The following is a 129,461-nucleotide window of genomic DNA, read 5'->3' on the forward strand; positions in this document are numbered from 1 at the left end:
GGTTTTTCGAGACAGGGTTTCTCTGTGGTTTTGGAGCCTGTCCTGGAACTAGCTCTTGTAGACCAGGCTGGTCTCGAACTCACAGAGATCCGCCTGCCTCTGCCTCCCGAGTGCTGGGATTAAAGGCGTGCGCCACCACCACCCGGCCCCTTTTTGCTTGTTTTGTGGGAAGTGAGGGATGAAGTTAACAGGCAGCTCTGACTGGAAGGGGTCAGAGGTTCTGCCTTATGTTTCTCACAAACTCCTGGGGATCCCGTCAGGATGCCTTCAGAACCCATGGACAGGATACGAAATGGATCATTCATGTCTAAGACACATGGTTAAGAGTTTCCCACACTAAAACACACACAACCTGTTGCCCCTAAAATTAGGATAGATGATATTTTGCCACAGTCTGGCAGAGCAGAAGTCAGCCAGACAAAGGAGGCTTGCCTTCCTCTCGACGATGCCATGGTTAAACTGGAGCGGCAAGAAGCACTGGCGGCATTGCTGTTGGAGGGAATGAGGATTCCAACCTACTTTTGTAAATGAGATCACTTGCCTGCTGGTCCCACTGTGATGACTGCCTGAGGCTTCTTCTGAATCCTGAGTTCGCCTTGACACATACCCGGATTTAAGCTGCACACAGAATCATCTTCAGAAGTAGAATGCTGAGGATGCTAGGAATGGAGCATCCAATGTCACACCTTCCAGGACCAGCCGGAGGCCCACGCAGGATGGCAGCCTAATGGCTGTCATGCCCCAGCAGCAGCCCACCATAGGCTATGCCAGAGAGAGTTAGGGTTACCTGCTGCTAAAGGCCCTGAGGTGCCTCCAGGATAGCTGTCAATCACTCTCTAGTGGAGCCAGTGGCCTGGTCTCAGACCCTGGGCAGAGGGATCTAGCATCTCTCTTCCCCATCACTCAGAACATCCTGGACCACTTGTCTTTCCCACTGACAAATGAGGCCTGAGAAACAGGAGGGACAGGATCGTAGAGACCTGGAAAGAATGCCTTACCCTACCCCCAGAGAACTGGGAATGCCTGAATATGTCACGAGTGCTTTTAAAAATGCATTTTTAAATATTTGAAATCATAATATAATTACATTATTTCTATCTTTCCTTCAGCCAATCCCTCCCATGTACTCCTTGCTCTCTCTAAAATTCATGGCTTCTTTTTCTTTAGTTGTTGTTACACACACACACACACACACTATACACATACACTCCTAAATACATAAATGCAGCCTGCCAGTCCATACAATGTTATCTGTATGTGCATTATCAGTAGGGGATGACCACTTGGTATTGGGGGGTTACCAGTTGGGGGGTTTTTCTCTGGAGGAAAGGCTATTTCTCTTGTTGCCCTTAGCTCTTTGTCTAGGGTTAACTCTTTGAGATCACTGCCGCCAACCCCATTCCTGGGTGGTGTTTTAGTGGAGAATAGAGAATGAAGCAATGGGGGAGGAAAAGACAATCTGCTAAAACAAAATGATGTCTAAAGTCAGGATGTGAGAGTGGGGCATAGGAGATAGGCAGGGGGCTAGAAGGACCACGGGAGAGAGGCCAAGGGAGTTGCCATAGGAAGTGATGGGAAGTCAGGTCACAGGGATGCAGGGCAGACCACAGCAAAAGGCAGAACCCTGGGGATGTGTTGCTGGAGGACCAGTGAGCAAGGGAAGGAGGTCCAGAGAAAGGAATCCCTAACCTGGTCCTGTCCCACCCCCCACCCCTCAGACACACAGATCAACTGTCTGACTAAGGCTGCCCATGAGCGACATGGCTCCACAAAGTTGTGAAAGGATGGAATACTCATCATGACCTCCAGGGGGCACTAGGCTTCTCTGCATCAACCTGGTCCTGCTCTCTCCCATCAGCCACTTCTAAGGTGGAAGCCAAGGCCTTAACTTGATTTTGTTACAGCACCCCACTGCACTAAACAGCGATTCTGAAATATCTTTTTTTTTAAAAAGGAGATCCTTAACTCTCTAAACTCAAACATTTTGTCTTCCCGCTGCAAGCCGGTTCACCTCTGCTGGGTCTTTAAAAGCCTGGTGGACTTACTTGGTTGGGCTGGATGAATAGCTGGCCTGATCTAGCCTGCTGTGTCCCACAGGCATCCCCGTTTATCCCGAACACTCAGCGTAATTATCGCCCTTGACATTGCTTCTGCAGAGCTGCCAGATTCATTAGCCAAGTGCGTTGGAAATGTGGGTCATTTCTTTCTTTTCTTTTTCAATTTCCTACTCTAAAGGGCACTGCCTTTTCAAGCTGACGGGAAAGCCAGAAGGGCTTCAGGATGGGTGGTTTGCTGGCTCAAATACGCACCGCCACTTTATGCATAGAATGTAAAGTTAACAGGCAATGGTGCTCAGAGGTGTTTGCAAAATATCTAACAGTTCAAAAGCCACGATCTCCTCTACATGAGGAGCGAGTAAAATCAATAACACAGGGGCCTTAAGGCAGAATGCATAGCCATGTGTATTAATTCACCAGAAAAACACCAGAGGCCCCAAGAACAAGGCCAGTCTCTGTCTTTCCTTGGCAAGGTTGAAATGGGGTAATGAGTGCATTTAATTTTGCTGAAAGTGTGTCAAAAGGTACCTGATTTATATGATCATAAGATGATGATAAGTTTAATCATTTCTGAGGGTTATTTGGCAAAAAATGTTTTTAAGAATTAAGTGTGTCACGCTGGGTAGTAGTGGCTCACACCTTTAATCTCAGCCTTGGGAGGCAGAGGCAGGCAGATCTCTGTGAGTTCGAGGTCAGCCTGGTCTACCCAGCAAGTTCCAGGACAACCAGGACTGTTATACAAAGAAACCATGTCCTGAAATACCAAATAAATAAATAAATAAAGCATGTCTTCATACAGAAACCATAGAAAAGTATAAAAAACAGAGTTGTGGGCACAATCCAGTTGGTGAAGTGTCTGCCACCAAAGCATGAATTCCTGAATTTGATATCCAGTACCCAAGTGAAAGCCGGGCGTGGTGCTTAGGTGCCTATATTCTACCACTAGGGAGTGGAGACAAGAGGATCCCGGGGGCTCACTGGCTGGTTGGCCCAGCTCAGTGAACTCTGCCTTAATCGAGACCTGTCCACAATAAGGTGGAGAAAAGCTAAGGAAGATGTGATGTGTCTCTCTGGCTTCCACACTCACACACATCTCCACATACATGAGAACCTACAAACTCATACATGTGCCACGTACACACTCACATATGCTCTTCCACACATACGAAGTGTAAAAAGTACACATTCTCAAACCTCATTTTCTTTTTTCTTTTTTTTAATTTTTGGAATTTGTTAGTTTGGGTTTTTTTTGTTTTGTTTTGGTTTGGTTTGGTTTTTTTTTTTCAAGACAAGGTTTCTTTGTGTAGCCCTGGCTGCCCCTAGAACTCACTCTGTAGACTACCAGGCTGACCTCGAACTCCGAGATCTGCCTCCGAAATATAAGGCATGCACCACACCGCCTGGCTTACAAATCTCATGTATGAATAGTGACAGGAGCCAGGCCTATAATTCCATCTTGGACAGGGAGCAACTGAGATTTGAGGTCAGTTTGGGCAACACCAAGACCAGGATGGAGAAGGAGAGGGAGGAGGAGGAAGAGAGGGAGGAAGAGGAGGACAGCAAGACTACAGAAGTAGCGCAGGGCATGGACATTCACCATAGTGAGGGAATCCAAGTTGCATAGACAAGAGCCCAAGGTATCAGGGACCCACAGGGAGCAACTGAGGCAGCCCACCTTCCTGTGTGGGAGGGACGTGTCTTTTCTGAAGGGTTTATGGCTGGCCATGATTTATGGTGCTGGAGGCCATAAAGAGCAGTCACTGAGTGTGTAAATCAAGCCCAAGATTTACACAGGTCTTTCCATACAGCATCACTGTTTAAGGCAAACCAGGTCAAAGGGCATATCCTTCTCTAGTGCCCTCTGTGTGCGTGCAGGTGTGTGCCTGGGTGTGTGGACCTAAATAGCACACATGACAATCATGAGTGTCATTCTTTGGGCGCTATCTACCTTAGTGTTTGGCCCCCCTTCTCTCTCTCTTTCCCCCCTGACAAAATGCAGCTGGCTCATGCACACTGGGGAAGCCCTGTAGATCTTTCTTAAATGCTCAAGCTTTCCTTCCCAGCCCCCCAACTTCAAGGAAGGATGCCGTCACTGTGAAACTGTCACTATGAAGCCCGCTGCCTTGCCTTGCTTTGACTTTGCTTCTTGCTGAAGGCAAGGACTGGGGTGAGCAAGGAATCCAGAGACCGGACACCCCTTTCCCCCACTCCTGTCTTGTCTCCTCCCTCTTTAGATGCTGTTTGAAGCCTTAATATGAAAAAGGTCTAATGGATCATTTTGACAGTGACAGAGTGAACTCCGCTGAAGGACATCAGAAGCCAGTAGGAAGAAATGACAACTTCTACAGGGGCTTGGGAAAGAGGTCAGCCGCACCCTGACTCCAGGCTCCCATTTCCTCAACCTTCCTCGAGGCTGACTTACTCTCAGCATCCCACACACCTGAGAAAGTCCTTCTATTTAACACCCCTGCTGACTGTTCAATCACTGTCCCTGATAGTTTTCAACTTGACACAAGTTAGAGTCGTCTGAGAGGCAGGGACCTCCATTGAGAAGATGCCGTCCTGTGGTTGGGCCATAGGCAAGCCTGTGAGGCATTTTCTTGATTAATGGTTGCTGGGGGAGGGCCAAGTCCATTGTGGGGGATGCCACCCATGGGCTGGTGGTCCTGGGAGCTTTGAGAAAGCAGACTGAGCAAACCATGAAGAGCAAGCCAGCAAGCAACATTCCTTCGTGGCCTCTGTGTCAGCTGCTGCCTCCAGGTTCCTGCCCTGTGTGAGTTCATGACTTCCTTTGCTGATGGTCTGTGATACGGAAGTGTAAACAAATAAGCCCTTTCCTCCCATGATGCTCTTGGTCATGGGTTTCCTTACAGCAACGTTAACCATACCTAAAACAGTTACCAACCTCCCGAAAGATTCAAGGCCAATCCAAGAGACAGGTGGGCAGGTCCTGGCTCCCACCTGGTCCAGGATCCTCAGGCCACCTGGCAGGGACAGAGAGTTTCTTCTGTTTTTGTTTCGATTCTAAGGCACTAACTTGGGCTGCTTGCACTGGTGCAAGTCAGGCCACTAGGAGGCCCCAGGCTGCTATGGCCAGTGAAAAGGAGGCCAGCCCTTATCTTAACCAAGGGATGCCTAGGCCTGAGCTCTGGTGCAGGCAAAACAAAGAGAAATGAGAGCAGAAAGGAGAAATAATGGCCAACCATGAAGCCAGTTGTCATGGAGACGTCGGACATGGACGCAAATCGTTTCCAACCCCACGAGGGTCAATTCTATGGGTGAGTCTGCTGGGGCACAGTGTCTTATCCTGGATGTCTCACAGGGGGTTCTGGGTGAGGTTAAATTTGATGACTGCCCACCTCTATGCTGCTGGGCTTCATCTGACCCATCAAGTGACTTCATGGAACAGAGAACTGGGGACAGAAGGATTTTGTTCTCCCTGCCTGCTTAAGCCAGGCATTGGTCTGCCCTTGGACTTGGGATGCACGCCAGCCAGCAGCTCTCCAGGCATTCAAGCTTCAGATTTAGACTAGAAACAGACACCAGCACTGGCCCTCCTGGGTCTCCAGCCCTCTGCCAATCGCTTGAGCCAATACCTGTTGTAGGAAGCAACGGTCCTGAGCTTAGATGAGAGTTGAACTTGAGCCTTTTCCTTTACTACAGTAACAAAGCCACATGTCCTTCAGATCTTTCCCTGTGCTGACGACAGGCTGCATGAGTCAGTCTCTATCTCTGCCACCCCCCTCAAAGCTAGGCAGAAATTGTAACCACAAGGCCCCAAGAGCTTCAAGGGGAAAATCTCAAATGTTTGGTAAATGACAGGCATGTTTAGCTTAAAATACTTCCAATTAATGATAGGCTTATCAGGCAGATCATATGTTGAGGTATATGTAAGCACAAATATATCTCAACTGTAGACTATATAGGTATAGCATATATAATATACAGAATCTTCTACTGACCCCGTTTCTCTGTAGAGCCCTGCTCCCTTACCATGGTCCAAATGGCCATCATGCTTTGTGAAGATGATGTCACTGCCTCCTGACTGACCTCCGACCATGTGACCCTGCTTGACAGCCTTCACTATCCACTCAAGAGCCTGCGTAGTCCTGGTAAACCATTATTAGTCAGACACATCCCTCCTCTGCCCAACTTCCCAAGAGGCTGCTCCCGATAGACACAGCAGCCTGAAGTCACCTGTGTGACTCCCGGGGCTGCCTCTTGAGGCCTGTCTGAACCACTTGAGTCTGTCTCTTGAACCACTGCCGTGCCCGCCATTCCAGCCCTCCTGGCCTCCTAAGCAAGATCTTGGGATGAGGCCACGGCTGGCTGGAAGGTTTGTTACTCAGATCACCAGCTCACAAAGTGACCCTTTAAGCCCAGCTCCTGTGCCCCACATTTTATCCCTGTCCCCTACTGACTTATCTCCTTGGCAGTAGGTATTACTCAACTCTCCACGTTCATATTTATCCATCTGCCTCTAGTCTCACTCTCTGAAATGCCGGCCCTTCCCATTGAGGGATTTGAGCAATTTTGCTCACTCCCATACCTCGTACCTCCAGTGCCTGAAACAGTTCTCAATACCGCAGAACTTGTTGGCAAAGGACAGACCATAGCTCCAAAGGGAACAGGGGAGGGGGGCATTGTTCCCCTTAGGGTAACAGTTGCTGCCTCAGTGATTGTCTGTTCAGAGGTCTGGTGTGTCTCCTGAGAGGAAAGCCGCACAATGCAAAATAAGATTAGATGTGATTGTTATTCTGACTACAGAGCCAGCCAGGCCTTGGAAAGGCCTGTGTGCCCAGTGCCCAACAATCACAGAAGCAGACACACAGAGCCACCTGCCCCAGGATGCAGGTTAGCTGCACTGGGGACAAACACCTGGTCTTGAAGGAACCCATTCCAGGAGACTAGGCCAGCTGACAGCAAGGTTTGGGGGACAAGAAAGCTCTCTGCCGTATGGGGAGTTAGTTCTCCATGCCAGGCTGCACAATAGCACACAGTGGCCCTAACAGCAGGCCGCCCATCAGTTCAAATAGTGTTGGCTCATTTGACAACAAACACCAGCTGATTTTTCTGGTCTTAACTGCAAATCAGCAAATCGGGTGACTAGCTGTAACCACTCAGTAGTGTCAGCCCCCACCTTAAAGCCCTGCGTGCCGTCACCTTCATACTTGTCACCGGTAATTCTCAAGGTGTCAGGCTCTGTCTAGGGGCTCTGAATTGCACCAGGGGAGTGGGCAGAGGCTGCCAGACAGTCTGGGCGGATTGGAACCATCGAGGTGATGTGGGGGCTGGACCATCTGTAGGTGGAAGGTGACTACTTCCTTTATCTCATGACAGTTACTGGAGTAGCTAGCTTTCTGGCCCTCCTCCACCCTCTGGGCTAGGGAGTCACGGCTTCTGGGGCTCTCTCGGTGGTGATAGCTGAGGGAGAGTGAGGGCGAGTGTGCCTGCTTTTGGAAGCCCTTGACTTCATTCCTGGTCTGGACTCCAGTGGCTGTCCACCAGGTAGAAACCAGAAGATGCCAAGTAAGGGAAAGAAGGGGTCGTTGATCTGGCTGGTTGATTTGACTGGCTCCTCTTAGGCCCACAGGACGGGGAGCCCCAGGCATACTCAGCAAGCACAACCCAGACACCAGCAGATGGACGGTGGGGCTGGAAATCCACTTAAGACAAACAATAAGGGCCTTCTCCAGCGGTTTGTCAGTGGCTTCCAAGAGCAACAAACTCCTCCAGCTGTTCCCACAGGGAAAGCCCCTGAGAATTGTATCCAGAGGGGAAGGAAATCTGAAATCCCCCCTCCCCAGGCTTACCATGGGCCCTCAACCCCTATGGAAAATAGCAAAACTGTGTGTGTGTGTGTGTGGTGGGTGGGTAAGGGAAGTGCTGCACCCAACAGATAGTGGACTGGGCAATCTTCCCTCAGCTTAAAGAGCAGAAATTAGCTCCCGCTTCAGCTCCAGGTGCCAGGGAAGCAGCCTTCCCTGCCCTTCCAGGAATGCACAGCCAACAGGGGGAAGGAACTTTCTCCACTTCCGATTCAAATTAAGTGAGGGTGGCCTTTGCTGCAGGGCAGGGAGGCTGGTTTCCCAGCACTGTGGGTAGTGGTCACAGCTCTCAGCCCAAGGACTGTTGGTGACTGAGTGGCTGAGTATGTGGGGTGATCTCTGATCAAGCTAAAGGCCACAGTGGACACGGACGAGGACACTTAGAAACAGGCTGTCGCGGAGACAGGAATCAAAGGGATGAGGGAAGGAGGGGAAGGGAAGGGGGAAGGGGAGGAGCAAGAGAAGATGGGGAAGGGGAGGGGAGGGGCGGAGAGCAGAGGTGAGAGGAGAGGAGACCAGGGTGGGGCGAACAGGAACAGAAGGTGGGAGAGGACTGGAGCTGGGAGATGAGGGAGAGGGAAAGGAAATGACAGGAATGAGTGAAGAGAGAAGAGGAGGAAAGGGGAGGGCTAGAGATGAAAGAGAAGGATGGAAGAGAGGTGGGGGAGTGAGAAGAGACGGGTGAGTAAGGAGGAGGGGAAGCTAGGTGAGGCAGAGATGAGGAGGAGGGAAGGGGCGAGGGGGAAGGAAAGAGGGGAGGAAGGGTTGGGAAAGAAAGAAAAGGGTGAGAAAAGGATAGAGGAAGGTGGGCAGAGGGAACAGAAGAAGGTGGGAGGGAGAAAGAGGAGGGGGGACAGGAATAATGGGGGGAAGGCTGGGAGGGAGGAGGCAGGAAAGAGAGGGGGGAGGAGGAGAAAAGGAGTAGGAGAAGGGAAAGGAGACTAGGGGCGGGGGAGAGGCAGGAGGGAGGAGCCCTGGTGAGAAAGGAGGAGGATGGAGAAGGGGAGGGGTTGAAGAAGGGAAGGGAAGGGAGGAGAGGGAATGGAAGGGCGGGGCGGGCCGGCGCCGTGGGAGGAGGGGCGTGCGGAGGCCGCGAGCCGCCGGCTCTGGTTGGCTGGCCGCCCCCGTCCCTCCCCCGCCCCTCCCCCCGCCCCCGCCCTCCCGGCGCGGTGGCCGCGGAGAGAAAGTAAGGTGAAAAAGTCCAAGTGCTGCTGCGGGCGCGATGGGGGCCGGCTCCTCAAGCTACCGGCCAAAGGCCATCTACCTGGACATCGATGGACGCATCCAGAAGGTACCCCGCCCCTCCTCTGCGGCCTCTGTGAACCCCAATAAGCGCAGGTGTCCCCACTGCAGGCGCCGAGCCCACGGACGGAGCTGATCTTGGCGGCCCGCCGTGCGCTCAGAGCCCCGGGAGGCGCGGCAGCCGGGGGTGCAGACCCGCGGAGCAGGTCCCAGGTGGACGGCGACAGTCGTGGGAGGGGGGGCGGAACCTGCCGCTGCGTCCTGTGACCTCGTGGGGACTGAGGGACCCGCTTTCGGCTATGCTGTACACTGCCTTCCCAACCAACTTGAGCCACGTAGGAGAGGGGTTCGCCACGGACCCCTTTTGTTCGCGGTCCCTCCCCTTCTAAAGACCCTTCTCTGGACACTTAGTGTCCTTGACTTCGTTGATATTGACAAAGGGACAATGGGTAAGCTGGCGGGGGTGGGAGTGGGGGAGGGTCTCATTAGCTCCCTCTAAAGTGAGTGTTTATGGAAAAGCCCATTGTGGGGAAATTGTTCCCGGACCTCCGCTGGACATCTCAGAGAAGCCGGGCAGCTTGCTGTAAACCCAGCAAAGGAAGCCAAGGAGGGATACCTGATGGGCATGGGCCTCCGTTCTCAGGTGTGTCCTCTTGTCTGGTTGACTTCATCAGTAAGAGAAACCCACCCTCCACTCTCAGACTGATCCTGGAAAAATGGGAAGTACCGTCCCTCCTCAGGCTTGGTGACTTGGGAGGGGCTGGGAAGTACCTTCCAGCGACAGTGGTCAGCCTCTTACTTGAGCATCGTGGGCAGGTGCAGGTTCAGATGCAGGACCAGATCCCAGCTCCCGACTCCAGGAGCACAGCTACTGAGATGTAACAGCCTCCTCTTCCTCCCAGAGGAAGGAAGGACTTCACTGCGTGTCTTCCTGCCTCAGCCCGTTTGAGCACACAAACACGTGCATGTATGCATGTGAAGGCATCAACACACATGCCAGATGTGTGCATGCATGTGTATACAATGTGTATACAAAGCACATATCTGTACCCATGCATTTTCCCCTACCCCACCAAATGAGAATTTATTAAAGATCTGCTTTTTTTTTTTTTTTTTTTTAAATTTTGGTACAAGGGATGAAACCGTGGGCTTCATGCATGCAAGGCAGACACTGTTATTATGCTACATTGCTGGCCGTCTTTTATCCCTTTAAAGAGGAAAGATGAGGTGTCACCTGGCCAAAAGTGGCAGGTCCTTCCTAAAGTCTCCCCAGAGGTCCTCAAATAGCTGCTTGGCAACCAGTGGAAAGTAGAAAAAAGGTTTAGGAGGACCAGGGTAAGTTCTGGGTCTGGTAGGCTGGTCTGAGACTGTGGGTAAGGTGGGCTTTCCCAGTGGATATACCTGAAGTTGAGTGACCTCTAGAAAGGCCACCTACAGGCCAACTCTGGGGTGGGTTGGGGCAGGCTCCTGCGCTAGGCTAGAAGGTCATGGCTTTGGGTGGAGGTGAGACTTGATGTTGAGTGCTGGCTCTGCCACTCTGGGCTCCTCTGGCTGGCATCCTCGTCTGTGAAGGGATCATTATATCTGCTTTATAGACCGTAATGAGAAGTAAATGAGAGGTATAAACAGTGCCTGGACCATGGCAGAACACAAGAGGCATTATTCTCGGTCTTTGTCTGCTCATAAACATTCTTGTCTTCACACCATGGAGTAGAGGCTGGTGGAGCAAGAGGGCCTCCACCCTGCCACTGTGGTCAGCCTCTCACTGATCCTGGGCACCCTGTCATCAGCACTAGGTGTTGAGATGAACCTTTAGCCTGGTGAGAACTAGGTCTCTGGCTTTCCTGGTGTGCATGTTCACATCTCAGGCTCCGTGCCCTGCAACCCTGCACCCATCCACACTGCTGAGACCTTGTACACCAGCCCCAGAGCGTTTCCTCTTACTAGGCACTGGGCATATCTGAAAGTTCCCAGCATGCAATCATTTCTGGCTTTCATTTACCCACTCCATCTCTTCTTCATGGGAGGCCAAGGAATAAACCCCCAGAGAAAGGATTGGGCCCTGGGGATGAGATAAGGCGTATGTCGCTTTCTGCCAAGGCATCAGTCTTGGTGAGGGGCTTGCCCGTGACTCCTGTGTTTTCTCAGCCCTTTGTCCATCTTGCTACCAACTCCTGGCCACCTCAGCTTCAGGCAGACATGGGAGGGGACCACATTGCTAACACTGGCTTTTGCTGGTATTACCTGCCCAACAAAGTTCAGGGAGAAGACCTCGGGCCCTCTTGATTGTACCAGGGTGGGACTCAAAGGAACTAGTGAAGTAGTTTGGCCACTGCTCTGTGCTGCTTTTTGTGTATGGAGACAATTCTGGGTGCATACAGTAACCGGCTTTCTTTAATGGGAATGGCAGTGAGAATTTGGGGGATTCTGGCTTCTATCTCTGGGCCATTTCATGTAGAAGATAAGAGGACTGGTGGGGGGGGCTTGTTCTCCCAAACTCTGTGTAAAATCTGTAGGACTGTTGGGCTGGAGCCATTGTGTCCCCAAGGTCCCACTCCTTAGGACCTCCACTTCCCATCTCTGCTTTGGTTAGTTGCTTCAACCTGTGTCTATTTTCTCAGCTCTTAAGTGAGGTAAGAGCGGGCTTGCTGTTGTAGGTGTAGACAGATGAGGCAGATCAGGTACCCAGCGAGCCACACACGCCCTAAAGTTGGCTGCTGGAGGCTAGGGTCCAGCATGACTGAGACACTCAGGGTACTGTGTTGGCCTGGGGGTGGGAAGCTCAATAACGTAGGTACCCTAAGTTAATTGCAGCTGGCCGAGATGTGACAGAGGGACATGGTGGGGTCTGTGCTGTTGGTGGAGCGTCATGAATTGGCTTCCTTCCTCTGTGACGGGAGGGAAGGCTCCCACCCTGCAGACCTAGAAGCCTTTAGAACATACTGAGTTAGAATTTTCACAGTGGCCAAGGGGCATTGTTGCCCGTCCAGCCACGTCTCTACATTCCTGTCCCTTGGTTCCTCGGCTTACCGGGATGCACAGATGGGAGTCCTTTAAAGAAGCAGGGAGTTGGGAGCCGGATCTGCTCTCTAGAAACTAGACCCCCTCCATCCTTGCTCTGAGGACTCTCCTGTGTCCTTTCTTAGCTTCCGCACTGGGAGGAAGGGGTCGTGCCTCCAGACCTCAGTACTTGGTCCCTTATCTAATCTACAGGGGAGGAAAGCTCTGAACTTACCCACTTAGGGATGTCGAGCATAAGTCAGAGAGCCAGAGGGCCCCTGCCTGGGTTTGCAGACCTGTAAGGAAAGCAGAGCCCTTCAGGGCCTCAGCCCAACCAGCCTTGGGTTGGTTGAAAAGCCAGTAGCTGGGCAAGGGGGGGAGCCTGGGAGCCTTTGTGAGAGCCTGGCCCTGGTGTGGTAAGCGCCCCTCCTCAGCCACTCTAAGCTGCCTGTGGCTTTGTCCCGGCCCATCTCCACAGCTGGAACCTGGGTCTTACTATGGAAACAGCCACTTGAGCTTTGCTGAGCCGTTTCTGCTTGGAATGAGAAAAGCCACCGGGCGCAGCAGCACGAGGACGCTGGTCAGTGTCCCCGTGTAAATGGTTTGTCTCCGTGAATGTGGCTGCCTGGCCTTGGTCCTGCTGGAACCCAGAGCTCACGGTACCCAGTTCTGCTTGGGGCTTCTCAGCACACTCCTGGGTTCCAACCCCCTGGTCCTGTTGTGCCTCTGTGCACCTGCCAGGCTCCGATCTACTGTCTCCACACCGAAGATGTCCTCTTTGGTGCAGCTCCTCAGCACTGAGCGTCCTCAGCCTTGCATGCCCTGCAGGGTTGGTCACTGGGACTGTGGCTCCATGCTCTCTCTTCCTCCGGCATCCTCTGCCCTGCCTGTGCCTTTTACAACTGCCCATGGCCCTCAAGAACTAAGCCTTCTTTCCTAGCCTGCGCCTCCGCCTCTTCTGTGGTCCCACCTTCTATTGTTTAAAGAATGCACCTGCCTTGTCCTGTGATGGGCGGGGTTGCCACCTACAGTGTCTCCTGGTTACTTATCCTCCCTTAGAATAGTCTTGCCCTTTCACTTTGGAACAGATGGGCCTGCCCATCCAGGCACACAGCGGCTATTCTGCCACTGTATGGTCTCCTCCCACTCATATCCCCGTGCTTCTTACGGCCGGGACGAACTGGCTCAGTCCTGTGGGTCCTGGCTCCACTGCCCTCTCCCTCATCAAACCAGGTTCAGCGGTTTCCCCTTGGCTGCCTTCAGCAGTTCTAGAACACTCCGTTTGCCTTCCTCTGATATGTTTATAACTTAGACTCTTTAAACAAATATGGGCATGGTACCCTGAGTGCAGTGAGCTAGAAGAAGAGGGGTGTCCTCATCCTCCAGGGGCTCAGTGTGGAACTAGGGAGGAAGGAATGGGGAATAGGGGCCATTTGAATGGCCAACTCTATGTCCATTCTGACCACTGGCCTGAGATGGCCCCTGGGTCTCTGCCAGGATCAGAGCTGGTTGTGAAGATAAATAAAATCACCTCAACTTTCAGTTTCTTTTGCAATAAGCAAACCACTGTTAAGGGCCTGATGGGACCATACAGTAGGAGTATCCTAGAGGACCTCGAGAGGTCACTGTGAAATCAGAGAACAGGCCCTGGCCTCTCCTCCTGTGCCCAGCTTTGATCTGAGGTTCCTGGAAGCCAGGCATTCCCAGTGACCTTTGACCTGGAAGGGATGCTATAGGTTTAAACCCAGCTTGATGCTATCATGAAGTGACTGCTGATGGGCTGCAGTCCTTTGGAAACACTGGTGTTGCCCAGAGGTGCAAGGAGACTGCTCTGCTCTTGGTGGATATAGGGCAGTGTCCCTGGTCCCCCGCGGTGTTTGATTCTGTCCTTGATGACTGGAAGATGGTGGCCTACTTTATTTTCTGTTGCTGTAATGAACACCACAACCAAAAGCAACTTGGGGAGGAAAGGATTCATGCGGTTTATACTTTAGGTCAGAGTCCACCCCTGAGGGAAGTTATGGCAGGAACCGAAGCAGAAAACCAGCGATAAGTGTGGCTTACTGGTCTACCTCCCCTGGCTCATGCTCTGCTGGGATTAAAAGCATTCACCATCACACACAGCTCTGCCCGCTTTCTTACACAGTCCAGGGTGTCAATCAACAATCAAGGTCATTCTCCATAGCTATGACTACAGGCCGACATGGTCTGGGCTGTCCCTTGAGACTCCCTCTTCCCAGGTGACTCTGGGTCGTTAGCAGGTGGACGGTAAAAACTGACAGGACAGATGTGAAAGTCACTTCCGTGGGAAGGTGGTGACGTTCCCACAGAGGGACCGTGCAGAGACTGGTGACTTCAGGGGGCAGGTGGGCACCTGGGAAACTTGCTGATGCCCAGCTGCTCCTAAGGCCTGTGGGTGGCCTTTATGTCTCAATACCTTTCACAGCCTTCAGTCCTGACAATCTTGAGGACCCAGAAGAAGCTGTGGCAGGTACCACCTTATAATTCCCCCAGATCCAATGAGTCTGACCCAAAGCCACCGGGAATGGACCGACAGAACCAAAGACCCCATTCTTTCATCTCTGATTTACAGAAGCCATACCTATTGGGACTAATTTATGCCCAGAGCCAATGGGCCAGAGACCTCCCCAGAGTACATTGTGAGTGAGGCCCGTCTGGCCTTGAAAATGTAGGAAACACAGCTCTAGTCAAGAGCGTGGGAAGGGCATGGAGTCCTGGCGACTCAGTGGGACCGACATGCAAATGAGAGATGATGCAGTATGATCTCCGTGCCAGCAATGGGAGCACCTCAGGGCATCCCGGCTGTACTCTGCTCATACGGCTTACTGCCTGAGTGCCAGGCATGCCCCACGGCCTCTCACGCCACAAAAAAAGCCCCCTCCTGCCCAGTCACCAGGCTGCCAATAACCCAGCAAGCCACACCCCTGAACCACATGGGGGGCGGGGCACAGCACGTCTTTGATAAGGAGAACTGACTGAGTCACCAGGGAAGCACCTCCTTGCAGGGTCCTTGTCCAGACAGACCGCTGTGTATTGCCTCATTTCAAGACCTGCCCTGAGCAGGGCACAGGGCTCCAGCCTCACAGGAGTCCAGCTCCAGCCTGGTAATTCCATTCACAGAAAGCACAGCCTGTGACTTGACTGATACTTGGACCTGAGATGGGACCATGATCTCTGACGACCCAACAGCATCGTGTCTTGTCAGTGTGCTTCTGCATGCCCTGTGTGCTGCATGCCCAGGCAGCTGGTACTCACGTTGGCGGCACGGGGAGTATGCAGTAGTATGTTGCCCCTCCTTGTAGCTTTATTTTTTGCCCCCTTAAACCGACTGTGTGATTTTTAAAATTGCGATAAACTATATGTAACATTGTTAAATGCACGGCTCAGCAGCCCTAAGTTAGCTCACAGTGCCAGGTAGCCAGCAGTTCAGTTCACCTCTAGAACTTTCTCTAGCAGAAAGGAAGCTTGGTCTCTCTTAAACCTGGACTTTCCACCCTCCCTGGGCCTTGGCGCGCTCTCTCTCTCTCTCTCTCTCTCTCTCTCTCTCTCTCTCTCTCTCTCTTTTCCTCCCTCTCTCTCTCCATCCAGTCTCCATGAATTTAGCCATAGTTGTGATCTCATCCAAGTGAATCTTCCGGTACCTGTCCTTTTCCTGGCTTTTTTCACTTGGCACAGTGTCCTGCCGTGTTATGGTGGGAGTCAAGACTGGCTTCCTCTTCAGGACTAGCTGCATGGCTAGACCACAGTGTATCATTATCCCCATCGGTGCAGACAGTCAGGGACCCTGCCTGGTGTTCTTCAGCCTCTTGTCAGCGCCGCGTTTGTTTTCTAGTGTACACAGGGTCAGTCTGGGATCTATATATGGAGAAGGCCCTGCAGTGTGTCTGATGGGAGGACAGATGAGGCTCTGACGACAGGCAGACCATCCCCTGGCACTCTGACGTCATAGAAAAGGCCCAGATGGAGATATTCCTGTACCTTTTTTTGCTGCGTGGCTTTGCTGGACACTATTTACCCTCTCTGCATCTTAGGATCTCCATCAGCGAGGAGATGGGCAAGAAAGGACCGTCTGCCTGTGCTTTGGGGAGATTAAATGTGCTTGTTTGCGTTGAGTGTCCTCATGGCTGGCTCTCGGAATGTGTGCCTAAGTGTCCCTGGTTTTGTTTATTGTTTGCTAATCTACGCCACACATTTAAAGCTATCTGGTCTCTGTGCCTGGCTGAGCACAACCCCCATCCTCTCTGGGTTGTTGAGTGGCCCCCTTTCGCTGCTCCCACAACAGGCCACGTGTCCAGGCTCACTCGGGGGATGAAGGATCAATGCTGCCCCTGCCAGGCACGTTTGGTTCAGTAACACCTGTCCTGGCTTAGCCACCAGTCCACCCTCCTCTGCTCAGTTGGTGGCCGTGTCACCATACGGGTCTCTTAAGGGAGGACCGCTCAGCAATAGGCGTGGGTGGAGCAGAACACACAGACCTCATGTCGCTGACTGTGAGCTTCAGGCTCATTTCTTTGTGAGGCAGGCTGAAAGCATCGCCCAAGGATGAGTGGCGGCTCTAAAGGCAAAGCCAGCCTGGAAGTGAAAAGGGCTAAGTGGAAGGCTGGGGAAAGCTAGAGTCCCCCTGTGGAGTGGCGGAGGTTGGGACGGCTCTTTAGCCCAGGGCTCTGGCTTGTGGACAGGCTGCTGGCTCCTCCAAGAACTAACAATCTAGAAGTCACCAGAAGAAGAATCCAAACATAGCCACCTGTGTCTGTTTGTGGTCAGGTGGCCAGTTGCGTATGGCTGATTTTTATTTATTTATTTACTTATTTTTTTGGTAAAGAGGTTATTGATGTGACCAAGCTCCCTCCCATGAGTAATTTCAGACTTCTCTTGCCTCACACCCAGCCCGAGAGGTGGCCTTTGGCATTACTGCCTAGGCAACTTGAGCATCGCTCTACCTGGAACTCTCAGTCCTAATGAGTCCTCCATGGCCGGCAAGGCTGTCTTTTAGGCCCCAGCCCAGCCTGCTGCCTGGAGCAGTGTCGTGCAGATCCTGCAGGGCTGAGTTAAGCTTAAGCTGTGATTAAAGGCTCAAGTCAGTGATGGTATGTGCTCCGACATATCCGAGACTGGCTGTGAGAGCCAAGGGTGTCACTGTTGCTAACTGACAGGAAAGCCGCAGCTTAGAGCCGGTGACTGTGGCGACAGCCAATGACCACGTTGCCGCTGGGCATCTGTATTGACGACTTTCTCGTGCTGTGATAGAGAACCAAGGCAGCTCATACAAAGAAGGGTTTATTTGACTTAGAGTTCCAGAGAGCTAGAGTCCATTACGGAGGAGATGCGTGACATGGTAGCAGGAACTAGATGCTGAGAGCTCACACCTTGAACTGCAAGCAGGAAGGAGAGAGAGACAGCTAGTATAGTGCAGGACCATAAACTCTAAAAGACACTATTGACACACTTCCTCCAGCAAGGCCATACCCCCTGAGTCTCCCCACACAGCTCCACTAACTGGGAACCCAGTGTTCAAACACCCAAGACTATTCATGACATCTTATTCGAACCATCACAGAGTCTATGGGACAAGTTCTCCCCTGGGCCCCTTTGTCTAGGCTGAGCCCCACGAAGCCAGTGTGGGAGGATGTCTGTGCCATCACGGCGAGGGCAGAGATGGAGTGGTCCAGGGACTAGGGTGCCGAGAGGAGCCCCCAAAGGCAGCCCATGTGGATCGGTTGCTTCTCAGATGCTGTAACAGACACCGTGACCAAAAGCAGCTTAGAGAAGAAGGCTGCTTGTCTTAGCTCACGGTTTCAGAGGGGACACAGGCCATCATACTGGCGAAGCCTTGAGGCTGGCTTGGAGCAGAGAGAGAACAGGAAATGAGGCCCAGCCACAAAACTTCAAAGCTCACCCCAGTGATACACTTCCCCCAGCAAGGATCCACCTCCTAAAGGTTCCATAACTCCCCCAAACAGCACCGCCCACCAAGGACCAGTGTTCACATACATGAGCCTGTGGGGGATGTTTCTCATTCAGACCACTACAGCAGCGTATGGGGGTGCAGCCCAGGCACGTGGGAGTAGGTGGACATGGTGGGCAGAGGCTCAGTATGGATGACAGTCAGAGCATGGGGAGCAGAGGCCAGCCCCTCATTGTGTAAGTGCACTCACACATGGCACACCACATGCACCACACATCACATGAGCATATTACACCTTCATACCTCATACATGCACCAACATATAGCATGTATGCCACACACATCACATAAATGCACCTTTTCACATATATACATCAATACTATGAACACATACCATATTGTGCATACACACGGGTCTCATACACATTCATACACTATACAATACACATGTCATATACATTATATATGCTATATGCTACATATGACATGAATACAGACCTCATCTTAATGCCTCATACATACTAATACCTCACACAAATCACACATTACATACACACATACATATACACATCTACACACATATATGCAGGCTCACATTACATACATCCACATACAAATCCCTCACACACACATGTACATACACTATACATATACACACTTCCTCTCTGAGTGTCAGGCTTTGCTTCTGGAAGCAAGCACGGCGGGCCCATGGCTCCAAGTGGGTGATGCAAGCTCTCCGCATGGGCTGTGTTAGTGCCTCCTCAGGGACATCTTTGGGCTCAGCACAGCTATGTGATGTGGGTGGACATGTCAGCGATAATGACAGCAATAATGACATCAGCATGGCACAGGGACATACCTGCAGGGGACAGTGTGCTGCTGAGTAGAAACCCTCCCTGGGCAAGCACTGAGTCACAACAGCAAACCCGGAATGGGCATGGACCAATTGTCCAAGTGAAGCCAGACCCAGCAGCTGGCTTTCCTTGCCAGGCTCTTCCCAGGTCCATGCACTCGGCCCACACCCCACTTCTACTCCACCCCAGGGCCCCCTGTCCTGGGTGCTTCCTCCAGCCATGACCCTACTCCAGGGCCCTTCCCTAGGCAGCCCTGTGCGTGGAAATAGGCACACCCCGTGCTGCAATAACCAGGCACCAGGTGCCACACTGGCTACGTCACCCCGCCCTTGGATGTGGTTCTCACTCGTTTCCAAACCCTCAGCTGCCCGACTGGGCACCAAGCAGACCCAGTGATGTCTGCTGGATTGTTTCAGCTCACCTTTGAGAAAGCCGTTCTCTTGGCAAGTGGTGAGAATTCTCCAACAGCCGTGAGCCATTGCACATCGCCGTAGGCTCCCTGCGATCTGTCACAGGCCACCCTGAGCTCCCTGCAAGCCGTCGCACGCCACCATGGGCTTCCCACTAGCCATCACACACTTTCATGGGCTCTTCTTCCTACTGAGGGGAGGCAGTGTGGGTCTTATGAAAAAGAGTCCCCAGTCCTGGGTGGTGCACATGGTCCCATGACGTGCAAATAGCTTCCACAGGGTCCACAGGCTCTGATGTCTAGGCCATGTCTTCCCAAAGTGTGTGTGTGTGTGTGTGTGGAGAGAGAGAGAGAGAGAGAGAGAGAGAGAGAGAGAGAGAGAGAGAGAGAGAGAGAGAGAGAGAGAGAGAGAGAGAGAGAGAGAGAGAGAGAGGAGGGTAGACAGTGCTGCTTTGGTTCCCATAAGTGTGCTAACCACTCTGAGGGCCATTTTCCCACCTGGACCCCGGTGGCACACAAGGCCCACAGAGCTGACCTTTCCTCATATGGGGGCAGTGAGGGACCACAGGCTGGTTTCCCGAGAATCCACCCATCTCACAGACTGTAGAGGGGAACATGCAGTACTGGCCCAGCAGGACTGTAAATCAGCTTCCAGGAAGCACACGGATTGGCCTAGATTGTCTTTAGCCTCCAGAGCCCATTATCCCTATACTTAGACAGAGTGTGTTGCCGTGACAACGTGTCTCCAACAGGGGGCTTCAGTATAGAAACGGAGTCCTGGAGGTTGAAGGCCCAAGGTCATAGTGTCTCGGGGCTGGTTCCTCCTGAGGACTCTTTCCTTGGCTTGTAGGCAGTATGTCCTGTGTCCTTACATGGGCGCCCTGTGCTCTGTGTGCGTCTGTGTCCTGCTTGCCTCAGATAAGGGTACTTACCAGTTGCGTTGGATCTCCAACATTCTCACCAAGACAGTTTTAGTTCCATCACCTGTCTCTGGGTCATCACTCTAAAGTGCCGGGAGCACAAGGATTTGAGGGGGACACAATTCAGCCCCCAGAGTCTCTTTAGAGAAGTAGAAACAAGCATTTCTTTCCATCTTCCAGAAGCTGGTATCATAAGTGACGAAGAGGAAGGAAAGGGCACAGGTCACCAAAGTCATGATGGTCAGAGAGGTTCATGGTGTCTCTAAGCCCCTGTCTGTGATGGCTTCCCTGCTGTCCTGTGGCCCATGTCTGTTTCTCCCCATATCGGGACCTATGCCTTCCTACGCAGGACCTCTCCCTATGTAGACTTGGTCTACAAGAGGTCTCTCGACCCTCTTGACTTGGGGAGGGCCCAGTAACAAAAATGCAAATAGCTGGAATGTTTTGCAGCCAAGACAGGTCAAGAAAGTTCTGGGGAGCCCCCACCCCCTAGATGCAAACTATCTATTCAGATACCAAATCTGTAGTGAAGGGGGACCATCCTCTGGTATCCAAGGGGAGAGATGGCATAGCACCTGGTGAGTGAGTGGAATGGGAAAGGAGGGACCGGTGTGGACACAGTCCTTAGCTGGACAGGTGGGTAGAACACTTTAAGGAGGGTTTAAATTACACTGAAAGCAATAGAGTAACACGAGCTGTATGGCCATGGGGTTGCATGAGAGGGACCCACTCCATCATAGCCATCACCAGCCCCTCACTGGGAGGAAAGCTCCGCCCACCCCTCAGATATGCCGTGGTACCTCTGGGAGTTCCTGGTTTGGGGTCCTCAGCTCCCAGCAAGTGTCCCATACCAGCCACACAGCAGCCTTCTCTGGCCATCTTCCATGCAGCTTGGCCTTCTCTCAACCCCAAGGGGATCATAAAGACTGTCTGCCTCTGCTCCGGGGGCTCATTGTATTAATAGCCTTTCCCACTGTGTCTTGGATGGAATCTCTCTCCTATATCATTCCCACTGGAGTTGGTAATGACAGAATCCATTGCTCCCCGTCATCCCCAGCCTCTTTCATGGTGACAAAATGCCTGAGACCAGCCTCTAAGGAGGAACGTTTCCAGGTTTTTCCATTGAGCTCACTGAGCCCCATCACTTTGAGTCTTTGGAGAGGCAGGGCATCACGGTGGGGAGCATGTGGCAGGACAGAGCTGCTCACCTCCCGGAGGGCAGGAATTAGAGAGCAGACAGAGAAGAAGCCGGAGTCCCAGTGTCCCCATCAAGGGCTAGCCGCGGTGACCTCCCACCAATGAGGCCATATCTGCTGAAGTTCCTGCCACCTCCTGATACCTCCATCAGTTAGGGACAAGCCTTCAGCCGCGGGCCACAGCGTGGCCTGAAGTCTCGGGGTTCTCTGTGGAGTGTCTATTGGAGGGGAGCTGCACAGGGAGTCTCCACCCTTGTCAGAACGTCCGCTTTCCGTCCTCAGGTTGCTCAGCTCACCTCACCTGTCCTCATCTTCACGCTGCCCCATTCTTGGGTGCAGTCTAAATTCAGGATTATAGGGGCTGCCTGGTGGGAGAAGGCCACCAGATTGTTGTCAGAGGAGCCCCAGAAACGTCCTCCACATTCCTCTGCCCTGAGCTCTGCATAGCAATTTTTAAAAGGAGTCATTTGGTCTCTTTTTTTTCTTTCCACTTAACTCTTATGATCCATTATTTATAGCAGTGACATTGGCTTCAGACACGAGAAGTGTCTTTAAAAAAAAATAAAAGCAAAGTAACCCAGAGCTTTGACAAGAAGGATGAGTATATCAGGCATGACAGACAAACCCAAATAAGTGGAGCCTGAGACCAGCATGGACCCAAACAGGCTCACAGATCCTGGAGTCTGCTGGCAGTCAGGCAACCTAAGGGAGCTGGAGGAGGTTCGGGGGTACCAAGGAAGGACTCCCAGAGAAGCCAGGCTCTTCTACCTCCTGCCTCTTCCCTGTTCCCACCAGGCTCATACAGTCCTCTGAGGGAGTGGCCACCTCCGGCTCCTGAGACTCCGGGGGCTCCCTGTGTGTCTGCCTTATGGGCGCTTGTCTTTAGAACTGTCCTGTCTCTGCTTATCCTCAGAACTTTGTCACCTGCCGAACGGATTCTGGCCTCCTTAGCGTCGGGACTTGAAGTTAATCCATGTGGTCCTGGTCATGATCCCCTGGCTTTAACACAACGGAAATTCTCAGTCTCCCTGGGCCTGAGCCAGGGTATCACCAGGGCTGTGTTCCCTCTGAAAGCTCTGTAAAAGCCTTTCCTCCCTCACCAGCTCGTGGAAGCTACCAGCGTCCCTCTGCAATAGCTCCATGCCTCCCGTCTTCAAACCGGCTCCTGCCAGCTCCTGCCTTGCATCACCATCTTCTCATGTGTCCATCTCCCTCTCTGTAGAAGGACTCTTGGGATCACATTTAGAGATAACCCCCACGTAATCCAGGACTGCCTCATTTCAAAAGTACATCTGCAGAGACTTGGTCATGGCGGGAACATTGCTGGCTCCTAGGATTAGGAGGAGGACACCCGTGCAGATGGAAGTGTGGCTCAGGCCTTGGGCATGTGGTTGTGAACGTTAACCTCTGCTTGACGCCTGTAGCTTCCAGTGAATCCAAGGGTTCCCATAGTAGCCATGCAGATTCAAGCGCCCAAGCCTGAGGGCTACCCTTGACACCCTGAGAGGGCCTCAGAAGGCACCTCTAGCCCGGCTCTGCTTGCTCCTTGAACCTGTCTGCCCTAGCTTCCGTCCCCTCATGGGCCACCTTTGGTTTTGTATTGACTGTCACCCTTCTCCTCCCATGACCCTGGGTCTTTGGTGTCCCTCTGCTTAATTTTACTCCACACAGTGGTAGAACTTCTCCGGGTCAGGCTAGGCAGCTGTGCCTGTCAATCCTTTCCCCTGGGCATTTGTCAAGAGCCCCTTAAATGCTAGATCTGAGAGATCCAGGAAGGGGAAGCCAGCTCACACAATTGCCTTGCTGGATCTCTCATCTCACAGCCTCTCCAGGGATGGGATTTCCAGGGCAGGATGGGGTGCTACTCTGTGTGTGCGAAACATCAGCTCCTGATGCAGGCAGCTCTGGACTTCGTTGCTCCCACAATGCACCGTGGGCTTGCTTAGCTCATAGACAACATTGCAGGAGCCACCCAGTGCCACCCCTGCAGGACATCACTCTGTCTTGTAGATTGCCCTTTGTTTCTTTCCCCAGCCCTTGCTGTATGGCTTCGGGGACATTACTTAATTCTCTGAGCCTTAGAGTCTGCAAAATAGGAGTGTCTAGCCTGGAGGGGTGCTTTGGGATCAGAAGTACCGTGTGTTTGAATAAATGGTAAGCAGAGGGCACCCCCACCACCTCCACCCATGATACATCTGTTTACACATTGGAACCTGACCAGGGGATTGTCATTAATTTTCTTCTGTGCACTCATTGCATTGTGTCTGTCTTAAGAAGCAGCCTTTATGTTTGGAAGAGTTCCGTGAAAGACAGGTGAGACAGTGTCGTCCGTGAGCTTGGACGTCAGGCCAGTGGGGAGCGGCCTGAGCAGTGGTGGGGCTAAGCCTGCAGCTTGCCTTCCATTCACCTTAGCACGTGTGTGCTCATGCCCCTAGAACCACACCCCCCCCCTTCTTAAAGATAATTTCAGTAATAGGTCTAGATCACAGTAATAAATGGAAATTTCTGTTATTATTTTATATTCTTTTTCAAATGCAATGACCAGAAAAACATCTCCTACATTAGAAAGGGAAATGAGGACTAATACAGATTTTATTTTAGCAAACAAAACAGCATGATTGCCTGCTGGTTCGCTGTAACCATCTTGAACTTGACGTCATTGCTAAGCACTCCGAAGCAAGAGACAGCCCAGAATGAGCAGTGTGCTCAAATGTGAAATTTATAAATTGGGGGTGAAATTCAGATGTGGATGGGGGGTAGGTAGATGGGTGGGTGGGAAGATGGGTGGGTGGGTGGATAGATGTAAGGTGGCTGATGGGTGGGTGAATATATAGGTAGATGTTAGGCTAGGTGATGCATGGGTGGCTAGACAGATGATATACTGGATGGCTGGGTGATGGCTACGTGGGTGGATGGGAGATGGATAAGATGGGTGGTGGATGGAGATACAGGTGTTAGTATAGAGAGTGGATGATGGGGCAGATGAATGGGTAAGGGGATGATGGAGAGGTCGGTAAGATGGGTGATGGACAGATAGGTAGGTATTGGGATAGATAAGTGATAGAGGGATAGATGATATGTTGGTGGGCAGGTGGATGATGCATGAGTATATTATGAGAGGTAGGTGTTAAGGCAGATAGTGGGTGGAGAGATGGATAGACAATATGTAGATAGCTTGTAATATTTTCTTTGGTGAACCTGTCTTTATGCGTTTTGGTTCTGGTCTCTTTTTCATATTAAATATTTTGATATTAAACACTTGTTTCTCAGGCACTGAAAAGACAGTAGAACTCCCCCCACCTTTTAACCCCTCCAAAAACTGTGAAGGCAGTGCCTTTGTTCTGGAGTTGGCCGTTCAGGAAAGTGGTCCAGCTGGTTTCCACTCACCCGGCAGCCAGCCTGAAAGGCTCTGGCAGCTTTGGTTATGGGCAGAACCCGACAAGCCCACGGAGGCTTATGTAAAAGCTTAATAGCTGGCAAAAGCTTTAAAAAATGAATCAGTCTATGATGGACAGAGTAAAAGAACCATGAATTGATTTATTCTCCTTGGAAGAAGGAGCTAAATCAATGCTCACTTCGAGGATGCAGCACTGGACACCAGAACTGTGTGTGCATCCCTCACGGGTGGGACAACAGAGCTGGGAGACCCTCTCTTCCCCGTGGAGAGCAGCTAAACCAGCTTTAGTCACAGCCTGCGATCTGGCATCCTGGACTCCGGCCCATGCCAGTTGAGTTTGCATCAGGACCATCATTCTGTGCCTATATCTGTGGGGCTGACGATGACACCAGGCTCCTAAGGTCCACTTGCTCTGCCTCTGGCCTGAGAATTGGCTTTTCCTCAGTAACTGTTGACAATGATGGTGGTGGTGGTGTTGATACTACATAAAACCATGGGACACAAAATGTGCCCTAGTGGTCCTCACTGGGGGTTGGGGGCTCGTGGGCCCTATTCCCGGTGATGTGCCTATGGGATGACTGCTCAGAGGAGCTGATACAGGCCTGTGGGAAGGCCCTCCCCATTTAGAGACCGCTTGCTGAACTAGAGGAGCTCTCAACCCTCCTGGAGGGAGCTCACACTGGTCTCTCACCTGCAACAGTTGGAATATTGCTGATTCTGCAGTTTCTGCATGATGGTTCTTATTAAGGAGTCCTTTTGTCTCCAGTATCTGCCGTCCTTGTGACACACTAGGACACAGTGACTTGCCAGTAGAGGTCAGTGGGCCACTTAGAGCAAGCACAGCCTTGTTGACAGAATTCTGGAGCTGGCCTCCGTTTTGTCCCACACTGATGGAAACTCTCAGAAATGCTGGTTGGCATACCGAGACTGCGTGTCACTGGTGTCTCTTGCCCGTGAAATGGTCTTTGAAGGGATAAGACCCCTGGGTTTAGATGACCCATCCTGTAGTTACAATTGCCACTCGGCCAAGCAGTTGATTTGAAAAGCTCACACTTGCCAGGGTGAATCATCACAGCTAGTCTGTAGCCAATGCAGGGCTGTCCTCACTTTCACATGATGAAACAGAGCCTCAGAAGGGCTAAGAAACCTGCGCCGGTCAAGCCGACCTGAATTCATGGTCTCCATTTCCCTGTACCTACTTTTTGGTCATACATGTACGTGGGCCGGTGTACAACCCCAGCACCTGAGCGATTGTAGAGATAGACAGTCCAAAGAGCTAAGGTGTGGCCAGTCCTGGGCCTTCTGCGGTGGGCACAGTCAGCCACATACTCCATCCACCTTAATATTTAAAGCAGATAGGCCATTAGGCACCGTGTCTGTAATACCACGTGTTTTTACACACTTAGTACAGTATTAATGGCAGCAAGGAAGGGCGTGTGTGGCCCTTGTGTTTGGAATTGGGGGCCCACGTGGCCACCGCAGGTTCCTGTCGGCCTCAGGGTCACTTTGCCTCAGAGTATCATGGCTGCTCTCAGTAAATCCCATACAGCTGTCCTAGAGGATCCTGGCTGCTTAGCTCCTCTGGCCTGATAGGCCTGACTGCCGGGCACTGTGGCCTGTGACTTGCTAGGAGTCTCGCCTGGGACATGCGAGTCTCCAGAACATGAACATGCGTGGATACCCTGCAGAGTACTAGTGAGCACCGGGGCATGGATCCACCTGGTTCCTGCTCTGGATTCAGCATCCACTAGAGACATCTTCTCTTTCCCTTTGGTCTGCACACCCTTGGGGTCATGAGGCTTGTGGCTCTCTCCAGGCCTGTGGTCTTTGTAAAATTGCCCAGCCTCTGCTTGCCTTCCAGGAGGAGCTGCCGTTCCTGCTCGATGCTCTGCCTTCTACCCCAGAGCCTCTGCGAGGCTCCTCTTCCCTTCTGAGTTTCTCCTGCTCATACAGCCCCCAACCCCCAGCCATATGCTATTTAAATTCTGACTTCTATCCTCTGGTTAACTGTTTACTTTTCTTTCGCTCTTGGCTTTATGCCAAAGAGTTTTCTCTCCAAATCAAAATAGAGAAGACCTTTTCACCTGTCTTGAGACTTTCCTGTGTGCGGTGCAGCTTGCTCACACCTGGTCCTTTATCAGAGACGAACCTTAGCTTGGGGAGTGAGGAAAGTTTTTCCTTGGTTATAAAAGCCCCACATACTCATTGGAGAAGACTGGGGAAATGCAGTGTAACATCAGGAAGAAATAAAAGGATCCATTATCCTACCCAAAGAGCTGCTGTTGACACTCCAGGGCCTCGGTTTGCTGGGTTCTCATGCAAGTGTGTGTGTGTGTGTGCCCATGCATGCCTGCTTCTGTGTGTGTAGTATGTGTGTGTATGTGTGTGTGTGAGAGCATGAGTGCATGTGTGTATAGTGTGGGTGCGTGCGTGTGTGCATGCATGCATGTGTGTGTGTGTGTGTGTGTGTGTGTCTTTCTCGCCCACGGTTGTGCCTGATGGTTCTCACACAGCCCCCATCCGATCCGCGGTGTTCCCGCTGTTTGCATTAAGTGGTCTGCAGAGGCACTGGTTATGTCAGCTCTCTGTTGGGGGAGGACACGCTCACTGTAACCATCTCATTGTTTATGAGACCCTGGGTTTCGTTCCTTGTTTTCCCAGTAAACTATACAAGAGGAGCTTCCCCAGCTGTGAAACTGATGTTGGGCTGCTGTGCCAAGCAGTGGGGTGGGTGTGAACCCGGGAGGTGACCCCGTTTGCTGTGACAATCGGATGAGCTAATCCACATGCTGCACCCGAATGGTGTCTGTTGCCGTTACTTCCCAAGAGCGACTCCTGGAAATGGGATTCCAAGTCAAGGGCGTACGCCTTATCAAACTGCTCTCCTCTGTGGCTGTGTGGAGACCCATTCCTTAGCCAGCATCCTCCACACCACCTCAGAACCCACACCCAGTGTCATCCCCATTCTTGAGGACAATGGTGGTGTTATAGGAAACTGTAGAGAGAGCACAATGAGATCAGAATTCCCTGAACCCAGCTCCCCAGCATGGTGTCTTACATACACCACCCGTAGTAACACATCCTAGGCACCAACAGTGGCATGGTTCACCTAGTAGATTCAGGCTCTCATCATTCCTGGACCGATGTTGTTCTGCACATATTCTCTCCCAAGCAGGCTCTTTTCACAGTTACTATAACATCCCATCACTTCAGGGGATCCCCATCCTAACCACACCCACGCCTTGCTGTCCTCACCCCACCCATTCCCACCCAAGTCCTAAACAAATGTCCGCTCCCCCTAAGATAGGCACTGATGGCAGACAAAGGAACGATTCCTTCCAAGTCCAGCCTGTGAATCAGTTACAGGCTTACTCACTTAGCATGGGTGGGTATTACTATAGGCGTGTGGGGGACCCCAAAGCAGCCACATAACTGAAAGTGTCACCCAGCGAGGCTAAGACGGCTTCCCCTTAGCTGCACTGATGGAGTCCCCACCTCTGTTAACCTTCCACCTCTGTATACAGCTGGCCCCGGGGCAGGAGGGGCAGGCTGATCTCTCTCTCAGTCAGAGAACCTTCTCTCTCCTGCCTTTCTGTAAGAGAGTCTTAATAGGCCCCATCTGGAGGGTTCCTGGTGTCTACAGTGGTCCTGATTTCATTCTTGGAGAACAGCATGGGGGTGTGGTGGTGACAACTGATAGTCGCCTCAGAAAGCACGGGATTGTTCTCTCTTGGGGACGCCCTTTTGTCGTTCCCACTTTGGCTAACATTGGTATTTGCTTTGATTCCTTGGAGCCATTGCCCCTCATCTTAGATAGGAGGTTCCTGGTGCTAGATGGACAGGCGCTTACTGGATGCCATTATCAAGTTAAGAGAGTAAACGAAGACTCCTGTTGGTTAATCTGAGATACGAGAGTCTGGGGGGCTGAGGTAGAGGATCATGGGAGTCCAACAGCAGGAGGAAGGGAACACCGCAGGGTTCCAGCACTCTGGACTCTTCCTTCTCAACAGAAGCTGGAAAACTGCTGGGGAGGGTGGGGCAAAGACCGTAGGATTCCTCAGAGGGAGATCTTACTGGAGATTTGTTACTGTGAGTTCAAAGAGACTCCGTGAAAATTGTTGCTAAGGCAATTGACTAAAAGATTCTACCGTCAGGGTAGCACGGTAGCTGTGAGACACGAAGATCTGGGTGTTTTACAACAGCTCACTCCTCAGTGGGATTTTCCCAACATGGATTATTTTTTAAAGAATGGTTTTGAAAGGTAATGTGGGCTTTCAGAGATGTAGAGAGGGAGCTCATGCCATGCTGGTTCCCAGCCTTGCGGGATGGTGTGTCTTGATGGAGCGGAGCTGGACCACAGGAAGTTCCCAGGCACTGCATTTCCCCCGGGGGGTGCTTGCTGGGATGCCGCTAAGACTAAGTTTGGTTTGGTTTTTTTCCCAGCCTATCAACTCATCCCAAACCTCAATTGCTGTTTGATTATCGTATTTGCTCAAGCCTGGGAGAATTTCGTAACTGTAGAACCTCACGGGCCTGTGTTAGAGACCCACGGTTTCTGGTGGTCACTGGCTTAAGGCCAATCTGTATAAAATGACCACATGACAGCTCCGTGGTATGGCTAAGGGGAAGAGAGAGAGAGAGAGAGAGAGAGAGAGAGAGAGAGAGAGAGAGAGAGAGAGAGAGAGAGAGAGAGAGAAACAGCAGCTAGGGCATCTGGAAGAGTCCAAGGCAGAGAGAAAAAGTAGACTGGGCATGGCCAGCAGATGGGACATGGCCAGGGCTGTCTGTGAGAGAGGGAGGAAGAGCTGAGGACGGAGGGAATAGAGGATAGAGAAAGTGTAGTGAGCAGGAGCAGAGAACAGTGAGAGTAGCTGAGGGGAGGGCAGGGTCAGAGGACCCGTGTGGGGGCATAAGATGTAGAACAAGTACTTGCTAGCAGGGACTGAGGGAGCCTGGAGACCAGCATGGACCTTGGTGTGCTGATGGGCACCACAGGTTAGATGTTAATTGGAGAGTCCCTTTTGCTGGAGGTAAAAAAAATGACTCCTTTGGGTAGGTGGGAACGAGTTTTACAAGTTCCTGAGGCGTGCTGGCTTTTATCTAACTACCAGAAAGCCTCCTGTATGGGTTGAGCTCATTGCTGGAATTTCGGACTGCCTTTCGGGGTGTGGAAATTGGAGTTTCCTTTGGACCTGACACAGTTCAAAGGAGAGTCTTGTAACCCTGGCAGGAAAGGTGCCTGAAATATGTACAGAGGCTGTGGGGAAGCACTTCAGACACAGAGATGAGCGGGTCGGTGCTCCCTCGTGCAGGGCCAGATGCGATGCCCCAGCCCCCGCCCTGTGGGATTCTGACTCTTCTGTACAGGCTCCTAATTGCCAAGAAGAAGGAACAATCATGCCTGCCATTGCCAGCCATTTTTTGGAACAAACAGAACCTGGATATCAAGGGTAAATGGGGATAGAGACTGCAAGAATTCACTTGGTGTCTGGTGTCTAGAGCCTAAATCCAGGGATACCATACTGTAAGCTTCCCTGTGTGCCTGCGTGGCCATCTTCCTAGCAGTGGCCCAAACAGCTATCTGTGAACAGTCCTCCACGGAAGCCAGGCTGAGTTCCAGAAGTCTCAGCTTAAGGGCATATCTCTGTCTAGCACTTACTGGTCAAAAAGGCAGGTTAAAAGGGCCAGTGTAGGCTGCATAGTGAGTCCCAGGCCAACTAGAACTTACATAGCAAGACCCTGTTTCAAATATGGAAGGGCGGGGGAGATTGAAACCAGTGTTTCACAAAACTTTTTTTTTTAAATAGTTTTTCACATATGTGAATTTTTAGTGTGTGTGGAAGAAGATGTATCTTTACATGCATGGTCTAGAAATCCACACTGAGCCAGGGCAAAATGGTACAGCACACCTACTGCCCAGCCAGCACCTTCCCGGCATATACCATAGAACAAGGCTTGGCCTTCCAAACAGACCACCGTGGGCAGGGCACTGAGTCTGATCGTAGGTGCTTTGGATGGGGTGCTTTGGACACAGGTGAAGGCTGAGAGTGGGGTCTGGAAGCTCTTCCAGTGGGGTGAGGACGGGGAAGGTCAGAGTTTGAGCCTGACTCCGATCCTTGGAACCTAGGCCTGTTGAGTCCTCCAGTCCCCCTGGTGTGACACGCTGCTTAGCTGAAGGATGGAGTCCTAGTAACCTCACTGGATCAGCCCCTTCCGGGCTCCAAATGAGTCTTCACTGCCCCTCCAGATCCCTGCGATATCACAGAGGTGAGCTGAGGGCAGAGTCGTGCAGGACCTCAGAGGCCAAGTTAGAAGATGGTCCAGCCCTGAATGGGGGTACGGAAACCAGCATAAGTCCTAGCTGTTCCCGTGGAAGCTGAAAGAACCCTCCAGCCCAGGTCCCCACTGTGTTGGGGTGGGGGCAGCCACTGCCCAGCACACACACCAGGATGCAGCTGTGGCTGTGTGGCCTCAGCCGTGTTCCCATCTGGGAGATGAACCGACCAATGTCGTCAGTTCCGCTCCAGAACCTCCCAGCTCTCGCCACTCCCTGCCTCCTCCTCAGTGCCCCTCCAAGCCCCGCTGTACTGAAATTCACAGGTGCATTAATGGGGCGTGAACCCTGATGAGATGTCCTTCCTGGGTACTGGGAAGTTCTTTCATTCTGTGCTTTGGTTTCTAGAAGGTAGGAAGGTCTCACCACCATGTGCAGCCAGGGTCAGCATTGCTCTGTTGGGTCCTACAGGGTAGCTGATCATCTGGGGATCACTCTTGGCATCTAAAATGCTCTCCTGGCTTAGACAGACAGCACAATGTGGGGCTTGAACCAGGTACCTGAGAAACCCCTTTTTCTTCCTTCATCTCAGAGTGGGACCTTGAGGGACAGGGGAAATCCTTATTCTGACACATTATAAACAGAGCCACATCCTCAGAAGGAGACTTCTGGACTCAGAACCCAAGATGGCTCTTTCCAGCTTCAGAAACCATCCTGCCCTTTCTCTGGCCCAAAAGTCACGAACCTAGCATGGCCGCTCTCACCTCTGTGCCCCAATCTCCTGACTTGTTCCTTCTGGGTGTACCCATCGACCATGTTTCAGGTACCAAACATAGCTTTTCTTTGTCCTTTCGTGGGACTGAGCTCTGTGGAGACCTTGGGTGGGCGTGCGACTGTTGTGAGAACAACTGAGTCCCCATTGGATGCTCGGGTGGCTCACTCTTCTGTCTCCAGTCCCTTGCCCCCACGGCACCCCACAGCCCTGTGTACCCCGCTCCTGATGCATCCCTCTGGTGGTCCTGTGATCCCACTGAACTCACCGTCTGTCGCTATAGGCTGCTTGCTACGTCCTGGAGAGGCCAGTGGTGTTCTGGTATAATTGTCTGGTGTACAGAATGGTAATTCTCTTAGGGAAACTTTCATGAAGTGGGGTGATGGATCACCTGGGTCAGTTCCATCACCATGAAGACAGACAGGGAGCATGTCTGGAGAGTGCTTGCTGGAGGTACCCCATGCCTTGTAGCTTCAGGCTGGTTACTGTGATACCCTAAATCTTACTCCTTGAAGTTTTAGGAAGAAAGGGTACAGCGGAATGTTTATCAGAAAAATCTCTACCCAACACAGCTGGCAGGGGCCATTGATTGCCAATTATCCAGAGCCCTGCTCCCCCTCCCCCACCTTACCTTCCTACACCCCTGACCGAAGCCATCCAGCCCAAGAATCACTGAGCTGGACCAGATCAGCTCTTCAGAACCATGGATGCTCCACCACACACAGCTCTTCTTCCATCCTTGAATGACATTTTACCAGGTCAAGGGCAGCCGCCCGCCACCCCCAGAAAGCCCTGGGCACAGAAGGAGCCGCATCCATTTTTACTTTTCCTGCACCCCTGGAAATCCTTCAGGGTGTGCACTCCAGTCTTGCTAAAATATAGCTAGTGCTGCACGGGTTGTGGCCAGAAGATACTCTGGTTGCATTCGGGCAGCTCAGGGACCCTTGAAGATGTGAGTCAGCATCCTACAGGACCACGATCTTATGGTGACCAACACGGCATGGCATCCAACCTGATATCCAGCCCACCATGCTTCCGTGGTTCCTTTCCAGTAGTTTCCTCTGCTTGTTGCTCACTGCCCCCTGGAGGGCACAGTGGTGCTCCGGCCTTATTGGCCCATTTACAGAATGGTAAGCTGAGGCTCCTGTGGCTACAGTCTTGCTTACAGAGTACAAGAAGATCTTGTACAGAGAGAGGGTGAAGGATGGACGGTTCAGTCCCTAGATCCAGCCCCATGTCTAACAAGGTCTGAAGCAGGATGCTGATTCAAATACAGACTAAGTAACCAGGGTCAGTAGTTGCCAGGGTGTGTACCCTCATGGTCAGGTGGCCTGAGATGAAACCTCAGCCCTGGCTGGGCCCATGGGAGCTCACACACGTCTGAGTGCCTCTGTTTCTTTGAATTGTGCTTGGCTTCCGCCAGCTCTTGGCAAGTGTCCGTATTCTTTTCCGTGGGCGACATGGAGACGGGATGGGGACTGGCTCCTGGACGAAGCTGCTCAGTGACATTCCCAGGTCCCAGCTGGGAAAGAGAAGGGCCGATACCCGGTGAAGAGAAGCCTTCTACTTTCTTTGTTTGTGTCTCTTGCCAGTGTTTTAATATCCCAGTGCTGCTAGTGAAGCCACATGAAAGATTTGGGGGCGATTTTCCATGAAATGGAGAATCTTGCTTGCTTCTGAGCCCCAGCCCTGATCTGCCTCCGAAAGCTGGATGGCAGACATAGGCAGACTGAAAACTCCCGTGAATCTGCCTGCCTTGGCATCTTGTTTACATTTCAGCTTCTTTTTTCTTTTGCTGTTTCTGGGTAACAGACAAAGGACCTACAGAATGGTTCACCGTGTAGACAGACAGCCCCGCGCCCTTCCCGATGAGGCTGCCTGGGGGTCTCATGGGCACGCACATCAGCCATTCGTTCTCTGCAGTCAGGGGCAGTTGGTTCAAGCTGCGTGTTTCCTGACTCCAGCCCTCCCAGCAGCACCCTGCCCTCTGGCATCTTGGACTCTCCTGGCATTGGCCATGCTGGAGACTAATTAGCAACAAAGAGACGTGACTTTCCTGCTCCTGAGATGTCCCTGTGTCAGAAGGCTTTTGCTCAACTAGTGCTGCAGCCAGCTCAAAAGAGGCCTCAGAAAAGCTGGCAGAGCAGAGGAATGTGGGTTCGCAGTGCTTTCTGCCGAGGCTCCCCATGTAATCTTTCTTCTCATTTCAAGGTTCTGTACAGCCTCCCTAGGCCCTTTGTCAGAAATGCTGTCAGGAGGTGGTTCTTGATCCCAGAACAAAGGCATCACCCTAGCTCCAGCTCAGCTGTTCGCACAGGAGCAGCAAGGTGTCAGGTGCCACAGGCCTTCCATTTGATTGACTGGAAGGCTTACCTTTTCTAGTATTATTATTATTTATTAATCTATTTGTTTGACATCCAAGCCACAGCCTCCCCCATTCTCTCCTCCCAGTTCCTCTCCCCCCATCTCCCCACACCCACTAACCCCCTTCTCTTCCTTCTCCATCCAGGAAAGAACAGGTCTCCTATGAGTATCAATAAAACATTTACCTTTCCTTTTTTCTTTTCTTTTTTTTTTTCTTTTGAGACCAGATCTTACATAGCCCAGGCAAGTCCCAGACTCACCATGTAGCCCAGGTTGACCTCAAATTCATGATCCTCATGCCTCAGCCTCTCAGATGCCACTGTCTCTGGTAAAGACCCTACCCTTCAGATTTGAAAAATGTCAACTCTTTGCTATCCTATCTTTGGAAGCCCGAGCATCAAAATATTTCTTTTTCCTTCACACACCATCAACGGTCCTTATAAATCTAGGTGAACTTCTCTTTTCAAAATCGCCGGGACCTACCAGAACCTAAGGCGTTTCTTTTCACTGGGCCGACTGTGACCCCACGAAGCAGGCTACTCCCCAACTCCCGGAGGATTTCAAAGCTTTGACCCCGTGATGGTAGCCCTCGCTCCTCAGGCATCGCCCACTGCTCTGGAGGAACCTCTGCAGATAACCCTGTTGCCATGGGAAGGAAGACTATTTAATACAACTTCCTGAGTCTAGGGAGGAGGCGGAGATGGCAGGAAAACCAGATATTATTTTAAAATGTTTCATTTCAGTTTTAAAAAATTACCAGTTTGTTTAAATGCTTAGGAAGAAGTGAAAGGGCTTCTTCTTGGAGCTCAGGATGCACAAGCGAAATGTCTCGGGGCTCACTCTGTCCTCTGTGGTGAATTCTGCCGGTCATGCTTAGCAGCCATGCTGTTCCTCAGCAAACAGGAATTCTGGGTGGAGGTGGGCACAGAGGCCTGTCTGGACTTGGAGTCTGCAGTTTGGCATGGTCCTTCACTGTGGCCTCGGAACATCTTCAGAATCACACAAGTTTGACCGTAGAACCTTAAGGAATGTCACTCAGGGCTAAGTCACCGCTAGGTGACAGCCGACGCCTTTGTGGGTCCATTCCACAGAACTGAAAACTGAGTCACAAAGAAGAGAGATGTCTCAACAGGCAAAGGGCCTTGACTGGCAACCGTGGCATGCATGTATTAACGCAACTAAGTGTCGCATAAGAACCAAAGAAGTCAGGGAATTTTCTCTGACTTCTAGAAGCAAGAACTCAGAGGGCAGAAAGCCCCACTGGACACCACGTGGGCCCTAAGAGGCCTGGTGTCAGTCTCTCTTGGCTGCACAGAGGATGCAATGTTAGGATCTGTTCTAGGGGTTCTGGGGAGCTGGAGCAGCCCCCCCCAGCCACATGACACCCTTAGCGTTTGTGTAGGGGAGAGGGAGAGGGATAGCTGGCCCCAGCACCATAGCCCTCATCTTGTAGCCTGCCCCACCCCTCAGGGCCCCTCTGAGCCTAGTTAAAGCAAAGGATGATTCCTTCTGCCCGGGATCCTCTGCATGGTGTCCCTGAGATGGCCCAGGGACCACTGCATCTCTGACTGCGGGCACACTTCGAAAAGCCTCTTGCCTGCCCCTCTTTTTAGAAGTCTCCCAGCACCATCTGTTACAGAAAGGGCCTTCCTGCCTCCCTCCTTCCACCTCCAGCTCACACGAGTGTGAGACCTCAAAAACCAAACTGAACAGGCAGCGTGAGCTACAAGAAAGACCCCAAATGCCTCGATGGGTGAATGGCTAGAACCCCAGGCTGACTCGGGACCCCACGTTGGCTACGCCAGAAAATTTGCATCATAAACCATGGCTCAGAGGCTCATGCCAGGAGTGGTCATGGGAGAAACAAGGCTGGTCCTGGGTAATGGTGTGTTCTGCTGACAGTAGTGACCAAAGACGCTGCCTGCCGCTCTAAACAGCGGGATGAAGAGAGAACAGGGGGGCTAGGAGAGGGGAATTCATAGGGCTGGAGTGAGAGACCACAGTGGGGACACTTAGCCAGGCCACAGGCTGGGAGGGGACAAACCCTGGACCCCTACATGCCCAGCAAAGAGTCATCTCTCCTGCGGGTTACAGGAGCTCACAAGGACCCTGCAAAGAGAAGTGTGGCGTGGATGGGATGAGACAGGAGTCGAGCCAGGGGGGAGGCTACTGCAGGAATCAGGATATGACCAAAGATGAGCTGGAATGGCACCCTCAGCAGGGAGCGGTAGACATCAGGGACAGTGCGGATGGAAAATGCGGTCACAGCTATCACGGTCGCCCTGGTACTGGTACACAGGGCGGAACCATCAAGGCATGAACAAATGCTGTTTCTGTATCATTGCTGGGCCTGGCAGCATGCAGGAAATGGCCTTAGTCACAGAAAGGCCAGGTTCATGGGAGAGAGAGAGTTGTCTGTTTGCTATATTCCGCCGTTTTTTAAGTGGAGCAAGAAGCAACTCAGAAAAAAAAAAAAAAAACCTGCCAGGTCTCAAGAAGTAATTATCAGCCCGGGTCCTCCACACACAGGGACTCGGGCAGAGTACTGAAGGGCACTTACTGCAGTAAGCCCAGAAGAAGCACCCAAGGGCAGCATCTGTTGAGTGAAAGTGGGGCTTAGGGGTGCCTGTGATCCCAGTAGATGGGGGGGGGGGTTTCAATTCCGTGCCTCACAGTGCGACATTCTCTCAGAAAGGGGCTGGGTCAGTGCAAACCATTCTCCTTTGACATGCAAGGCCCTTGGTTGGATGCCCAGGACAAGAGAGAAAGGAAGGGAGGAAAAAACTGTCATAAAGTTTGAACTATTAATTATGGGATTATTATTATATTATATATAATATGTTAATATATTGTTATAAGAGATATTATTAACAAGAAGGGATGGCAATAATAATAGAATGATTACCAGTGAAAAAGAGCTGAGACCTGCTCACATCCAGGCTCTTGTGCAGACCATGCCAATGCAAGACCAGCCCTCGCTGTCCCGCAGGGCCGGGGCCGGATGCTGGCTGGTGTGCAGAGGCGCAGTGCGTACTGTTTATATGTTGCTGTGACACTCGCGGTCCACAGCTGTTCTCTTGTCATTTTGAGCCCCCCTTTGATCTAGTCGTTCGGCCCCAGATCCTCATTCCCCAAAGGCTAAAAGGCAATCATTTTATTTTAATCAATAAACTTAAATTTGCCTTTCCCATGACAACTCTGTGAAGTGGCTGGAGACCAGCTGTGCTGCGATACCCTGAAACTTCATCCTCACCTTTGTGCCACACGCAGCCGCGGGCACTGCAGGCACGGGGACGCAGGCGAGCAATTTATTTTCACCTAACAAAGGAATGAAGCTTTCCCACAATCCATACACGCTGATAAAATGAAGAGATGCCCACGTGACATCAGAGAGCCCACGGTTTTGAAAAGTAAACACCGGTTCCGAAGGGCAAGGGAGTACCTGGTACCTGGAACCCAGCATCTCCATGGCAACCAGCCACCGCTCTGCTACCTCACTGCCTGTGATTTGTGCTTTTTTGTTTAAATGCACGTGTGCACATGTGTGTTCGTGTGGATGTAGATACACATGTGCGCACATGCGTGTGGGAAACCAGAGGTCAGCCTTAGGCGGTTCTCTCACTGGCCTGGCGCTCACCACATAGGTTAGGCTGCTTAACCAGTGAGCTCTAGGGATGCTCTTGTCTCTGCCTCCGTGGTGTTGGTGTTGGAAGCTTGTGACGTTTGGTTACGTATTTGAGGTCTAGGGATTGAACCTGGGTCCTCATGCTTAAAGAGCAGGTGCACGACTCGCTGAGCCTACTCCCCAGCCTACCTTCCGTGTTTTGCAGGTGGTTTTCAGCAAGTACTGCAACTCCAGCGACATCATGGACCTGTTCTGCATCGCCACTGGCCTGCCTCGGTGAGTGTCCCCTGTGTGCTCCATGATGAGGACTGCGTTATCGCCACAGTGGACCGGGGCAGGTGAAGCTGCAGATGGAGGGTCAGATCAGTGAGCCAAACCCAGTCCGGCTCTGCACCTCCTTGGCAGCTGTGTCCAGCCCCTCCGTTGAACTCAGCAGGGCCTCCTCCTCAGAGCTGGGCCTTTCTCTCCACTCACGTGTTCACTCCCTGTTGAGGAAGGAAGATGGCTGTGTCCAGAGTTGCTCTGGCCTCAAATAGCTATAAATGTTTTTGCTCTCAGGGGTGCCGTCGTCAGCGTGACACACGGCTGGCTTCAGAGATGAGCTAAAAGCCGGTGTCTATCCTACAAAACCCTCCAAATCCCCCCATGGTTTCTTTCCTAAATCCAGTCTGTACTAGCATGGGGATTTTCTAATTACAGGCTGAACCTCGCTAGTCCCCAAACCCCAAGTTCTCCAAACTCTGAAACAGTTTTAGTGCTGACCTGACACCAGAAGTGGAGAATGCCGCGCTTGACCTGGTGCAGTGTCAGTCAAAACACAGCGTGAAAGACATGGGTTGTGTTTACACACGGGTCTGCTCCCTGTAGTATTACATCCCATAAATTCAGGTAGCCTAAAATCTGAAGAAAAAAATATCCCAAACATTCTGGCCCTGAGCATTTTGGCTAAGGCGCACCTGATTCATTTTAACACGTAATTTTCCATTAGAAAAGGCAACAGAAAGCCAGGCACGATGACATATGCCTGTAATGCTGGTATTTGGGAGGTTGAGGCAGGAGGATTGTGAGTTAGAGGTCAGCCTGGACTATACTGTGAGACTCTGTCACAGACACAACTAAAGAAAGAAGCAGGAGAAAAAAGAGGTGTATGGGTATGACACTGGATGGCAAGAACCTTAAAGTTGGGGTCAGAGTCAGTGGAGGTGAAAGGGACAGAAAGGTGACCAAAGCTTTCACAAACCAGCAAGAAAGGGACTGCGGTGATGAAGCCGTGTCCTGGAGGCGACAGCAGATGATTCTAGTGCGGTAAAAGCAGCCCCCCACACGGGCAGCTTCCCTACCCTGTGAGACTGGGGTCTCATTTCCATGGTACTGATCTGAAGAATTCACAGGCCCCTGGGGAGCTGGATAAAGTCCTTGCTGTGCAAGTGTGAGGACCCGAGTTAACACTCACAAAAAAAGCCAAGTGTGGTGGCACACACTTGTAATCCCAGTCCTTAGGAGGCGGGGACAGGCAGGTGCAGGCAGGGGGGGTTCACTAGCCAGGTAGGCTAGCGGAATTGCAGGCCCCAGTCCCACTAAGAGACTCTGTCTCAAAATTCAAGGCGAGTGCTGCCCGAGGACTGTGTGGAGGTTGACCTCTGGCCTCACACATCCACACAAGCGTGCACTCATCCTTATACACACAAATTAAAATACAGTAGTAATCATTCACGGTTGAGGATCAGAGGGCTTAGTTCACTTGGCAGAGGTAACCGCTCTTCAGAAACCCCAGAGATGAGAAGCTGCGGAGGAAACTGGTTTTTGACCATTTAAGTTCGCTTTGTGGGAGAGCAGTGGGACCTGCGCATTGGGCTCTCCCAGGGTCCAGAAGCAGCCAGATAAGCAAGCGATGATTCTTGTCTTTGATTTATGTTAGTTTTGGGGAATCGTAGCTTCCTTCATCTCCCAACTCAATAAATTAGCCTTGCTCCAATTCCCACTTTAAATTAGTTAAAAATTGGCAGGCTCTCAGAATATGCTTACCCTTTTAACATGATTTGCTAAGGGAGGGTGAGGTACAACCTGCTGCCCTTGCCTGCCCTTAGTCAAGGACACCTGGTCCTCAGGGCGAGCCTGGTTCCTCTGGGCTCTGTCACGTGAGGCCTGGGTGCACATGTGTACAGGGGGCGGTGCTGACTTGAGTCTTTTGCAGGAACACCACCATCTCCCTTCTGACCACGGATGACGCCATGGTCTCTATCGATCCCACCATGCCTGCGAACTCAGAGCGGTAAGCAAGCATCTCTTCCTGGGGTGCCTTGTGCTTCCATGCCGTGTGCCCGGGAGTTTGCAATTTGGTTTTGTTTACTACTGCTGAAGAGTGTGAAGTTTCAGCAGAGAAGGGAAGAGGCAGATGGGAAGCAGGGGGAGGAGGCTCGGTTCACTCCTGCCTTCTTGGGAAGCCACGCTCCGTTCTCAGTAGGGGCCGTTGAAGGAGGCCGGCCATGAGCAGACACAGGGAACTACACTAACTAGACTAGGAGCATAGCTCCAGCCTGAGGGATCCTTCTGGGACGGCTAGGGCTTCCTGGGGACTTTGTCACCCTATTTAAGCCCTTGCTGGAATGTTCTGTGCATACGAGGAAGGAGACTGAGGCACAGAAGGTTGAGTAGATAGCTGGAACCAGTCATCTGTACCCTCAGGGAGGGCATGGGACAAACAGATCCTTTGTGTCAGTGATGCCACTTTCCCAGGTGGTCTGGAAAGTCCCTGGGCGTCTCCATGTCATGTGCGCAGTTCAGCTAAACAGAACTCAAAATGCAACCTCTGGGGCTGGCGGGATGATCCAGCTGGCAAAGCGTTTGTACGAAAGTGTAATGGCATGAGTTCGAGCCCAGGACCCGTGTGAAGATGGAAGATCCTCTGACTTCCACATCACACACTCGCACATGCGCACACACACGCGCGCATGCATGCACGCACACATACATGCATACACATGCACACACACACATGCCCAGTGTCCAGAAGGAACACTGCTTTGTGGGATGCTGGAAACCACCTCTCAGATACAGAGGGGGATGGAGAGGCGTGAGGTTGGACAGGTGTCTGGTGCTGTGTCTGGCTACAGTGGTGTGGATGTGGAGACGGAGTGAGGTATCTAGAAGGCTGGGTGAGGCGGGGACATGGACAACATGTTTGTGGGCTTAGACTAAATGACCTAGATCGGGGGGTGACCACATGCTGTGAGTTGGGTATCGGTGAGGTGTGATGCCTGTGTCGGTGCATGGCGATGGGGAAGTAGCAGACACAAGCATGGTGGAGGTGTGAACGTGCTGTCTCCTGGGCCTCCATGTTCTCCTGCACGTCCCCTTCTGCATCCCTTCTTCCCTCTTCTCCCCCAGAATGGACTCAGTATCTTGACCTGAGCCTGTGTGCTGGGAAGGGATTGCCAGAGTCGTGAGTGGTTGCTGAAGACGCCATGAGCATCATGACATGTGTGGTCTGGGGATGCCCCACCCTGGTCTCTGTGGGGGTGCCTGACCTCGAGGCATGCCTGTTGGTGCTTTGCCGTGCCTGTCTGACATGAAGACATGCATCCACTCGCCCACACTGGTTGGCTCAGTATGACCAGGTCAACTGAACGGTGACTTTCTGCTCTTGCTGGGCATTGAAACTAGCAACATCTTTTAAAGGGATCTGCTTGACTCACGGGCTCCTTTATGATTTATTGATCTTTATAAAGCTCTGTAAGGGTTCTGGAGTGCGGCCTGGGGTGAGGACCACCCGCGGAGGGGAACCTCTGCAGAGGGTTCTCAAGTGCAGCCTGGGGTGAGAACCACCCACAGAGGGGAACCTCTGAAACTACTCTGGACCTAGGCATAGGCCTGTGACCAGAAAGTTCTGTCCTCTGATCCCAGCCGGTACCATTCTCAGGAGTACAGGACAGACTCCCCTGGTCTGTGACCCACCCCTCCACACTCCCCCACAAGCACAGGCCCACCCCTTACCCACCCTTCCAGGGGCCACATTGGCTGCACACCTGGTCACTTGTGTCTGTTTTTACCTCCCCCACCTCTGAAGACCTCAGAGTTGTTCAGCTTGGACACGGTCACCTCCTGCTGTCCCTGCCTCCCGCTGGTGGAAGGGACTTGGCTGTGGGTGCCGGTCTCATCCACACACTTGGAGCCTGTTCACTGGATGGGTTTCCCATGACTCCCCAAGACTCAGAGGTTTCTAAGCAGCCACCTTCATCCTGGTCCTGGTCAAATGGGCGGCTGTCTCCATCTCTCACGGCTTAGTGCTTGCCTGCTGTGTTTTCTGCACCTGTTTCAAACCCCAAATCACAGCAGCAAGCTGGAAAGCCAATCGGCTTCCGCTCTCCTCTGGAGCTGGCAAGCCATGATGAATGAGCAGACTGTTCCCAGGACCAATAAGTGAGAACGGGCATCTTGGAGCCTGGCCAAACTGGAGCTACAGGTTTGCCCTCAGAGGACCTTTTCCCATCTGGCGCCTCTCTCTGACCAAGGGATGTTCTAGGTTTGGTGGTGTCCCGCTCTCGCCGCAGCCTCTTGGACCCTGCCCTTCCTCTCTTGCTGGGGAAGGGGAACAGATGCTTCAGTGGTGTGAGGAGAGGGGGCATATGGCGTAGCATATGGAGCGAGGAGAAGCCCAGAACTGACACCGCACATTCCTCACATAACACAAACACATCTTTGGTTTCCGATTTTAGCCAAGTTGTGAGACGTGCGGCTTTCTGCTGGGTAAAGCAACCAGGCCCCAGCAAGGAGGGCTGGACAGCCATCCCTCTGCTCGGCACACATGCCCCGTGGATGCCCGGCTGGCGCCAGGCTGCTGCCTCCCCAAGCGTCCTAGAAGAAGCGCCAGGCAGAACAGACACACAGTGATAGTCCAAGGCCATTTATCACCTCTAAAGAGAAGGGGTTATTTCATTTACATTATATTAACAGAGTTGAGGAAGAGACGCGAGGAAGCCATAACTCAGTTCAGATGGAGCCAAGGGTTTATTCAGTCCCAAGAAGACGCGGTCACTGGCTCTACTGAGCTGAGAGGATTTCGAAACCTGGAGCGAAGGCTAAGCAAGAGGCTGTGGAATGTAGCCAGGAAGTTCTGCCTGTGGTCCGAGTGTCTTGCAGTCTCTGTCCAGGCCCTCCTCATCTCTGGCCAGTGGCCTCTGCTTGCATTCAAATCAAAATATTCTGGGTAACAAACGGGTGGCCCATCCTAAAGACAGACACTGTAACTCTGTAACAGAATAATGTCTCTTCAGAAACCCGCACGCACTTTAACATGGGAGATCATTGCCGTGACAGGAGCGTTTTGGTCTTGTTCACTGCCCAAACCTACCACAGTGGGCTCTCAGAACAGCACAAGTGAATGAGCAAGACAGGTCTGAGGGTCGCTGGGCTCTCATGGCTCATCTTGAAACATGGCTTCCCAACTTCATCTGCGAGACCTAGAGTCAGGTGTTTGAACTTTACCAGTGTAGCTAGCGCACGGCCAGGCAGCAGCACCTCTGAGGGCTGTCTCTCGAGCCCTCTAGTGCTCTTGCTATCAGGTTATAACTTCTGCCAAACTGCTGGGTTAAAAACAGCAGCAGCAGCAGCAGCAGCAGCAGCAGCAGCAGCAGCAGCAGCCAACCCACCTGTCTCCCCTGAGGTTAGCTCTGAGCCTTGGACATTGCCCAACTTCACCCCAGTTCTGCTGGTCTCAGAAGCCTGCCCCTGCCCGATAGAGGTCCTTACATGTGTGGAGAGCCTTTCCCTGCTATCCCAATAGCCAGTGTCCTCTGCAGGACTTCAAACAGGCCCACAATGGCATGTGTTTCTGACAGGGTCGGTGGCCCCAGTGCGGACCGCCTAGCTTCAACAGAAATGAGAGGGAGCCAGTTTGCACTGGCTTGGGATAGAATTAGGCAAAGAATGTCAGAGTCTTTTCTTCCCACCCGATACTGTATCTTTGGGTCCTAGTTAATCGATGACAGAAGTTTGCTTCATTAGTCAAATATAAAGGACATTATAAAGGAACTTGCTAAACGATATGATTTTTAAAACTAGATAACCCTGAATGAGAGAACTCAGAACAGCCAGATTGGGGGAAGGGGTCTTAGAATGCAGAGCGTGAGCTTGGAACGTGCAGGGCCTGGAGTTCTAGCTGCAGCGCCGCAGCAGGAAAAGAAAACAAATCACCAAGCTGGATTGTAACGCTCCCCAGGGGTCGCTTATCGCTGGCAGCCACCAGCGCCTCTGGCAGCCACTCACGGTGCCTTCTCTTCTCTTACAGAACTCCCTACAAGGTGAGACCTGTGGCTGTCAAGCAACTATCTGGTAAGGCCCTGTTATCGCATTTTAAAATTATATATAATATGGAGAGAGAGAGAGAGAGAGAGAGAGAGAGAGAGAGAGAGAGAGAGAGAGAGAGAGAGAGGTTCCAGCCTTTCCCTATGATGGAATGAATGCATGTTGGTTAAGTGGTCAGTTCTGCAGCTTGCTCCCACTGCAGAATCTGAAACCTCATGTTCTTGTCCAGGTGCCCCCCCCGCCCGAGTTCCCACCCTGACCCAGAGAACACGCTAGATACTGGGTGTCATCCCACCTCAGTTCTATACCCATCTCTGTTTCTATGAGCCGCCCACCCAGACCCCCAGCCCACTAGGATTCCCAAGGTGTGCTTCAGTCAGGCGTGGAATTTTGTAGGAAACCTCTTTCCTTTTGGATTTTTTTTAAAACTGCTTCTGTTTGTATGTGATTTGTGCACAGTAAAATGCCCCTGTTTAAGTGTGCACCTGGATGTGATTTGAAGAAGCTGTACGCTGCTGTCACCGTCGATGAAACCAAGGTTCCCGTGAACATTCATTCTCTCGCGTCGCTTGACAGCTGGCTTAGTTTTGGAGATGATCCAGTAGATGTGTCTCCCAGAGTTTGTGTGAAGCGTTAGGGGGAGAAGGGTGTTAGTGCTTCTTATTCATGACTGTGTGCATACATATAGAAAGCAGACATCACTCTCCTGTCGTGTCCTTCCTCGGGAACATCCATCTTGCTCATTGAGACAGGATCTCTTATTCTTCTGGGTCTTGCATACTGACTAGGCTAGGCTGGCCGGGCAGGGAACCCCATGGGATCTTCCTGTGTCTACCTCTCCAGATCTGGAGAGCATGCATGTGCCACCGTGCCCAGCTCTTTACGTGGGGTCTGGGAATGAGATGCGGGTCCTCACGCTTCACAGCAAACAGTCTCCCCAGCCCCTTCCCAGAGTTTCACACAGGAAAAAAAAAATGATCCAGGAAGTGACTCGACAGGACGCTTCTGAGAACCACTGGTGCCGTGAGCACCGGCCATGGCGCCTGTTAGCCAATAACGGTCATCCGCACCCTGTACTTCTCATTCATTTCTGAATGGACTTTTGGGTCATTCTTTTATGAGTCAAGCTGCCATGAAAGACTAGGGGGTAGGGTTTGAGTGAAACTGTGGGGTCATGAGGTAAAGTGTACGTTTGACTCCTTCAAAGCCTGCTACTCCCCTCCTCTGACACGGCTGTGCCATCTTGGGCTCCCTGGTGCCCTACTCCGGCTGGCTGTCTTCTCAGCACTATGAGCTGTTAGAGTCACTCTGACGGCTGTGGAAGAGGAGTAGGCCATAGTTTTAATTTGTGGATTCCCTAACAATTACTGACCGTGAGCGTCCTTGAGTGTCTGTTTTATATTTATTGTGCGACCCTGCTGGTAACTCCTAGTTGCCGCTCCTGCACTGATTGCGCTGGGAAGCCCTTGACGGATGCACCGAAGGTTCACACTTAGCGTCTGTTCCCACTGGTGTGATAAACCACCCTGATGAAAGGCTTTTGCAGGAGAAAGGGTTTATTTCAGCTTACGGTTCAAGGCCACACAGTCTGGTGGGGACATCAAGGCAGCAGGAGCGTGAAGTAGCTGCTCATGTGACATCCATGACTGGGATAGCGTGAGTGACGGGTGCATGCTTGCCAGTGCGGCTCAGTTTCTCCAGAGCGCAGAATCCCCTCCCCAGGGAATGGACCTGCCCACAATTAAAATGAATCTTTCTATCTTAATTCGTGTAATCAAGAGACCCGTCTCCAGGTGATCCTAGATTCTGTCAGCTTGGCAGTTAACACACCATCACACACAAACACCTTTGTCAGAAACACAATAAATGTTTCCTTTGTCCAAAGTATCCTATTCACCTCCTGATTGGTGGATTTCAAGGATGATGGGCTTGGTTAGTTGTTTTGATTTTGTTGGTGGGGCTGGGAGTCAAACTCAGGGACTCATACAGGCTAAGCCAGCACCTTACAACTGAACCACATTTCTGGATCTTCATCTTTTGACTCCAGGTCTCACTATGTCATCCACAAGGCCTTGAACTCAGAGGCTTGCTTTCTTCACGTTCCCAGTCATAGGCTGTAGGCACAGGCTTGCACCACCTAAAAGCTTTACATTTTGAAAAAGTCCAGTTTAATTCTCTTTTTTAGATTTGTATTCTATAGTGTGTATGTGTGTGGCTGTCTCGCCTGCATGTATGTATGTGTACCGAATGCATGCAGTGCCCTCAGATGCCAGAAGAGGGCATCAGACCCCCTGAAACTGGAGTTACAGACAGTGAGAGCCGCCAGGTGGGTTCTGGGAATTGAACCAGGATCTATTTAGCTATCGAACTCTCCCCACTGCACCTGGCTTTACCTCCTGGCTGGGAAGTTTGCTGATATACTTTTTTTTCTAGGGGTTTTATAGTTTTAGTTTGTATCTTTAGCCCCATATGGATGTGTTTGCTTGCTTGTTTTGTTGTTGTTGTTGTTGTTTGCAGCGTAGTGTGGAACCCAGGGCCTTGTGCATGCTAGGCAAGCATCCTGCCACCAAGCTGCATCCAAGCCCACGTGGCAGATTTGGAGTTGATCTTTGTGCATGCATGAGGTAGAGCTGAAGTCGGCTTGCCTTTGTGAAATTCAGTTTGGGTCTTAGGGAGACGGTGCAAAAGGGTGAACTTTGAAGTGCCCTCAGAGAGCCAGCGACGTGTGCGCCCCTGTGTCCGGATCTCCTTCTTGTCTGCCGTGTGACGTCATGGAGCACCAGTGGCTTCAGCCTGTTCTCTGAGGCGTTTCTTATATAAACTGTCATACAGTTCTCTTGACAGTAGCTATGAGTCTAACTTCTTGTAGCATAAATATTTTTATTGTAAGAAGCGTTCCTGGCTTCCTCTGAGCAGAAAGCTATTTTATTTTTATATTACTAACTAAATCCAGTTCTCTGTATGGATTTCAGCATGGCTTCCCCAGTCCTTTATCTGTGCCAGGATCTAACCATCATCCCACACTGCACTGAGGCCTGGGGTTCCCAGTTCTCAGACTTTCATGGTTGTGAATTTCAGGATTGTGAATCATCTGTTTAGTGTCCCCTACCTGATTCGTCTGTCTGTCTGTCTGTCTGTCTGTCTGTCTGTCTCTCTGTCCTTCTCTCTCCTCTCTCTCAGTGTGTGTGTGTGTGTGTGTGTGTGTGTGTGTGTGTGTGTGTGTGTGTATGATGTGTCTTGCCTTTTTATTTATTTTTGTTTGTTTGAGGCAGAGTCTTTATAGCCCAGGCTTGCCTGGAACTCACTATGGAGCACCAGACTGGCCTAGAACTCATGGCAGTCCTCCAGTCTCAGCTTCCCAAGTGCTAGGATTGCAGGTAGGAGCCAGCTTGCCTGACTGGTGTCTTTCTCACGATCAGCTGCAGCTGTGGGTTAGGAAGCGGATCTGATCGTGTCCTCATGGCTCCTCCACCACACCACACTGCCCCTCCTCCTGCTTTTCTCCTTAGGCTGGGGTTGCTTAGTCTAGTCTGCCAAGTCGAGGAGAGAATTGAGGCATGTTTTATTCCATATGGGGCTTCATTTGCTCCAGCTCCATGAGATGAAAAGATGGCCCCATGCTGTCACCATGACCCCTTTGTGCAAAATCAGCTGACCACACCTGTATGAGTCTTTACCTGGACCCAGCCTCCTGGTCCATTAGCGCACACACCTGTCCCGACCATGAACGTAGACCAGTGACTGTGGACGCATGGCAAGTCTTGCAAACGGGTGGGCAAAGCCTTTTCTTTTCTTAATTTTTTTCAAAATTGACACCGAGTTTATTTTTAAATAATTTTTGGAGTGAGTCTGTCAATGACTGACAAAAAAATAAAACCCAAAAAACAAACAAACAAACAAAAGACTGCTCAGAATTTTAGTGAAATCCCATTGAATACACTGAATAATTTGGGGACAATTATGTTTGGGGAAAATAATGTTTCATGGCCTCTTTCATGCCTGAATTTCTGCACTTGTCAGAGTGTCTTCCTCTCGGGGTTGTAGCTGCTGGTGAAAGGCTTTTGGATGTTGCTTGGTAACCTCATTGGTTCCCTCTTAGTGCTACAGAAATGGGTTTGCATGTGTGAGAGGTTATAGTGTAGGGCATAGCATACGTAAAGTCCTGGGTTCAATTCCTACATGACAACAACAATTTTAAATCTCAGTTTCTAGGATCTTTTAGTTTGTAAAACTATAAATAGTTTGTGTGTTGGAAAAGCCAGTCCTGATACTGACTCAAAAAAAAATGGAGTTTTGTGTGACTTTGGAGCCCGACCAAGACTGGTTGAGTTGGGTTCCGATTTATTAACATAAGCTAGAACTGAGTCCTGGGGACTTAAGAGCTGAGCTTCCTGGAGGGTTTGTGGAAGGCCGGTGTAGAGGGTGCATGTGAGCAGCCGGGCCAATGCTGTGAAGCTCCTTCCACGTCTGGTGTCACTAGCATGACGAATGACTTGGAGAAATAGGCAGTGCTGCAGAGGACCGAGGCCTGTGTATGTGCATCCCAGCTTCTGACGGCAGCCTCTCCATGGGCCAGAACCAGACAGAACCAGAAAATGCCTGCCATACACCTTGAGTGTGAGCGCTCTTTAAGTGAGGGAGCAACCTGGAAGTGTGGCTTCCCCGAGAATGCCAGCAGGGTGGGGGTGGCCAGCAGCCAGGGTGCAAATGCAGGGCCCTGCATAAACTTCTGCTTAGCACAAAAGGACAGGTCTCTGCTCTTTGGCAGAAGTAACCCGAGCAAATCTGGGCCATGTTCGGGTCTGCTCTGTCCCTCAGAGTAGCGTGGGAGTGCAGTGTGAACTCTGCAGGAAGAAGGTACTGACTCTAAAGCAGGTCTGTCCCTTCCCTGAAGAGAGAGACACAGCACCTCTCTTGTTGGTCAGCATCCTCTCCTCATTCATGTTCCTGGTCAGGCTAACAGACACTGGGTGCTAGGCACCCATTCTCTTTTAATGTACCCTTTTCCGCTTTCCATATATATATATATATATATATCCCTATATATAAATCTCCGCTATATATATATATATATCCGCTTTCCCTATATATATCTCCAAACAGTGTGTATATATATATATATATATACATACATACACACACACACACATACATACATACAGTTGCGGTTGACAGCCCATTGCAGCATGCCTGCCCGAGAGAAACGTGCATGTCTGAATAATAGCCACATGCCAGCCCTGAGACCTCAGATCCATAGAGAAGAATCATTATGTGGTCTCATGAAAAGCAGTTCCCCCCAAGTATGGCTGCCACATCCACCGCCCAGATACAAAGCAAAATGTGTCTGGTTTTCTCAAGTGGATGGGTCCTGCAGTGGCTATGTGTCCCCTGGAAGAGCTGTGTGCCCATGACTTTCTCAAGACATAGCAACCTTTGGCCATGGAGTCACACTGAACCTAGCAATGGCACCTTCAATTTTCTGAACCTGTAGAGTGCTTGTGGGTTCTGCATGCCCTCCTTCATGGCCCAGCATCCCCCTAGAGCCCAAGACAGGCCTGTGTAACCACACCCTTCCAACCTGGAGTGCCGTGGAGTTCTTTACATCATGGTGCACGTGCCACCAGCTCCACTGCGCATGGCTGGAATGTTCTGCCTCCAAGATGGAGTACAGGTGGGGGGGTCCAGGACTTTATTTGCTGCAACTTTGTTGCCACCACTGGTTACAAAGGACAGAGAGCAGAGTACAGGTGACAGGTGGCCAGAAGTAGACAATGCTCAGAATTCCCCCTGGGGGCAGGCAGCCTGTCCACTGCACACACCTGCCCCCTTCGATGTGGAGGGTAGAAGTGGACCTTTGCTGGAGACCCAGGGAGACCAGGTCAGAGGGTCCCTGTGTGCCTTGCCACGTGTGCTACTGGTGTCCATGAGACTCCACCCTGCACCTTCTCCCACGTGCTGCCAGTGTCTGAACTCACAGAGACCTCAGCGCCCCAGGAGGTCCCGCTGAGAAGGTTTCAGGAGTGTCCATGGAACTCCAGGCACTGCCAGACCAAGCATTCTGCCGGGTCCTTGTGGACCAAAGGAAGCAACCCTGCCAGTTCAGCGTGCAAGCCTGTCTTAGGAGACAGGGGATGAGGGAGCTCCCTCAGGAATTTGCATTCAGCTTGGCTTTCCTGTTTGCTGGAGGTGTAATTTGCATGCTATTTCATCCAGAGTTCAGTGTGTGGCAGAGCGGTTTTGTCTGCATGTATTTCACTGTGCATTGCCACTGTTTATCCCCAAATGTTTCCATCACCCCAGATGGAAGCCCCACACCTGTGGGCCTGCAATCTCCATTTCCTCTCCCCTCCCTTCCCAAGGCCCTGGCAGCATCTGGTCTGCCTCGCATCTATAGATTTGCCTAGTGCTATTTCAAATATGCCACTGTGGCATTAGGGGGGCCATGTCCTGCAGTTAGTGTGGGGTCCACACAGGCTGTGTGGTATGAAGCTGCTCCCATTCCTTTTAGGCATGAGAGACACTACCTCGTGTGCATGGGCCACATTTTGAACCAAACCTAAGGGGTGTATCTGTTGTGAGTGATACTGCTATGGATTTTCATGTATATATATTTAAAGATTTGTTTATTTATTAAGCATACAATGTACTGCTAGCAAGGAAGGCACCAGGTCTCATTACAGATGGTTGTGAGCCACCATGTGGTTGCTGGGAATTGAACCCAAGACCTCTGGAAGAGCAGCCAGTGCTCTTACCCTCTGACCCATCCCACCAGCCCCTCATGTATATTTTTGCGTGGTTGCCGCACTGAAGTGTTTTGAGATACAGCGAGTAAACCAGTCAGTCCTTTTAGATGGCTGATCACCGGAGGGGAAGTGCCAGAGAGCAGTACTAAAGGTTCAGAGCAAAGCAGAGGAGATACTGTTGGTGCAACAGGCTGGTATCTCACTGGGCTGTTCTCAAACCTGTCGGTGGCACCCTTCTCTAGCCCCTGTCCCCCTGCCTGCCTGAGGACTTCCTCTGTTCAGGGAAGCCCAGAAGTGATGGAAAAGCCACCACCCCAGACAGCTGTCTGTCTCACAGAGGACAGTCTTCTGACGTCACCAGCGCAGTTGCCCAAAGGGACCCCTGTCCACCATGGTCACTTCCTCATGAATATGCCTCAGTGCCCGCCCCCCCAACACACACACACACACACACACACACACACCTTGGAGGACTTCCTGGATAACCTCCCTAAGTGATCACTTCTCTGGGGCCCAGACTTAGAGCTTTGGACTCGCAAATAGGAAGCCAAGAATAAAGGGCCCCGTCTGAAGCTGTATCATCTGCCAGCTGGGTGAAGTGGCTTTGGGAAAGCTACCTCATGCTCCCCACAGATGAGTTTCCATTTCCTGTGCAGAATAGGAATTAAAATAGACACCTCAGCGGGGTTCTTCAGAGGGTAAATGGTGTAATTTATGCAAAATGCTTAGTGAGGGCCTGCCTCTTAGCGATGCTCAATAAATGGTAGCTATCATTTTAAGTAACCCCAAGGGCATTGTCCAATGGGCAAAACCTTGTCTCAACAAAACTGCAGGATTCTAATGGAGCAGGGGCACTCCCTCAGGGCCAAACTGACACACGCTGTGTGGGCTCTTGATTTTGCCCGGAAGCGAAGTTACTGCTCAGAATTTGAGCGCAGATGTGTTGTTTGTGAGCAGTAATAATGCCTCTTAATAATGTTTTCTATATTTAGTGCAGTTTCAGCCCAAAGCATTAAGGCTTTTAAGCTTCATAAGCAGAATCTTAGTCACCCATGCCTGCATTATTTTTAAAAACAAATAGGGCGCAGTGTATGAAATACAAAATAGCTGTTTCTGGAATGGCGGGCTCACACTTCGCCTTGGGGCCGCCTAACCAGCTTGGGCAGCATCACGCCACTGCCAGAGACGCGGGTGGCAAGCAGCGGGGCAGAGGCTCCCAGAATGTGTGCCCTGGTTACAGGGTTTCCTTTGGTTGAGAATGGCATTGGCATCTGAACGCTGCCCGGGGCTTCAGGGCCATGCATGGTCCAACTGCCCTCTGTACCAAGACATCCTGAGGGCCAGCAGAACCCAGTGCTCAGCCAGATCTAACCAGAATGCGCAGTTTCAGAGGGCGCTGTTCTAGGAACTAGATAAAGGCCAGACAGATAGCTATCACCCAGTCAAGATGGAGGTCTCCATCAACCTTAGCAACTCCCTGAGTGCTGCTGCCTCCAGGCAACTCCCCCATACCCTAAGAGCTTGCCATCTCTGTCTGTGTCACCAGATTGCATTGCCACCTCCCTAGTGCCACTAGTACAGACTCCTGCTGTGTGCCGGCCACCTCGATGTGCGGACTCTCTGGCTTGGTGTCACAGTTACCGATTCACAGGCCTTTGACCGCTTCTGTGCCTCTGAGCATGCGTGTGCTCTAGGCCCCTGTGGGTGGACACGGTGGTCACTCTGGTGGTATATTATCTGTGCTTTAATCAGTAAAGCTTGCCTGAAGACCAGAGGGCAAAGTAGTCACACTAGTTAGCCATATAGGCCAGGGAGTGGTGGCATACACCTTCAACCCCAGCAGGGAGACAGAGGCAAACGGATCTCTGTGAGTTCAAGACAACCCTGGGCTACACGAGATTGAATCTGTCTGAAAGAGAAACAGAGCTCACACAAAGATAATCCCAGCACTTGGGATCTCACCTTTAATCCCAGCACTAGGAGGTGAGGAGACAGGAGCGATATGGCTGGGCCGAGAGAGGACTATAAAGTGGAAGGAGCAGGAACTCAGTGGAGTGTGGAGTGTGAGGTTAGTGGGGAGCATTGTAGGATCACCCCTTTGTTTGTTGGAGCCTTGGTAGTGGTAAGATTTCTCTAGCGGCTTGGTTGCTTTGCTTTTTTGATCTTCAACTTGAACCCAAGTATCTGTCTCTGGGTTTTTAGTATTCGTCGGTCACTTCTGGTTTGGGGCCCAGCTGCTATGATCACTGTGAACGTCTCACTGTGGACTTGCTTGCCAGTGTTGCATCCTGGGTACAACCTGGGAGCAAGTGTGCCACATAAGTGGGTTAAGTTCCCATGTGTCTGGAGATGGAACTAGGCTCCATGGCGTTATTTGAAGTGATCTCAGAAAGCCCTTGGAGGGAGGGGAAACCGAGGCAAAGAAGGGTGGCGAGTGTATGAGGAAGAGACCGCTGCGCCCAAGCTGCAGCTCAGTTGCTGATTACCATAAGGGCACCCATGATCAGCCTGCTGCTTTCACAGTTTGGTGGGTATGAGACCCCTCGCATCTCTGTACAGCTTCCGTCTGTATTTCTCAGGCTACTTGGCGGTATATATAGGCGTTTTATATATTGACATTTGAATAGCTTACTTGGTGAAATGTGTTCTAAACATTTTGGCCACTTTTTAAACCGGTCTGTGTTGTTGCTCTGTTGTGGCTTGCCATAGGAAACAGTGATCTGGTGGTTCTCGTTAGTCACACGTGACTATCTTTCTCAGATCCTGGCTTCTATTTTCCATCCCCCCCCCCCCCCCCCCCCCCCCCCCCCCCCCCCCCCACCACCATTTTCATGTTCTTAATGAGGTCATCAGAGGAGGAGGAGCAGAGGTGGAGAATTGGATGACACCGGGAGTAACATATTTTCTTTTATCTTTGCTTCGTCCTTCATCTTCTCTCAAGAGGCATTTTCAGAAAGGCTCATCTCAGCTTTTGCTGTAAAGCTGTGATCCATTTCAAATCGATTTACACAGGGCTCACTGCCCAACCGTCTCCCTCAGCACACCTGGGTGTCATGGCCAGACTGGCTGAGAGGCGGCCCTTGCCCTGGACCCACTGGCGCTTTTGTGGAGACAGACTTCCACCAGGCACAAATCTTCTCCTAGAATCTGTGCTTGCTCTGTCTGTCTGTCTGCTCTGACTGTTAGTTAGCTCATGGACTCGTTGCTTTAAGACACTCAGGTGTGGCATCACCCCCAACCATTGTGAGAAAGACCTGGCAGCCCCTGCTGGCGATGGTTAGAGCACTCTGGTGTTAGTGGGAGCCGGGCGGTGGTGGCGCACGCCTTTAATCCCAGCATTCGGGAGGCAGAGGCAGGTGGATCTGGTATTAGTGGGAGAAACAAGCCTGGCCCCCCTTCCCTTGTGACTGTTAGATAAGTTTACAGTCCTGCCTTGTGCCTGCCCTTGGCCCTGCCCCTCGGCATGGTGACCAGGTCATGTTACCTCGCAGGGTAGGGAATTTCCTGCCACCCCCTGAAAACCTGCAAAAGTGAAGAGTTGTTGTTTCTGGGGAATTTAAGATTGCATTGCTCCCTTCGGGCCCTCCACCGTGCTATGATTGACAGCTGTCGCTCCTAATGCAGTCCCTCTCCGGCTTTGAAAGGAAGTTTTTTTTTTCTCCTCCCCCAAAGCCCCATCATACTGCCTCATCAATGCTCCTACCCTAAGACTGCCAGCTCCTGCCCCTCCCCCACGGTCATGAGTCAGTGTGTGTGTGTGTGTGTGTGTGTGTGTGTCCCCTAACACTGGCACACTTCTGAAGCTTCTGCTTCTTTCCCAAGCTTTCCTTTCCCATGTGCACCCCTGATTCATAGCGTCAACATCGGTTCTTGATACCAGGCAGGGTGAATCTCATACATTTGTCTTCCTTTTGGGTTGATTTAGGTAACTGAAATAGTTTCTCCATTATCAGTTTCAAAAAGAAAAAAAAATTTAAGAAAGGATCTATGCCATCGATTATGAATACTTCCAACATATGGATTGGTAGATTTTGGGGACCATGATGTCTCTACCATAATGAGGTTTCCCACCCAGGAACATGAGATAGCCCTCCCCGTGGGCAGTCTCCGCAAGTTTTTTCAAGGCACTCTGCATATCTTTTTTTTTTTAAATAAAATATTTATTCCTAAATTTTTTTTGTTCCCAGGTTTTCCTGTAAATGGGATTTTTAGATTTCTAACTGGTTGCATACCCAATCAGAACATATGCATGTTGACAATGTCTTGTGAACACTGCTTGACTCTTTAATAATTGCTTCATAATAAAAGTCTAGGATTTGCCATGGAGACAGTCGTGTGTTGGGACTTTTAGGTCCTGCATCCCAGTCATTTTGACCTCTTAATACCTGTCTGTTGGGGCTGGAGAGACAACTCAGTGGTTAAGAGCGCTGGCTGCTCTTCTAGATGACTTGGATACAGTTCCCAGCACCCACATGGCAGCTCACAACCGCCTGTAACTTCAGCCCCAGAGGAGCTGGTGTCCTCTTCTGGCCTCTGGAGGTACTGCATACATTGGGTGCATAAATATACATGCAGGTAAAACACCCACCCATACAAAATAATAAAGTAATTTTTAAGAATATATACTGGGAAGATTACTTTGCTGACTGACTGCCTGGTTGCCTGGCTGTCTGAGGGTCTCAATGTCGCCCTGGTTGGCCTGGAACTTGCTTTGTAGACTACAGATCCGGCTAGGGTTGACTTTGTCAGGTCAAAGGAAACCCCATTTCCCTACGTTTTGGCGGTTAGACGAAAGCATTTCCCAGGAGGTTGTGAAACCCTTCCCGTCTACCTGAGGAGCCAGTTCCTTTCTCACTGGCAGAAGGGACAAACGGCTTCTGTGGTTATTAGCGTCCCAAAGTGCATGCTGACTCCAGACTCCGGCAGAATTAGAAGGCCCTGTTACACATTTCAGAGTCCATGCTGGCTCCTCTCAGCTTTTCTTACCCTGCCTTTGCTGGCCATGTTTGGTCTACGGCTTTCTCTCCCTGCTCTGGACCCTTCCAGAGGCCGCCGACAGTTCTCCCCTGCATATTTACAATAAAAACCTTCCTATCACCGTTAAACAGCCTTAGTCTTGAGGGTGCTTGGTTTTTGCTGATCTCGGTTTTTTCCTTTTCCGCTGCTGTGCGTGTTGGCTGGGTAGATGTCCGCATTCTGCTTTATTCCTGCTCTGTGCCCCTCAGTATGGCTCTTAGCCGCTGCTCTAAGCACCGTGATTTCCACCTTCAACTTATTTTAAACGTAGGGACTTGGTGTTTTTAGATGGAGAGCGAAGTTGAATGAAAACCATGGCGTTCCTACCCATTCTCTCCCTACACCCTCAGTGACAGACGTGCCGTGCGGTACTCCCCAGAGTCCACAGGTCACCATGGGGGACACTCTTGGCTTTACACATTCTTCAGCTTTGTAAATGCGTAGTGCCGTGTGTCCCCCAGTGCAGCCTCATAAGGAAAACCTTCAACCTCCTGGGCTTCCAGCTACTCAGGAAGCTGAGGGTGCAGAATCCTTGAAACTAGCAAGAGATTCAAAGCCAGACTGACCAGTAGGGTGTGTGGGCGGGGGCACAGGTGAAGGGGAGGGAGATCTGTTTCCATGGCTCCTGGCTCCCTCCCACAGCCCTTTTTCCTGTCTTCATGGTTTTTCCTTTTCCGGAGTGTCCTATAGTTGGAACCACGCAGGGCACAGCCTTTCAGACCAGTTCCTCTCTCTTGCTGCCCTGCCGGTTGGGGCCCTTCTCTTGCCTTTCCCTGGCTCTCCAGCATCATCCAGTATCCACGTGTATCAATGTTTATTCCTCCGTGACCTGCTGCAAGCAGCCTGGAGACTTGCAGCAATGGCGGTTACGACTGCCTACGCTGTGTATCCTTATGCACAGGTTCTTAAGGAAGCAGGCAGGGAAAGAAAAAGAAATCAGGCAGACCACACAGAGCATGACAGACCCCCACGCCCCCCACCCCCACCCCAAGAACAGAGTTCTGTACACCCCATGCCTGTGGATCTGAACCTCCAAGACAGTTGCCAGACGCAGCAGTTTGGCTCACCAGGACGTCAGAGTGTTTGGCGCCTTTTGCTTACTTATTACTGAAATGCCCTATACCAATCCTTCAACTGCTGAGAGAGTTTGTGATTTCCCAGCAGGGCGACCCAGAGAACCTGCGACTTTTAAGAAGCGCCAGGCAAGGTCACTGTTAATCATATAACTTTATTGTCCTCCTGGGTCATAAAGGAAGTGTGTCTTGTCCCTCCCCTCCCCCTCCTCCTGAATGTCAGTTTTATGGGGCCCATAAACAATGAGTGCCCAGTGACCCTTCCAGCTTTAGACGGTTCCCACACGCTGTTTTGAAGAAAGGCTGGTTGGAGGGCTGCGGCAGGGGCTGGGAGAGAGCAGAAGTGGGGCCCGAGGTGAGTCTGGTCCCTCTTGTTTCCCAGGGCAAGGGCGGGGAGGGTGATGAGCTGACTGTGCCTTCCCTTGTCTCCAGGGCCTCTGGGAGAGTGGCCTCTTCGAGTCTAGGGGATAGGGCTCATTTTATCCCTAACGTGGTGGCGGCGGCGGTGGCATTGGCGGTGGCAGTGGCGATAATGATGATGCCACCACTCGAAGGAGCAGACATTTTCATTGTTGTTTAGGTATTGCTTAGGTTTTGGTTTCGGTTTTTCGGAGTTTTGGGAGGTTTCTGTTGATCCGGTGCAGCTGGGAGGATGCGCAGAACCCCGTCTGCTGCCTCCCGTTGAGTAGAGTAGCGTGGCAAGCCCAGGGGAGTCGTGAGCCATTGCTGTCTGCCGGGTGAGAGGCTCGGTGGTGTGTCCTTTGTTTTCTATTTTGGAGAAGCTCTCGCTATGTAGTAACCCAGGCTGGCCTCCCATTCTCCATCCTCCTGCCTCAGCCTCCCCGGTTATAAGGATTACAGGTGTATGCCCACACCCTTAACGCCCCTGCAGCTCTTAGTGCTGTGTCTGCAGGCTGAGAGAGCTAAGATGCAGATGCCCATACTGGCACCTCTGGCCTTCCACCTCCATGCAGTAGCCTGGGACCAGGACGAGGGGTCGTGTCCAAACCAGCTCAGGCATTAGGGGGATGGAGAAACTTGGCAGAGCTGTTGTTCTCTTCCGCTCAGCATACAAAGGACGTCGAGTCACCAGCCTGCTGGCCCTGGACGACGCGTAGTGTGCAATTGCTCCTTGTAACAGAACAGCAGAGTTTCCTGCTGTCCCTTTAACCAACCGCTTGTGTCTTTCTGCCACTGAATGACAGGAGTCCCGACAGGGTCAGGAATTGTCTGAAACATAAACAGTTCCTGGAAGAAGTGGGCGGGGCACTGTCCCCTGTAACCCAGCTTGGAGTCAGACTTCAGACTCTGTCGTGGTCTGCTTGGGGAAGCCCCATGGCTCAGGGCCCTCATCCCGTGTGCACCTATGTACCTGTCGCTGTTGACACCCCAGTAACTTCCCCCAGAATTGACAAAGGTTTGGTGTATTCCAGACCCCTGTTCTAGAACAGACCCTGCTCTAGCTGAGCATGGGGGAGCTGGGGTTTCTCAGCTCCACATCAGTGGTGTGATGCTTCTGTGATGTCCTAACGTCCTCGAAGCTGGATCCCTGCTGGCCCTCTCACACTGTCCTAAAATGAAACTCAGCCCTGTTGTGCTGTTTGTGAGACCTCCAGCTCCCGCCAGCTCTCGCCAGCATCTACTGTGGATGCTTGCCTCAGGAAATCTGTAGACACAGCAGCATGCAAGAGCTAAGGCTTCCACAAACCAGAAGCCGCGTGGCCTGTCGAGACTGCACACAAGCCTCCCCAGCCTGGAGGAAGTTGCTCTTTAGAGCGAGGCACCTACCTTTGTGGCGGCAGTCAGTACCTGGGAGTCCTCCCTGGTGTGCTCCCACCAGCTCTCTGCACGCACACACAGGGCTGGTGGGTACTCTGCATTAGCTGCTCAGCTCCTGGAGTTTCCCTAGAAAACAGCTAACTGGGGAATGCCAGCTTGCTCTCCTGCAGGCTCTGTCTGTACGGGCCAGCAAAGTTCCTCCCCTCAGACCATCGCCTTTGCTTGAGGTCCTGAGGGACCCCAAAGAGATGACAGTTGCCTGAAGCTATGACTTATGAGCATTCTTGGCTACTGCTGACTTTTCTCAGAGCTACTAAGCCGTCTTCAAAACAAAGAAAGCGCTTGCATGTGCTTAAACTTCTTCAGTCAGTATGTGCCGTGCAGCCTGGGAAAGAGCGATCGGTGTCATCTCTAGGAGTGGATTTCGCTGGCAGGGCATGGCTTCGCTACCAAGTTGGGGATGACGAACACTTGACAACTGAACCCTGTTGCCCCCAAATCTAGAGGTTTTAGGCTCCTTGGGGGGATAAAGAGAAATAATATGTGCTTTTTCTCATGTAGAAACCAGCATTCTTTTCAAAAGATAGGGCAGTAAAAGAAAGAGTTATTAGGGGAAACAGAAGGGTTGGGGTGGAGGGGACAAGAGGATGGGCGGGTGTGATCAAAGCATGATGTGTGCAAATGTGGGAACGTCGCAGTGAACACCCTTGATCTGTGCGTTCGAGCTGCGCCTGTAATTACCATGGGAAGGAGCACCTGGAAGATGTGGCAGCCAGGCCGGGGCAGCCCAGGCTGATGGGAGCTCCCTACGCATCTCATCGTCCCAAAGATGCCACACACCAGGGAAGGGCAAGCCACAAGAGATGCTGGGGCAAAACCTTGGCTGTCAGCCAGCCTTAGTGACCCCAGGACAGTAAGGCCAGTGCAGGGACAGGAGCAAAGGCAGTGGCTTGCGTGACAGGCCACACACTGCCCTGAAGATGCTACACGTGTTCCTGGCTTGCGTTCAAGTTCTGCAGGATGCGGGGAGAAAACGGTGCTGATGCAGGGATCCCTGTGGTGGCAGACACCGCTTCAGACCAGGACTGTGTTTATGGACATGTGACTGGCTGTGCAACACAGGATTTTTTTTTCCTTTTTTTTTCTTGAAGAAGAATTTGTTCTTTGCCCTCTGTATGAATGCCCCAGCGAGCTCTTTCTGCTGAGTTGTATATTCAGAGTGGATGCCACAGCCTGACTGTGGCCCCAGCGGGTGTGCCGCTGTTTCTAAGAACCACAGAGATGCTGGCAGGGGTCATACATGGGCTAAGGCTTAGCCTTAACATAGATGGGAATACCAACATCTATCTGGGCACTGAGTCCTGCTTCTCCTGAGAATCAAATTCAAGCATAAAAGCGCTGTGAGACCCAAGAGACATGCCCCAAACCCAAAGGACAGCTCTTCCTTAACTCTTTTTCAAGTTACTCATTTGTACTTTATGTGTATGACTATTGTCTGCATGAATATCTATGTGCCACAGGCGTGCCTTATGCCCAAGAAGGCCACAGATCCCCCTGTAGTTGTGAGCTACCATGTGGGTGCTGGGAACCTAACCCCAGACCACCGCGTGCTCTTTCTCTCTGAGCCATCTCTCCAGTCCTTCCTTATTTTCTTTTATTCCGTTCTGAACTGGCTTGGAGGAGAGTTCAGATTCAGATGCTCACGAGAACAAACGGAGAGGCAGCTTGCACAGCTGCGGCTCAGTGACCAGCCCGCTACAGACTCTGCCGCTCAGGTGCACACCACCCCTCCTCCACCCTACCTGCCCTTGGGTAACCACTTCCCTTCTGACCTCACCCCTCCTTGACCCCTGCCAGTCGCTAACCTGAGGTCATCAGATTTCTAGTTTTGTCACTTAGAACGTTGAATAGATGCGGTCATACAAGTAATTTGGGCCAAGCTGTTCCCAGAGAAGCTCCCTTCCTTGGAGGAGCAGTTAGTTTATCCATTCACCTTTGAGGGTATCTGGCTTGTTCCCAGGTTGGGACCACTTCCAGTCATCTTGTTAGCTCACAGGTGATTGTGAGAACATAGACTTTGCTCCTTGCGCCTGGAAGGTCAGCTCCTGTCAAACTTTTCCGCAGACTCTCCGTGGCCATGAGTGACCCCAGGGTTACTCTTCCCTGGCCCTGGGTGTGGTCAGCCTTTTTGATCTTAGGATAAGCTTTTTGATACGCGTTTCCTAGTGACTGTGAATGCCAGATGGTTCCCATGCTCACACTCCTGTGCACATGGTCGGTCACATGTCACCTCTTGTCTGTTTTCAAGCTGAGTTAAAGTGTTTTCTGCTGTTGGATTTGACCGCTTTTCACACACACACACACACACACACACACACACACACTGTGTCAAATCATTGTCAGCTTCCCCATTAGCAAATTTCCCCCCCAGCTGCAGTTTTCCTTTTCTCTTGCTGTGTGTGGGGGGGGTAATGACTTATTTAAACTTGCAATAATTGTTTTTTTATTTTTTAAATTTTTCATAAAACATTTATTTATTTAATCATTATGTATACAGTGTTCTGCCTGCATGTGTGCCTGCAGGCCAGAAGAGGGCACCAGATCTCATTATAGATGGTTGTGAACCACCATGTGATGGCTGGGAATTGAACTCAGGACCTCTGGAAGAGCAGCCTTAACCTCTGATCCATCTCTCCAGATCCCCATAAAATATATTGGATCTTATTCTTTCCCCTCCACCAGCTCCTTCCAGATCCCCCACCACCCCACCCAACTTCATGTTTTCTCTCTTAAAACACACACACACACACACTCCAAAGCATGGAGTCTGTTTCATGTTGGCTGCCTGGAGTGTGACTTCAGGCTGCCTCTTCGTCCCCTTCACACTGTTCTTCTTATAGCAGTGATTCACTTTGACAAGTGGCTTAAAGAATTCTCCTGTGTGTTTGGGCGTCACATCTAGGAACTCTCTGACTTCCCCGGCACTCTGCAGGTTTTTCCCGTGTGTTTTGTTTGTAGCCATGGGCCATTCGTTTTGCATTAGTTTTTTACCTGTGGAATAATCTTGTCTACTTCTACAAAAGAGATTGAGGCAATTTTTGACAGGAATTTCTTTACGCCTGTGTACCAGTTTAGGGAGAATTGGCATGTTTGCCACGTCAAATTCGCTAAGTCATTAACATGAGTTACTTACAATTCATTTACATATTTTTTCAGTAGCATTTTGGAGTTTCAAGCATACAAATTCTGCATATGTTTTTGTTAGGTTTATGCCTGAGTCGTGGGACTTTTTTGAGTGATTTGCAATGGTATTGTATTTTTAATGTAATTATTATATATGATGATTAATACTGTATGTGGATATTATGACCTTGTTAATTTCACTTGTTAGCTCTGGGAGAGGTTGTTTATCTGTAGATTCCTTAGACAGTCTTGCCATCAGCAAGATGATAGTCCTGAGTTCTTTCTTTCTTATTCATGACTTATTGCATTAGCTTGAACTTCCAGCATTTTGTCAGTGAGAGTCTGTCCTGCCTTGTTACACCTGTAGCTGAAGAGTTTTGTTAATGCTTTTATAAGTCTTTTTTCATTTTGTGTGTAAGGGTGTTGTAGCTGCATGCATGTATGTGTACCATCTATATGCAGTACCCACAGAGGCCAGAAGAGGGCATCAGATCCCATGAACTTCGAAGACATGCCATGAAAAGTGGCTTTTCTTCTCAGAGGGTATGAAGCCAGGTGGCCATGGGTTAGCTCCACCCACTTCCTCAGGGTCTTAGGTAGAGTTCGGCCTTTGAGTGATTAGGAGACACAAGCTTGAAATAAAGAAGTCATTACTTATAGGTCTGGGGATAGGCAGGTGGCCTGCAGGCCACACAGAGAGGCCAGGAACACAAGGACAAAGACAGAAGATGACCTGTAGGTTGATGCCTTTATTGAGTCCTGAGAATTACCCTGTGAGGTTCCTCAGGGGGAGGTTTAATGGGCGATTTAAAGCGAGCAGACACAGTTCTGAGAGGTTATGGTGACAGTGAAATGGTTTCTGGGCATAGGGCTGCGCAGTGTGTGCAGGGCGTGGGGACAGGAGGGTGACTCAGGTAGGCTGTTCCGAGGTGTCCTCAGGGAGGTGGTCACCAGGAGGGAGTGGTTTAAGGCAGGCATTTGGACCTGAGTAGATGAGAAGCAGACAACCGGAAGCTGGGCTGGGGTGACTGAACCTGCTCTGGAGTGAGGAGTGTAAGGTCATACGCACCAGAAGGATTTCCCACAGGTCGTGAAGCATCAAGGACTTATCCAAATTAAGTCATTCTTCTTTGTGGCGTTTTTTATTGTGTACAGAGTATAAACACTAGCAAGTATATTTTAGGAAGGAGGGAGGGAAGAAGAGGGGCTAGGCATGTGGGAGGCTAAAGCATAAAGAACCCAAGTTAGAGGCCAGCCTGGGCTACTTGGCAAAATCCTGCTAAAAGAAAGGGAAGAAGGGGGCAGAAATGCCTGGACATGGTGTGAACCAAGCATGTTGAGCATCCATAGGAGGGCATGTCAAAGCAGCTTGTTGTAGAAGACACACAGATGGCGTGATGTGTCTAAACTTGAGCACATCTTCCTGGGCTCACACAGTGGGCTAGAGCACCCAGCGCTGTAAGGACCTGACTTCGGAAACTCCTTTTTAAAGAAGGGGTTTCATCTTAAGCCATATAATAAGTTGTGGGGAGAGCAGGTCTCAGCTCCAGGAATATGCTACAATAGCAGAAATTGAACAGACACCCTAAAAATAGCCAATTAAGGAGCTAGGGAGCAGGGCCATAAAATTTAACGAGGTCCAGATGTTCTTGGGAGACATCCTGTTCTTGACGACACCTTGTCAGTTATTAATGGCTCTTTGTTAAGTTTTTGCGCCCAAAAACTGACCACTGGGTTCAGAAACTACCTTATCCTGTGTGCTCCTCACCCAACTCCAAGACGACAGGACTCAGACGCCCCTGATTGTGGCGTTTCCTCTTTAAAAGTTTGCCCCTTTTCCTGGGTTTGGGGCTGCACTTCCCTCGCCCACTGCATTGGTATGGTGGAGGTGTAGTCCAAACCTGAGTTTGAATTAAAAACCCTCGTGTAATTTGCATTGGAAATCCAGCTCCATGAATTCACTTGGGGACCAGAAACTTGGGCATAACAGTACCAACTGCAGAACTTCCTTAAGCGACCTGCGTGCCATCTGCCTGTGCCAGCAAAGGTGTCACCTAGCCACGTGCTACTTGAAATGGTACTCACACCGCTGATGAACCGAATTGCTAAGTTTGGAATTTTCAGTGGCATCAGCCTGGTAAGGGTGTCCTGGCATCACAGGTCCCTGCTACAGGCACCGCCGCTGCCACCCAGTCTTATCTGCAGGCGTTAGACACAGGAGGACACACCAGCACACCCGCGTTCCTGTGAGGCTGGAAGCTGTGAGCTGGCATTTGCCTAGAGCTCAGGTGACCTGTGGAGGGACAGGGACTCAGGGAGGCCAAAGAGATTTCTGGGGTACCAACAAGGTTCTGTTTCTTGGACTGAGTACAAGTGACCAAGAAGGGAGGGGGAAACAACTTTTTTTCTCATTAGAAAATTAAAATATATTCATGGTAAAAATGAAAAATTCTCCGAGGAAGCAAAAAAAAAAAATAGGAAAATGGAATCTTACAAGCAAAAGATAACGGTTTGTGTTTTTGAAGGTTCCCTCCCAACATGTTTGAAAAATAGGATTGTTCTGTTACCGTTTGAAACAGCGTTTGAAGAATTTTTTAGATTTATTTATTAGCCGGGCGGTGGTGGCGCACGCCTTTAATCCCAGCACTCGGGAGGCAGAGGTAAGCGGATCTCTGGGAGTTAGAGGCCAGCCTGGTCTACAAGAGCTAGTTCCGGGATAGGCACCAAAACTACAGAGAAACCCTGTCTCGAAAAACCAAAAAAAAAAATATATTTATTTATTTATGAGGGTTTGACTTGAACATATATGTCTGTGTACCGTGTGCATACCTGGTACCCCTGGAGGTCAGAAGGGGCACTGGGTACCCTGGGACTGGAGTTATAAATAGTTGGCTGTGAGTCTCTATGTGGGTGCTGGGAATCAAACCCAGGTCCTCTGCAAGAGCAGCCAGTGTTCTTAACCTCTGAAAGATTTCTTCAGCCTCTCAAAAACCATTTTTCTTACATCTAACAACAGATGCTAACTTTTCTACTTGGCTTTTGTTTTTTATAAATCTTTTTTTTCCTTCTTGTTTAATGTACATTAGTGGTTTTGTCTACGTGTATTTCTGCGTGATGGAGGCTGATCCTTTGGAACAGGGGTTACAGACAGGTGTGAGCTGCCGTGTGGGTGCTGGGACTTGAACTTGCACTTCTTAGCTGCTGAGCCATCTCTTCAGCCCCCTTGTTTTTGTTTTTAAAGTTAGGATCTTGCTACATAACTCTGGCTGGCTTATCATGTACTCGCTGGTCATCCTCCTGCCTCTGTCTCCCAGACATGAACATTTTTAAATGAATTGTCTTTTCCTTCCTCTTTTTCCCACTTTAGACAAGGTTTCCTTGGGCAGTTTATAGCTGACCTTGAACTTGTTCTTCCCGCCCACCTGGCCTCCTAACTCCCGCCCTACCCTCCCACGGGATAAAAAGGCATGCTGAGCTGAAATTATTATCAATAGTAGAATGTGTGTACCGATTCGTCATATTTAATTTAACAATTCTGAGGCCCACAAGACGGCTCTGCAGTTAACGGTGCTTGCCACCAAGCCTGGCGACCTAAGTTTGGGTCCTCAAATCCGCGCAATGAAATGAGAGACCTGACTCCCACAAATTATCCTCTGACCTCCATAGGTGTGCTAAACACAGATGTGTCGCCACCACACACAGGCAGGCTGTGCTCACTCTCTCCGTGCTAATTGATGCCCTGGTAGCCGGCTATCTTCTGTGTGTTCCCGGCCATTTACCGGAAAGCAGGCACTGGATGGAAACGGGGACATTCTTAGCTTTTGAGTTCCGTTGCTGGACTAAATTGCCGTAGTATTTTCTTGGCTGTGCTGTTGTGGTTTGCTTTGTTTTGATTGCTGGGGCAAGTTAAGCATCAGGCCTATGTAGAAGCATCTATGCAGTCAAGTGCTCTACCAGTGAGCATACTCCCTCTGCAGAAGCGTCTATGAATCCCTTTATAGGGTCTCTGAGTTTGGGGTTATGAATGAATGATTAACTGGGACAAGAAGGTCTCCCCTTTCTCAAGGACACAGACAGACTCACGACAGAGGGCAGTGGACTGGCCATCTGCACCTTCCCATAAGTCTCAGCATTTGGGCTGGTCAGGAAATAGGAAAGAGGCAAGTTATGATCAGTCTGGGGCCTGAACCTTGTAAAACTGGCCACCCAACCCAGTTTTACAGGGCAGGCAGCAAGAGGCCAGGCCTGCTCCACCCAGCCTGCTTCCTCTCTGCAGGCCCATCCTGAGAACACTATGTTTTCACTCCAGCGGGGCATTGACCCCATTCTGTCATAGTAATTGTCCCCATAAAATGAGCCCTAAGACAAAGCTGCCCATATTTAGAGCCCCCAGGCTGGCCTGCCTTATCTCGCTGTGGTAGTACCTGGAGAACATCAGCCTGGGCCACTGACAAGGAGCCAGTAAGAGCAGGCAGCAGAGAAGAGGGAGAACCTTCATGGAGGCCCTGCTTCCCGCGACTGACAGTCTAAGCATCCTTCGCAGTAACACCTGCAGCTCACTCAGGGACAGAACCCTTAGTGACCTGCCTGCCTCTGCGTCCTCCCTCCCAGCCTGTACTGCATCGGTCTCTCTCCTTTGGTTTGTAGAAAGAGAAGAACTCATCCAGGGTGTGCTGGCCCAGGTGGCAGAGCAGTTCTCCAGGTACCGTATTCTCTGCATGTACTTTTCAGGCTTGTGGGAGCTGAGCGTAGCCATAGTGAGGCTTCTGTAGCTTCAGTAGCGAGACTAGCCAGGCACATTCTAGCAAACCTTCATCTTATCCCCAAAATTGTGTCCAGTGGCTGCTGGAAGATTATTAGTTCTGGGGTGGTGAGTCCACCCCCACCACTCCATTTTTCCAGGACTTGAAGCCGCCTACAAAACACCCTTTTACAAATGAGTGTTTCCCACTGAACTGCTGTGTAGGTCGAGGGGCAGGGCTTCCTTTTCATTCATCAACACCCTACTAAATTCTATGTCAGTATTGTTAGTTTCTCAGAGCGATTTCTGAGCACGGCAGTACCCCGTAGCTGTCTGTGTTGGTCAGGGCAGGGTACAGGCTTGGGGTAAACCCACCTTAAGTCTACACAGAGAACCCAGGACAGAGTAGTGAAGACACCAGACCCAGGGACATTATGCATTCTTTAAAAGCATCTCCTGCTGTCTTGGTCCCCTCTCTAGCCTCCTTGGAGACCTTATCTCAGGTAGGAACCCATACGTGTTTGCCAGTCTGGGTCACGTTTTATCTTTTCTCCCCACTTTTCCCCTCAGAGCGTTTAAGATCAACGAGCTGAAAGCAGAAGTTGCAAACCACCTGGCCGTGCTGGAGAAACGGGTGGAACGTGAGTGGAGTTTTTTTTTTTCCTCCTTTCTGCTTTCCACGTATACTTCTAACCACCGTCAGAATTAGCCACTTAGAGTTACGAACGAGTTAGTACTGACGGCAAACACATCTTTTCTTGGCGTGCTGCTCCGATATTAACAAAGGCTAGACCAGGACAGATCTAAGCACGCGTTTCTATGAAGCGCAGCTCGTACAAAGCCGCACAGAACACAAAGTAATACCCCAAATGGCCTCCGTCTGGCCCAGCAGAACCTCTGCCAGGACTCCAGCTCTGCGCCTCTCTGCATGAGACAGGGGAATGTCTCTTCACGCCGCTATGCAGCTTGCTTCTGCAGAGTTTGGAATAAGTATATGACATCTGCATCTCAGTGTTCAGCCACCGCTACAGGAAAGAAGAAACTCTGCCCGTGAGCAAGAGCAAGAGTCAGGACCAGTCTCCGTTCAGGTCCCAAAAAGTCACATTTGGGGAGGGAAATAGCTTCGAGGCCCCTCAGCTGTCGCGAGGGAATCAATGAAAGGCTCGATGCTTCCGCCCCATAGGCCTGCGGATCCCACATTCCACCCTCAGCTCCACAGCCAGGCGCTCTGTCACTGTCAGGCTCAGCCTGGCAATACACGGGCACCTAATTTATTAACTTGGGCTGAGTACACAGAATCCAAACAGGAAGCCATTAAGAGGCAAGCATCCCCGAAGAATATGTGGCAGATTCTGTTCGGAAGATTGAGTGGATGTCTTTCTTTCTTTCTTTTTTTTTTTTTTTTTTTTTTTTTTTTTTTTGGTATCTTGCTTTTTAATTGCTTCTCTTGTTTTTTTTTTTCAAGAAAAAAAATTTCTATCACATAAAATCCAGCTCCCTGGAATAAGCTGAANTCTTTCTTTCTTTCTTTTTTTCTTTTTTTTTTTTTTTTTTTTTTTTGGTATCTTGCTTTTTAATTGCTTCTCTTGTTTTTTTTTTCAAGAAAAAAAATTTCTATCACATAAAATCCAGCTCCCTGGAATAAGCTGAAACACGTTCCCATCATCTCTCTCATATGTCCTCCTCAAAGCACACTGACTTTTCCCAATCCAGCTGATCTTTGAGTCCTCAAGACTATCTTGTCTTGCCTGGGATGATGAGAATCACAAATAGTGACCCTCCAGTTCATTCAGCCAATGAGACAAGAAAAGACCAGTGTCTGGAGTCCGCGCCACCTTTCCTTAGGGAGGCGGCACCCTCTTGCACACCTGTCTTGCCCTCATGAGGGCTCTGAACAGAAGATGAGATCTTGGGGAGCCCACCACACTGCTAGAGGGTGTAGTGCAGCTTGACACCCCCCCCGACACACACACACACACACACACACACACTATCCTTTTAACACCTGAGTGAGCTGCAGGTGTTACTGTGTAAGATGCTTAGACTCCTAGTCCCTCTGGCGTCTCCTCATTTGGATCCCCACTGTCCCCACTGCCATTGCTCCCACTGGCACCAGATTCCAAGCCTGCTGGAGCTGAAGCACAGCCAGAGTAGGAGAGTGTGCACTCCTGGGGCCACCTCACAATTTTACACCTCAGAGTGCCACTCCTTGAATCCCAGCAGTGCCTTCTGGGAGCCAGAAACTCTGGCTCAGAAAGTATCAGCAGGGCTGGCGCCTCTGGGATCTAAGGGAGAGTCGTTTCTAGGCTGTCTCTGGTAGTTGGTTACCTGACTGGAGTCACTCCACGGCTGCATCCTGCCCCTGTCTTCATGTGGCTCCCTCCTCCCGGCCACTAATATCTCAGTACTCCCCGTCTGTTTCTTAAAACGCCTCTGTTTGAATCAAGGATGGTCCCATCTCACATTCTCTGTCTAATAACTGCCAAGGATCTCTCATCTAAATCAAGAGGCATTCACAGGACCCGGGATTTAGGATAGGTCACATGCTCTATGAGACACAGTTCAACCCACTACAGTGAGCATCCATCGTTCCCTCTTTGTCAGCAGAGATCAGATTAGTCTCCTGCTGAGATGTATGGAGTATTGGACTCTCTAAATGTGAGAGGAACTTTAGCCACAGACCATGGAAGGAGCTCACTGCCAGGGCACCAGCCACATCAACAGATACATAAAGCCACTGTCACCATTTGGCTTATGACTGCCACACCCAGCAGGTACCTCCTCAACCTCCATTTGTCTTTCCTCTTCTGATGCCTCGTCTGTCACAGGTGTCGGTCTTATTTCTGGCATCTCCATGTCTTCTTGCCAGGAGTGGCCTTGTATGCACGGGCTCTCTGCCACTTAAATCCAGCTGGCTCTGGGCTCATTCATTCCCGGTCCTCTTAGCTGACCACTTCCTGGTCTCCAGAGTCTCCAGAGACCTCTCCTTTTAGCATGGATATAGCCAGGGATGTCACCAATGCTGATCCCCAGGGACTTTGAGTTTCAGATACTTAGGTCCTCACTCTGAAGATGCAGATAGGGCTTGTCGGGTATATGCAAGTATGGGAGACAGGGTGCAAAGTTTGAGTGGGGACTACGGTCAGACCTCACTAGGAGCAGGACGCTAGGGAATTGTCCAACCCAGATGGTCCTGACCCTGTATGACTGCATAGGCTGCCAGGAGCTCAGCTCGAGTCCCTGCTCCATATAGACACAACCATGCAAAAATATGTGCATAAAGACATGGCATAAAGATATGTGCATAAAGACGCATGGGCATGCGTACACATGCAACTTCACCTGGCCGCCATCAGCTATTATCTGTGTCTCAGGGTGAGGGGCATCCAGCTAGCCAGGCCGCCTGTAAACCCCCACACTGCACTGACCTTGTCATGAATGGAATTTCCTGCTTGCCCTTTGACCTTAAGCCAAATACACGATTCTCCTCCAGTGACTTCCAGCGCTTTTTCTCCCTTTCTGTGTAAATGTTTAGCCTTTAAGGCGTCTGGGATTACTGGTGGGTCAAAGGTGATTTCATAACCTTGGAACAGCCTGGCCCTCGCCTCCTGTCCTGCCTGGAGCTATTCACTTCCTTTCTGGTGTGCTGGGGGAGGGGGGGCACAGGGAAACCCTGCTCCCTCTACCCTTTGTACCCATGCCCTGGACCTGAACCAAGACCTAAACACCAGTGTGGGCCACAGCCAGAGCTAACCCCTGGGAGCAGAGTTGGACACGGGGCATGCAAAGAATCCAGAATTTCCATACTGAACTGAACCAAACCAGCCCTTCTGTATCTGCTCCCCCCCTCCCAGGAAGTGTGACTGAGGCAAACCTTCAGAGCAGCCCCAGGAAAAGGCTTTGGAAAACTCAGCTCCCTGCCTTTGAGAGGAGAGCCTTAGTTTTGCAGCCAGGAGAGAACAAGCCCCCCAGATCCTGTGGGTTCTTAATGTGGAAGAAGGTGAAAACCACCTTAGCTATTGCTATGGCCCCTTTTCCTCCGAGCCACCATCTCTTAGGAAGTCACTCTCAAATCTTTTCATTGGGAAGTAAAGATACAGAAGTCCACACAAAACCCTTCCAAAGTTGGAGCTGGAGAGATGGCTCAGTGATTAAGAACACTGGCTGCAATTCCAGAGAACCTGGGTTCAGTTTCCCACACCTACCCACATGGCAACTGTCTTTAACTCCGGTTACAGGGGATCCAGCACCCTCTTCTGGCCTCCTGGGGCACTGCACTTAGGTGGTGCATTGACACCCATGAATGCAAAACATGCATGCACATTATTTTTTTCAGAAATCCCTTTTGAAGTCCACATGTACTTCCAAGGTTTCAAAGCAGAATAATTCTGCACAGCAGCACGGCAGAGGGTCACGTTGATTGCGTCACCAGGGCCCTGGCGAGGTTAAATGATTCCGGGAACTTCTACTTTAGCTTGGGGTATCTGTGCCTACCTATCTGCCAAGCTTAAGAGAGAACAAGAGGGCCCTAAAGGATGGAACTAGGGCCAGGCCATGAGCACAGCAGCCTCCCACCGTTGTTTTTGACTGCCTCTCCTCTCCGTATGGAGCATCCGTACCCTGAAGTAGGCTTCCTTCTCCACAGAGTGGTGGAGGAACTGGAATGGGGCCTATGGTGAGCTGCAGAATCCCAGATGTAGGTCACACCTGTACTCCCAACGACTGACAGACCAAGGCATGAGTGACCGTCGCATGTTTGAGCCGATCTGTGTCACACGGGACAGCTGTCTCAAACCCACACGGCAAGCAGAGCTGTGGGTCACCTCTCCATGGGACCGCTCACTTCCCACAAGGTCCTGCCTCTCGTTCATTGGTCGATTTGAGAGGCAAGCTTGCTGTGGTTGTTGATTTACCACGTATTGCGTTCGTGTTCTAGAGGCATGCCTTCAGCCTGCAAAAATATAGCCAGGAGGTCTAAACAAGGCCACAGCAGCCAAATTAAATCCATTGCTAAGGACCCCCAGGAGTGCCTGAGCACCTATCCTGAGAACACCCTTGACCTTCAGCTTCTTTGGGTACCAGCGATACAGGAAAGTGTAAAGAACCTCACTCCAAAGGAGGGTGACTGAGTGGGTGAACAAACATGCCCGGCCTCTGTGTGTCCCCCCGACTTGTCCCCAGGCTGCCACCACCCTTAACCCAGCCACTGGCACCTGAGGCCTTCATTTTGTTTTGCACAGCTTCCTGCCAGCTTTGTATGGGAGGGACAGAAGTTTCTTTGGCCCAAAAGCAAGTCACCAGGACCAGAGATGACTGTGTCCCTTTGTGCAGAAGAGGCAGTGTCCCTGTGGAGTCCTATGCCAGCTTAACTACTACCTTGAAAAGTTCTAGAAAGCCCAGAAGGAGGCTGAGTTATGCCAGGCTCCCGAGCTGCAGCTCCTCTTCTTGGATGAGAGGCATTGTTAGGAACTTGCCAACTCCCTGAATGGCTGTTTTTCCTTTAGAAGGGGCATGCTGTCGGATTTTTTTTAAGATTTATTTATTATGTATATAACATTCTGCCTCGATGTATGCCCGCACGCCAGAGGAGGGCGCCAGATCTCAATACAGATGGTTGATGAGCCACCATGTGGTTGCTGGGAATTGAACTCAGGACCTCTGGAAGAGCAGCCCATGCTCTTAACCTCTGAGCCATCTCTCCAGCCCCCGTGCTGTGTTTTTAACAGTTATTCTGAGCCCAACTGAGTGAGAAAGAGAGTACATTGTCACGGTGGGCACTGTCCTTTGGCAGAAAACCAAGAGGTGGTCATAAAATAACATAATCATTGTTTTGGTTCCTCAAGAGCCCAGCTTCCGGCTGCATTTCCGAGGGAACGTCTTGGCTAGTAGCTTGTTGGCAGGCACACCCTCCAGTTCACTGGGACACACACACACACATACACACCTGCCCAGAATGTGACTGAGTCTCAACCTGCTCTTCCTTGACGTTGCCTGTTTGTTTCTTGACTGGTGGGGAGCTGAGGGATCCCCACATCTCAGTAGCATGGGAAGGCGTGGAAGCGTCTGCCGTGAGCCAGCATCCTCCTGAGACCCTCAGCTACCAGCCTGACTAGATCCTTGCGACTACTTCTGGTGACCCCACCTGTGTCTCTTTGTCACCAGTGGAAGGACTTAAAGTGGTGGAGATCGAAAAATGCAAGAGTGACATTAAGAAGATGCGGGAGGAGCTGGCCGCCAGAAACAGCAGGTGAGCGTGTGCCCGGAGCCTGCAGCACTTGGCCCTGGAAAGGGTTCCGTGCGGAGAGCATGGGATGGGGCTTTGTGTCCCCACACAGAAAAGCTAATGTGACTTGGTCGTTCTGGTTCCAACGTGGTTGACACGAGCTAGAGGAAGCCTGTTGTGCCAATGCTCCTCCATCCCATTCTCTTGAAGAGTTTTGTTTCTTTGTTTATTTTTAGTTTATGTGCACGAGTGTTACCTGTATATGTGTCCGTGCACCATTTGCATGTCTGGTGCCCATGGTGGCCGAAAGGAAGTGTCAGATCCTCTGGAACTGGAGTTACAGGCAGTTGTGAGTTGCCTTGTGGGTGCTGGGAAAAGAACCCAGGTCCTCTGCAAGAACAGTAAGTGCTCACATAACTGCTCAGCCATCTTCCCAGCCCCCTATGTTTTCTTAAAAAAAAGGGGGTTTTGTGGCAGGCGCGAGCTGGAAAATGGCCGCACAGGAGAGAGGGAGCTCCCTCTCCTTCAGACCTGTGTTGTGGTAAATTCCCCACTTGAAGGAAGTTGAGGTCTGGTTTTTGTTGTTTTGTTTTGGGTTTTTTGTTGTGGCTGTGGGTGTTGTTTTTGTTTGTTTATTTAGCTGTGGTTGTCTTGGAACTCGCTCTGTGTAGACCAGGCTGGCCTTGAACTAACAGGGATTCACTGCCCTGCCTCTGTTTCCCGAGTGCTGGGATTAAAGACACATGCCCCCACACCCAGATGCTATCTATTTTTTAAAGATAACAGTAAGGCGACAAAGGTGTTTGGCTTATAGGGAGCCCCCAGTTTTCACCCTCAGGTCTCCCAGTTCCCATGGGGAGCCCCTTCTGGCAGAGGGGCACAGCAAGTGTTCCCATTATCATGAACTTGGATCACACAGCCCATCAAAGGTGGTGTCCACAGAGGCCGGTGACCAGTAATCCAAGCAAAATGTGCCTGCTGGATAGTTGGTCAGCAGGACTATCCACAAAAAAACAGAGTGCGTGACCATAGGGCAACCCCGGAGCAAGGACCAGCCCTGAACAAGCAATCTCAGTTGTCTTAGAATCCCAAGCTGCACTGGAGACCACTGCCTGAATTCAAACAAAGCCAGGCTGCCTGCTGAGGGTGGCTGTGGTGCTTACCTGCAGGTAGGAGGTACATGGAAAGCCAGTGGTCCTCATGCAGTTGTCTCAGGGAGGGCAAGAGGTACACCATGTTGTCCTATGGGGACCACATCGACTCAGTGACACAAGGACTGGCCAGCTGGTGTAGAGTTTGGGAGCTCTTGTTCCTTTGATTTGGATGAAACAGGGCAAAGCATTTTGCAGCCCTAGGAAACTGAGCGAACATTTCACTCTCCTTGTCCTTAAGAAAGTAGCTCTTCAGGGGTCAAGAGAGTCCTCTAAGAAGAACCCAGGGGCAGATGGGGGCAGATGATAGTCAACTGAGGCTGGAAACCAACCTGAAAGCCTTGGACCCAAGGCCTCACTCCTCCTGCTATCACCCCAGGAAGCCTGACTCCCCAGGACCAAGTAGGGGCAAGTGGCCTCTGTGCCGGCCCACATCAGCAGCGCTGGCAGTCTGCCTGTAGTGGGTCTTTGGCTCGGTTCAGTGACAAGTGTGCCTCTGTACCCCACAGGTACAGTCTGGAGCTCAGAGATATAAGCCAGAGCCCTCCAGTGCCCCAGCAGGCTTGCAGAAATGGCACTGTCTATAGATAGTGATGGGGCATTCCTTGTGAGCGAGATGGATCTGTGGGCTGCCTTAATGTCCACAAGGGGGCGACATGCTCAGGTTCCACCTCCACATGAGCAAGCCGATCTGAGGCACTGGCTGTGATCAAGTCCACACCTAGTTTTGGCTCAGGGCCCTGTAGCCGGCTTTCTCCTGAACCCAATGCTTTAGTATTCTGAATGCAGAATGGGGAGTGTGGTGTTTGTGCTTCCCCTTCTGTCTTGTTGATGGAAGGAGTTCATCTTAAGTACAGATGCACACCCAGAAATCAAGCTCCCCCATCCCCCCGGATGAGGCTGTGTAGCCTCACCTGGATTGTAAAGAAAAGGTTGTACCCTTGAGGGATGCAGCTGCCATATTCTTGGCTTTCTCGGGGAGCAGAAAGAATAGGAGCCGGTGGGGTGGGTATGGGGGGATCCCAGCCAGCCCCACAATCATGAGTCTGAAGAACCCACTTGTGAACACACCCTACCGGGGGTCTGAATCCACCAGAACCTACCTGGGGACAGCAGGGGGCACACGCACAGCCTGCCAGAGCCCTGGTCAGGATGTCTTCTTCTTAGACCCTCTCAGTTTCCTCTGTTTCCCAGCAAAGAAATAACTCCAGTGGCTAGGTTACATTCAGGGCAGAAGTAAGTTGAATGCGGCTGCTGTGTTCTCCTGTACCGCACAATGAAGGAACGAGAAGGGAGCAAGGCCAAGGCGGGGTCATGCAGAAAGATGGGGTAGCGCCTGAGGTTTGGAGGCTATAATCTCTGCCTTTGTCCCAGACAAATGGTCTTGACCATGAACTGATTGATCCCCAGGGGATGGGAGGATGGGAACCCCAGGAAATGAGGCAAAAATGAGCTCCAAATGGGACAAAAAGAAGAGGTGCTATGCCAATTGTTCAGCCAGCTGGAGGATGCTGGTCCCTGTGGCAACGGGGCCCAGAGTGAGAAGTGGCTGGCCGAGACAGGGTCAGCAGGCACCCAGCATCCTGGTCTGCCCCCAAGGCCTCAGCAGGAAGGAGCAAGATTCTAGTGTCAGCATAGATAGTGACTGGTGAGGGCTTCCATATGCTTGGGCATTGGGCAGAAGACACAGAATAGAACACATGTGTGAATGTTTATACAAATGAGATTCAGGGAGAAAGGGAGCATCGTACCACCCTACGCAGCCGAGAGAGGAGCCGATCTGAAATCAGGGTGGCATGTGGACAGGGCAGGGGTGGCATGGCTTTACTGGGCTATTCGGTCTATTCCTTCTGTCACAGATTTACTACATCTGTGTTTGGTACAGCGGCCATCACAGAAACCTGATAGTCTTGGCAAGTGTGCAGTTGGGAGGGAGGTAAAGGCTGTGTTTCAAAAGGAATAGATTTATGATTCTGGGCTTGGAAATATCGCAGGCTCACGGAAGACTCCAGACGACCCAGAGAGAGGCGGGGGGGGGGGGTCACTGATAGTGGCAACATCCAGGCCTGTCTTTAATTTAAATCCATTGCAAAGTCTCCCTCCCTGGTGTTTTCTTGGGTATGTTCAACTAGTTTTGAAGGAAAAAAAAAAAAAAACTTAAAAATACTGTTTTGTGATCTTCTTGGCTTGTAATGTTATGAAAAAAATAAGTAGATTAGGGGCTGGAGAGATGGCTCAGAGGTTAAGAGCATTGCCTGCTCTTCCAAAGGTCCTGAGTTCAATTCCCAGCAACCACATGGTGGCTCACAACCATCTGTAACGGGGTCTGGTGCCCTCTTCTGGCCAGCAGGCATACACACAGACAGAATATTGTATACATAATAAAATAAATATTTTTTTAAAATAAGTAGATTAAATTGTAACCATACAGGGCAAATATTTTCCCACAATACCACCCGTTTTCTTAACCCAACACCGCATGTGGCTGGAAAGCTCAGGTGTCTAGCCATGTGTTTCTGTGCCTCAGGACCTTCTCAGGACCTTCTAAAAGGACACCCCAGGCTGTTCTCAGAGTGACGTCCGGGGTGTGGGGCTTGGGGAGAAATGGGCAAGTGGGAACGTGAGAGTTTCTTTTGTTTTTCTGCTGTGTTTGTTGGCTTTTGTTTGTTCTGAGTCGGGAACCCCACCTGTGGCCCAGGCTGGCCGCAAACACAAGACCCTTCAGCCTCATCACCTGGGTGCTGACATCACAGGCGTGGACTGCCACACGCGGCTGAATCTTTGAGAATCAGATGTTCTACTGTGTGTAGGATGTGGCTCAGCTGGTAGAGTGTTTGCCTCCTGTTCCCGAAGCCCTGGCTTCCATCTCCAGCGCCGCATAAACTAGGGGTTGGTGGTAAGGCACCTCTATAATCCTAGCCTACAGGGGGCTCAGAAGTCCAAGGTCATCCTTGATTACATAGCAAGTTTGAGGCCAGCCTGGGCTACGTGAGATCCTGTCTCAGAAAAAAAAAGCAAGCAAGGGAAAAGAAAAAAAGTTCTTGTGTCTTTTAAAAAGATTTTGTAGCTATCTCTTAAATAATAGACTAATAGATTATAATAAATTTATTTCCAAATGTAAGTTTATTAATTATACATATATTAATAAATTTATTAATAAAGTGAGCTCTGGCCATATTATCACCTGGCTTTCAGGGTATCCCTATTTGCTATCCAGGAACCAAGCATCTCCCAGCTGCCCTGCTGGATACCCCTATGGCAAATCTGGTGGTTGGGTCTGTGCGTTCCAGGACTAGGGCTACAGGTCCGGGGCTGAGGCTGCGGGTCCTAGGGTTGGGGCTGTGTGTTCTGTTTGCTCTGCTGCCCTGAGCAGTATACAGAGTGCTTCCCAGCCAGAGTACCATGCCATAACTAGTTCTTCCTCTCCCCTCCAGGACCAACTGTCCCTGTAAATACAGTTTTTTGGATAACAAGAAGCTGACACCCCGACGTGATGTCCCCACTTACCCCAAGGTGAGATGGGTTTCTGGCCCAGGGAAAGTTCTAGCTCTGTGTCCCTCAGACCCAGGACGCAGGAACCCATGACTGGCCCCTGCTCTGCACAGTGCCAACACCCCCCCTCCATCCCTATCACGGGCTGAGGAAGGGTGGGAGGTTGTCAGGCAGGATATTTTTCTCTTGGACATTTGTTTAGAGAAGCAATTCCAGAGCTCCTTACCTCCCCGGCCCACAGCTGACATAAAAGACATCTGTATACAAACATTCCACCAAGGAACTTTTAACAAGGATCTTAAAAATCTGCATCACTGGTTCCCCTGTCCCTGAACAACACCGTTTTTATGGAAAGCTTTTCACAAAAGTTTCCTGAGTTTTAAAAGCAGCCAAGCCCAGAGTCAAGTAGCTATGACCTGGAATTCAGCTCTTTTCGATGCCTCCAAAGAAAGCCACCCCCGTAGCGGCGGACTCTGGTTAAACCCTGGCTCGCACTTTTATGCTGAGGTTAAGCCGACCACCCACAGGTTCTCCTGGAAGCCCCCATAGGTCCCTGGAGCCCACTAGTCAGTGATTTGTTCCACATCTGTCCAAGCCGTGCACTGAGTATCATCCAGGAGACCAACACCTTTCGGCATGGACAAACATGGCCCATATCTTTTGCAATCCTGTCTGGGGATTACATGGCCCAGAAGGGAACAAACTGAGCCAGCCTCCACACCAGTCCCATCTTAAGAGAATGAAGAAGGCTAACCCCATGGCGGCCCTCCTGCTGCCTCGCGTCCAGAATATCACCCTTGATGCTGACAGTTCACCCTACACCTCAGCGCTCAGTGGACCCAACCTCAGCCTCAGGCCTTCATCAGCCAGGGTGTGGCTTAGCTTGAGGCTGATTCCGGGGGTGGCTCCCCCACCCCCGCCCCGCCCCAGACAAACCCAGCAGAGCTTCTCGGCAGGGATGTGCACACGCGCCCAGTGGCTTATTGTCCCTTCTCTTCACTTTACGTAGCTTTTACTGTTGAGATCTGATTGACAGTTGTGAAGTTCATTTTCTTGGACTCTGAGCACAGTGAGTTCTGACACACATAGTCATGAGATTACCATCATGGTAAATGCAGGGAACATTTCTATCATTCAAGCGTTCCTAGGAGCCCCTGATCGACCCTGGTCCTAGGAGCCCCTCGTAGCCCAGGCCACTATAGAGGGGAGTCCAGTGACAGCTTCCAAGGAAGGACAGCCCCGAGTCTGTTCACAGCATCTGTGAGGGGGACTGGAGAAGGAGAAAATGCTCACCCTGATGCCACCGTGAGCACGGCTTTAGTCACTCACAGACAGACGCCTCACTGTCAGGCTAACATACCACTCTCGTCTTCCTAGTACCTGCTCTCCCCAGAGACCATCGAAGCCCTCCGGAAGCCCACCTTCGATGTCTGGCTTTGGGAACCCAACGAGGTAGGTGAGGGACACCCAGGTTCTCCGGTCACTGGGGACAGCTGCTCAGGACGGCAGCTGAATGGGGGCTGTGCCCAGTCTATTCCTCCCGTGTACTTTCTCTTGTCTTTTTTTTTAAGTTAAACACTCCTGAATTAAAATTTCTAGATATTAATTCAAAATGACTCAGTTGGCTCAGAGGGATTCAAAAGTCAGAGCCCAAGGCAAGGGGGCCTTACCCAAGCTTTAAAAAAAAAGAATACCAACAACCCCTGACCTTCTGATGACACCAAAAATGACTCCAGGCAACCAGCTGAACCCAGGCCCAGGCTGAGCACACTCTTATCGTCAGGATATGTGGGAAGATGTTGCCTTGCCGTTTGGAGGCAGAACCGCTGCTTGGAACAGCTGTTTCCTGCTGAAAGGGGCCTCCAAAGGAGCATCCTACTGGAAAGTGTCACCAACAGAGGCCCCAGGCAGCTGGACACAAGATAGTGCCTATGTGAGATTTGCAGAGAGAGGAATCGATTTTGACCGGAAGATATTTCTTCAAAGTTTCTCATTTGCTAAGAAATATCAACGTGGAGAAAGAACAAGTTCCTCCTCACGGGCAACTCACCAAAGCCTAAGGGCTCTTCGCTTTTCCAAAGCACAGACTTGTGGAAATAGACCAAACTGCTCTCTGTTCCCTTGGCAAGGTCAGTTGTAGCAAATGCGATTTTGTGACTTTAGACAAGAGAGTCCCCATATTTCCCAAATAAACCTCTTCCAACATGTTCCTGCCCAGCATCAGAGGGCCTTTGGCTGGGGAACTTTGGCCAGAAAAGTAGAGACTAGGCTGGAAGATGCTTGGTGGCTAAAGGAGCTTGCTGTCCACGGTGAGGATGGGGGTTCAGATCTGCAGCATCCATGTAAATGTCTCCTGGGTATGGCAGCTGCCTGTGATCTCAGCACAGGGGAGGCAGAGATGCCCCGAGCAGGCTTGTTAGATAGACTGGTCTAATCAGTGAGCTCTGTGTTCCAGTGATAGATCCTGCCTCAGGTTTTCGAAAGGGTGGATAGCAATCAAGAATGATACCAGGTGGTAGTGGGCACACACTTTTAATCCCAGCACTCCGGAAACAGAGGCAAGTGAATCTCTGAGTTTGTGGCCAGCTCGGTCTACAGAGCAAGTTCCAGGTCAGCCAGGACTACACAGAGAAACCCTGTCTCAAAAAACAAAACAAAGCAAAAATACTATATCAACCTCTGGCCTCCACACTCATGTGTGTGCATGCACACACACACACACCCTCATGCTCGCCCACACACATACAACCTCCCTATACATCCACAAACAACAACAAAACAGAAAAAGCAGGACCTAGCTCAGTTCACTGGAAGAGCACCCCATCCATAAACGCCAGAGGTGCAGCTACCAAGGGTTCCGCGCTCCAGCTCTGAGGTATGAAGCTGGCATGCAGAGATCAGCATTCAGGCAGCGTCTTAGACGTGCAGTCCTTCCAGGTCAGTGTGGAGTCACAGTTTCCTGGGCACAGGTACCAGAAACAAAGATAGGGCTTTGAAGAGACTCGCCAGTGTGGTGCCTCCAGGTCCTGGGCAGAGCAAGACTGTGACAAAGAAAGGTACAGCAGGTGGCTCAGAATGTGGCTCCTCCCACCAGTAGGTGGCCAGCCATGCTTCTGCTTCACTCTCTAGGATGGTCCCAATACCCAGTCGTTGGCTTTAGCCAGTCAATGTCTCTAGTGAGGGTGGCTGCATAGAAACCAATACTTGAAGGTTTGTGTTTTGTTTTTTTCTGCTGCTGCTACCCCCTCCATGGAGCCTCCGAGCACAGTGCTCCCTGTGGTGGGAGCGAAAGTTGTCCCCAAGGCTGAAGAACTCACACATCCATAATAGAAACGTCACCCTTCTGCCCTCACTTTGCAGACCGTGGTCATAGCTGCTCTCTGGCTGGCCGGAGGGCACGGTGAATGGCTCTTACAGCTGGACCCTGCCATGAGACATCTTCCACTGTCCATAGCTTCAGACAGACAGACTAGCAGGATGCTTCCTGAGGTTTCTCGCTGCCTTCCGGTGGTAAGCCAGAAAAAAGCACCCCAAATCAAGAGCCTCGGTCTCGGGCAGATTCAACTGTGAACAGCAAATATGCATGACTGAATGTACACCGAGGACCGAGGCAGCCGCCTGAGCCTGAGATGGCAAAGGAGCATCAGGGCCCTGTGGCGGCACACCTCTCTCTTCCAGTGGGGGCAATGCCACATCTACCCACAGGTCCACCCAGTATCCGTCTCAGACCTAATCCAGGATGTGATTGTACGTTATTCTGGTGCCTCAGGTCCTATGGGGCGTCATCAGAGACCGCAGGCAGTGAGGTAGCTGCTCTGCCACACTGAGGGATCACCCGCTGTCGCCTTGGAAGTCGTCCCCTCTTGATCAGGGCCCATCACCATCTACAGGAGCCACCGCTCAGGGAACAGACCATCATGCCTGCTCCGAAGCCACCATGTCCATCACAGAAGTGGTAGCAGATGGTGGCGTCTGGCAGTTCTCAGCATCTCTCAACTGTGGTTCCACAGCAAATACTTCATCTCTCCAGGGCTGCTCAGAACACTGCCTGGGTCTCCGGGGCAAACCCAATGGGACTGTAACCCGAGGGTCCTGAGGGCTGGCGTTCTGTAAGGTGGAAGAACCGGTAGCCCTGGAAGGACAGCAGCTGCCAGCTGGCATCTGGGAAGTCAGCTGTCCTCAAGCCAGGGCCAGACCCCTTGTTGCTCTGCAGGAAGTGCTTTCTGGGGCCAGAATCTTCAAAGCCAATGACTTCTCAAAGAAGATGTGTATGTGGCCAGCGTACCCTCGGGATGCTCCGTGACAGCCTAAGTCCCCTGTGAGGTCTGAGTGAGAGACTGTTTTCTGTTTCTCAAATGAACTTGTGGTACCATAGAATTCTCTGCTCCCAATAGAACTTAATTATCGTAGTCCCAAAACGTCACCTTAGCTGCCGCATTCCCAGGGCCCATACATATGAATTAACAAAAAAGAATAGAGCTTGGTGGCATGCACACATTTTCTCTGACAGTTGGCCATGTCAAACCACGGGAGACTGGGCGGCCTCAACAACAGCAGTGTGTAATATATTGTCTCACTGTCCTGGAGCCCGGAGGTCATGGTCAAGGTATCTTGGGTTGGTCAGTCCTGCACTGTCCCCTTAGCTTACAGAAGACATCTTCTCTCCATTATCTCTGTGTCTGTGTCCTATCTGTCCCTGCAGAGTCGTGGTCAAATTGAATTGGGCCCCTCCTATGACCACATTTATCTTGGTTGCCTCTGTAAAAACCCTGTCCCCAGTATGGTCACGTTGGTGGGGATGTCACGGTGGGGTCTCTACGTACTATTGATGGGACATAATTCAGTCCCTCGCATAGATGCCACTTGGTGCCCAGATACAAGGGAAACCAGCCAGGCTACAGCACTAACAACTGTTGCCCTGTGCAGGTACTAGGACGCTGGTGCCCAGGACCAGGCTGGCACTGATGTGTGGCCTAGGGGAAGTGCTCCCTGATGGGGCCATGCCATGTGTCCACAGGGCTGTCCCCCTCCGCTCTGTATTACAGATCTGTCTCCCCGAGACCTGCTTCTCCCAAAAGCAAAGCCACTGTATCCAGGCTTAGTTACGTGTTCCTTTTCTATTCCTCCTCGGCTTAGTTAGTGTCAAAACTCTGGGAGATGCTTGCAGAGACCTGAAAAAAGACAGCAGAATTCAACACCATGTCTGTCTCGCCCTACACCAAGTATCCACAGATGACAGAATTTCCAGAAATAACATTTGTCTGGACAAGAGATCCGCCCTCCAGATCAAGGCAGTAGAAAGCATCTCTAGTCCCAGCAAGAGGAGCGGACTCCAGCTCATCAAAGCCTTGCACGAGGAAGGGGTGGCCCTCAGTGACACCCCTTCCCACGTGTACGGTGGCTGAGCTTCCTCAGAATTCTTAATCCTCGACTCCGGTTGTGATCATTTTGGTGTCACCCTTTGCAGCTGTGTCCCCCTACACAAGGTTGCTATAGTGACTGGAACACACCTTGTCACTTCTTTCCCAGGAGACCTACAGGCTGTAACCACCCGTTTGGGTGATTCTAAAACTGGCCTATCCCACCCTTCTCTGTTGTCCCCATGGACACTGTTCAGGACAGTGCATAGGAGGGAGGGTCAACTGGCCTGCCTGCTCCCCCTGACCCCTGACCTCTCACCCCTGGCCCTGTTCCCACAGATGCTGAGCTGCTTAGAGCATATGTACCATGACCTCGGCCTGGTCAGGGACTTCAACATCAACCCCATCACACTCCGCAGATGGCTGGTAAGTGATGAACCCACACTCGGACCTGTCACTTCCCCTGCCACACTGGAATGGGCTACTCTGCCTTTCCTGGTGGCAGTGGGCTTCTGCAGAGCGGGCATCTGGTTAGGTCATTTGTCCCCCTCCCATGCCCTCAGAGGAGTAAGGAAACAGTATGACAATCAGGAAGAAACCCACAAGGCAGCCCACTAAAGCAGAGGTGTGTGGAGTTGGGGGTGTCATGTGTGTCTGGGGATATGTGGATAAGGAGGTTATATGAGTCGTGCGTGGAGTTATGTCTATGAGTATATAAATGTGCGTGTGTGCGTGTGTGTGTCTGGGAGTGTGCATGTGAGAATGTGTGTGACAGGGAGTGTATGTCCCTGGCAGTGTGGATGTGTGTTTGTGAGAGTGTATGTATCTGTCTTGGGCATGGTGTAGGTGGCTGTATGTATATGGGGGGTAGGCATGGGTGCTTCGTAGCAGATCTTTTTCTAAGGGATAAAATGTCATGAATCCAGAACTAAAAGTCTGCTAATTGTCCAATAGGCCTGGGAACCTAGAGTCCCTCGTGGAATGCTCCCTGCCCCACTCCCAGCTTTCCATCCCAGTGTGGCTCAGCAGACACCGGGGATACTTTCCTCCCTGACCCCAGGTTGTAGCATGGTGGGACATTGCAGGGCTCCTGGACTACACTGTCCTGTGATAGCGAACTTGGGGACACCCGATGCCTGGGAGCCTCACGGGAGCAGGGGCGGTGAGCTGACCCTTCCCTCCCCACAGCTCTGCGTGCACGACAACTACAGGAACAACCCCTTCCACAACTTCCGGCACTGCTTCTGTGTGACGCAGATGATGTACAGCATGGTCTGGCTCTGTGGCCTCCAGGTGGGTCCTGCCAGCCCCCACCCTCCATCCCTCGCCCTGCGCCCTGCCGAGTACCTGGGCCCTCCCTGCCCCCAGCCCAGGGGGCGTATGACCTCTGCAGGGACTGTGTCCTCTGCCCCTGTCACTGCAGCCCAGTCTGTCCCCCACCCCTCCTGCCCTCCCATGAGGAGGACAGACGCCTGACTCTCTCCTAATCCAGGAGAAGTTTTCCCAGATGGACATCTTGGTCCTGATGACCGCAGCCATCTGCCATGATCTGGACCACCCAGGGTACAACAACACGTACGTTTGGGGTTTCTTTCTCCTTTCTGCTTTGGAAAGTGCCCCTTCTCTCAGGGGAAACTCAGCTTACCCAGCAGCTCTCAGACGGAGCTGCTAACCTAGACCCCTAGCCCTGTAGGATGCAGTTCCCAGCTTTGGACTCTGTCCAGAGCCCTGGGTCTCCCCCAGGAGGTACCTCCAAGGCTACCAACCCACACAGATAGCCACAGTCCCTTTTTATCAACCCCAGGCTCTGAAGGTGCATGGCAGCCTGCCCCCTCCCCAATGGGGGACAGTGGGACTTCACCCCACTGTCTTCCAGGATGCTTCCAAAGGCACATGCAGAGGAGCAGGGCTAGAGTGAGTGAGGGCAGGGCTAGAGAAGGCAGGTAACGGGACCAAGAGGATGGGCCCAGGCCTGGGGACACTAAGAACCTCCTGTCTCCATTAGAGTAGAATGCCACCCCACGGAACCAACAGAGTCCTCCCTCATAGTGGGGGCCTGAATTCAGTGACACATAGGTTTTTCTCTGATGCACCTTCGTGGCTGCACGTGACCTCAAATGTCCCCAGGGCCACGATTTGTCAGGACAGAGTGGGTCCCAGGTCTAGCCATGTGTACTCCTTACAGACAGAGTCAATGCCAGGCGTGGCCATGAGGACTCCTCAGAGGCGGTCCCAGCAAGTCCTCTGTTACCTTTCTGCACATTTATTGGTCACCACAGATGCCAACATCAGGCTGGCAAAGAGTTCATTTTAGCATTAACCTCAATATCCAACCCTTAGAATGGCACAGTGGAGCTTTTCCTGTAACCCCAGCTGTTGGAGCCTGAGTGAGGCAAAAAGATCCCAGTTTCCAGGCCACCTGGGCTGCAGAATGAGATCTTGTTATATATGCATATACATACATGCTTACACACATACATATGTTTATACATACATACATAATTACATATAGGGTAGGGTAAGAGAACAAACCTGTTTCCTCTTTCCCGAAATCCTGTCTTTGCATATACCAAAAATCTGAGTTTTTGGAACCTTGATGTCTTCAAGGCATCACCGCAGGGAGAGAGCTGAGATCACAGGTTGGACTTCAAGGCATGGGATATCCAGTTACAGGAGAGCCAGGGGTTCAGCGAAGCAAGTTTCTGGTGGGAGCAGATGGCGTCTGGTCACTCGCCCTTAGGCACCTCCAGCTTCTGCAGGAACCGTGCACACGCTGGCATACAGATGCCAGTGGCAGGGTGCCTGAGGCTCCTGCTCTCTCCACACATCCTAGATACCAGATCAACGCCCGCACGGAGCTGGCTGTGCGCTACAACGACATCTCACCACTGGAGAACCACCACTGCGCCATTGCCTTCCAGATCCTGGCGAGGCCCGAGTGCAACATCTTCTCCAGTGTGCCACCTGAGGGCTTCAGGCAGATCAGGCAGGTGTGTGCGGCCAGGGCTTTGTGGGGTCATAGCAGAGCCCTGCTCCTCAGAGGCTCTTGGTTACAGCAGTACCCATCAGGGAGCCTGAAACCAGCTCACCTCACCTGCTTCCTCCAGGGCCCAAAGTGGTCTCCAAGGAGATGGGCCTTTGCCATATACACCTGGTGTCACCTGCATTTCGTTGTCAGTAATATAACCCTAAAGGCTCCCTTTGAGATGGTTCCTGTGTTCCTGCAGTCGGGGAAGAAACTGAGCAAAGAAAGGGGAGTAACTGGCCCTAGGCAGTGTGGGGCCTGGAAGGCACCTGCATTGCTTGCAGCCTGGTAGAGCTAATATCCGCCATAGAGCTTGAACAACTATCACCCACCACGTAGAGCCTAGTCACCCCCTGCCCCGAGACAAGTACTTTTAGTCACTTAACACACTGCCCTCCCCACGCACAAGGTCCCATCTGAACCACAACTGACTGAGCCACTAGTGTCATTTACAGGGGGTGGAAGGACCCAGGGTGACCCCTGTCTGAAATGCTGTGGTTTGCGGGTGGAAGGACCCAGGGTGACCCTGTCTGAAACGCAGTGGTCGCTGGTAACTGACCCCCAGAACCTTCTTTGGAAGCGGAAGTCTCATCATACCTCCTTAAGGAAGATTTGGGGCTATATATCCCCAAAGCAGCGCTCAGCTAGGCCGCCCATACTACGCCCATCAGGAGAACCCCAGGGTCTCTGAGGGTCATGTGTTGCCATCCCTGGGGATCGTGCCCTTTGACTCTCAGCTGGCCTCATTCCCCACATAGCTAAATTTATACATGGAGCGGGGTTCATCTGCCTCCTTCCTGGAGAACTTGGAAGCTTGGCTTTTTCAAAGAGCAGCCACCCCAAAAACTATTATTTCCTCTCCTGCTCTCTGAGAAGTTCAAAGCTAACTGGAGTGCTTGACAACAGTCAACACTGAATCGCTGATTCGTGGTGCAGCCCTCTCTTCTGTCTGCAGGCTTCTGCCCTTCCTTTCATGTTCGCAGCCCCACCCTCTGCGTGCGTTCCATAGACTGTTAGGGCGAACCCTTTTCTACAGTGGGTAAAGGGCATGCTAGGAAGGGAGGTGGGCACACAGGCCAGTGCCACCCAGTGAGCCTGGTGGAGCATCCCTTAGTGTGTGAGTTTCTCCAGCAAGCGGTACCCAAGAGAAACAAGAGTCATCTAATTGGATGAGTAAACAATAAATCCGTGCAAACAGGATTTTCTTCCTGCTGGCCACCCTGGGGATAACAAGGGATTGTCCTATTCCAGAAGTTTAAGAGTTCCAAAATAAGAGTTCTTCTGGAAACAAAAATCATTTATTCAAATTTTTGAAATATTTTATAAGTAATAAGGAGATGGCTCAGTAGGTAAAGCGCTTGCCACGTAAACCAGACAACCTGAGCTCGGATCCCCAGAACCCGCATCAAAGCTAGACACAGAAGTGTCTGTAATTGTAATGCACACCTACGGGGAAAGGAGAGACAGAGGCAGAATTACCTGATGCTCACAGGCCAGCTAGCCTGCTGTCCACTACAGTGAACACCAGGGGACCCTGCCTCAAACAGGGTGGAAAGCAAGGACCAACAACCAAGGTTGTCCCCCTGCCTGCACGGCCTTCACGTGCACTAATTATGGCGTGCCGTGCACCCACACTCACACATACAAAACAGTTTGTCACTGAAGATCTTGAGGGATAACTGAATGTTCTGTTAATAGCAGTCTTTACAGGAAAAAGTTCATAATTCAAAGTGCAAGATGATGTGTCCCCTCCCCCACACGCAAGAAATATACATTTGAGATTCTCCATATTGACTGCTTGCTTCATATTGGCCTTTGAGGCTGGGGGTCTTATTTTCTTGGAAAAGTGATGCTCTACACCTGGTGCAGAGATGTTATATAAATGTTTTATGGGATGGAGGGATGGGTGGGTGGATAATGGATGGCTGGGTAGGTAGGTGAATGGGTGGGTGAATGAAAAGATGGATGGATGGATGGATGGATGGATGGATGGATGGATGGATGGGCGGGGTGTGCAGATGGATGAGTCGGGGAGTGGGTGGCAGATGATTGGATGAGGGATGGAAGGATGAGGGATGGAAAGAAGGATGGGTGAGAGGGTGGGTGGCAGATGGCTGGATGAGGGATGGAAGGAAGGAAGGGTGAGAGGGTGGGTAGCAGATGGTTGGATGAGGGATGGAAGGAAGGGTGGGTAGGTGGGTGGGTGGTGAGTGGATGATGAATGGAAGGATGGGTGGACATATAGACAAATAGAATTCTGTAAATGCATGGAAAGCTAGATGGACAGAAGGAGAAATGAAAGAGTGGGTTATATGGATTATAGTTTTGGATGCTATGGTTTTTATGCTACTAAAACTGGTTTTCCTAAACCAGTATTTAGTTAACTGCCTTAGTCTAGTTTCAGCCGCTATAATAAAATACCACAGGCTGGGTAGTTTTAAAGGAAAGAGGTTCATGATCACTCATAGTTCTTGAGGCTGAGAAGTCTAAGAGTTTGGCATCCACATCTGCTCTGTTTCTGGTGAGGGATGTGGGCAGAAGGTTAAGGAGCAAGAGCGAGAATTCACTCCTTGTGGATTTAACCCAGTGCTGGATGAGTTGGGGGAGAATATGAAATTCTTCATGAGGGTGGAACCCAAACACTTCTTAAGGATCCACTTCTTACCACAGTCAGTCTAGGGACCAGATTTCAACCTGTGTTTAGGAGGGCATCAGCCATGTTCAAATCATAGCACAGCTAGAGTTTAAAGCCTTTGGATCCTCAGTTATGAAGTGGATAGTGGGGATGTTACCAAGTATGTTCTGACTTATAATCTATATGCAGTCTCATATAGATGAGACAATGGGAAAACTGTCTTGGGATCTGCTGCTGATATCCGCCAGCAAGCTCTGAGCAGGGCTGATACTGCCCTCGGTGACTAAGTCTAGGAGACTTAAAATCTGCTTGGCTTTACAAGTCAGCATGAGGACCCATCTGTTACCCTGTCAGGCTGTGATCAGGGACAGACGAGCACGCATGTGGGCCATGGTCACACAGGAGCTCAGAGCACAGCGTGAGGAGCACTCACTGAGGTCCTGGCATGTGGTCACACCGTGTCCTCTTACCATCCAGGGCATGATCACATTGATCTTGGCCACCGACATGGCAAGGCATGCTGAAATTATGGATTCTTTCAAAGAAAAAATGGAGAATTTTGACTACAGCAATGAGGAACACCTGACGCTGGTAGGTTGTGTCTCTTGTGTCTTTGGAAAGCTGAGCCATAGCTCAGTTGGGAAAACCAGGAACCTAGGTGTCTCCCCTGGCCATGGAGTGCTGGAGTGATTGAATTTCAGTATCCCAGCTCCTCCTGGGCAGCAGTAGACAAGGCTGCCCTGAAGAGTACTCCATGGGTCAGGGACAACCCCCTCCCTTAAGGTGAGGAGGTAGCCTAAGTGTACGTGGTGTCTGTCCCTTCTAAAAATCAAAATGCAAACCCAGCATGCTGGTCCATCCCTGTACTCACAACACTGGGGAGGCTGAGGCAGGAGGATTGCAGCCACTTCAGACCCACCTGGGCTACCTATACTGGATTCTGAGCTAGCCTGTGCTATAGTGTAAGACCCTATCTCAAAATTAAATTAACTTCAAAATGAGCAAAATGCATTAGCAAAATAATTAACAATTAGCATCCCAGCATTCAGAGATTAAGTTAATTGCTCTGTGCTTCACTTTGGAGACATGCACTGTAGTGTCTCTCTCTTTCTCTCTCTTTCTCTCTCTCTCTCTCTCTCTCTCTCTCTCTCTCTCTTTATTTTCGAGACAGGGTTTCTCTGTGTAGCTTTGGTGCCTATCCTGGAACTAGCTCTTGTAGACCAAGCTGTCCTCGAACTCAAGGAGATCCACCTGCCTCTGCCTCCCGAGTGCTGGGATTAAAGGCGTGCGCCACCACCGCCTGGCTCTATATATTTTTCTTATATTTCATACAGTCACAATTTTTTTACTTATCAAGGCAATGGACTTAATATATGATCGGCAAATACCGTAGACCCCTCAGCCACGTCCCCAGCCTTGATTTTTCTTGGCAGTTGGAGACAAGAGTCTCATTACGTTGTCCAGCAGGGCCTTGCACTCAGTGTGGCCTACGCAGTCCTTGAATTTGCATCTTCTTGTCTTGGCCTTGCCATGACTTTGTTTTGAGAACCAGGCATGGTGGCATCTGTAATCCTAGCAGCTGGGAGGCAGGAAGAACAGGAGTTCAAAGCCAGCCTGAGCTGCAGAGTGAGCCCGTTTCAGCATGGAAGAGCCTAAGTGCACACTCGGTTTTTAACCTGGCAGTTTACATCCTAAAAGCTTGAGTATTGGATGCTCTGTGGGTATGATGGGTCCCCATCCTTCCTCAGGGAAGCTGAAAAATCCAGACTACCAGGATCCCAGTGCAGAGTGCTGCAGGTACCCTTCCAGGGCCAGCATCCCTCCCCACCCCCGTCCCACCCTGTTTCTCCACCTGTGATGGCAAATCCAGTCAGCCCACAGCAGTAGCGGTGGTGCTGTGTCTGCCGTGGTCCTCAATGTCGCGTCTCTTTCAGCTGAAGATGATTCTCATAAAATGCTGCGATATCTCCAATGAAGTCCGTCCCATGGAGGTGGCAGAGCCATGGGTGGATTGTTTACTGGAAGAATACTTCATGCAGGTAAGAGACACAGAGCCATCAAATCGTGAGCACTCCTTCCAGCTCCGTGGGCGGGGCTGCATTGGAAAGAGCAGACCAGGGTGATTGACACATCCATCCACACCCCAGCAGCCTCCACAATACACATATGTGTCTCCACATACAGCAGAAACAACATAGGCTGTGTCATAGATGTGAGACAATGACCACCAGGGGGGACAAACAGTGTGGTGAAACTGCCACCCATTGCCACTCACAGAGCCACTGTTAGAGGTAGACTCAAGAAAAGTGGCCATGGGGCTGGAGAGATGGCTCAGAGGGTAAGAGCATTGCCTGCTCTTCCAAAGGTACTGAGTTCAATTCCCAGCAACCACATGGTGGCTCACAACCATCTATAATGAGGTCTGGTGCCCTCTTCTGGCCTGCAGGCATACACACAGACAGAATATTGTATACATAATAAATAAATAAATTAAAAAAAAAAAAAAGAAAAGTGGCCATGGGTCAAGAAGGGGAGGGGGGCCCTGTGGAGGGGCAAGGGCAAGCAAGATGGTTCATAGGATAGCTACCGGGAGATACGGGCATAAAATAATGCGGACAGTAGCTGTCAAGTTGAGCCTTGTAAACTGCCCTGTCACGCCTTGAGACACTCAGCCTGTCTCTAGACTTGGTCCCTATGACGCCAGCATGCTCGCCTCGCCTTGGCTCATGTGTAGCCATTCACCACAGGCCCTCTGTGTCCTCGCCATTGTACTGCCTTTCTGTGTGACCATGAGGAGCCCAGCTGGGAAGCATGTCCTGTTCTTCCTCTAAGAACAGGGCTGCTCTGTGTACCCGAGTCCACAGGCCTTTGTGCCTTTAATGCCATTGTCCCTGTGTTCCCTGCAGAGCGACCGTGAGAAGTCAGAAGGCCTTCCTGTGGCCCCATTCATGGACAGGGACAAAGTGACCAAAGCAACAGCCCAAATTGGGTTCATCAAGTTTGTCCTGATCCCAATGTTTGAATCAGTGGCCAAGGTGAGAGATTGTGCTATTGGTACGGCAGCAGTGAGCACACATGTGCACTCATGCATGCATGCACATTTTGGGGATATGCATTGTGTATACATGTGCATACACATAAACCCCCTACAGCTTCATCTGCTGTCATGGCGATAGTTGCTTAGCAGCCATTCCTTCTGCTGTGTCCAGTGCCACTCCCTCTGGTGCTCTTCAAAGAGCTCCATGTGTGACTGCCAGGCCCTCTGTGCCCACTTTGTCCCTGCCTGTCTCTGCCAGCCTTAAGACCCAGCCAGCTGTACCAGCTATTGGCTTTCCTGTTCTTCCAGACTTCTCCTTAAAGGAGCACCTGGAATTGGCGCCCTTGAGCTGGGGAACCCTCACAACCAAGTCCTAGTCTTCTCCAACTCTGTTCCTCCACCTCCCACACCCCAGCGCTGCCTAAGGCCACCACTTCCAGCCCTGAGTCCCAAACACACATTCCTCTCCAGCCAACCCATTTGCTCCACCCCACCTCCTGCCCATCGTTCTCTGGGTAGCTCGGAGCCACCCATATCCTTTTCATTCTGTGACCACCACCAGGGATTTCATCAGATCTGTCCCCTGCCTAAGACCCTCTGAAGCCATCCCTACCCTTGTCTTACTGGAAGGATGGGGACAGGAGAGGTTAGTAGGCTTTCTGGGGTCCTCTGAGGAGTGACAAGAGTGGAAATCTGTGCCAGAGACAGAAATGGGGGTGGGGCTGCACCAGGGTCTCCAGGACTTGAAACTGGCCAGGAGATTTACACTCCATTTCCTTGGGTTTCTCTGAAAGCCTTGATTTGAGGCCACTGGGAAGTGAGATCCCTGGGACTCACAGGTACCCCAAGGGCCTGACAATTCTCCTCCAATGTTCTCTGCCATCTAATAATGGTGGACTGACCCCGGACTCTCTGCTCCCCAGCTCTTCCCCATTGTCGAGGAGACCATGCTACGGCCACTCTGGGAGTCTCGCGAACACTATGAGGAGCTGAAGCAGCTGGATGACGCCATGAAGGAGGTAAAGGTAGCGCAGAGGACACAGGCAGGCGAGTCAGAGACTGGCGGCCAGGCAGGACAAAGGGCAGGCACAAGAGCCAAGTTCAATGAGACGAGGGGTCCAGATGCTGCACTCTGGGCAGCAGAGTCTCTTCCCAGGGACTGTGGTGGGCTGATGAGAACCAACATGCAGCTGTGTGAGTCTGGAGAGGCACCATGCATCACCACCTCTGCCGTGTGTCTGAGCACCTCCCTGGCCCCTATGCTCCTCCAGGCTTGGGTGCCTGTTCAGTGAGGGCTGCACTGAAAAAGACATGAGACCAAAGCAAGGACCCAAGTCCCTGCTTTGAGACACAGAGCACACAGGGCTCTACTCTTACAGTCCAGGAGGTGGAGAGGTTTTAGGGTGCTGGGGATGCTGGATCTCAGGAGAGGGTAGGAGCCTCGACAATCTTGACACGGATCCCCATGGGAAGTTCAGCTTTGTTGGAGCCCCTGTGTGAACCTCTCTTTTTCCAGAGATGCCGGTATTAGGGACTCAATCCTTGTCGCCTGCCTGATGTGCCTGCTGGGTACAGTCTTTCTCAGCCCACAGTACCCCCTGCTCCTACCAAGACACTCATGTACCCAAAAAAAGTTTCATCACTCCGTATACCCTCCAGACCTCTCCTTGGCCACTGTGCCCTCACCACCCAACCTCCGATGCCCCTCGGGCCCTCATTTCCTACTCTGTACCCATCCATCCAAGCTCCCCAGTAAACGGAGGGCTCTTGTATCCATCTTTTCTGCCTTTATGCCCAGGTGTGGTTCCCTGTCCAGACTCTGCTTAGAAGGCTGCAGGGACCTCTGCCACCATGGCCATCCCATCAGCCAATGCTCTTGGGAACCTGAGTCTGGAATCCTATGTTTCCCTGCCTAATGGGAATGCCAGGCTCTCCAAGATGCCATCCTGGCCCTAGAGAAGGGGGCATGAGAAAGAAGTGACCGCGCTGAGCCTGAAACAGGAGCCCAGCCCCCTCGGCTGTGAGCTGTGGCCGGCTTGGTCCATTCCTGGCCAGGATGCTTTCTTGGGTTGTGAACAAGTCACAAGCACCCAGGCTGTCTCTGAAAAATCTGGAAATCTTATGTATGTGTGGGCAGGCATCTGAGTGTCTTCCGGCAGCAGACACCTCCTGAGACAAGAGGCTGCATGCAATGGCCCTCTGCCTCCAGGTCTGACTCTGGCCCTTGCTTCCTTAGTTACAGAAGAAGACAGACAACTTGACAACTGGGGGCACAGAAAACGCCACAGAGAAGAACAGAGATAAGAAAAACAGTGCAGGACATTCTCCTCCAAACTGACGGCTCAATGTGTAAGTGGGTGGGCTCTGAAGTGTTATACATGGGGAGGGGCAGAGTGCACGTGAGAGTGTGTGTGTGTGTGAGAGAGAGAGAGAGAGAGAGAGAGAGAGAGAGCGTGTGTGTATGTGTGTGAGAGAGTGTGTGTATGTGTGTGAGAGAGTGTGTGTATGTGTGTGAGAGAGTGTGTGGTGTGAAAGAGAGAGAAAAAGAGAGTATATGTGTGTGTGAGAGAGAGAGAAAAAAGAGTGTGTATGTGTGTGTGAGAGAGTGTGTGTGAGAGAGAAAAAGAGAGATAGAGTGTGTGTATGTGTGTGTGAGAGAGAGTGTGTGTGTATGTGTGTGTGTGTGTGTAAGAGAGAGAGAGAGAGAGAGAGAGAGAGAGAGAGAGAGAATGTTTGTGTGTGTATGTGTTTGATCTCCCGCCCTCTTATAAAGCACCAGAAACTCAGTCACGGGATAGCCACCCTGATGCCTTTGTCTATCCTGATTGCCTCCCACAGCCTCCCCCAAAGAGCACAGACAGGTGTTTTCACCTTTCCCCTCACAGTGGGGATTGCACCCCAGCGCTCGAACACCCAGCCGCTTACAAGCCCTCATTTGCCTGTTACACTTACAGGAGGCAGCGTCAAACCACGGCTTCCCAATACGCGCAGCTTAATCCTGTATATCCTAATTAGAATCTGGGCTCTGATTTGGAAAGGTTCACACTTGGATTATAGAGAGGATTAATTATTAGAATGTGCGCCACTCATGAGATGAGATATTCTGTGAAGTGCATCTGGAGTGCTAGGAGCTTTTAAAAAGCATTTGCCCCTACCCTACCCCCGCCCATCACTACAAGCGTGTCCTCTGACGCCCGCTGACACAGCCCTTTGCTCCGCACAGCCACTCAGCCAGCGCAGGCTACAGCACAGGCTTGGGTGCAGGCTAACTTCTAACTAAGCACATGGCTGTCACGTGAGCTGAGGGTTTATGCACGGAGCTGGAGAAGCTGAGTTTGAGGGGAAACAAAAGACGCCCGCACAAGGCCTGCCTTCAGTGAAACCTTTGTGTCTCCACCTCTGTGAACCCCAGGCCTCTCGTTTGTGAACCCCAGGCCTCTCGTTTGTAAGCCCAAAGCCACAGTGTCATTGCTGGGATCTAAGCAGTTGTGTGAATTGCTGTTGCATACGGAGGCGTCCAGTGAACCTTGGAGCCAGGTCATATTCTTGAGAAGAAAATGGCATTGACATTGTCTAATTTGGGCTCCATGTGTTGTGTGGCTGACAACCTCATATTCTCTCTCTCTCTCTCTCTCTCTCTCTCTCTCTCTCTCTCTCTCTCTGATTTATTTTATTTGTGTGTATGTGTGTTTTCCTGCATGAGTATGTGGATCACATGTGTGCTGGAGTCCATGGAAGCCAGAAGAGGATGTCAGATGCTCTGGAACTGGACTTACAGATGGTTGTGAGCCTCTATGTGGGTACCGGAGAGCAAACTCGTGTCCTCTGTAAGAGCAGTCAGTGTTCCTAAGAGCAGCAGTGAGCCTTCTCTACGGCCCCAACCTCATTCTTTTATTTATTTATTTATTTATTTATTTATTTATTTATTTATTTATTTATTGCTTTTTGTTTTTCAAGACAGGGTTTCTCTGTAGCTTTGGAGCCTGTCCTGGAACTCTTGTAGACCAGGCTGGCCTTGAACTCACAGAGATCTGCCCATCTCTGCCTCCCGAGTGCTGGGATGAAAGGCATGCACCACCACCACCCAGCCTCATTCTTTTATATTTATTAAATTTTCATATCAGTATACAAATGAATGGTTTTCATCCTGGTGTCTTCGCGCATATCTGTTATTATCCCTTCTCATCCATTCCTGCCCTTCCCCGCATCCACTGGTCCTGTCAGGCTTGGTCCCTTTCATTCCCCAGTTTGTACCGCCTTTGACTGTGTGTGTGTGTGTGAGTGAGACTGTGAGTGTGTGAGAGTGTATGTGTGTATGACTGTGAGTGAGAGTGTATGTGAGTGTGTGTGTGTGTGTGTGTTTACCTACTTGTATGTCTATGCAACACTGGCATATCTGGTGCCTGTGGCGGCCAGAAGAGGGCATCGGATCACTTGGAACTAGAGTGATAAACAGCTGTGAACCACCATGTAGATACTGGAAATTGAACCTGGGTCCTCTGGAAGAGCAGCCGGTGCTCTTAATCACTGAATTACCTCTCCAGCCCTACTTCTGCTTTAACATAAGAAGTTTTGTTTTAAATTTTTAATTGTGTATATATATGTGTGGGTATGTACATATGTGTGGGTATGTGCACTTGAGTGCAGGTGCCGTAGAGAACAGAAGAGGGCGCTGGATATACTGGAGCTGGAGTTACAGGCGGTTGTGGATCCTGGAATTCGAACTTGGGATCCTCTGCGAGAGCAGTGCTGGCTCCACCACTCCCCAGCCCAGGTCTTTCTGCTTTCTGGTCCCATGCATCCTGTTACCATCTCAACTTCCCACTGGGATCTGACTGTGCCATCTCCAGTGCCCGCAGAGACAACATGCCATCTTCCTCTTTTTCCAGCAGACTGGACTAGTTAAAGCAACCGAACCATGGCCTCTGAGTGGACAGGGATGGGGAACCTCACAGGATCCTCCACGCAAGGACGGTCACACCCAGGCGACCCCGGATGACCTGCGACAGACCATGTTTTCTAAGAACCGTTTTGTTCACTGATATAAAAAAAGGAATTCATGATGCTGTACAGAATTTTTATTTTTAAACTGTCTTTTAAATAATATATTCTTATACTGAAATGGGTCTGTACTTTTTCTTTGGGTTTTGCACTCGGGCTTCCAAGGACTCTGGTTTTCCCTGGGATGTATCTTCAAATGGTTGAGCAGTAATGTGACCCAAGGGTCCATGTAAATTCCACATTAAACATGAGAATGGTGCCCGAGTGCAGGGGCGTGCATGTGTCCTGTGTTTATGAACAGAGCGGGGTGGGGAAACACTTGGGGACATGCGCATGGCAGAGGGAAGTCATCAGTGATGTGTACAGAGCTGGTGAGTGAGGCAGGCTGAGGGACCAGGCATAAGTGGTGATGTGGGAGGCAGATGCCCTCCTGACCACTGGGACAGGGAACTGGGATTTTCCATTCAAATCATCAGTGTGTTTAAGGAACTCTGTCCCCAAAGAAGAGATGCCCTGTCCTTCATTTTGGAGGACAGGCAATGTGTATATCCCAGGTGTCATGGTAACTGCCCCACAACACCCTGTGTATCCTCTTGTGCACCTAGACTCTGAATTCTCGATTTACTATCAGTGTTTTAATTCGTTTTTGGTTTGATTTGGTTTTCTGAGACAGGGTTTCTTTTTGTATAGTCCTGGCTGTCATGGAACTCGCTCTAAATACCAGGCTGGCCTCCAAGATTCTCAGTTTACAAGAAACACAGAGATGCTGCTGACCATCTCCCTGGGGCTGCTCCCCTGGAGGGACAGAGGACCCCTTGGAGAACCACTCTGTGAGGAGGTAATCCACTGTTGCGTTCCATCCTGGATTAGGTTTCATCGGAGCAGCAACTCCTCTGTGTGAATTCTTGAATATTGCTCCCCATCTTTGAATAATTCATTTGGGGCAGTGACTCTGTGTGTGTGTGTGTGTGTGTGTCTTCCTCCCCTCAAACTTTCTATGTAGCCCAGGCTGACCTTTGAATTTACAGCCCCCTGTAGTAGGAGGCCACTTGTTTGTTTCCCGGCCACCCAGACTCCCTAAATAATAACATAGAAACTGTATTAATTAAATCACTGCTTAGCCCATTAGCTCTAGCTTCTTTTTTTTTTAATATTTATTTATTATGTTACAATCTTCTGTCTGTGTGTATGCCTTCAGGCCAGAAGAGGGCACCAGACCCCATTACAGATGGTTGTGAGCATGTGGTTGCTGGGAATTGAACCCAGGACCTTTGGAAGAGCAGGCAATGCTCTTAACCTCTGAGCCATCTCTCCAGCCCCCTAGCTCTAGCTTCTTAGAGGCTAACTTTTACATCTTAATTTAACCCATCTCCATTAATCTGTGTCTCGCCACGAGGCCGTGGCTTACCTAGTAAAGTTCCCTTGTCTGTCTCCAGCAGGGCTACATGATACATGGCTTATCCAACTCTGCCTCCTTTCTCCCAGCATTCAGTTTAGTTCCCCCTTTAGTCTCTACTCCACCCTATCACAGGCCCAAAACAGTTTCTTTATTAACCAGTGGTATTCACAGCATACAGAGGGGACTCTCACCCCAGCCTCTCTGGCTCACCACCACACCAGCTGTTTCTGTCCCGTTTTGACCCCCTCAGCCCTGTGTTTACTTCTACACCTCTTTCAGGTTTTGTCACCTTAACCTACTGTCAGAATACAGCCAAACCTCAGAGGTGCCCTGGTGTTGTGCCTCTGCCCTCTGTCACCCTACAAGTCACCTGCCACTCTGGCTGGAAAAAGACCCTCCAATGACGATTTCCATCTGGCCTTCCCATCTCAACATCAAGGGCTCCCCCGCCTCCCCCTTTACAATCCACTGGGATCCTGCATTCTGAGCCCTGGGATTCCTGCACTAGAAGACTCCTGAGCCCTCTTTTCTGATCAGCATCAGTGATCCCTGGTGTCAGCTGCTGGGAAAGAATGGAGTAGGGGAAGGGACCCACATCTGAGTAAGTGGCCGGCTGGGAAGTAGACTGGCCAAGACTCTGCTGTGGTGGGGATAATTCAAAAGGCTGGTGGACCCGGGCATCAGCCTGGGCACAGGACCACCTGTACTTGGAGGGACATTAGGACTTAGGAGATCCCTGAGACCTCAGAGCCACTCGCCTAGCCTGAAGAACAGAGACCGGAGACTTAGTTGGGGGTGGGGGGGTGCTTCTAGTGACTTCTAACCTGCCTCAGTGCCTGAGCGGTTTCCTTCTCAGCACACACCCTCTCAGGCACCCAGCTAACAGTGCTGACTGCTCTCCCAGCAGCACCAGGCTCTTAGATAACAACGGAGCTCTCTGACCCGCCCGCCACCGCTCAGAAAAATTAACATCCAGTTTGTTGGGTGCAGCGCTCTGGCTACCCTTCCCAGTCTTTGGTCATGTGCTCTGGCTTCCCATCATGCCTTATGAAGGAGAACGACCCTTACCCCTTAATTACATTTTGTGGCCAGCCCATGAGGTCAGAGCCTTTTGTTTTGTTTTGTTTTGTTTGTTTGTTTGTTTGTTTTTGAGACAGTTTGTTTCTCTGTGTTGCCCTGGCTGCCCTGAAGCTCACTCTGTAGACCAGGCTGGCTTCTGCCTCCCAACTGCTGGGATTAAAGGCATGCACTACCCCGGAGAGGGGGATGTCATTGCCTCTTTGAATTTTTATTTTTTTAGCTGGAAAGCTTTTTATTTGCTCACTGGCCATATAGCTTTCCATTCTGTGAAAGCAAGCCTTTGTTCATTTTCCTCTTGGGACCATCTTTATCGGTCACAGATGCTCTTTTTATTTTCTGAGCTCTGAACCCTGTGGTTATTATATATTTTCATAATCGGTGGTCTGGGATACTGTGGTGCCCTGAATGCGGCACTTAGAGGCCATGGGCTGGTGCCCTGGCAGAAGGAACCCAGAGACCTGCTCATTGTTCTCCCCAGGGGAGGACAGAGACGGACCTATCCCTAAAGAACCTGCTGGCCCAGACCATGCAGATCTCTGGCTTCCTGACTGGGAGCTGGGAGGAGCCCTGTCTGCTGTGTGCTATCCCCATGTGTCCACATGTTGTTGTAGGGGCAGCAAGTGCTAACCAAGGGCTGCAGGATTGCTTCCTTCACCTTCCCACCTCTGCTCCTCTCACTCCCTGCAGCTGCAGCCCCCCTCCCTACCCGGAAAATGCTCTCCCACAGTTCCAGACTCAGCTTCATCCTTCAAGGCTCCAGATGACAATTCCATCTAAGCTTTTCTGGGTGGCTCCAAACAACCACTCCCCTGGCTGCTTCTGCCTCCATCTCTTCTCTCCTCCCTCTCTCTGTCTCTCTCCCAGGCCTCATCCTCTGCATTCTGGAACTGGAACTCAGATAGATAGGTAGATAGATAGATAGATAGATAGATAGATAGATAGATAGATAGATAGATAGATAGATAGATGATAGAAGACAGACAAACACTAGTTCAGGGCTGATTTTAATGGGTAAGACTTCCTAGGTGCTCAATAAATATCAGCTGAATGAATGAATGAATGAATGAGATTGGTCACCCACACAATCACTTAGGAAGCAAAAATCCCACTGCTGATGTGGGAGTGTCATATCAATCTGTTGATTTCATTGGCTGAGCAATAAAAGAAACTGCTTGGCTGGCCCTGAGGTTAGAACATAGATGGGAGGAGAAAACAGAATAGAATTCTGGGCGGAAGAGGAAGTGAGGTCAGACTCTGCTCTGCTCCCAGAGAGACTCGACAGCTCTGCTCTGGAGCAGAGACGCCATGCTTGCCATGCTACACTCTCCAACGATGGATGGAGGCTAGAATCTTCCCGGTAAGCGCACCTTGGGGTGCTTACAAACATCATTAGAAATGGGCTAGTCCAGGTGCGAGAATTAGCCTGTAAGGGTTAGAGTTTATGGGCCAAGCAGTTCTTAAATGAATACAGTTTGTGTGTTGTTATTTCGGGCATGAGCTAGCCAAGCGGCCAGGGTGTTGGGGACGCAACCCCGCCGCCGCTCCTATTTCAACACACTGCAAATCTTAAGGGGCAGAAGAGACTGTTCCTATAGGTAGGTATCAGACATAGACATGGGTGCACATGGATGGACGCTCATGGGCATGCGTGCACACATCACCCCTCTGGCCTTGCTCCCAGCTGACAGGGAAGCTAAGAGACGAATGATGTCCAGCATTCAGCCATTTTATAGACCTGGCAGCTAACAAAGTGAAAATAAAGGTGGTTTGGGCTTCCTTTAGGAACAAGGGGATGGGTTCTGTGGGGGAGGGGGAGGCAGCAGAGGCAAACAGCCGGGCGAGGCTGAACGCAAAGCCTTGTGCAATAACTGATGAAGATTTGTGGTACTGAGATTCAAGGCTTTCTGTTTGGGTCTCTCTCTGTTTAAAATGATTTAACAACAAAATCCGGAATGCGCCAGGTGTGCCAGTGAGCAGGCAGAAGGGGGATGTGCTGAGCAGCAGCTGACGGCTGACTAGCCTGTGATGGAGCTGGCTGCAGCCCCAGGTTAGTATGCGGGGACCCCTGTCACCAGTGGATGTCCAGCCCTGCAGTGCTAAGGAGGAAGGATGCACTAGAGACAGACAGACAGACAGCTCCATCTGATGAAGCCGCTGCTTGCAGGGGAGACAGAGTTCTGAGTAGAGTGTGCCAGCTGAGGAGAAGCCAGGCAGGATATTGTGTGTACCACCCAGCTACTGCCTGCAGACAGGCTACTGTCCGCACCAGCAGGCTTCCAGGGCCTGAGCATCTTTGGCTCTGTTCTGACTCCCACTGCACTGCTCAGACCTGTGAGCTGGGCAAACTCTGCCTCAGGGCAGAGGGTGACTAAGATGCCACCTGCTTTACAAAGAGCCTGATAGGGCTGGGCTTTACCCTTCTCACACGGTGCGGGGCGCTCATCTTTTCTCTTTGTGTCCTACACTGTGGGAACAGATGACCACAGCAATGGGGTCTCAGGTCAGCAGAAAAGAACTCTCTATTCAGAGGCTTCTGAAGTTCAGGACTGAGGTCCGCCGTTACAGGGCCTGCTCCCTGAGGAGGTTTCATTAAGAGGATCCTTACAGTATGTTTTAGCTCCAAGGGGTCTCCTAGAAGTCTGTGGGGTCCCCCAATACATGGCAGTGTCACATTAATCTCTACTGTCGTTGTAAAGTCTTCCCTCAGGATGTGGCTGTGTCCAAACCTCCCTCTGTTTATAAGGATGTCAAGTCATTGGCTGAGCATCCTCACATGCCAGGGCTGCATCTCCAAAAAGCATCTTCCCAGATAAGAAGCCGAGTAGTCAATGCTGTCCAACTGCATTTGTCCTCAGGAAAAACACGTCTAACTGTCAAGGACTGCTAAAAGGCCACAGAGAAAGAGGGAGGGGACTGTGGGCTGTCTGCAGAACAAACAGGGTGTGCCCCTATAGCTACAGGCACTGTTGGGAAGATGGAAAGTTCCAGGAGGGCAGATAAAGGGGACAGATAGACAGACAGACAAACAGGACCCAGAGGATGGCTGCTTAGACGAGACCTGAAAAACTAACACAGAACTGACATTACACAATGTGGATGGGGCGGGGAGCTCACAGGGTCCATCCCTAAATGAAGAGCTACAAGCAATTAACAAGTGCTTGGGGAGGAAGAATTAATCTTCCCCAGGGATGAGCCCCTGGGTTAGACAAGACTGAGAAACATACATGTAGGCAACACTAAACAGGCTCAGCTGTTCGTATTTACATGTTTATTCCTTTATATGTATATGTAACAATAATGATTAACAAAGGGGATGTCAGCCAGGCAGTGGTGGCGCATGCCTTTAATCCCAGCATTCGGGAGGCAGAGGCAGGCGGATCTCTGTGAGTTCGAGGCCAGCCTGGTCTACAAGAGCTAGTTCCAGGACAGGCTCCAAAAACTACAGAGAAACCCTGTCTCGAAAAGAAGAAGAAGAAGAAGAAGAAGAAGAAGAAGAAGAAGAAGAAGAAGAAGAAGAAGAAGAAGAAGAAGAAGAAGAAGAAGAAGAAGTAGTCATATATTTTGGGGGTGGTAGAAAGTCAGGAGGGAAGGGGGATGATATAATAATATTTTAATTACATTTTTAAGTGGTTTATTACCTACATTACTAAACATGCTCGAAAGCGAAACAATAAAGAAACAGAACCCAGAAGAATTAGCTCACCTTGATTCTCCTGCCAACCTCATCCCTCCCACTCCAGCCCCCACAGGCCATGAGAGCTCTAGGCCAGCTGTTCCTATGGAGGAATAAGGGCTTGTGATGGTCTCAATGAAAATAGCCCCCATAAGACTCACAGGGAGGGGCATTATTGGAGGTGTGGCCTTGTTGGAGTGGGTGTGGCCTTGTTGGAGGAAGTGTGTCACGGCAGGGGTGGGCTTTGAAGTTTCAGAAGCTCAAGCCAGACCTAAGGGCTCAGTCTCTCGTCCTGGTGTCTGTGTGGATCCGGAGGTAGAGCTCTCAGCTCCCTCTCCAGCACCGTGTCTGCCTGCATGCCACCGTGCTTCCCACCGTGACGACAATGGAGTACACCTCCGAACTGTAAGCCCACTCCAGTTTAATGATTTCTTTTATAAGAGTTGCTGTGGTAATATCTTCACAATGATAGAAACCCTAACTAAGATGGGGCTCAAGTCAAAGGAGCTCTAAGGAGGACCTGGCAACCTTTGAATCTATGAGAGGTGGAAATTCCTCTGTGCGGTCTGGGATTCAAACTCAGGCCTCTTATGCTTCTAATAGATAAGCGCTTTTCAGCTGAGCCGCCTCTCCTGACTTTGTTCCTAGGCTTTTAAAAGCTCTTAGTACTGCTAGTGCTCCGCTGGGTGGAGCTGCCTTCCAAGGCCGAAATAAATGAAGTGTGTGGTCCAGTGTGTGACCCTGTGTGGCGCTGGGGATGACGCTGACTGGAGTTTGTCAATTCAATACAACTAGGATCATTTGAGAAGAACCCTCAACTGAGGAAAAACAAAAAAGAAACAACAAAAACCCGCCTTCATTAGATTAGCCTGTAGGCAAGTCTGCAGGGCATTTTCTTGATTGATGACTGATGGGCGAGGGCCCACTCACCACGGGCAGTTCCACACCTGGGCAGGTGGGCCTGGGTTGTTTAAGAAAACAGGCTGAGCAAGCCATGGGGAACAAGCCAGTAGGCAGCACCCTCCATGGCTTCTCCTTCAGCTCCTGCCTCCAGATTCCTGCCCTGTCCTCCCTCAGTGATGGAGTGTTACCTGGAAGTTGGTGAGTGTTTTCACAAGTTTTATCACAGTGGTAGGAAGCTGACTAGGACAGGGATCGAACCCAGGGCATCAGATAACGTTGCTGGGCAAGTCACGGTCTTCCTGTAGAGTGGCCCCAGCCTTTTGATTTTCTAAGCGGTATTTTTCAAACAGAAAATATTTTTTTTTTTGACCAAGTCCAATTTCATCATTTTCGCTCATCAAGCTTATGTTCCTTGTCAAGTCTAAACACTCCCTGCCTATCCCTTAAGGCTGAGAATTTTCTTCTGTATTTTCCTAAGCGTCTCACGCTTTCAGAGTTTCATCTATGACCCTTTAGAATCGGCTTGTACACAGACATCGAGGTCCCGCTTGTGTCTCATGTCTAGTCACCCCAGCTCGCTCTTTGGAAAGCTATCTTTCAGCCCAGTGGTGGCACACATCTTTAATCCCAGCATGTCTTCAGGCAGATCTCAAGAGTTCGAGGCCAGCGTGGTCTACAGAGAGAGCTCTAGGACAGCCAGGGCTCCACAGGGAAACCCTGTCTGGAGTGGGAGAGAGAAGAAAAGACAATCTCTTCCTCCAGGAATTGTCTTTATGCCTTTCTCAGAAGCTGGTGGAACATATCCGTGGCGCCTGTCTCTGGATTTTTTGGCTCTACTCCGCTGACCTGCCTGCCCTTCTACCAGCATTACACAGCTTTAATTATTCTAGCAATAGCTCTAAAATAGCTCTTTACACTAGGTAGCTTAGTTCCTCCCGTGTTACTTTCTTTTTCAAAACAAAAAAAAAAAATCTTTTAACTATTTTCCCTCTTTTTAAAAAGATGTTTTTATTTTCTGTGTATGGATGTGCCCTGGCTAGTTTTTTTGTCAAATTGAATCAAGCTAGAGTCATCAGAGGGGAGGGGCCTCAATCGAGAAAACCCCTCCATAAGAGCTAGGCAGTAGACAAGCCTGTAGAGCATTTTTTTAATTAGTGATTGATGTGGGAGGGCCCAGCTCACTGTGGGTGGTGCCAAACCTGGGCTGGTGCTTCCAGCTTCTATAAGAAAGCAAGTTGAGCCAAGCCATGTAGAATAAGCCTCTAAGTAGCACTGCTCCATGGCCCCTGCATCAGCTCCTGGCTCCAGGTTCCTTCCCAGTTTGAGTTCCTGTCCTGACTTCCTTCGACGATGAACAATGATGTGGAAGTGTAAGCCAAATAAACCCTTTCCTCCCCCAAGTTGCTAGTACTTTGCTATGGGTTTCAACATGGACATTAACAAGTGATATTAATCCATAGTTGCCTCTTTATTGTCTCTCTCTGACTTGGTCTCAGAGTACTCCTAGTTTCTGTAGTAATTGAGAAGGACTTCTGCTTCCTTTGTTTTCTGCAAGAAAGGGCACAAACTGGTGTCAATTCCTCATTAAATGCCTGGGATAAATTTCAGTACAAAGACTAAAGAATGGCCAGGGGCCAGAGAGATGGCTCAGAGGTTAAGAGCACTGGCTGCTCTTCCAGAGGTCCTGAGTTCAATTTCCAGCAACCACATGGTGGCTCACAACTATCTGTACTGAGATCTGGCGCCCTCCTCTGGCGTGTGGGCATACATCGAGGCAGAATGTTGTATACATAATAAATAAATAAATCTTAAAAAAAAAAAAAGACTGAAGAATGAGCAAATACAGGCATGGAGGGGTACTGTGGACTGAGGGCCCCAGAAAAAGGCACACCCATGTAAAGATTCTACAGGCCTGATTCAGTCATTAGAACCTTTGTGATTTGAGGAGAGCTGGAATGATGCAGGTCCAGAGCCAAATTATCCTGGGTTATCTTAGCCCCTTGATAGCCATTTATTGGCTGCCTCTCTGTGTGGTGTAATATCTTGTGACTATTGGGTAAATCTCTTTGGGACATACAAACAGACCCCTACCTTCCACCCACTCAAGGGCTGAGAGCACCCTCCAACACACCTGAGGCCATGGCAGAGGTTCCCTGCTTTCCAGAAACCCACCTGCCTACCTGATATTCCACTAATGTGTTCTAAACATGCCTTGATTTATGGCTTTCTTTGTTCCGTTGCTATAAAAACTTCATGAAACTGATATGATGCCGGAGCATAGTATCCGGGTAAACTGAGTCTGTGTTCCTGGACCACAGCCATTCACCTTTAGCTCCAGAATAAACTGTCTCCTTTTCCCTAGGAGGTAAGAGTCGTGTTTCTGTTGACAGTGTGTTTAATCATCGGTCCCATTTCATCGTAGTATATGGAGCTGTTTAAATGAGTATCTTGTGGTAGATGTGTCTGCTGTTCCAACAGTTGGTCCCGCTCACATAAGCTGTTCTGTGTGTGGATGCTTTTCAGTGTCCCTGGGTCACACCCTTGCTGCCACAGAGTCTGGTGATGCTCGCTCTTCCGTTCCCACTATTAGCGGTTGGTTCTCCTCTCCTGCTAGTTTACTGATCTTTCAAAGAGCAAGCTCTGTCCGCTCCCCCCCACCCCCCCGACTTTCTGCATTGTTTTTACTTTCACCTTTTATATTTCTTTCTTCTGAGTTGTTTGGGTTTATTTGGCCCTTTTTATTGAGGTTGAAGTCTAGTTAGGGACTGGATCCTGCTGTCTCCCTTCCAGCATTAGCATTGTAAATCTCCTTCCCAGCCAGGCTATAGCTGTGCCCCAGGGCTGAATTTGATACATTGTATTTTCATTTTCCCTCAGTTCACTGTCTCTTTAAATTTCCCTTGAGACTCTTTCTTATCGTGGATCATTTAAAACTAGGTTACTTTGGCCCCAATTGTTTGAAGGGTTTCCTGTTGTCTTCTGGTTATTGGTACTATTGATACTTAGTTAGACTTCACTCTGGACAAGAACCACACTGTAACATTTCAGCCTGGACCTTCAAGGGCTTTGAGGTTGGTTTGATAGATTGGCACAGTCTCTTGGTACACCTTTCTCTGTGCTGGAAAAGGGTGTGTCTGATGCCGTGGGCAATCTTTTGATCCTTTTTCAAGTGCCTTCAGCTTGGTTTGATGGATGGCGACACACTCTGTCTTCGTATATATTTCATGCCCCTGGAAAAGGGAGTGTTTGGTGCCAGGGATGGGTGGGTGTCGTGTGTTATGTAGACCAGGCTGCCTGGTAGTCACTGAGGTCCCTTGCGTCCTTGCTTGGCTGTGGCCTTTGCTGAGGACCACAGCTTCCACTGGTCAGCCTGGTCACCGCACAGCCTCCTGCTCTAAGTAAGTTCCTCTTTGGCCTTTCAGACCTAAAGCAAAGAGCAGCTGCCTGTGCCCTTTGCATTGGAATACAGGGTTTTCTAACCTCCCCCACAGCTAGACTCATGAACCCTCCTGGGTGGCTCAGTTTTCTTTATCATCTTTTCTGCCAGGGTCTTATCGAATGATGTGTTGTAGTGCCGATGGCCAGGAACCCTCAGGAGATGAGCTCACAGAAGGAGCTCGTTAGGGTCAAGCTGCAGTGAAATGCTCAAAAGCGGCTTCTTTCTCGAACTCTTAGAGCTTAGAGAGCCTCAAAGAACATCATTCCCACACAAACCATGAGAACGGTCTGCTCATTCTCAAAGCCAGCAGAGAGCTCAGTCACAGGAAACAAAGACATCAAGCGAGCACACAGGCTACGGTGTGAAAGGCAAAGTTATGGCAGGGTGGGAAGGGAGTGTCAAAGTTCAAGGCAGACTCCCTTCTCAACAACTCAGCAGGTGCAGGGACCAGGCAGGGAGTTTTGTAGTCCGGGAGAGACTGGCTCACCTCTCCCAGCAGAAAGAGAGAGTGGGTATTTACAGCCCTGGAGCAAAGGATGGACAAGGTGACACTGGTGAAGGAGATCTAGCTAGTTGACCTGACGGTCTTCCTGATGAAGGACAGGCAAGGATCACCAGACACCTCCCAAGGACAAAGGGGACAGGGAATTCCTCAGAAATTAATAGCAATCAGGCTAAGTGTGGCAGCACCCACCTGGAACCCCAGCACTTGGGTGTGGACACAAAAGGATCAGGAGTTTGAAGCTAGCCTCAGCTACAAAAATAAGTAAATAAATAAATAAAATCAGAGAGCAGATACAGAAGATCCTGCTGTCAGCCACCCATCCCTGGGGACAGACAGACAGACAGACAGACACACACACACACACATACACCATAAAAAAAAATAAATTAAGGACCAGATCTGAGAGTAGGGAGTTCTTGATAAACTGACTTAGAGTTCTTGCCAGGTGTATTTTATTTATTTATTTTAAATATTTATGTATTAATGTACACAATATTCTGTCTGCATGTATGCCTGTAGTCCAGAAGAGGGCACCAGACCTCATTACAGATGGTTGTGAACCACCATGTGGTAGCTGGGAATTGAACTCAGGACCTTTGGAAGAGCAGGCAATGCTCTTAACCTCAGAGCCATCTCTCCAGCCTGCCAAGTGTATTTTAAAAGGAAGTTCACCAATGGGGTTGAGGAGAAGATTCAAGAGCCTAACTAGAGTTTGGCCAAGAAGAGAATATTTGTCACAGAGCACAGTGTGGCTACAATATGGACAGATAAGAAAGATTCTGCCAAATGTTTTAGACAAGGTTTCTCTGTAGCTTTGAAGCCTGTCCTAGAACTAGCTCTTGCAGACCAGGCTGGCCTCGAACTCACAGAGATCTGCATGCCTCTACCCCCTGAGTGCTGGGATTAAAGGTGTGTGCCACCACCACCTGGCTCTCAACCTGTGTTTTATAGTTAAAGCCAGTATATTTTGGGTAATTCGCAGATTGAACAAAACCATCCAAAGTTGGGGACACAGCTCAGTTGAGGAGAACCTGCCTAGTATCTTAGCTTCTTTTTCTGCTGCTTGAAGGAGAAGGATCTGTTTTGGCTCACAGTTCCGGGTACAGTCCATCACCGTGGGGAAGTCGAGGCACTGTGAGCTCAAGCAGCTGGTCTCACTACTCCTGCAGCCAGAAGAGAGTAATGAATCCTGCTGCTGCTGCTGCTGCTGCTGCTGCTGCTGCTGCTGCTGCTGCTGCTGCTGCTGCTATTCATTTCCTCCACTCCACACAGTCCAGGATCCCCAGCCAATGGAACAGTTCATGAATTCTTTCCCATGGGGGAACACAAACACACATCTGGCCCTTCCCCCACCGGATAGGGCACCAATGACAAACTAAAGTCCAATTCCACCAAAGTCTAACTTGGAAGCCAGTGAATTTGTTGGGCTTTTGTACAGAGCATGGGTGAGGGGCTACTGCCAGAGCACGGGTGACCCCAAAGCAGCCACAGCACCAGAAAGTCTCACCTAGCATGGCTGATCACTTTCCCCTTAGCAGAAATCCTTTTCTTGTCTCTCCTACCAATCTCTGTTATCCTAGTCCCTCTGGAGACCATGAGGCTGTGTGCAATTAGGGAAGTCACACATAGCTAGCTGAGAGGTACAGGGGAGTTTCCAATGTCACCCCACCCCTTCCTACTAGGAGGGAGGGTCAATAATCAACAGAACTGATTATTGCAAGTGGTCACAGCTGCTCTGATGAAGTTGACAGCTATTCGGCTCAGAGGATACTGTGTTCTGCAACCCTGTCTTAGGGGGAAAAAAAGCCAACATTGATAAGCCACTGAGTATAGATAGTTTACTAGGAATCAGCTCCTGTGCTCCTATTTTTATGTGTGCAGGTGTGCACAGGTATCCATGTGTGGGCATGTGGAGCAGAAAGATTCATGTGTCATCCTGGGAACTCTATTTATGTCCTTTGAGATGGTCTCACTGAGACTTGACTGCCTGTAGAGGTTGCTCCATCCTGGCCCTGTAGCTGGGCATGTGGGAGGGAGGAGGAGCTCACTGGGCATGTGGGATGGAGGAGGCGCTCACTGGGCATGTGGGATGGAGGAGGAGCTCACTGGGCATGTGGGATGGAGGAGCTCACTGGGCATGTGGGATGGAGGAGCTCACTGGGCGTGTGGGATGGAGGAGGAGCTCACTGGGCGTGTGGGATGGAGGAGGAGCTCACTGGGCGTGTGGGATGGAGGAGGAGCTCACTGGACATGTGGGATGGTAGAGTTCTCTGACTCCCCTGCTCAGGTCCTAGTGTGTAAAAGCGTGCTGCCTCAGCAGGGGACACATCAGGACATGTATGGCTCCTACAGGCCTTAGGCACCCACTAAAGATATGCCCCCAGAGGCTTCTAGATCAGATATCCCTGCCGCCAAGGACCAGGACTGCCTCATGTTGGTCACTCCCTGTGGGTGCCTTCTGTTCTCCTCTAGAAATGGTCACCTGCAGTTAGAGGCAATCATGTAGGAAACATTTGTACACATGACACATTTATTGTTTTAACTATTTTAGGTGCAGTTCCTATATACTGCCATGCAGCCATCGCCATCACCACCTTCTCCAGAACATCTTCCAAACAGGAGCTCCATTTCCACACAGCAAATGTGGATTCCCCAGCCTCCAGCACCTTCCACTCATTTTGCCTGAGTTAGAATGAGTGCTTGTTCCGGTTTCAACTGTTTTTTTGCTAGAACCCGGTCCTAGAGTAACTTAGGGGAGAAAGTGGTTAGGGGTGATCATTATTCATAGGCAAAGTCAGTGAGCTTGGCTGGCTTCCAGAGCCCTCAAGCCCCCAGCTCTCCAGCCCCTCCCTTTCCTCAGGGCCACTGACAGCCACAGATCCTCATCTTCTCTTGTGTACTTTGGTGGCAGTACTAGGTCCTGTATTCTATGCAACCATGCAGCCACAGCTGTGTGACATCATTAGCTATGTGTCTGTAGGCCAATTCCTCTGTGACGGCAGCCAAAGCTGTTTTGTCACACAAGGCCCCAGAAAGAGCAGAAAAGCCACCAGGCTTAATGCTCAGTGTGATGTGATAATGCAAAATTTCTCATTAATTTTATATCAATTACATAATGAAATGATAGCCCTTTGGCCATGCTGCTTTAGTCAAAAAGCTTATTGATTTCTCCTGAGCTTTTGCTGTTTAATAGGTTCTGAGGACATCCAGTCACATGGTGCCTGGCATTTGTGGCTCACTGCATGAGTCTATCAGATAGTGCCACCTACACAGCCTGCAACTTGACCTTAGGGGACTGGAACACAGGCAGGTTCCTGTGTTTAACAGGAAAGGGAAACTCAAGTGTTGTAGGATGCTGCTTGTTTGTTTCCTGGACGCCTTGCAGCTCAGACCCAAAATGACCACATAGAAACTGTATTAATTCATTGCTTAGCCTGTTAGCTCTAGCTTCATATTGGCTAGGTCTTACATCTTAATTTAACCCATCTCCATTAGTCTGTGTATCACCAAGAAGCTGTGGCTTACTGGGTAAAGTTCTGACATCTATTTCCAGTGGGGCTACATGGCTTCTGACTCTGCCTTCTTTCTTCCAGCATTCAATTTAGTGTATTGTCCTGTGTTGTCCCCTGCCCCCAGCTCTGCTCTACCATTGGTTAATAAACTGTCTACCCAAGACAGTTTATTAACCAATGGTATTTACAGCATACAGAGGGGAATCTCACATCACTCAAGGGGGATAACCCTAGCCAGAAGACATGCCCAGATGGGAAAAGAGCCGAGGTGGATTGGCCCTCAGCTAGCACATGGGATGACACACACAGGATGAAGTGTGTGGACGCGGAGAGAAGTGAGAATAGTCACTATTCAATACTGTATGAACATTCCCACCTTCTACACTCCCCATGTGCCCTACTCCCATCTCCAAGTCTGCAAGGATCAAAGACAGGAACAGATAATGCTGGAAACTATTCATCTATTTTTTATGTGTATGTGTGTTTCTGCTTTGCATACAAGTATGTGTAGCATGTGTATGCCTGGTATCTGTTGAGGTCTGAGGAAGGTGTTGGGTCCCCTGAAACTGGAGTTAGATGGTTGTAAGCCATAATGTGGGTGCTGGGAACTGAACTCAGATCCTTAACAAAAGTATGAAGATTTTTTGAGACAGAGTTTCTCTGTAGCTTTGGAGCCTGTCCTAGAACTAGCTCTTGTAGACCAGGCTGGCCTCCATCTCACAGAGATCAGCCTGCCCCTGCCTCCCAAGTGCTGGAATTAAAGGTGTGCACCACCACCACTAGGCAAGTATGAACTCTTAACTACTGAGCCAACTCTCTAGTCCCTAATCTTCTATTTCTTACTCATATATCAGGGCTGTTGCCTTTTTCTCTCAATCTTCTATCCAGTGACTTGAGAGTTGGTTTTAGCATGGACCTCTAGGCTGTCCAGACACCTTATCATGCCACCTGCCAATAGCTTTCCTCCCTTGGCAGTTGTGCCATGAATCAGCTCCCTTGTCTAGCTGCCCTGGCTTACACCCCTGCAGAGTGGAAAAGTAAACAGTAACCACGCCATGCTCCTGACCACAGGAAACGCTCTGCTCTCTGCATATCGTTGTGGTGCTGGCTTTTGGTCAACAGCAAATGCAGCCTCAGGCTTCTGGAAGGTGCCCAAACCCAATGGCATGCAAAGATGTGATTTCAGATTTTGGCAGCATTTAAAATTCTTAACTTTGTTCCTGTTCAAAGCAAGCACAAGTATCACAGGTAGGAACCCTGACCATTATACTGGTGAGATTTTTCTCACATTGACACAAACCCAGAGTCATCTGAGATGAGGGAACCTCAACTGAGAAAATGCTCCCATTGGATTGGCCTGTAGGTAGGTCTGTAGGCCATTTTTTGATTAATAATTAATAATCACTGTGGATGGTAGCACCTCTAGGCAGGTGGTCTGAGATTCTAAAAGAAAGCAGGCTAAGGCCGGGCGGTGGTGGCATATGCCTTTAATTCCAGCACTCGGGAGGCAGAGGAAGGCAGATCTCTGTGAGTTCGAAGCTAGCCTGGTCTACAAGAGCTAGCTCCAGGACAGGCTCCAAAGCTACAGAGAAACCCTGTCTCAAAAAACAAACAAACAAAAAAAAAAAGAAAGTAGGCAGAGCAAGTCACAGGGAGCAAGTCAGTAAGCAGCTCTGCTTCAGTTCCTGCCAGGAGCGCCTGCACTGGCTTTCTTCCTGATGGACCACAAACTGTAAGATTAAATAGCCCCCAGCCAGGCTGGTTTTGGTCACAGTATTTTATCATAGCAATAGAAAGCAAATGAATATGACCATGGTCTGTAGCTGCCAGTGAATGGCTAATCCCAGAGGCAGACAGATTCTTACCTTCTCCATTGTCCTTGCCCACGCTGACCCACGGGGACTCTCTGGGAGCACATCCCAGTGTCCCATGGAGCTTTGCTCTGGCTCCCCAGCTTCCCTGCCTCCAGCACCTCCCTTTCCCTACCAAGCACTGGGCCTGAGGAACCTTGAAGGCTACTGTTTTGCTTTTACTTCTTCACTGTGGAACTGGGACCAGAAAAATTGTAATAGCAATGTGGGGCTTGTAATTTCCTGCTTCAAAAACTGACAAAGCTTCCAGTGAGTCGCTGAAAGCCACTCGGCTTTCACTGCACAGAAAAAAAGCATGTGCCCAGTGGCTTTCTCAGGATACCAATCTCCCGCCCCCCATCCTTCTGTAGGTGTTCCCAGCACGGTTCCCTGAGTGGTAAAGCCATTGTGAGGAACCACAAGCAAACACAGATGTGACCGCAAATATCTGCATTAAAAGCAGTTCTGGGAGGTTTGGAGGGTAAAGTGCAAGCAGTTTTCAAAACAAAAACATTTATAATTGTTTGAAGGGCAGCAACTCATTAGAAGGTCACCTTCAGATGAGCTGGGGGGGATCAACCCCATGAACAACAGGGCAAAAGAGGTTCCCCAGGAAGTCAGAGTGAAAAGTTCAAATTCAGGAACACAGGTGATCTCCTGGCTGGCCAGGATGGACAAGGTGACCTAGAATCACCCTTTTGCCTTCCTGCAGGAGAACCAACAGTGCAAGCCTTGTCCAGGCCCTCAGGGACACATCCTTTAGGCTGTACGCCTGGGAGCAATTCTGACTGCAACGCCCCAGGAGGGAGAAACTTCCTGCAGCACGAAGAGGGACATGGAGGTAAGAAAAGAGGCTGGGATCCTCTCAGGTCTATTGCTGAATACCAAACCCTGAGCAACTTTTGAGAAGGAACAATTTCCAGGCACCTAAGATAGCAACCCCACACCTTGCAACAGCCTGGGGGACACTTGGGTTTTCCTAGAATTTTGTGCTCATACTCTGGGCACAAAGGACATTGAACAGGGACCCAGTGCAGCCACACCCGAGCAGAAGTAGAGTCATTCCTACTTTGGTCCTATCCCATGATTGAGAAGGTCAGCTAAAGCCGGGCAGTGGTGGTGCACACCTTTAATCCCAGCACTTGGGAGGCAGAGGCAGGTGGATCTCTGTGAGTTCGAGCCTGGTCTACAAGAGCTAGTTCCAGGACAAGCCCCAAAGCTACAGAGAAACGCTGTCTCAAAAAACCCAAAAAAAAAAGGGGGGGGGGGGTAAGCAAGGGCACAGTCAGGGTTGGTCCCAACCTGCAGCATTCTTGTCCCAGGAAAAGGTGTCCCCTAAGCACAGGATGAACTGGTCAGGGCCAATAGAGGGCTCAGTGGGGAAAGCTTGGTGACCTGAGTTTGAACCCTAAGATTCACATAGTAGGAGAACCAGTTCCCACAGTTCTCTGACCTCTGACATGTGCACAACATACCTCTAACATACACACATGTATGTACACACACAAGCACAGAAACATAGAAATGCCACAGACAACAGAGCAGGTAAAGCCCATGCACACCCCAGTGCCCAAGGATGAATTTAAACCATAAGATGACTATTCTCAGAGAAACGTTAGGCTTAGGCCAAAATTGAAATAAAGAAAATCCTTAGATGCCACAGGGAAGATGAGTCATTTGAAATCTGCCCAGACAGAAGCAGGGCAGAACAGAAGCCTGAAGAGGAGCAGAGAGCGGCAACCTGAGGGCCAGCAGATCAAGCCAGTCACACTGGAGTCAGACTGTAGAAGCAGGTAGGAGCTGGGGATGTCCCATGCTGCACAAACAGTTCAGCAAGAATCAAGCCCTAAACAGAACACACACACACACACACACACACACACACACACACACAATCACAGAAAATCTTTAGAAGGAGAAAGTCTCAGAAGCAGCAGGGAGGAGTCCCCAGCGCCCAGTAGAAAGATAATGTGTGTATTCTCAGTGGTAGCCACCATCCCAGGACAGGTGACAGGCACAAAGAAGTGGTGGGCCTGGATGCATCCACTACATCTGAGATGCAGCGGAACCTGTTTGCTGGAAGTAGCCCTGCCACGCAGGGTAATGGGCTGTGAAAGGACTGGCTACCAAGATCCACACTGGAACCCCCCTGATGAAAGCTGGAAGTCACCGGGAAGACTCCCACTGGGTGCTGTTCAACTCCAAGAGTATCATTGAATGTCCCTAAAGCAGGCAAGCGCATAGCACAGAAACCCAGAAAAGGCAGCACCTAGAAATCAGAGCCATCCGCATCCCTGGTGTGCCTCTAGCTCCTCCTAGTGGCAGAGCTTGGCACTGTGCTTGCAAGAAAGGGCAAATGTTGAGGGTTGTCTCCAAGGTAAGATGTGCCCAGGAGGAGCCAAGGGGGAGGGAGACACAGCAGAGAGGACACCTACAGGCCAGAAGCAAGGCAGTGAAGCCTGAGTAATCTAGAACTAGTAATCTAAGAAGACAGGAGCTGCGGAAGCCATTCAATGGGATGTCCAAAGTCGAGACAGTTGAGCGTCTGATCAGAGAGGACTGTGGACTTAAAGAAATGAGGATGAAACTCACAGCATTTGCTTACCAGCTAACATATCTAAACCATCTAATGTAGCACGAATTCTAGTTGATCTTAATAAAACTCAGAGTCAGATATAGGGGTTAATGCAAAAGAGAAACACAGAGGCCAGCCACTAAATGCTCAGCCCAATGGGGGCCATCCTGCCCTCAGACTGCATCTCCAGACTCTGTCTCCACCAAACTTCAAGCTGCACTGAGATCCTGTCTCTTTCTGCCTTATATTCCTCTCTCTGCCCAGCCATATCACTCCTGTCTCTACTTCCCTAGTGCTGGGACTAAAGACATAAGATCCCAAATGCTGGGATCACCTTTGTGTGAGCTATTCTTTTAGATAAAATCAATTTTGTTTAGCTCAGGGTGGCCTTGAACTAACAGAGAACCCCCCCCCCCCAGTCCTGGGATTAAAGGTGTATGCCACCACTCCCTGGCCTCTAGTGGCTTAGCACTGCACTCTGACCTTCAGGAAGCTTCTTAAAACAGTGTAGATATCACTACAATTCAATGCCTGTAGATAGACTAATAATTTCATACACACAAGCCATTAACAGTGTGTATATCTCAGAGGCTTCAGCAAACACCCTATTCCTGAGGGTGCCTTCACATACGTGAATCCAAGTGGTTAAATTCTAGCCCATACATTCCACATGTACTGTAAACAGTCACCAGGTTCCCCAAGCTCATCTACTCTTTTTTTTTTTTTTTTTTGGTTTTTCGAGACAGGGTTTCTCTGTGGCTTTGGAGCCTGTCCTGGCACTAGCTCTGTAGACCAGGCTGGTCTCGAACTCACAGAGATCCGCCTGCCTCTGCCTCCCGAGTGCTGGGATTAAAGGCGTGCGCCACCATCGCCCGGCTTTGACACAAGGACTCCCCATCACTGTGTGGCTCTTTCAGAGCTTACAAGGCACACCAGGGATCCAAGATGCCTCTCAGCAATGTACATGCTGGGTCTAGGGACACATGGCCCTCTGAACGTCCCTGGTATCAGGCCACAGGCCTTGATGGCCCCCAGAGAACTGCTGCGCAGGCACAGGCTCTATCTGGCCCACAGGCAGTAAATGACAGAAGCACTGAGAGAACACAGCTGTCTCAGCAAAGCTGTATTCCTTTGACCTCAGACTTTAACTTAAATAGCCATGTAACGTTTTTCCTTTGATTTCTTTCCAACTATTTAAAACCTAGAAATCCTTAGGTCACAGCCCAGACCAGGTTGCAGATCCATTTCTTTTTCAAGACAGGGTGTCTCTGTGTAGCTTTGACTGTCCTGGAACTCACTCTGTATACCAGGTTGGCCTCGAATTTACAGAGACCCACCTGTCTCTGCCTCCTGATTCACTCTGGGACCAAGCACCTCAATGCTTATGATGCTAGCTAGCTCCCATACAGGAGGGCATGCCCTGATCCATGTGCACCTGGCCCAGTCTCACCTTGAGGGAAATAAAGCGCCTGCATACAAGCAAGGCAGCAGAGCTGCTGGCAGCCACAAGACTTTACTGCATGCCATGAATGCACTGGGTGTCTTCCTCTTCTGCTGTCCATCTTGAACATCTGAAAGCTCACCATTTAGGCTAGGTGATCTGCCCTGGCCTGCAGCTCCAATATTAGGGTTTCTGTATGGGTAGGTAATTAAACTCAGGTCTTCTGTTTTCACAGCTGCTCTTACTCACCAAGAATCTCCCCAGGCCAGGATTGTTTCTACTGGGGCTGGTCTGGGACATTACATGCTAAGTAGGCAGAGCTGGGCCATACCTCTCTCTAACCACTATAAGCTAAGTCATCTCATCATATACATGTTGAATGTCTTAAGACCAGTTTTGGAGGCCACTGCTGAACATTCCAGAAAGCTATGCAGAGTTTGTCTTTATTGATGCTGTGTTCAATTGATCCCCTGCTGCTCTGCAGTGTGTGCAGAGTTCAAATCAAAGCAATAGACCACGACATCACTGGTCATTCCTGTAAAATAAGGCCTGGCCCAGATCACATCCTCATCTGCCCTGAAGGTAGGTCTGCTCTAGCACCAATGCCATGCCTGCTTCCCTCGCTGCTCTGCTTGGCCCGGACTGAGCCCCTCACCACATGTGGCTATGAGTATAGAGCAATCTGCCCCACAATAGCAGCAGCTACGTGTGAGCCATGCCATACTCCACCTGGAGAGCCCACAGCAATGGCGTGGAGGCAGGTCCTGCCCGTCCTGCCCGCAGGCCTCCCTAGAGAAGATCTGCAGAGACAGCACCGTGGGCACTGACTGACGGACGTGGTGCTGCAGGTCAGTGTATCCTTCAATGTGAAGGTGCTTCCATGCAGCTCTGAAGAACCATTAACTAGGCTAACACCATGTGTGCCCCTTGCAGCCAGGAGGCTGTGCTCAGTGACAAAGACAGCTGTGGAGTCAGGTGGGGAATGAGCTGCCATGATCTCCCTCCTTATGGATGAACCAGGCAGGAGGGAGAAGAGAGACCGACCCATGAGACCTCAGGGCTGAGAGCTCTGCCAAGTCCAAGGTCAGCAACTAAGGTCTGACTGCCCTGGGCACGCCTTTTTGGTCTGTTCTGGGGACCCCGGGAGGGGGCTTCTTTGTCGTTTCTTCTTCAACTGCTGCTGCAGTCTCTCTTCCTTCTTCTTCAGGTAAGAGGTCATGTTGTCAAAGGTGGCCTTGTAGAGGCTGCGGAAACCCTCATCTGCACCAACAGCGCCTATGACAAGGACAGAGCGGACGCCAGGTGAAGTGACTTGGAACACGGCCCAGCACCATTTCCTCACAGGATCGCCTCCCTGACACCTCACAGACCTCGAGGGGGCCCACGCCCCTACCACCTGGGATCCGTAGTCAGGCTGGCCCACAGAATGTGGTGAAAGGAAGGGTGGAAGTGGAAGGAGAGAATAGGTAGGTCTTGGCTGACATCTTATCTGCACCTGACAAAGTCCTGAACAGGGGGTACCACAGAAGTGAGGCCTGAATCCTCCAACCAGCTACTGAGTGGGGACAGACACTGCCCAAGGGGAACCTGAGACCAGCCAGTCAGTCAACACCAGTGGACGGTAGGCAGTCTACAGTGCCCACTGGAATGACAGCAGGTGTGTGGCTCTGGGTGGTGTCGGCAGTAGCACACCTGGAAGACAGTCAGCATCGCATGCCAGGGAGTGCCCCTATGTCACCCTACCTTGCGGTGGATGTGGTTCCCTGACCTCTAGCAGTCAAGGCCACTGCTCAGGATACTCAGGCTAGCTTGGGTCTCCACCTCTCCATCCATCCATGCCCCCATCTATGTGTGGAATATCTTAGAAGTAAAGCCAGGCCCAGGTAACCCTCAACAGAAGCAGACTGGGGAAAGCCCAGAACAGGCAGGAAATAAGGAACTGCAGTGGGAGGCCAGCAAGATGGCTCAGAAACAGCAGCCATCCCTGACAACCTGAGTTTCACGTCACATGAAGAAAGATTCTCAAGAGGTTGTCTCTGAGACACAACAATTTTATCCTTAAAAAGCTAGTCAGGAATTCTCAGGGTGACCAGCCCGGGTCCACCCTGAAAACCTAATGCAGACTCAGACTGGGTCAGAGGACACTAACCCTTTCCCACCTTGTCCTGAAAACTCGTATGTCAACTCAATACAAGTTAGAGTCATTATGAAAGAAGGGAATCTTAATTGAGAAAGTGCCCACTAGATTGCCCTGTGGCCAGTGAGCCTGCAGGCAGACTTCAGAGGGCATTTAGCTCACAGCTGGTACAAACGCCCCTGAAATCAAGTTTCAGATCAACTTCTAATAAGAATTAGCTTTGCAAGATCTTTTCTAGGTAATTGTTTCATAAAAGGCTGAGTCTGGGTGGTCCTGTCTGAATGACCATTCTCTGTCAAGTAAATACAACAGTGGACACCTGGAAGCTCCACCCCAACCAGGACACACGGCCCCCACAGCCTCAATTGCTTCTCATTGAACCTGCAGCAGCGCATCTTCCTGTTAGATACGTTAACCAGCCAGTATCTGCTCCGGTGCTCCGGCTGTGAAGCCCCTTTGCTTCCTGCTGTCTTATCAGCATTACAGACCTAACCGAGTTCTCACCTTCCAGCATGGCCCAATTTTCATGGAGATGGCTGCCGAGTCTCTGGGACACAGCATCTTCAGGAACAGCCTGCAGATGACAAGTAAGCAGGGTCAGGACCAAAAACAGAGCCCAGAGATGGCAGGCATCGGCCTAGCAGGGCCCATCATCAGGCACAGGTTCCCTATCTCTAAGGCTAGTCACATAAAGCCTTCAGCCCCAGGAGCTGAGCACAGGAAGCTACAAAGAGCTCCCGGTGCTGGCCTACCTCACCCATGGCCTCATGGGGTTGTAGTAAAAGGCTCCTACACCATGGGATTGGCGGGGATGTCCCCACACTGCTCCCTCCACCCCCACCTCCTGCACACAGGAAGGGCACACCCACATCAGGCCTTGTGCTGGCTTCACCAGTACAGGTTGGGGTCTCAGCCTGCCCCACCCCACCCCACCCCACCCTCAGTACATGGAGACGTTACATACTCTCACCTGCCACTGGTCACCCACAGGCCTCCAGAGCATGAGGGGAGCATCCCGACAGTCCTGCAGAACCCACAGCCCCCGAGTGTCCTCAAAGACGACATCCCACACTCGATGAGGGAAAGTCAGCTGCTGTCTGAACACCAACTGCTGTCTGCTGGCATCAAGCTGGAAGATGAAGACCACAGGAACGCTTTCCAGGAGAGAGAGACTGGTCACCACTGCAACCCCAGACCCATGGTAGCATTCCATACAACACAGCCTAGCACCTAGCCTGCCTCTACTCTACCACCCTGCAGACCCTGAGTCACCCAAACTGTTAGATAATATGTGTTTACTGTCTTGAGTTCTGGAGCAACTTGGGTTTTTTTTGTTTTTTTTTTTCCCCAAGAGGGCTATCCTGGAACTCTTTGAGGCCAGACTCATGCTGAGATCTGCCTGCCTTCTGAGTGCTGGGATTAAAAGCCACTACTAAGAACTAACAAATACAGGACAAAGAGTGAAACGGCTGCCCTACCCTAAGTGTACAGACCCATGGTTTCCAACCTACGTGGGTAGCAACCCCTTTGGTGGTCAAACCACCCTTCTACAGGGGAAGCCTATGACCAGGAGAAACAAAGATGTTTGTTTACATTACAGTTCATAATAGTAGCATTAAGATTGAGAATCACTGACTGATAGAGAGGCCAGCCTCTAAGGAGCTGCTCTCTCTTCTCCAACCTATGTTTGCATTTCTAAGGAGCGCTAAGAGCTCTCATAGGAGACAATGCAGAACACCAGAGGTCTACCCAGGCACTGAGAAAGGGCAGAAGGTCCCCCCTCAATTACACCCTGCCGCGCCAACTCTCGGGCAGATTCCAGCAGGATCAGTTCTGAGAGGAACTGGCCTGTGGAATCCCCTGCAACTGTTCCGTCATGGATACAAGCTCCCAGCTACCCTTTAGATAAGTAGAAAGGGCAGATTAGAGGACCCCAGCCTGCCTCCCTAAAGAGTACTCAGCAGAGCTGACGGCCACCCACATTTTCATCACTTGAAGACACAGCCACAGGCCATGACAGTAAAACTTCGAATCTTACCACTCACACAGAAGCACCACATAGCTCTCTTGTCCCCAGAATGCAATCCTAGATGCAGCCAATCCCTGCAAGAAAAAGAAGCCGCTTAACCAGGCTCTGCTGACAGGTCACCTATGCCCTTCTCAAGTCACCAGAGGGCAAGGCCACTGGCATCATAGTTCCCTCATAGTGTCAAAGCATGTGTGACCCTGGCTCCCTGCAGGCCTGTGATTGTCCCCAGAGCAACAGAACAGGTGGGAAAGCAGGAACGTAAGACAAGAGGGACTGTAATCAGACAACTGTCCTATGGGCCCCCATGCTTCCCAGACAGAAGGTGATACACCCAGAAGAAGTTTCTACAAGTCCCCAAGTTTCACAATGTGTGGGAAAAAGCACCTGCTGCTCAATGGCTGGCCTGGCAGACACCATGTCACCCAATTTTAAGACAGCTAAGAAATCCAGGAGTCTTCCCTGATGCCAGAGGAAGCATGGGTACAACTGGTGCCAAGAGGCACTTGTGAGCTGGGGTACCTCTCACATACACTGTCAAAACATAGGTAAGGCTCTAAGCAAATACTGTTTGATGTCCATGTATGCCTGGAGGCCTCCCTGTGAGGTGAGATGTGAATTACTTTCAATCAGGTGATCATACACCTTTCAAAATGAAGTCCTGTGAGTATTTCTCCCAAGTGGGAAGAAGTCAGACACTGACAGCAAGGCAATGTTTCTCACAGATGACTTTCCCACAATCAGAGCAATAGGAGGTGCTTGGCTCCAGTACCAGAGTTGAGCATGAAGTTACCTTGTGTCCTTGATGTTCTGCAGGCTCCTGTAGGCTGGCCAGGTCACAGCACTGCAGCTGGCAGCCACTCCTATACTCCCAGAGTCTCAGGGTGCCATCCTGTGCACAGACAAAAGGGCTTGTGTGGGCTCAAGTGGCCTGTCCCAGAAGCAAGAAAGGCAGGGAGAAGAGAGTGGAAACACAGGACCCCAAGCATGGCTATATGTGGCCAGCATCCCTACTGACATCTGGGGCTCCCTCCCTTATGTCTCAGCAAAGTACCAACAGCTGCCATGGAGCACCTAGGAAAGCCTCTGTGAAGGCAGGCCAATCAAGACCATGGCACAAGGGACAAAGGAACTAATATGTCCAGACTCCCCTGCTAATCCACTTACAATGTCCGCTGTGCTGGGACCAGGCAGGTGAACACACATGTGCACACAAACCATATGTATATACAGCTGTGAAGGAAGGGACCACTCAGAGCCAGGAAGAAGCTCCCTCTAGTGGCCACCACTGACATACTATACTTGGCACCCTAGCTAGGAGCTATTTTCTTCTGAACAGCACTGACCACCCCACACACAGAACTTACCCCAGACGAGGAAAGCAGCAGCTCAGGGTGACTGGGCACAACAAAGATGCGGCTCACAAACCTGTGGGAAGCAAAAATAAGTCACCAAGAATGTCTCAGAAAAGAAAAACACTGCAGGTCTGAGAACATGGCTGGGCACTTTGGATCCCCAACATTCTATCTGGACCAAGGGTGGCAGGACCCAGTTCTGTTGGAGCGCTGTAGGACATGCAGCTCTTCATGGTGACATTAACTCACTCTGCCCCACACACCTGCCTCCATTCAAGGTCAGCACAGGAGAAAAACCACACTACTTTGCAGTTGAAGCAGACCCCAAGGGAGCTCTATGTGGCCAGTCCAGTACTGGTGCCTCAAGGAACCCAACCGAAGACTTCTATCCACCAATCTCAGGACATCGAAACCACTCTGCCACCAGAAGTGCACCTGCACATGCTGGCCCTCCGGGATTCCCACATCTACTCTGCAGTCCTTCTGGCCATGAACATGTATGTCTCTAGTACCTGCCAAGCAGCAAGGTTGCTCTTCTACCAGCTCTTAACAGAAACCTCAAGATATCACTCATAAGACCTAGGACTCCTGTGACATGCTGGTCCGGAAGGCTTCCTCCATCACCCACCACACCAATAGCAAGCCACCACCCTGACTCAGGCCTGACCTGCAGCTGGTCTTTGACTAACAGCTGCCATCTCTTAGGATGCCTAGTTCTAGTCTTAGGTCATCCAAGAAGAATAATCCCAAGTCCTTAGCAGGTAAGTGGAACTAGTCTCCACAAGCTGAACTAAACAGATATCATCATAGAAGGCCACAGATGGGTCCATTCTCTGGCAATGCAGAAATCTAAAGATCCTGATGCAGGAGTGCATTCCAGCTGGGCTGAGGGTCAGAATTCAAGTCCACTGAAGTGATGAGGACATGACTGAGGGTAACAAAAACTCAAGACCTGGAGTATGGGACAAGTAGAAGTCCAAGGCGAACTTCTGCACCCCACTCAGGAAGCCAAGAGCCAGCTCAGAACTGAATTTCAGTCCTTCAGGTTTTCTACTGTCTATAATAATGCCCTTTCCATTCTCAACAACACACTCTACTCAAGGCCTCCCAGCTAGGCTCCTGCCAGGAGAGCACAGATGGAGACAGACCTAGGGACCCTGTCATTTAGCTCCCTACAGCCCAAGTGCCTAAAGGATGCTCCTCAGGCTCCTACCGACTACCTGCAGCCACCAGGCACTGGCCACTAGGCCCAGAAAGTTTTCAATGTGAGACTAGGAAAGGGCTGAGGAGCAACAGCCCTGGAGGTAAGCTCAGAGCAACTGCTTCACACAGCCTACAGCGCTAGATGGCCACAGCTGTCACACTGAGGGAGCCATGGGCCCAGAAGGGTCTTCTGAGTCTCAGGTAGCTCTTAGCATGGAGCCCCTACCAGTCTACCAACAGATACCAGAGTCCTGGCCCACCCTCATCATTAGACCCTGACTGAGGAGGGGACAGGATCACACTTACTCTGTGTGTCCCAGGCAGAAAGCCTCGATACTGTGCGGAGCAGCAGCCCAGCTGACCCGGATCTTCTCGTCCCGGTCCGCAGTGAGCACAAACTGGTCATCAGGACTCATGGCCTACATCACCAGGGGTCAGTAGAAGAAGAGCCACTCACTGGGTGGCCTTGCAAAGCACCATGAGAATGCTTGGATTCTGAAGGCCTCTTTTGGGGAACTGCAGGGCAGCTTGGAAGAGCAATGGAACTGCCAGCCCAGTTCACATTAGTCAGCTTAAATGAGAGCCAGAGCCACACTTCTATACACTGAGACCAACTCCAATGCCACTCACAAATACCCACGGCACCCCTCCCTCTCCACACTGTACAGCAGCAGCCAGAGTCATGCCAGGCACTGCAAACAGCCCCTGATTCCACCCCACCTCAGTCTGTCCCAGTTCTACAGGCTGGAGGCCAGGGCCCTGGCTACACGCTAGGAGCAGACAGAGGGGAGACTGTAAGCAGAGCTATAGCAAGATACAAGGAGGTCTCGCCACCTCCCTACATTTCCTGGAATGTGGTCTAGAAGTGTACTCCACTTCACCTATCAATGACATTCTTAAGTCTCCTGCTCTGGAAGAGTCCCATGTTTCTTCCCTCTCTGTCCCTGACCCCACACCACCCCCTTTCAAGCCCTGGCAGCAGCAAACAGTGTTGTGTGCCCCCCACCGCCACCACACACCACATCTAGCAGCATGGAGAGGTGTCCAAGCTCCAGCCTGCCACGTCCATCAGGCTCTAACACCGAGAAGGAATAGACATCTCCAGACTTGTCAGCTACCAAGACCCGATCCTCCGAGGCTGTGAAAGTCAGGGCAGTGCACCTCCGTACCACAGTCCTGCAGAACCAGAGAGGTGAGCTGGTTAGTGTCCAAAGTCGGCACAGACCTCCACATACCCTAAAGCCAGAGAGAAGGCCCCCAATTTAAAACGGCTAGACTTAAATACACTGACTTTACCACAGTGCAAAGATGTACCCACATACCCAGCTCACTTTTAGTGATCACTCGACCAAGTAATCAATGGGACTGTAAAGCAGGCCTTCCCTTACACGGCTTTGTTCAGCTCTGGTTCTGAACACATTTGAAAGGTGGGGTTAGTCTCAGATGCTCCACTGGGGTAGTTGATGCATGGTTTTATTAAAGATTTCATTTCATTGTGTGTATGAATGTTTTATTTGTCTGTGCACATGCATTCATGGTGCTCTCAGAGGCCAGAAGAGGGTGTCAGATCTCCTGTTACTAGAGTTACCATGGGTTCTGGGAATCAAACCTGGGTCCTCTGGAAGAGCAGCCAGAGCTCTTAACCCACTGAGCCATCACTCAATGCACTTTTAACCCAACAGTAGTTCTGATTTAGGAAGAGCTACCAGGGCACGACCCTGCTACAGGTCAGAAGCACCTACTCTACATGCAGAATCAGTGTCTTGCACCACAGAAGGTGGTGCTCCAAACATAAAGCAATTATCAAACTTTTATAATTCCCTCTCCAAAAAAAAAAAAAGGACATAGCTGGTCATGGTGGCACACACCTTTAACCTTTAATCCTAGTACTCTGGAGGCAAAAGCAGGCAGAACTCTGAGTTTGAGGCCAGTGAGTTTCGGGACAGTCAGGGTTACACACAGAGAAATCCCGTCTCAAAATAAAACTAAAAGGCATGCTGGCAAACACCTGAAGCCCCAGCTCCTGGAGGCTAAGGAAGGAGCACCTAAAGAAGGAGGACCGAAGTCCCAGGCATGTCTCATGAGTAATTGCTATAAAACACCCTGCCTTGCTGTGCATTTGAAAAGCTCTTAATAAAATGCTGAGGAAACTGTTCCCTACCCCTCTGCTGCTCAGGTGAAGGAGACAGGGTCAGCTATGCTACAAAGCATAAGCTCTCTCGAGTCCAAGCCTTGAGTCCCCCCAACCAGTAGGCCACCAGGCTCTACCCATCCCACTACCTGTGACCCTGCTGCTAGGCCTGTGCCTAGAGTCAGGAAGCTCACAGGTACTATCAGAATGCTGTGCCCCTCATACCCAGAGCAGTGTGGGCCACGGGCAATAAAGGACAACTATGGGACAATGTCAATCCCCAGTAGAAGTACAGGGACAGCGTGGTGCACCACCTGAGTGTCAAATTCAACTCATTCACAGCAATCTTTGGTCCAGGTCCAACGAATGCCAGCTGCAAACTGATTCAGTTAAGAGGTAGTGCCGTGGGAGCTCCTTTGGCTATAGCTTTAAGATACCAGCCCATGTGGTTTCTTATGCTATAAATGCAGCTGTAAAGTGTGTGTTTCTGGCTCTCACTTCCGGCTGCTAGACTCTGTTCCTGTTCCCCATTCATGCAGAGGACTGTGATCTAGGACAGTGATCTGTGACTCTCCCCTAAATAAATAACCCTTTATTATACGTCATTCTGAACTAGTGTGGAATTGTTTTGTAAATTCCGCCTAAGATGAGGACCAGTCCACACTTTTTGGGATGGGCACTGACTCTCCCACCTGCGGCTCTAGCCAGCCCTCAGATGCAGCAGCCTGCTTCACAGAGCTCCCCGGCTCACGATCCACACACTGCCTCTCTGTGCGTTACACACCAGCTCACACCTGTAGTCCCTGCGATGCACACAGTTCGCAACTCGGATTGACAGAAAACTTTGGGTTTTCTCTTTATCCTGGGCCCCAACTCTCGGAATCATTTGATCACCTTAATAACTGCTCTTAATATGTTAAACAAAGTGTATTTTTCAGTACCTAAGTAAGCAATTCATGCTGTTCACTACTACTAGGTCTCTTGGCCACATGGCTGCAACTGCTACACCTGCTGGCCGAAAATGATTATTACACCTACTCCAATTCATTGTAATTGCATTAAGACAGGTAAGATCTGAAAAACTACAAAAAATGACTGATAACATCCAGGAGTTCAATAATTATTTTGTTTATACTATAGAAGGTATTCTGCAAGGCTTACGTAATATTCCTTCTACATCCCTTTATTTGTTTCTAGGAATTAGCCTTGTTTTCAATATTATCTCATTAAAAAATGGTTCAATACTACGGAGAGGGATAGCATCAATTTGACAAAATTATCTGAAAGAATTTGTGTTGTTGAATTTAACTATCAGAATCTGTTGAAAAGTTATAACATTATCTTTACTGGACAAGATTCATACCTTGGAATCCTCACTGAGGACATTAGAACAGAACACTGGACAGGAGATTCAGACTTTTTAAAAAGGCAGTAATAAAAAGAATTGAAAAGATTGAGGAATTTATTGAAATTGATGAGCAGGGACAGAGCAGGATTTAGCCTCATCAGTACGTGCCAGACCCCTGGGTGACTTACACAGAGTTTCAACTACATACCCGGTAGTTTCCTCAGAAAGACCATCTGGCACAAAGTACCCTAAGACAGTCAAAGAATATGCACAGGAACCAATAGTATGAAAGAAATGAAACAAGCGCTATTTTTTTAAGGGCTATATTCACCATTTGTCAGGGAAATGGTGAAAATGTAGGCTTCAAGCACTAAGGCAACCCCAAACAATTGGTTTCAATTAATCTCAGTGGTCCTAGAAAGTGGACCTTAGCTGCTTTGGAAGTGTAATTGGAGAGAAGAGGCAAAAAACTTTAGAGCAACAGGGGAAAGCAAAAGGATTTGAGACTTCCCAAGACCAAATTGTTGGCGAGGGTCATTACTCTGATCCTCAGGACCAGGCTCGCTATGAATGCACCTGTCCCTATGTAGCACAGCAGCTTTAAAGGCTTGGGACAAAATTCAGGAACAAGGAAAGAAGACTGAGTCATATGTTAGGGTTAAACAGGGCCAGAGAGAACCCTTTACTGACCTCTTACAAAGATTAACTAAGGCTGTACAATTAGGAGTGACAGACCCTGAAGCTAGACTAAGTGAATCCTTGGCTTTTGAAAATGCCAACTTAGAATGTAAGCTCCTTGGGCCTTTAAAGGTTAGATTAGATCAGCACCCACAGATGAATGGATCTTGCATACAATGAATGTTGAAACATTTGAATTTGACTATAGTACTGAAGCTTGGGTAGGACAAGCGATTTCCAATGGTATGAGGAGACACCAAAATGCCAAATGTTTAATTGTGGAAGAATAGGACATCTAAGAAGGGACTGTAGACAAGTAGTTCCTAGGAATAATGTCTCCTCTAGGAATGGCAAGAATAGGAGGACTCAGCCTTCTGGTATATGTAGGAGGTAGGGCAAATGCTGACATTGGACTAATGAATGTAGATCAACAAGAGACAAACAAGGCAACCTGATACCATGAGGAAACTCCTTGGGGGGCCTCTCCCAGGCCCTGATATCAAACAATGTACAGTCATTCCCAGTCACTGTGGAGAACATGTCTCACCAGGAGAATTAAACAATCCAATATGTACTGTAAAAATACTGTTCCGGATAATGGAATGGACTTGGAGGATGTAAAAAACTCCAGTAAGAAATAGGAAACATATATATTGGAAAACTTCTATAAATGATCAAAGACCAAAGCTAAGAGTACGTGTAAATGACATTGTAATGGAGGAATTACTAGACACAGGTGCAGAAGTGACTATCATTACTCCAAAATCTTGGCATCCAGATTGGCCTCTTAAGAGGCAGATATTCAATTCCTAGGAATTGGAACCCTATCTCAAGTGAAGTAAAGCACGAGGTGGGTTTAATGCATAGAACCAGAAGGACAGATAGGAAGGCTGAGGCCATATGTAGCTAATATTGCAGTGAATTTATGGGGTTGTGACCTATTGAAGCAATGGAATACCCAGGTTAACTTAACATTCCTGCAGTCCCAAAAACTCATGTTTCAGAGAAGGATATTATAAGATATTAAAAAAAAAAAAAGGTCACCAGCCATTTAGGCTGTACAAGAACACAAAGCAACTAGCAAGCCTTCAGAGGTAATAACAGCCTTGCCTTTAAAATGGTTAACTGAGAAACCCATATGGGTTAAACAATGGCCTTTAAAGAAAGACAAACTGTAGGCTTTATAAAGGCTGGTCCAGAAGCAACTAGATGCTCACCATACTGAAGAATTAACCAGCCCTTGGAATTCCCCTGTGTTTGTTGTTAAAAAGAAATCTGGAAAATGGAATATGATGACAGATCTAAGAGTTGTCAAAGTTATCTAATCTATGTGCCCTCTACAATCTGGAATTACTCTGTCTTCTCTATCATCAAAGGATAGCCTCCTACAGTTATTGATTTAAAGGATTGTTTCTTCACTATACCTTTACAAGAAAAAGATAAAGAAAAGGCTTTCGGGCTGGAGAGATGGCTCAGAGGTTAAGAGCATTGCCTGCTCTACCAAAGGTCCTGAGTTCAATTCCCAGCAACCACATGGTGGCTCACAACCATCTGTAATGGGGTCTAGTGCCCTCTTCTGT

The 129,461-nt window shown here is 50.4% G+C and overlaps 2 protein-coding genes across 8 annotated transcripts in view; one reads left to right on the forward strand and one right to left on the reverse strand.

The window, feature by feature from the left end:
- Positions 1-9,016: 9,016 nt before the first annotated feature.
- Pde9a (phosphodiesterase 9A) lies at positions 9,017-96,890 on the forward strand. 6 transcript variants are annotated; one of them, XM_050143474.1, is made up of 19 exons: positions 9,017-9,176; positions 38,070-38,140; positions 40,059-40,136; positions 44,151-44,194; positions 66,609-66,663; positions 67,273-67,343; positions 72,865-72,949; positions 77,511-77,589; positions 78,946-79,020; positions 83,268-83,354; positions 84,117-84,221; positions 84,421-84,503; positions 85,762-85,918; positions 89,066-89,179; positions 90,523-90,627; positions 91,495-91,623; positions 92,549-92,644; positions 93,862-93,982; positions 96,518-96,890. In XM_050143474.1, exons 1-18 carry the CDS (start codon positions 9,108-9,110, stop codon positions 93,961-93,963), a joined length of 1,605 nt encoding a protein of 534 aa, XP_049999431.1. In that variant the 5' UTR covers positions 9,017-9,107; the 3' UTR covers positions 93,964-93,982; positions 96,518-96,890. The 6 variants fall into 6 exon arrangements, with proteins under 6 accessions (XP_049999431.1, XP_049999412.1, XP_049999423.1 ...); XM_050143455.1 differs by having other exon boundaries at positions 93,862-93,974; positions 96,273-96,890; XM_050143466.1 differs by having other exon boundaries at positions 93,862-93,974; positions 96,515-96,890.
- Positions 96,891-110,137: 13,247 nt separating this feature from the next.
- Wdr4 (WD repeat domain 4) overlaps positions 110,138-129,461 on the reverse strand; it is a 33,555-nt gene continuing 14,231 nt past the window's right edge. The window contains exons 4-11 of one of the 2 annotated variants that reach the window (XM_050138012.1): positions 124,744-124,900; positions 124,031-124,143; positions 122,534-122,594; positions 121,960-122,058; positions 121,179-121,243; positions 120,111-120,294; positions 119,645-119,714; positions 110,138-118,278 (exon numbers count right to left, since the gene is read on the reverse strand). In XM_050138012.1, the coding sequence (XP_049993969.1) occupies positions 118,088-118,278; positions 119,645-119,714; positions 120,111-120,294; positions 121,179-121,243; positions 121,960-122,058; positions 122,534-122,594; positions 124,031-124,143; positions 124,744-124,900 (940 nt within the window). In that variant the 3' untranslated portion in view covers positions 110,138-118,087. Of the gene's footprint in view, positions 118,279-119,644; positions 119,715-120,104; positions 120,295-121,178; positions 121,244-121,959; positions 122,059-122,533; positions 122,595-124,030; positions 124,144-124,743; positions 124,901-129,461 lie in introns of both variants that reach the window. The other variant, XM_050138007.1, reaches the window with a different exon arrangement.

Source organism: Alexandromys fortis, unplaced genomic scaffold (assembly GCF_014885135.2).
Source record: "Alexandromys fortis isolate MF-2015 unplaced genomic scaffold, M_Fortis_MF-2015_v1.1 scaffold_9, whole genome shotgun sequence".
NCBI lineage: Eukaryota > Metazoa > Chordata > Mammalia > Rodentia > Cricetidae > Alexandromys > Alexandromys fortis.

Bases quoted from the DNA above. Each gene is read 5' to 3' on its own strand.
- Pde9a (XM_050143474.1), top strand. From the start codon at position 9,108: ATGGGGGCCGGCTCCTCAAGCTACCGGCCAAAGGCCATCTACCTGGAC. The intron at 83,355-84,116 runs GTAAGTGATGAA...CCCTCCCCACAG, and splicing joins TCACACTCCGCAGATGGCTG to CTCTGCGTGCACGACAACTA. The intron at 85,919-89,065 runs GTGTGTGCGGCC...CTTACCATCCAG, and splicing joins GCTTCAGGCAGATCAGGCAG to GGCATGATCACATTGATCTT.